Genomic DNA, 144,179 nt, shown 5'->3' on the forward strand with positions numbered 1-144,179 from the left:
GGACCAACTGCATTAGGAATTAACAGTGGCAATTTAATTCCAGTGATGCTTTACCTCTTCTTCTGCATTTCGTCTGTTTCTTCAAGTTGTGCCCCTGCTATAAGTGACTGATAATCACTAATTCTAAACTTGTTTAAAGAGTATAAAAGGGGCTGGGTGCAGTGGCTCATGCCTGTAATCCCAGCACTTTGGGAGGCTGAGGTGGGTGGGTCGAGACCAGCCTAACCAACATAGTGAAACCCCATCTCTTCTAAAAATACAAAATTAGCCTGGTGAGGTGGCGCATGCCTGTAATTCCAGCTACTTGGGAGGCTGAGGCAGGAGAATTGCCTGAACCCGGGAGGCAGAGGTTGCAGCACTGGAGATCGCGCCATTGCACTCCAGCCTGGGCAACAAGAGTAAAACTCCATTTCAAAAAAATAAAAAAAGTATAAAAGGGTACATGTCACCTAAAATCTCAATAGAATTATATTTGTCACCACATAATTTTGTAAGACTTTCAAAATATTTCCTGAATTGTTACCAGATGATTGAAAAGTCCAGACAACTGGCTGGCTCATCTTTTGACTGACTGACTTACCTTTACAAGTGTTTTGAGGGGACCTTGCAATTGTAAAGTGATGAGTTTGTGGGTCAATTAATTAATTCATTTAACATGTTTATTGAGTATCTATTCTGTCATGCTCTGTTCTAGCTGTTGGGAATAGAGCAGTGTATAATACGGAAACCTGCCCTCATTTAGGGGAGACAGATAAAGAGAAAACAAAGGAAAGAAAATAACTGTTGATTTGAGCATGAGAAGTACTGTAGAGAAAAATCAGGGAAGGGGACGTAGGCTGCTTGTTTGGGAAAGCAAGTAGGAAAAACATTTCAGTTTTAAATATTGTTGTATGGAAAGGCATTGCTGAGAAAATGACATTAGAGCTGTCAACCTAAATAACGGAGAGAGGCTCTCTAAGAGAAAACGGTATTTATTTGGGAATAGAGCATTGCAATGGGAATATAACTGCCATGGTAAACTATGTGTGCATTCAGGAGATAAAGGCAGCACGGGTTTTTTAAAGGAAAAGTGAGGCGGGTTACATAATTTTTTTGTTTGTTTGTTTTTTGAGACAGAGTCGCACTCTTTTGCCCAGGCTGGAGTGCAATGGCCCAGTCTATAAAGTAGTTATAACTACCTTATATCCTTTTAGAAATGGGGAGTGATGGATGAATACAAACACAATTTAAAAGAAACTGCAGTGTACTTAGTAGCTTGGAACTGGGAAGAAAGTAGCCTTGGCTTTGGAAAAAGCCACCCTCCAGCTTGACCTTGCAAGATGAGGATTCCCATTTCTTCACTCTCCCTTCCGCAGCCTTTCTCCTCTTGCTTGTATTCAGGGTTCCCTCTGGAGCTGGGGGAGGAGGAAAGAAGCAGGATTCTCTGAATCCTCAGCCCTGACTACTGCAGCCCATGTGGCCACATAGCATGGTGGTTAGGAGCACGGACTGAAATCAGACAAACAGTTCATACCCTGACCACCATCCATCTGGGGTCTGAGTTCTCAGCTCCATCTGTAAAATGAAGATAAAAAATAATAGCTACCTATTAACAAGGAGGATGATTAAGTAGGATAATGTTCACAGATAAAATGCATAGCACAGAGCTGATACATATAGACACTATGAATATCTTGGCTGATATTGTTATTTTTATTATTTGACATTCTTTAATTTAAAAAGACACACTGGACTTGATTAAGATCTGGCTCTTCATTGTCTCCAGTCAAATGTCCTGTGGGGACTCTCTGTGGTACTGACCCTTCACATCTTGGTTGGATAAGGCTTACTGCAAATAAAACAAAACCAGTATAAATAGTGAATAAATCCAACAACCACAGCCAGCTTTCCACTTCCCAAAAACCTCAGTAATGCTAAGGATGGGGCCACACAGAGATGCAAGAAAGAGAGGACAGTGAGGAGGGAGATGCATCAGGAACTACCTGTACTTTGTAAGCTCATCCCCCTCCTCCCAATACCTTTGAGCACTTCTTCAGGTTCTGTTAGTAGAAAATGATGTAGCTAAAGAGGATTGAAAAGTCCAATTAAATATATTTTACTTAATTGTGTTAGAATAAAAGAAAGGTTTTTTCAAATAGCCCACATGTTTGATAATTTTTTTTCACCATATAAACAGGTTGAACCACTGAACTTTGTGCAGAGAGAGGGTACAGTGGAGGGAGTGTACGGCGGCAGACTCCCAGGTGCAGGCTGTGTAAACTTTGGTGAAGTCTGAAGCTTCCACATTTGTAAAATGGGGAGAACATTTTCCTCACAAGGCTGTTGAGAGGATTGAGGCACGTGGTTTGTGGGAAGGGTCCTAGCCAGAATAGGTTTTTAATGATGTTAGTGTGATTTTTTTGAAGCCTTTTCTTCAATTTTTTCACTTTTTTTGTCACATCATTGGAACTGCTTAATTATTCAGGATTTTTATATTGAGTTTATGGATTATGGAAGCCCTTTGTTAATAGGTTTATCTCCTGATGACTTTTAAAACTGCAGTATAACTGCATATCAGCATGTCAATTATGAGAAACAGCAAACAATTCAACATCAATCCTGCTGAATGCCTTGGTAAAATGGTTTTTATAAAAAGGAGTTTGAAAGTATAGTTAAAATAAAACTTCATGTTTTTAATGTTTATTTGACCTATGGACATAGTTTGCAAGTTGATAGTTTTTCTCATTTTTAAACTTATTTTTTTCTGATTATGCACTTATCACAAAAATGTGAAGATCAGAATAAAATCACCCATAATCTTATTGCCCAAAAATAACCACTCGTAAGTTAATTTTTTCCCTTTGATATGCATAGCACTTTATGTGACTTTTTCCATTTAAAAGTATATTGTAAGTATTTTCCCAAATTACTAACATTTAAATTGCTTTCATAATGGATGTACTGTGATCTACATAATTATTTTCCTAATTTAGACAATAAGGTTTGCCTAAGCTTCTTCACAAGAAATGCTTTTGAATGTGAGCTTTTGTCTGCATTTCTAATTAATACCTGAGCATGAATTCCTAGGAGTAAAATTATTGGGACAATCTTATTTATTTATTGTGGTGTAACAAACCACCTTAAAACTTAGTGACTGAAAACAACAGTAATAATTTATTTGTTCACAATTTTGCCATTTGGGAAGGGCTCATTGGGGACAATTTGTCTCTGTTCCACATAATGTTAACTGAGGTGACTTCACTGGGGCTGGAGACCCACTTCCAAGATAGCTCACTGATATAGCTGACAAACTGATGCTGGTTGGTGGCTGGAGGCATCGAGTGCCGTCCAGATGGGCTTCTCTACTGGGTTCCAGGAGGGAGGAAGTGGAAGCTGTTAGTTCTCTTAAAGGCTAGGCACAGAACTGGCAGAGTGCCTTCCACCATGCTCCATTGCTCAAAGTAGTCACAGGCCAAATTCCAGAGTGTGGTTAAAATAGGCCACACCTCTTTCCAGGGGATGGGTCAAAGAATCTGTGGCCATAATGAATTTACCACAAAGAGCATATTGTTGAAGGGTCTTTATGCATATTAGCAAATCACTTTCCAGAAAGGTTGTCTATCATTACACTCACCTACATTAAATATTAAAAATTTTAAAAATCTCTACTTATTCAATAGGTGAAATGTGGGATCTCACTGTTTTACTTTGAACTTACGTAGTGCACTTACACAGACTTGATAAAAATTTATATTTCTTCCTTTTCATAAGAAAGAAATATAAATTTCATTTTTGGAGCCAATTGGTTGAAGTGTTAAACAATCTTATAGAATTACAGGAGTTGTTTATATGTATTATTGACATTAAGAATGTGTCACAGTTGTTGTAAGTATTCCTTTCAGTTTTCTTAATTAAAAATAAAATCCTTTTCCTCTTAATTGAGAAAAAAATAGACGAAACAATTTCCTATTAAATTCACATGATCTTATGAGTCTGGCTGCCATGCATTGATCTCAAAACAATGATATATGTTTTACATTTTAATAGAATCTTTTGAGTCAATTTCAGTTTTACTCATCTAACATGTCACCAGAAACCCAGAAATTAGTATGATTTATTAATTATCTTTATTTTGGAGGGACTGAACCCAAAAAGTTTGGATAAGTTTATCAGAATAAAAATGCAGGAACAAAACTGTCATCATCCCTTAATTTGCTCTTTGTACCTTAGCTGGTGGGAAAGCCTCTAAACCTCCCTGAGCCTCACATTTGTAAACTGTAAAGTAGGGTAATAGCAGGGACACTGTGAGGCTTAGAGAAGATATTTATGAGGGGCCTAGCATGTAATGGTATGTAGTGGGCACCATCATTACTCACCTAACTTCTCCGTTGTGAACCTAGGAAATGCCTTATTTCCAGAATATCAGAGTAAGTTCTACAGATGGCTTTCCAGGTGGGGATTTGGGTTGTGTGAGTGCTGTTATCCAGCCCACCTCAGTTGGTGTCCATTACTCGGTGGTAGTCGGCACCACATGGTGTGTTGCACAGGGATGCAAACTCGATGCCTTGTCCTAATGGCACATCACTAATGTCAGGCCACAGCTGGAGCAATTGTCTCTGGGATTGTCTGATACACTCCTTGAGAATGACTCTCGAGGAGCTTCTTGGAAGAATTTGATGTCCAATCTTAATATTCTGAGAGTTCCACGCTAGTATTGTGACTAATTATACCTTATACCACTTGCATGCCACTTGATAGTTTTCACAGGACTTTATGTGTTTTTGTCTTCTTTGATCTTCACAGCCATCATGGGAGGCCAGCCATTCAGATATTATTTCCCTGTTTTACCCATGAGCAAGTCAAGGCTTGAATGGGTTATGACTTGCCTAAAGTTACAAAGTGAGGAAGTGCCAGGCCCAACACCAGACGGCTCCCACAGGCCCCATCCAGAGCGTTTCTATTTGATTGTATGCTGCCTAACTCCCCACCAAGGACATAGTAACAGATGGCCCTGAAATGAGGAGGTCTACAAGATGGATTGTTTTTCTCTTTTGCATTAAAATGGGTTTGCAGAGTGTAGTAGTCAGTGTGGATTCTGGAGTCATCTGGAGTCATTGTCTGCATTTGGTTGCTGGCTCCGTCACTTAGCTCTGTACCCTTTCTTGCAAAAGGAACTCAGATAAAACAGATGTAACTTTCTGAAGTTTTAAGACAAGAAAGTTCAATTTCTATGTTTATTCAAAAGAAACTTAACCTCTCTCTGCCTCAGATTCTCCATCTGTAAAATGAGAATAACACTGGTAGCTAACTCATGGGACAGTTGGGGGATTATGTTAGAACATCTATGCAAAGCAAAAGCACAAGGCCCAGCACCAAAGTAAACACGAACTAAAGCCTCAGTTCTTTCTTGGTATGATCTGTGAAACCTTCAAAATGTCTGTGCTACTGGCTTTTCACTGTGCTTTGTATTTCAGGCACTGGCTTCAGGAAGGCTCTGTTGTAAGAGAACCGTCCTCCATGAGACGAGAACTGTCCTTTCCATGGAAGAGGCAGTCATTGACAAGTGTCCTCCAACACATTTTCCCAGTTTATCATGCTGGCACTGAAGGAACACTCAGGTAAGTATTAATTGCCTTGAGATTAAAAAAAGAATTCAGCCATTAACCACTCTTAACATTTTGTTGTATTCACTGCCCATTTTATATAACCATTTAAAATTGGAATCATATTATATAAAGATTTTTTGTCATTTGTTTTCTTTACTTCGTGTTTATATAATCTTTACATCTTCTTACTAATTAAAAAAACTTGCTTTCACAGTCGCATTGGATTCCATATGTGGAGTTACTATTATTTATTACCGATTTGGTATATGGGACAGTTAGTTTTATTTTCCTGTTATAAGTAATGCTATAGTAAACATCCTTCTACACACATCTTTGAGATGTTCTCTCTTTATATCCTTAGAATAAATTTCTAGAAGTGGCATAACTAATTCAAAGAGTATATGCAGTTTGAGAAATATTGCTGAACTGCCTCTTAGAAAGTTTTAATTATTTACTACTCCCACCAACAGTATATGTGAGTATCAGAGATCAATTCATTCCAGCCCTTCCACATTCTCTCATAACCAACTGTTCTTCCCACCCTTCATTCTAAATATAGTCCTCTATGAAGCCTCTACTTTAGATCAGCCCTTGGTTCCAGCTACATTGTTTCATTTAGTGTCTCCTAAACATCCTCTGTGGGCACCCTCTCTAGGCCTTTGCCTTTTTTTTTTTTTTTTTTTCTGGAAATGTCTTCTTCATCTTACCTCTGCATCATAGATCCTTAATTCAAGTCCTAATTCATACGTAAACTTTCCTGATTGTCTGATTTAGTAAATTACCTCATCCCTGAAATCTCTCAACCCTACATTGTACTCTATCTTCATCAGTCATTTGACACTCATCACATGCTGCCTTATCTGTGAATTAGCTTTGTATGCATTCCTGTATTGGTTTCTGAAGGACTTGTATAGTACAGAATTACACTTAAAAATTCTTTGTATTGGCCGGGTGCGGTGGCTCACACCTGTAATCCTGGCACTTTGGGAGGCCACCTGAGGTCAGGAGTTTGAGACCAGCCTGACCAACATGGAGAAACCCCATCTCTACTAAAAATACAAAATTAACTAGGTATGGTGGTACATGTCTGTAATCCCAGCTATTCAGGAGGCAGAGGCAGGAGAATCGCTTGAACCCGGTTGGTGGAGGTTGCGGTGAGCCGAGATCACGCCATTGCACTCCAGCCTGGGCAACAAGAGGGAAACTCCGTCTCAAAAAATAAAAAAATCCCTTGTATTGTTACTGAAATGTCAGGGGTTTGTTCTAGGTCCTGTTGCTCACTGCACAGAAAGCCAGTCACTGAGACGATGAGTATTGCCAGGGAAGAAGCCTTAATCAGGTGCTGCAGCTGAGGTGATGGGAGATCAATCTCAAATCCATCTCCTTGACCAACTAAAATCAAGAGTCTATATAGCATGGAAGAAATGTAACTACATGCAAGAAAACATGAACTCAGGAGGCATAAAGAAGAGGAGTTGGTCAAGAGGCAGCAGGTGATCAGTTAGGCTATCATTATGAGTGAAGGGACTGGCTTCTCATTGTTTGGCTGTGTTGATCTGGTAAGTGTCAGTTCCTTGATATCATCTGGGAGGCCTTATGGTTGGTTTCTTGTGAAAGGAACTCAGATAAGACAAATGTAACTTTCTGAAGTTTTAAGACGAGAGTCAATTTTTATGTTTATTCAAAAGAAACCATAAACATCAGTTCTGTGGGGACAATTGGGCCAGTTTCAATATCACTCATAACATACATAAACATGGCTTTGTGTATAAATACACTGTAATATATATGCATGTATAATGTGTATAATAGAACTCCAATGAGGGATAATAATGAAAACTTAAATTGCCTTTTTGTTAACTGCCCTACCAGATCAGACCCTTTCCATTGTTGCAGTCATCAACAAAAAACAGGTATCCTTGTTAGACCTGTCCCAGACATCTAGGAGGCTTAGATACTCAGTCTTCTTGAACTGAAACCTCCAATGTATTATGCTTATCTAAATAAAAAATGATAGGGACTCTTTTTCACATAGCACTTAGGGAACAGCTGGATTCAATTTTAAATCATAAAATTGTAATAAGATTAATCTGGTCAATATCTAGAATCAGGAATCAAAGCCAATTTGACAAAGGACGTGTGTACACAAACAATGAAACTAATTATCAATCTTAAAAAATATTTAACCTGAAAGATGTAGGAAATCTTAATACTGTTAGTGACCGAAAATGATAGCTCTTTCAAGAAATGCTGAGACTGGGCCAGGTGTGGTAGCTCACGTCTGTAATCCCAGTACTTTGGGAGGCCTAGGAGAGTGAATAACCTGAGGTCAGGAGTTCAACACTAGTCTGGCCAACATGGTGAAACCCTGTCTCTACTAAAAATACAAAAAATTAGCTGGTGGCATGTGCCAGTAATCCCAGCTACTTGGGAGGCTGAGGCAAGAGAATTGCTTGTACACGGGCGGCAGAGGTTGTAGTGAACCGAGATCACGCCGTTGCACTCCAGCCTGGGCAACAAGAGTGAAACTCTGTCTCAAAAAAAAAGGAGATGCTGAGATTGAACAAATGTTCAAGAAGTCACATTATATAAATAAGTAGGTACATAATGCAAACATACAACAAGAAGCTAAAAATTCTATAATTCCATTAATTCTACATTGCATTTAGAGATAACAATTGCTCTTCATCATTGGTTTTAAATGATCTAGTTAATACTACTGTCAATCTTAGAAGACAAGGCATATGAAAAGGTAGTTATGTGACATTTACAATCTTACAGTTTATAGAGCACAGTTTATAGAGTACATCATCCCACGGGAGTATCATGACCATGCTTTCAGCTAGGCATTAATTGTACAAATAAATAATTGGAAATTCAAGGTGGTTAAAAACTTGGCTAAAGCCATACAACCAATAAGTGGGGTCCCCAAGTCTTGCACTGGGTTTGTTTGGTTCTCAGTGTAGCGTGCACCCCACTGTAACCTGTGCTTCTACTGCATATTAAGAGCAAGTTTCAGGTTCAGAAGCTTTGCCCTGCATCAGGGTCTTTACAGTGGTAGTTCTCTCTGCCCGGACTGTTCAGCATGCAGATGTATACATACTTGTCTCACTCCCTTACGTCCTTAGTTCTCTGCTCAAATGTTGCTTTATTTGTGAGTTCTTTCTTAACTAGTTACAATACTAATAATCCCCATCTCTCCACACATACCTAAGAATTTCTTCACTTTTTTTCTTGCTTTATTTTTTCTCAAAGCACCTATCACCATATGACATATTATATATTTACTTGCTAACAATAGCATGTGAGATCCATAAGGACAGGACTTTTTATTCTGTGCCCTACTGTATCTCAGCCCTAGAGCAGTGTGGGCACCTAGCAGGCATTCAGTAAATATCTGTAGGAAATAAACAAGTTAAAAATAAATCCATGTACTTTCAAGTTTGAATTTGTAGCAGAACATTGGTATTGGTATTGTAGTTAGTCAGGTGTGAATTCACAAATAAAGCAGCAATTGAGCAGGGAGCTAAGGAAGTTGAGGAAGTGAGACAAGACGTAGATGTCTGCATGATGAACAGTCCAGGCAGAGAGAACTGGAAGTGTAGAGATGCTGAGCCGGGATGAGGCTTCTAGGGCAGTATAGTCTGAAATGCCTGATTTCTAGCTCTGAGTTCTTCATCCATCCATTTATTCATTCACCATGCTTTGCTTTTCTTCATACCCCTTATCACCACCCAAAACTTGATTATATGTGTGTGTGTATATATATATATATATATAAAATGTATTTATATATCATATATATATGTATTCTTATTTGTCTTTCTCCTTACTTCATTCTAATATAAGCTCCAAGAGGGCAGGGGCTTTGCCTTATAAAATGCCACATCTTCACATTGAGAACAGTGGCATAAAATGGGAGTCCAATAAATATCTGTTATTAAATAAATAATTAATATATTAATTTAAAAACATTTGTTGAGCACCTACTATATGCCTGGCATAAGCTTTGTCTTTAGTCTCACGAGAGAGGAAAACAAGTCAACAGAAAATTGCAGCACAGGTGATAGCTGCCATGGAAGGGGGAACACCTCTATAGGGACTCCTAACCCAGCTGTGAAGGGTCAGGAGAACTTTAAAGGCAGGATTATCCTGAGCTAAGCTTGAAGAATGACAGCACTTGCAAAGGGGCCGGGCCAAGCAAGGACAGGCAAAGTCCTAGAAGTGGAAACATTTTGATATGGTGGCAGGCTGGGACTCAGGGTTGGAGGAGAAGTGTCCAGAGGAAGCCGGAAAGCCAAGGGGTTCAGATGACATGCAGGCCCATGGGACTTTATTCTGAGCTCAATGGAGAAATCTAAGCAGGGATTTGACATGAGCAGATTTTCTTTATTATCCCACTGTTAGCATTTGAAAGGAAGGACAAGGCAGCAAAAATCAATCTTCATATCAGATCCACAAAGTCAGTAAATTGTAGGTTTGACACAACAAATAAGCTCTTCAGTTGGTTAGGCACAGGCATGAGATGGGACTGTACTTCCCAATTAACCTTTAGCCTGGCTGGCGAAGAAACCCACTCCTAGGCCCAGCCTTCCATAAATGGAGACTGAAATGCCCTATGATCAGGTGGAGACAGCCTAACTGCTGTAGAAGCTCTTGATGACAGTTTGTGGGTGTCTTTGAAATGCTTGACAGAAACTTTCTCTCTAATGTAAAAAATGAAGTGAAGCTGTGAAATTGAAATATCTTGAAAAGCTAGTAATTCATACTCTAGATAATTCTAGAGTAATAGAAAGATAAAACTCCTTTCTTTACTTAAATTATGCATAGGATTTAAAATAATACATGCAAATATTACATTTAATACTTAGAAGATTTTTTTTTTTTTTTCCTTGAGAGCCCTCCGTTGCCAGGCTGTGGTGCAGTAGCACAGTCTCGGCTCACTGCTACCTCCGCCTCCTAGGTTCACGCCATTCTCCTGTCTCAGCCTCCAGAGTAGCTGGGACTACAGACGCCCGCCACCATGGCCAGCTAATGTTTGTATTTTTTGTAGACAAGGGGTTTCACCATGTTGGCTAGGATGATCTCCATCTCTTGATTTCGTGATCTGCCCACCTTGGCCTCCCAAAGTGCTGGGACTGCAGGCGTGAGCCACTGCACCTGGCCAGAAGATTTTTTTAAGAAATAAGGTGGGTAAGCAGAAAATGAAAGTGGTAATATAAATTGACTTTCACCAAATGTCTAGTTTCTTGAGACCTTATGCCAACATGTGTCAGCAAAGTCGACCTCTACTTGAGTATAATAGAGAGGGATATTAGGGGGCCTGTGAATGTGTGTTAGAGCAGGGAGATATGTGCCTATGGGGGAAAACTCCAGCACAGTGAGAGAAAAGGCCTGGTGAAGAGTAGGTATACATTTATTCAGCTCACCTGTGGTTGGATGTTGGCCCTATGTGTGAAAAGTACAGTGTTAACTACATACCTACCAAGATAAAGGGTGTGTAGTTGAATGGTTGCATATATTTGTACATTAAACTATTTTTTTTACATTCAACTATTTTTTTTGATTGAGTGCAACTCACATAACATAAAATTAACTATTTTAAAGTGAATAATTCAGTGGCATTTAGAGCATTCACAATGTTGTAAAACTGCCATCTCTATTTCCAAATACTTTTATTGCCCCAAAGGAAATCCTGTATCTGTTAAGCAGTTGCTCCCTATTCCTCCTTCTTACCTGGCCCTGGTAATCATCAATCATCATTCTATCTTTATGAATTTACCTACTCTGGATATTGGTTTGCCTCTGTGTCTCCACCCAAATATCACCTTGAATTGTAATAATCCCCACATGTCAAGGGCAGGGCCTGGTGGAGGTAATTGAATCATGGGGCAGTTTCCCCCATGATGTTCTTGTGGTAGTGAGTGAATTCTCACAAGATCTGATGGCTTTATAAGGGGCTTCCCCCTTCAATTGGCACTCATTTTTCTCTCCTGCTGCCCTGTGAAGAGGTGCCTTCTGCTGTGATTGTAAGTTTCCTGCGGCCTCTCCAGCCTTGCAGAACTGTGAGTCAGTTAAACCCCCTTTCTTTATTCCACTGAATGGAATAATTCAGTGGCATTTAGTACATTCACAATGTTGTACAACTGCCATCTCTATTTCCAAACACATTTACTGCCCCAAAGGAAATCCTATATTTGTTAAGCAGTTGCTCCCTATTCCTTCTTCTCTCCCAGCCCTGATAACCACCAATCATCATTCCGTCTCTATGAATTTACCTATTCTGGATATTTCAGACAAATAGAATTACATAATATGTCGCCTTTTGTGTCTGGCTTCTTTCTCTTAACATAATGATTTTCAGGTTCATTTACCTTGTAGCATGTATTAGTACTTCATTCCTTTTTAAGGTTGAAAATATTGCATTGTATGTGTATACCACAATTTGTTTTTGCATTCACCTGTTGATGGGCATACATGCTGTTTCTACTTTTTGGGTATTGTGAATGGTGCTGCTATGAACATATGTGTACATGCATTTGAGTACCTGTTTTCAATTCTTGCCAGTATCTACTGCCTAACTGATTTTTTTTGACAAAGAAGTGAAGCAATGGAGAAAGTGTAGTCTTTTCAACTAATGGTGCTAGAGCAATTGGGCATCTATAGGCAAAAAAATAAACCATGACCTAACCATGATACCTCATATTAATATTAGTCCAAAATGGATCATGAATTTAAACATAAAATGTAAAACTATACAAACTCCTAAAAGAAAACATAGGGAAAAATCTTCTAGACCTAGGGCTAGGTGAACAGTTCTTAGATATGACACTAAATAGACCATCCATAAAAGGCAAAGTTAGTAAATGGGTCTGTAAAAAATTTAAAATGTTTGTGCAGCAAAATAATCTGTTAAGAGTAAGAAAAGACAAGTTACATAGAAAACATTTACAAACCACAAATTTGACAAATTTATATATCTGTATGTATCTATATCTAGACCGTACAAAGAACTTTCAAACTCAACAGGGAAAAACCAAACAGTCCAATTGGAAAATGCACAAAAGACTAGAACAGCTACTTCACCCAAGAAGAGATATAGATGATAAATAAGCTCATAAAAAGATGTTCAACATTACTAGCTGTTAGGAGAAGGCAAATTAAAACCACAAGAAGATATCACTACTCATCTGTCAGATGAGGCAAAATAGCGATCCTACCAAATGCTGGAGAGAATGCAGAGAAGCTAGGTTTCTCATACATTGTTAAGAATGTCTAATGGCACAGCCACTGTGGAAAGATATTTGGCAGTTTCTTGAAAATCAAAACATGTACTTACCATAATGACCCAGCAATTGCACTCTTGAGCATTTATCCCAGAAAGATGAAAACTTAGGTTCACAGAAACATCTGTAAACAAAAGTTTCTAGCAGCTGTGCAATAGTCCCAAACTGGAAACAGCCAAACTCTAGTACATCTATACAGTAGAATATTACTCAGCAATAAAAAGAAATGAACTGTTGATACATGCAACAATCTTGATGAATCTCAAGGGCATTATGCTGAGTGAAAAAAGCCAATTGCAAAAGGTTACTTACATACTGTATAATTCCATTTCTATAACATTTTCAAAATGACAAAACTACAGTGACAGGCATGGGGAGTGGGTGTGAAGATAAAGTGAGAATATGGGGGGTTTCTTTGTGGTGATGGAACAGTTCTGAGTCCTGATTGTGGTGACCACATAAATATATACATGGGATAAAATTTCACAGAAATAAACACACACACACACACACACACACACAAGTAAGTGAGCACAGTAAAAACTGGTGAAATTAAACAGGGTCTATGGTCTAGTTAACAGAATTATACCAAAGTCAGTTTCATGTTTTGATATTGTATATCGGCTGTCACCACTAGGGAGATGCTGGGGAAAGAGTGCAATGACTATTTTGCAATTTCCTGAGAATCTATAATTATTTCAAAATAAAGAGTTAAAAAGAAACTAAGTGGGCCGGGCGCGGTGGCTCACGCTTGTAATCCCAGCACTTTGGGAGGCCGAGGCGGGCGGATCACGAGGTTAGGAGATAGAGACCACGGTGAAACCCCGTCTCTATTAAAAATACAAAAAAAAAAAAAAAAAAAAATTAGCCAGGCGTGGTGGTGGGCGCCTGTAGTCCCAGCTACTCGGAAAGGATGAGGCAGGAGAATGGCGTGAACCCGGGAGGTGGAGCTTGCAGTGAGCCAAGATTGCGCCACTGCACTCCAGCCTGGGTGACAGAGCAAGACTCCGTCTCAAAAAAAAAAAAAAACCAACAAAAAAACTAAGTGGTGCTTGGGGATGATGACTCACACTTGTAATCCCAGCATTTGAGGAGGCTGAGGTAGGAGCATTGCTTGAGGCCATGAGTTCGAAACTAGCCTGGGCAATATAGTGAGGCCCGTCTTTACAAAAACAAACAAACAAAAAACCAAAACAAACCAACAAACAAAATAACAAAGCCAGGTGTGATGGGGGCACACCTGTAGTCCTAGCTGCTTGAGAGAATGAGGCAGTAGGATTACTTGAGCCTAGGGTTTTTTTTTTCTTTTCTTTTTTTTTTTTGAGATAGAGTCTTGCTCTGTTGCCCAGGCTAGAGTGCAGTGGTGGGATCTTGGCTCACTGCAACCTCCGCCTCCTGGGTTCAAATGAATCTCGTGCCTCAGCCTCCTGAGTAGCTGGGATTACAGGTGCATGCCACCACACCTGGCTAATTTTTTTTTTTTTTTTGTAGAGATGGGGTTTCATCATATTGGCCAGGCTGGTCTCGAACTCCTCATCTCAAGTTATTCACCCGCCTTCACCTCCCAAAGTGTTGGGATTACAGGCGTGAGCCATCGCACCCAGCTGAGCCCAGGGGTTTGAACCTGCAGTGAGCCATGATTGCACCATTGAACTCCAGCCTGAGCAACAGAATGAGTTCCCGTCTCAAAACAAAACAAACTAGAAATTAAGTGGCGAGTTAAAAATGCTCATGAGGCTGGGCGTGGTGACTCACATCTGTAATCCCAGCACTTTGGGAGGCCGAGGCGGGCAGGTCATTTGAGGTCAGGAGTTGGAGACCAGCCTGACCAACATAGTGAAACGCTGTCTCTACTAAAAATACAAAAAAAAAAAAAAAAAAAATTAACCGGGCATGGTAGCAGATGCCTGTAGTTCCAGCTACTTGGGAGGCTGAGGCTGAGGCAGAAGAATCGCTTGAACCTGAAGGCCGAGGTTGTAGTGAGCTGAGATTGCAGCACTGCACTCCAGCCTAGGCAACAGCAAGACTCCATCTCAACAGCAACAACAACAACAACAAATGCTCATGAAAGTACTAGGACATATCTGTATTTTATTAATACTTTGAATAAAGGCAACAATGATTTTGAACATAAAAACAGAAGTGTGATATTAGGTTTTGCTGAGCTTTCTCGGTAAGAGGAAGTCCTTGTCTTTTGAGTGCCTGGTGGAGTAGGGAAGATAGTTTGGTAAATGGCACATTGTCTACTGGGAGGTAAGCAAATATAAGCAACCACTTACAATCCCTGAATCAAATGAATTGAGTAATTCCAAGCAAAGTGTGGCAGGAATTTAGAGGAAGGAGATTTTATAGTGGCCTGAATGGCCGGAAAAATATTTCCTGGATGAGGTGACTTTTAAAGTGACCCTTGAAAAATGGATTTGATTTAGAAGATGAGAAAGAGAACAGGGAAAGCTTCCGTGGATGTCTTAGATTTTTTTTTGGTTACTATTTTCTTAATCAAACTTCTACTTTATCTCAAAGCTTATTCTTTTATGCCTTTAGCCTCTGAAGCCAGATGTGTCTAGGCATCCAGCTTCAGAGGAGGTGTGCAGGCACACCTTGTTTTATTGCACTTCACGGACATTGTGTTTTTTACAAATTGAAGTTTTATGGCAAACCTCCATTGAGCAAGTCTATTGGTGCCATTTTCCCAACAGTATGTGCTCACTTTGTGTCTCTGTGTCAAATTTTGGCAATTCTCTACATATTTCAAACTTTAAAATTATTATTGTATCTGTTATGCTAATCTGTGATCAGTGATCTTAGATGTTCCTATTGTAACGATTTGGGGCACCATGAACTATGACCATATAAGACAGTGAACATAATTGATAAATATTATGTGTGCTCTGACTGCTCCATTGACTGGCCCTTCTCCTATCTCTCTTCCTTTCCTCAGGCTTCCCTATTTTCTGAGACAAAACAATAATGAAATTACGGCTGTTAGTAGCCTTACAATGGCTGCTAAGTGTTCAAGTAAAAGGAGAGTCCCATCTCTCACTTTAAATCAAAAGCTAGAAATGATTACACTTAGTGAGAAAGGCAGGTTGAAAGCCAAGACAGGCCAAAAGCTAAGCCTCTTGAGCCAAACAGTTAGCTGACTTGTAAATGCAAAGGAAAAGTTCTTGGGAATCAGAAGTGCCACTCCAATGAACACAAACGATAAGAAAATATAATGCCTGATTGTTGATATGGAGAAAGTTTTGGTTGTTTGGATAGAAGATCAAACTGGCCACATTTCCTTAAGCCAAAACCTAATTCAGAGCAAGGCTCAAACTCTCTTCAATTCTATGAAGGCTGAGAGAGGTGAGGAAGCTGCAGAAGGAAGGTTTGAAGCTAACAGAGGTTTGTTCAGGAGGTTTAAGGAAAGATGCCATCTACAAGGTGAAGTAGCAAGTGCTGATGTAGAAGCTGCAGCAAATTACCCAGAAGATCTAGCTAAGATCACTGACGAAGATGGTTGCACTGAACAACAGATTTTCAATGTAGACAAAATAGCCTTCCATTGGAAAAAGATGCTATCTGGGACTTTTACAACTAGACAAGAGAAGTCAATGACTGGCTTCAAAGCTTCAAAAGACAGGCTGACCCTTGTTAGGGGCTAATGCAGCTGGTGACTTTTTTTTTTTTTTAATTATACTTCAGGTTTTAGGGTACATGTGCACAATGTGCAGGTTTGTTACATATGTATCCATGTGCCATGTTGATTTCCTGCACCCATTAACTCGTCATTTAGCATTAGGTGTATCTCCTAATGCTGTCCCTCCCCCCTCCCCCCACCCCACAACAGTGCCCGGAGTGTGATGTTCCCCTTCCTGTGTCCATGAGTTCTCATTGTTCAATTCCCACCTATGAGTGAGAACATGCGGTGTTTGGTTTTTTGTCCTTGCGATAGTTTACTGAGAATGATGTTTTCCAGTTTCATCCATGTCCCTACAAAGGACACGAACTCATCATTTTTTATGGCTGCATAGTATTCCATGGTGTATATGTGCCACATTTTCTTAATCCAGTCTATTGTTGTTGGACATTTGGGTTGGTTCCAACTCTTTGCTATTGTGAATAGTGCCGCAATAAACATACGTGTGCATGTGTCTTTATAGCAGCATGATTTGTAGTCCTTTGGGTATATACCCAGTAATGCGATGGCTGGGTCAAAGGTGACTTTAAGTTGAAGCCAATGCTCATTTACCATCTGAAAAACCTAGACCATTAAGAATTATGCTAAGCCTACTCTGCCTGTGCTCTGTAAATAGAACAACAAAGCCTGGATGAGAGCACATCTGTTTACAGTGTGATTTACTACATATTTTAAGTCCATTGTTGAGACCTACTGCTCAGAAAAGAAGATTCCTTTCAGTATACCTGGTCATCTAAGATCTCTGATTAAGATACACAAGGAGATGAATGTTGTTTTCATGCCTGCTAATATATTTATTCTTCAGTCCATGGATCAAGGACTAATTCAACTTTTAAGTCTTATTATTTAAGAAATACGTTTTGTAAGACTATAGCTGCCATAGATAATGATTCATCTGGTGGATCTGGGCAAAATACACTGAAAAGCTTCTGGAAAGGATTCACCATTCTAGATGCCATTAACAACATTTGTGATTCATGGGAGGAAGTGAAAACATCATTAACAGGAGTGTGAAAGGCATACATTCCAACCCTCATAGATGACTTTGCAGAGTTCAAGATTTCAGTGAAGGAAGTAACTGCTGATATGGTGGAACTAGCAAAAGAACCAGAATTAGAAGTGTAGCCTGAAGGTGTGACTGAATGGCTATAATCTCATGATCAAATTTTAGCGGATGAAAAGTTGCCTCCTACAGATGGGCAAAAAAAGTGTTTTTTTGAGATGAACTCTACTACTGGTGAAGATGCTGTGAGCATTGTTGAAATAACAACAAAGAATTTAGAATATTACATAAATTTGGTTGATAAAGCAGTGGAGGGGCTTGAGAGGATTGACTCCAATTTTGAAAGGAGCTCTATGTGAGCAAAATGCTATAAACGGCATCACATGTTACAGCGAAATCTTTCATGAAAGGAAGAATCAATCGAAGTGGCAAGCTTCGTTGTTGTCTTATTTTATGAAATTTCCAAAGCCACACCAACCTTTAGAAACCATCACCCGGATTGGTCAGCAGTCATCAACATTGAGGCAAGACCCTTCCCCAGCAAAAAGATTGCTACTCAATGGAGGCTCAGATGATCATTAACTTGTTTTTAGCAATAAAGTATCTTTTAATAAAGTATGTACATTGTTATTTTAGACATGGTACTATTGCACATTTAGTAGACTATAATATAATGTAAACATAGCTTTTATGTGCTCTGGAAAACACAAAATTTATGTGGCTAATTTTATGACAATATTCACCTTATTGCTGTGGTCCGGAACCAGACTTGCAATATCTTTGGGGTATGCCTGTATGATAAAAATTGACCATGGGGACTGGCACAAAATGTGCTTGCTTTGAAGCTTAAAGAGAGTTTAGACTTAGTTTGTAGTTCTTCCAAGGGAACTTTTCTTTGGAATGGGAAAGTATGACTTTTAAGTTTTGAGTCCTACTGCCATTTCCTGGGAGGCAGTAAGCTGAAGTCATACAGCTGGAAACTCTGCCGAAATAAGATTATTTCTTCCACTATAGTGTTTTGTCAGGAAGAACTTGAAAAATGAATTGAAACTGAAAATCAAGTACAACTGACAATAAAGAATATTGCCCCATTAGGAACACAACAAACCATTTGCAGTTAATAGAGTCTTGATTCTGTATTTTCTTGTGTTTAATTATTGGGCTCTAGCCCAGAGAAGCCAAATTCAAAAAAAGCTAAGTGCCAGATATGAATAGCCCCTTGATCACAAGCAATTTATTTCAACATTTGTTGTAATGATGGACTTACATTTTACTTGGTCCTCTTTACTTAATTGGCAATTATTAACTCTCACATATTATTAATTAATAAAGTTATACGATCTTTGCAGTAACTAATTCATACTTTAGAAGAAGACTGAAATAGCCATTTAAACTGTCTGTGAAGAAAAGATGGCCTCACTGAACCAACTACTTGAGTACCGTTTCAATTACAGCAAGAATCCCAGCCATTTAGGCTAAAAAGAGCTCTGGAGATTCCCTTATTCAATAGCCTCATTTCACAGGTGAGGAAAACAAGACCAGAAGAAGATGCTTCTCTTTCAGGGAATAAGTGGTTTTCAAGCTGTTCATTCATTCAATTGTTTGTTACTTGTTCAATCTGAGCACCTATGAGCCAGATATGTATTGTTCTGAGTGCTGGGGATATTGGGACCTGCTCCTAGGGGGCTTACATAGTGTGTATGTGGAAGAGGAATTAGAAAAGACTACACTTTTGGATTAACTAGCAATTTCATCACAGTGATAAGTGCACTAAAGAAAAGAAGAACAAAGAAGAGAATTCTGATTGGGAGGAAGGGGGTGTTCAGGGAGAACTTTTTCAAGGAGATGACATTTAGGCTGAGGCCTGAATGATGAAAAGTCCTCATCATCTTTGTTATGATAATGGAGGAGGTTCTCACAGGTCGAGGAAGAGCCAAGCCCTGAGGTAGGAGGATGACTAGTCAGTTCAGAGTAGAACACAGCTCAGTGTAAGGTGAGGGCTTGGCATGGCAGAGCCTGCAGGCCTTGTGGGCTGAGTGAAGACCCTCAGTCTATGAAAGGTCTACAGAGGAGCTGAGGGATACAATTTATATTTTTAAAATGTTTTGTTGAATGTGATGTGGAATGGTGTGGAAAAGGTGGCTAGTTATGGGGCCACCACAGCCAGCCCATATGAGAAGGATATGGTCTAGAGTAGGGTTTGTGGCAGGGCTGAGCAAGAGGAGTGAATGTGTTTAGGACATATTTTAAAGACAGAACTGGCAGGACTGTGGTTGGATTGGATGTGGGGGTGAGGGTAAATGAGAGAGTGATTAGAAGGACTGAAGCTTTTGGTTTAAGCACATAGGTAGGGCCATTTCCTGAAATGGGAAAGTCTTGAGAGGCACAGGTTGGAGAGGGTACAGTGAAGAATCAAGGGTAATGAAGAAATAAATTGGTACTGTACAGAGACTGGAAAAAAGAAGAGTAGGCTTATTTTGATAGGGCAGTCGATGAAGGCCTCACTCAGGAGTTGACATTTAAGTTGAGAACTGAAAGGTGTGAAAAGCCAGAGAAGAACATTTCAGATAGAGGGAACTGCAGGTGCAGAGGCTCAGGGGAGGAAGTGGCTTCACAACTCAGAGGGAACCCAAGGGAGAGAGGTAATCAAAGGAGTGGTTTCCGTGTTTCATATTATAGCTTAGATGTGATGGAAGAAATGTGCCTTTTTTCTCTTTTTAGCTGACCTGATTTTTCTCATAGGAGTTGAGATTGAAAGAAGGTACCAGGGCTTTAAACCTGCCAATGAATCCACCTCTTTCAGGTGACTCTATCACCTTTACACCCATGGCTTCCTTTATCTGGAATATTTGGATGAATTGAAAGTCTGTCTCTTAGATGTATTCAATCTAAGAGTTTGTCCCTGGATATTTGTACTAAAATATACTAAAACCAAAAGTCAAAACATCATATTAGTTAATAGAAAATTGTTCTGATATGTGAAGTAAAAGGGAATTGAAAGCATTTTCAGATTGACTGTGGCACATACATTTGGCCAAACATGAGTCCAGCATATCTCAACCAACTCCAGTCATTGTCTTGCAATTTGCTTTACATTTGTTCCAATAGGATTAGATGCTTTGGGTGTGGATGCCAAGAAGTGACAAAAAATGGAAGTTGTGATCATTATGGTTAACCCAAGCATGTTGGAAACCAGAGAGAGGCTAAATGCGCTCATACACACACCCATGAATCAGAGTAAGTTTGAAGCATTGACAATAATGGGTTGCAGTGTATTTTGAAATAAATTTCTATCCATTGGGAGAGGTGAAATGAAATAAAAAATTTATCAAAAATAAAACTACTAAAAAGATTCAATTTGAATTTGACCTACAGGGATTGATCATAATTGAGGAATTTGACCCGTAGGGATAAATTGTTCAATTGAAGAAAGAATTAAAGAATTTGATTGACATGAACATATTGGTCAATTAATCTGAATGTTCTTTCCTGGCTCTTCACACATTTTAGATTTCACCCTAAATATCAACTCCTGAGTGAGGACTTCATTTAGCGCTGTATCAAAATGTCTTTGGTTTTTTTTTTTTTTTTTTAGACAAGGTCTCACTCTGTCACCCAGGCTGAGAGTGCAGTGGTGCAATCACGACTGACTGTAACCTGCACCTCCTAGGCTCAAGTGATCCTCCTTCCTCAGTTTCCCAAGTAGCTGGGACTACAGGCACATGCTGCCATGCCCGGCTAATTAAATTTTCTTTCTTTTTTTTTTTTTTTGGTAGAGATGATGTCTTCCTGTGTTGCCCAGGCTGGTTTCAAACTCCTGGGCTCAAGTGTTCCTCATGCCTTGGCCTCCCAAAGTGCTGGGATTACAGATGTGAACCACCACATCTGGCAGGATTTTTTTTCCTGATCTCCATATCTATTTATTTTTTCTTTCCGTTTTGAGACATGGTCTCACTCTGTTGTTGCCCAGGCTGGAATGCAGTGGAGCTATCATGGCTCACTGCAGCCTCGACCTCCTGGGCCCAGGCGATCCTCCTACCTCACTCTGTAATGTAGCTGGGACCAAAGGCATGTGCCACCACATCCGGCTAAGTTTTTAAATTTTTTGCAGCGATAGGGTCTCACTTTATTGCTCAGACTGGTCTTGAACTCCTGGCCTCAAGCATTCCTCCTGCCTCAGCCTCCCAAAGTGCTGAGATTATAGGTGTGTACCACCATGCCAGGCCTATTTTGTCTAATAAATAAATCTCACCCCACCTGTACTCTCCCCAACCTGTTCCTCTCCAGACTTCCCATCCTAGGAAATGGTCCTACCTAGTTGCTCAATTTCCCTCCTTGGTTGTCTCTTCCTTAGAGAACTTTCAGATTTTTATCTCTTCACCTGCTTCTCTCCTAGATGGATTGGGAGGCTCATGTGACCTCAAGGTGGCAGAGAAGAGAGGCCAAGTTTTTCTATTGCACTCCAGCCCCACCTGTCTCCATGGCGATGCTGTTTGTCTATCTAGTCAGGTGGTGGAGTTTGGGGGTGCTTTGCTGCCCTGCCTTTGGAGAACTTAGTCTGTTCTCTGGGCTCAGTCGGCCTGGACTTCCTTTCTGTAGACTCACTCTCTCTTCAGTTTTCTTGGTGCTGCTGTTCTTTCTTTCTAAGGTCTGAGGGGCCCTGGGACCCCCAGCTTAAGATTCTTCAGGGTCACCTCACTAATGATGTGTGGCATCTTTACCAACAGAAATATCAGCTTCTTTTCACCACCTTCATGAGGCAGGCAGGAACCTCTAGGTCTCTTCCATGACACCCAAGAGCCAAAGAAAACTCTGGGTAAGCAAGCCCTCTTACTATCTACCCATACTGTGTTGCCTATTTTTTACTTTGCTGTGGCCATTCGTTGTTGTCCCTCTATGTGATGACATTTTTCCAAAGTGAATCTGAAAGTGGCAACAGCACCTTTACTCTTGGCTTTCCTCTTGGCCCTTGTCCCACTTGATACTTCTTTGATCTTATGAGCTAGGGAGGTTTGGTAGTGATCCATAATACATACACATCTGACAGTTTGCTTTCCCTAAATCTCCTTTCTCTCTTTCTAGCAAACTCCCTGAGCTGGAAGGGGTAGATTCTCCTCTTTCTCTTTATGGTGGTTTTAAAACAAGTCTGAAAATTTTTTGAAACTAAAAAAGGTGCAGTCCATGTCACTTCCCTTGATCCTGGGTGGGCCTTTGTGACTTTCTTGATGAAAGGAATATGGCAGAAGTGATGCTGCATGCTATGCTTTGAGTTTGTCCCCACCGAAACTTATGTTGAAATTTGGTCCACAAAGGCCAGGTGTGGTGGCTCATGCCTGTAATCCCAGCACTTTGGGAGGCTGAGGCGGGCGGATCATGAGGTCAGGAGATAGAGACCATCCTGGCTAACACGGTGAAACCCCGTCTCTACTAAAAATACAAAAAAGTAGCCGGGCATGGTGGCGGGTGCCTGTAGTCCCAGCTACTCAGGAGGCTGAGGCAGGAGAATGGCGTGAACCCGGGAGGTGGAGCTTGCAGTGAGCCGAGATCATGCCACTGCACTCCAGCCTGGGCGACAGAGCAAGACTCCATCTCAAAAAAAAAAAAAAAAAAAAAAAAAGTAAAAAGAAGTTTGGTCCCCGATATGGTGGTACTGGGAAGTAGGGCCTAGTGGGAGGTGTTTGGGTCATGGGGGAAGATCCCTTATGAATGTCTTGGTGCTACCTCAATGTGGTGAGTTCTTGCTGTGGTGATATTAGATTAGTTGCTGTAAGAGTGGGTTGTTATACAGCCAGGATATTTCTTAGATTGTGCCTTTTCACTCATACCCACTTCCCCTTTGACCTTCCATCATGTTTTGACCTAGCTCAAAAGTCCTCACCAGAAACTGAACAGATGCTGGGACCATAATTCTTGAACTTCCCAGCCTACAGAACAATGAGCTAAATAAACCCTTTTTCTTTATAAATTATCTAGCTTCTGATATTTTGTCACAGCAACACAAAACAGACTAAGATACTGTGTGATGTCAGGTTGAACTAGGAAAGGCCCTGCCGTTTCCACCAGTTTCTCTTAGGACTTGCTCTCAGAGCTTTCTGATCCCATGTAAGGAGTCCAGCTATCCTGAGACCTCCATTTGGGGAGACCATGTGGAGAAAGAATGAGACCTGAGGAGTGTGTGCTATCAGCTGTTCAGTTGCATCCAGCTCAGGAGCTGATGTGAGCTAAGAATCCTTAAAGAAGATGCCAGCTCAGCCACTGTCTGATGGCAACCACAAGAGATACTCTGAGTGAGAACCACCTGGCTAAGCCATTCAATGCCCAGATTCATGAGCAAAATAAATGCTTGCCCTTGTTTTAAGTCATTCATTTGGGATAGTTTGCCAATAGGTGACTGAAGCATCCACTCTCCCTACAGCTCACATTCTTACCATCCTGCTTCCTTTCTTAAGTTGTCACTATGCTATGACTCATCATTAAACCTCCAAGTAGGGTGACCAGTCACCTGATTTGCATGGGACTGAGGGAGTTCTCAAAATTTGAGACTTTCGTTGATAAAACTGAGAAAGTCCTGGGCAAATCAAGATGAGGTGGCCACTCCAACTCCAAGATTTGCTTTTTTAAAAAATAAAAAGGTAGCTGAAAAAAATTAGAGATTTCAGAATTATTACTTCACTATAAATTTTTAAAAGAGGTAGTGTTGGGCATAGAGGCTGACCCTTTTTTCTAAGTGGTATCTGCCCTCCTAAAGGAATAGATGCTATGTCAATGTGTGGATTAGCAGAGTCAAAGAAAATTATAGGATGTGAAAATATACTTGAAAGTATTTCAAAAATATATCATAACATAGAGATAGGGAAATGATCCAGAGAGGGTCACTGACTTGCCAAGGACAAACAGTGACAAGGTCATGATTTGGAATGCAGATATTGGAACTTCAGTCTGGGGTACTTACCTCCAAATTATATCAGTTCTCAGTCTTACCAATATTCACCATGTAAGTAAGGTGTAATATTCAACCCTAGAGAATATTTAGACTGAGGGAGAGATGTCTTTGCTGTAAGATAGTTCACCATCTTCCTATCTAGGTAGCACAGGTTAGACTGAAATCCAATCTCAAACAAGACTGAGTAAACTAAGAACAAGAAAATACATCTTACTTAAAAACCCAAACCAACTTCAGGTCTATTTTTGAAATGGACGGTTTGATAATTTCATTATAAATGTTGGTGCAAAATTGTAGGCTCTGGTACTGCTGTCTCAGAAGAAGCCCAGTTAACTGTGGGTTAACTTAGGGCTCTTCAAGGAAGTGAAGGATAGGGAGGCTTCCAACAAGCAGCAGGGCTGGTATAACTGGATACAGGCAAAGGAGCCTTCCTGGGTGTGGTTTTTTGGCAAAGAAACCCAGACTGCCTTGGCAAATGAATAGGAGGCTGGAAATTAGTTGGGGGAGTGGGAGGAGATGGGTGGAAAGGAGGGTGGGGAAGGAGAACATTACCTTGAGGTCTGATGTGGCAGGAAAGTCTTCTACTACCTGCTTGCCCCACCTCTGTTCAGAAAATGTGTGTGGTGTGTTTGCGTGTGGGTTCTGGGTGTACCTAACAAATAGAGTAGAACTTTTTTCAAAGAAGGCAAATTGCTTACTACTATAACTCCAGTGCCATGGCTACCCAATCACCAAGCCCATCTTTTCCAAGAAGGCCAGGAGGAAACTGTCTGACCAGCACAGCTAATATGATGGTGAGGCCATGAGTCAGATACTGATTAGATTCAGCTGATATGTGAACAGCTGTGAGTTGCATTTCATATTATGACTAAAGAAAAATTTCTATAATTTTACACAACCTTAGGACTCATTCACGCAAAGCTGAAAGTTAAAAAAAACAATGAATGAAAACTCTTGGGGTGGGATAACATTTCAAAGTTTTAAACATTTACTTTTATTCTGTATTTCCTCCTTTCCTTTCCTTCCACTCAAATAGGCAGTTAAGTCTGTTCTTTGCTTCCATGGAGGAATATAGTTGGGGCAAAAATGTGAAATAGTCTACATGTTTTCCTGGCATTGGAAGAATAGGTGAGGCCAACATATTGGCCAGGAACCCACAAGGGAAAAGACTCCTCTGAGACCAGGGCTGGAAGATTTCCCGGGGCTGGAAGGAGGAAACATAGAAGAACAGACAGCTCTGAAGTTCTGGAGCAGAGAAGAAACAAGCCCTTGTGAAAGTCGTCAGACTCAAAATGGAGTCACTAATGTTAAAACAGCAATAGCAACAATAACAACCCTGACAAACAGAGGTGGGCAAGGCTGTGAGGAGAAGGTATTCGATCTTGTATGCCTGATAACAAAAGTATCACAAAAGAGTGCAAAAACCTCACACAAAGGTCATTGCAACCTTACACACACAAAAATATTTTTGCAAGGACATCTGCCCAGCAACTGCCTGTTTAACCTTGGGTTGGTATCACCTTTTTGCTTGTTTGTTTGTGTTTTAGAGATAGGGTCTCACTATGTTGCTCAGGCTGGTCTCGAAATCCTGGGCTTAAGCTACTCTCCTGCCTCAGCCTCCTGAGTAGCTGGGACTACAGGTGTGCACTACTGAGCCCAACTAATCCTTTGTGATTGATCTTTGTAGACAAGGATAATTTTTTTTCAAAACAATTATGTAATCCTCCTAATTTTTTCCTTTAAAAATCTTTGTCTTCCTTTACCTCCCTGAATATACACGTAGTTTACTATGGCAGACGTATTCCCATTGCAATTCTCTATTCTCAAATAAACATCATTTTTTCTTTTATTTTTTTAATTTTTTTAATTTTTTTTATTTTTATTATTATACTTTAGGTTTTAGGGTACATGTGCACAGTGTGCAGGTTTGTTACATATGTATCCATGTGCCATGTTGATTTCCTGCACCCATTAACTCGTCATTTAGCATTAGGTATATCTCCTAATGCTATCCCTCCCCCCTCCCCCAACCCCACAACAGTCCCCGGAGTGTGATGTTCCCCTTCCTGTGTCCATGAGTTCTCGTTGTTCAATTCCCACCTATGAGTGAGAACATGCGGTGTTTGGTTTTTTGTCCTTGCGATAGTTTACTGAGAATGATGTTTTCCAGTTTCATCCATGTCCCTACAAAGGACATGAACTCATCATTTTTTATGGCTGCATAGTATTCCATGGTGTATATGTGCCACATTTTCTTAATCCAGTCTTTCGTTGTTGGACATTTGGGTTGGTTCCAAGTCTTTGCTATTGTGAATAGTGCAGCAATAAACATACGTGTGCATGTGTCTTTATAGCAGCATGATTTATAGTCCTTTGGGTATATACCCAGTAATGGGATGGCTGGGTCAAATGGTATTTCTAGTTCTAGATCCCTGAGGAATCGCCACACTGACTTCCACAATGGGTGAACTAGTTTACAGTCCCACCAACAGTGTAAAAGTGTTCCTATTTCTCCACATCCTCTCCAGCACCTGTTGTTTCCTGCTTTTTTAATGATGGCCATTCTAACTGGTGTGAGATGGTATCTCACTGTGGTTTTGATTTGCATTTCTCTGATGGCCAGTGATGATGAGCATTTTTGCATGTGTTTTTTGGTTGCATAAATGTCTTCTTTTGAGAAGTGTCTGTTCATGTCCTTTGCCCACTTTTTGATGGGGTTGTTTGTTTTTTTCTTGTAAATTTGTTTGAGTTCATTGTAGATTCTGGATATTAGCCCTTTGTCAGATGAGTAGGTTGCAAAAATTTTCTCCCATTCTGTAGGTTACCTGTTCACTCTGATGGTAGTTTCTTTTGCTGTGCAGAAGCTTTTTAGTTTAATTAGATCCTATTTGTCAATTTTGGCTTTTGTTGCCATTGCTTTCGGTGTTTTAGACATGAAGTCCTTCCCCACGCCTATGTCCTGAATGGTATTGCTTAGGCTTTCTTGTAGGATTTTAATGGTTTTAGGTCTAACATTTAAGTCTTTAATCCATCCTGAATTAATTTTTGTATAAGGTGTAAGGAAGGGATCCAGTTTCATGAAGCCAGCATCGTCCTGATACCAAAGCCTGGCAGAGACATAACCAAAAAAGAGAATTTCAGACCAATATCCTTGATGAACATTGATGCAAAAATCCTCAATAAAATACTGGCAAACCGAATCCAGCAGCACATCAAAAAGCTTATCCACCATAATCAAGTGGGCTTCATCCCTGGGATGCAAGGCTGGTTCAACATACGCAAATCAATAAATGTAATCCAGCATATAAACAGAACCAAAGACAAAAACCACATGATTATCTCAATAGATGCAGAAAAGGCCTGTGACAAAATTCAACAACGCTTCATGCTAAAAACTCTCAATAAATTAGGTATTGATGGGATGTATCTCAAAATAATAAGAGCTATCTACGACAAACCCACAGCCAATATCATACTGAATGGGCAAAAACTGGAAGCATTCCCTCTGAAAACTGGCACAAGACAGGGATGCCCTCTCTCACCGCTCCTATTCAACATAGTGCTGGAAGTTCTGGCCAGAGCAATCAGGCAGGAGAAGGAAATAAAGGGTATTCAATTAAGAAAAGAGGAAGTCAAATTGTCCCTGTTTGCAGATGACATGATTGTATATCTAGAAAACCCCATTGTCTCAGCCCAAAATCTCCTTAAGCTGATTAGCAACTTCAGCAAAGTCTCAGGATACAAAATCAATGTACAAAAATCACAAGCATTCTTGTACACCAATCACAGACAAACAGAGAGCCAAATCATGAGTGAACTCCCATTCACAATTGCTTCAAAGAGAATCAAATACCTAGGAATCCAACTTACAAGGGATGTGAAGGACCTCTTCAAGGAGAACTACAAACCACTGCTCAATGAAATAAAAGAGGATACAAACAAATGGAAGAACATTCCATGCTCATGGGTTGGAAGAATCAATATCGTGAAAATGGCCATACTGCCCAAGGCAATTTATAGATTCAATGCCATCCCCATCAAGCTACCAATGACTTTCTTCACAGAATTGGAAAAAACTACTTAAAAGTTCATACGGAACCAAAAAAGAGCCCACATCGCCAAGTCAATCCTAAGCCAAAAGAACAAAGCTGGAGGCATCACGCTACCTGACTTCAAACTATACTACAAGGCTACAGTAACCAAAACAGCATGGTACTGGTACCACAACAGAGACAAGGATAGATCAATGGAACAGAACAGAGCCCTCAGAAATGATGCCGCATATCTACAACTATCTGATCTTTGACAAATCTGACAAAAACAAGAAATGGGGAAAGGATTCCCTATTTAATAAATGGTGCTGGGAAAACTGGCTAGCCATATGTAGAAAACATCGTTTTTTCTAATAGAGCCTCTCTTAATTTGTTATTTAGGTTGACATTCTGAATCTTTCAACATTCATTCATTCAACTTTTTTTACACCAGGCACTGTTTCGAGAGCAGTGAACAAATAGATAAAATTAGAACAAATGCCTTCATGAAGCTTACATTTTAATGAATATCAAAACGTATGAGATTCTCATGTCAGACATTATTCTAAATGCTTGGTATGTTTTCTTCTCACAACAAACCCTTGAGTTAGATGCTATATTCCCAGCTTACAAATGAAGAAAGTGAGACAGAGAAGGAAGATATAATGTGCTGATCTCACATCTAGTAAGTAGCAGGGCTGGAATTAGAACCCGGATAAACCGGCTTCATTTCTTTTAACTGCTATGGTACTCTTGCTAAACTTTTAGGCAGGGTTTTGGGAGGGTGGCAAGACACTAGAGTTGTGAAGGCTGCTTGGGGCATTTTTACAGAGACTTTCATGCCCCAGATAGGTCAGGTTAGGAGTGGAAAGACCCTGAAATTCCAGGGTCCTCCACTGTGGATGATAAATGTCTCAGAGGCAGTCTATCCCTGAATGTCTTCCACTGCCTGAGTCTGAGACAGCAGCTTGACCAGAGGGGAAGAGCCCTGAGGTCTGGGGTTGTGTTTCCTCCCTGCTTGGCAGGATGTACACTCAAAATAGAAATTAGACTTTGTTAAAATAATAGAGATAATAAAATAGAAATAATTATTAAAATAAGATGAAATTGCGGGGCACAGTGACACATACCTGTAGTTCCAGCTACTCAGGAGGCAGAGGCAGGAGGAACACTTGAGCCCGGAAGTTCGAGTCCAGCCAGGGCAACATAGTGTGAGACCCCACGTCTCTTAACAAAAAAAAGAAAAAAAAAAGATAAAACAGAATAATTTCTTTTTTCAACTCTGAGTTTGCTGACTAAGATCCTCCGGGAAGCATGGGATTAGAGAGCTATGTGTGGATGGTCCCAATCTCAATCTCACATTTCTCCCTCCAGTATTAGGGTATTGTTAAAGGAGGATCTAGGATTTCAATGTTGCTAAAGATGACAGCTTAATCAAATAAGACTATTAACTCCTTTTTACAGAGAAATTAGTTTGAATTTACAGGACTGTGGCAGACTATGTAACTATGAACATTTTGCTAAAAAATAAATGTACACTAAATGGATGTGGACCAAGATGGTGGACTAGAAAGCTCCACTAATCGCTTCCCCTGCAAGGATACCTAATTAACAACTATCTGCATGAAAAAATCACTTTAATTAGAACCAAAAATTAGATGAGCACTCGCAGTACCTAGTTTTAACTTCATGTCTCTGAAAAAGGCACTGAAGAGGTAGAAAAAACAGCCTTGAATTGCCAACACCAGGCCTGCCCCATCCCCTAGCAGTGGCAGCATGGTACTGAGAGCCTTTCTGTGAGCTAGGGAAGGGAGAACACAGAAATTGTGAGGCACTAAACTCAGTCTCACCCTGTTATAGCAGAAAGAAAAACTGTACCAAACTCATTTGATGCCTGCCCATGAAGGAAGCATTTGAATCTGCCATAGCCAGAGGGGAATCACTGATTCCAGTGGCTAGAACTTGAGTTCCACAAGCCTAACCACTGTGGGCTAAAGTGTTCCATGGCTCTACATAAGCTTGAAAGCCAGTCTAGGACACAAGGACTGCAACACCTAGGGAAGTCCTAGGACTGAACTGAGCCCAGGTCAGTGGACTGGATGGGGGAAGTAGGCTGGGGGTGGGGGGGGCATGTGACATACTGAGATACCAGCTGGAACAGCCAAAGGAGTGCTGGCATCACCCTTCCCATAAAGCCACGCTGCACAACTTGCAGCTCCAAAATAAACACCTTTCTTCCACTTGAGGAGAGGAGTGGGAAGAGTGAGGAAGACTTTGTCTTGCGTCTTGGATACCAGCTCAGCCACAGCAGGATAGGGCACCGGTTAGAGGTGTGAGGTCCCTTTTCCAGGCCCTACCTGCCTGATGACATTTCTAGACACACCCTGGGCCAGAAGGGAATCCCCTGCCTTGAAGGGAAGGACTCAGCCATGGCAGGATTCACCACCTGCTAACTGAAGAGCCTATGGGCCCTGAATAACCATCAGCAATACACAGGTAATATTAGTACATCCAGGGCCTTGAGTGAGCCTCCGAGACTTGCTGGCTTCAGGTAATACTCAGCACATTTCCAACTGTGGTGCCTGTTGGGTGAGACTCCTTCTGCTTGAGAAAATAGAAGGAAATGTAAAGGGGACTTTGCCTTGCACTTTAAATACCAGTTTGGCCACAGCAGGGTAGAGTACCCAGAGGGGTCTTGAGGTCCCTGATTCTGGGATTTGCCTATTGGATGGCATTTCTGGACCTGCCCTGGGCAGAGGGGAGCCCACTACCCTGAAAGGTGAGTCTGATGCCAGGCAGCATTCACCACAGGCTGACTGAAGAGCCCTTGGGCCTTAAGGAAACATCAGTGGTAATCTGGCTGTACTCTCTGTGGGCCTGTGGTGGTAGTAGCTATGAGGTAAGGCTCCTCTGCCTTTGCAAAGGTGAAGGAAAAGTGGGAAAAACTGTGTCTTGTGGTTTGAGTGCCAGCTTAGCTGCAGTACAATAGAACACCAGTTATATTTCTAAGATTTTTGACTGTGGTCCCTGGCTCCTGAATGGCACATCTGGACCTTCCCAGGGACTAGGGGAACTTGCTGCCCTGAAGGGAAGGATACAGGCTTGGCAGGCTTTGCCATTATGGATTGTAGAGCCCAAGGGCCTTGAGTGAATGTAGACAGTAACCAGGGAGTGGCTAGAGTAGGCCTTGAGTGAAACCCAATGCTTAAAATCTGACGAGGCACAGTTTTAGTGGTGGTGGCCACAAGGGTGCCTGTGTCACTTCACCTCCAGTTCCAAGTGGATCAGAACAGAGAGAGAGACCCAGTGTCTTTGGGAGAAAGTAAGAGAAAAGAGCAAGAGTCTCTGCCTGATGATCCAGAAAATTATTCTGGATCTTTTCCAAGACCAGCAAGTTGGTACCTCGAAAAATCTGCAAGAATCACAGCATTACTGGGCTTGGGGTGCCCCCTAAAACAGATACAGCTTAGTTCACAACACCCAAGTCCTTTCAAATATCTGGAAAGCCTTCCCAAGAAGGGTGGGTACAAACAAGCCCAGGCTGTGAAGACTACAGTAAACACCTAACTCTTCAATACCCAGCCACAGATGGACATCTACAAGTATCAAAACCATCCAGGAAAACATGACCTCACCAAATGAACTAAGTAAAGCACCAGGGAATCAGTCCTGGAGAAAAAGATATATGACCCTTCAGATAGAGAATTCAAAATAGCTGCGTTGAGAAAACTCAAAGAAATTCAAGATAACATAGAGAAGGAATTTAGAATTTTATTAGATAAATTTAACAAAAATATTGAAATAATTAAAAAGAATCAGGCAGAAATTCTGGAGTTGAAAAATGCATTGGGCATACTGAAGAATGCATTAGAATTCTTTAATAACATAATTTGTCAAGCAGAAGGAAGAATTTGTGAGCTTGAAGACATGCTAAATAAAAATACACAGACTGAGGAGGCAAAAGAAAAAATATTAACAAACAATAAAGCACCCCTACAAGATCTAGAAAATGGCCTTAAAACAAAATCTAAGAGTTATCTCCTTAAAGAGGAGGTAGAGAAAGAGATAAGGGTAGCAAGTTTCTTCAAAGGGATAATAACAGATAACTTCCCAAACCTAGATAAAGATGTCAATATCCAAGTACAAGAAGGTTATAGAACACCAAGTAGATTTAACCCAGAGAAGACTACCTCAAGGCTTTTAATAATCAAACTCCCAAAAGGTCAAGGATAAAGAAAGGATCCTAAAAGCAGCAAGAGAAAAGAAACAAATAACATACAAGGAGCTCCAATACATCTGGCAACAGACTTTTTAGTGGAAACCTTAAAGAATAGGAGAGAGTGATATGACATATTTAAAGTGCTGAAGGTATAAAAATTTTTATGTAGAATAGTATATCCAGTAAAAATATCCTTCAAACATGAAGAAATACAGACTTTCCCAGACAAACAAAAGCTGTGGGATTTCATCAACACCAAATCTGTCCTACAAGAAATGCTAAAGGGAGCACTCCAATCAAAGAAAGGATGTTAATGAGCAATAAGAAATCACCGGAAGGTACAAAACTCACTGATAATAGTAAGTACAAAGAAAAACACAGAATGTTATAACACTGTAACAGTGGTGTAAACTACCCTCATCTTAAGTAGAAAGGCTAAACAGTGAATCGATCAAAAATAATAACTAAAATAACTTTTCAAGATATAGATAGTACAATAAGATACAAATAGAAACAACAAAAAGTTAAAAAGTGGGGGAATAAAGTTATAGCATATAGCTTTTATTAGCTTTCTTTTTGCTTGCTTGTTTATGCAACCAGTGTTGTTATCAGGTTAAAATAATGGGTTATAAGACAGTATTTGCCAGCCTCATGATAAACTCAAGCCAGAAAACACACAAGGAATACACAAAAAAATAAAAAAGCAAGAGAAACTAAATTATGTAGCCAGAGAAAATCACCTTCGCTAAAAGGAAAACAGAAAGAAAAAGAAAGAAGGAAGAGAAGATCACAAAACAATGAGAATACAAACAACAGAATGGCAGGAGTAAGTCCTTACTTATCAGTAACAACATTGAATGCAAATGGACTAAACTCTCCAATCAAAAGACATGGAGTGGCCGAATGGATAAAAAAACAACAGCAACAACAACAACAAACAACCACCACCAAAAAATAAGACCCAATTACCTGTTGCCTTCAAGAAATACACATCACCTATAAAGACACACAGACTGCAAATAAAGGGATGGAAAGAGCTATTCCATGCCAGTGGAAACCCAAAAAACAGCAGAAGTAGCTATACTTGTATCAGACAAAATAGAATGAAAGAGAAAAACTATAAGAGGCAAAGAAGGTTACTATATTATGATAAAGGGGTTAATTCAGCAAGAAGATATAACAATTATAAATATATATGCACCCAACACTGGAGCACCCAGGTATATAAAGCAAATTTTATTAGAGCTAAAGACAGAGATAGACCCTAATACAATAATAACTTGAGACTTCAATACCCCACTTTCAGTACTGGACTGATCTGCATACAGAAAATCAACAAAGAAACATTGGACTTACTCTGTACTATAGACATAATTGATATTTATAGGACATTTTATCCAGTGGCTACAGAATACACATTCTTTTCCTCAGCACGTGGCACATGCTTCTCCTCAGGAGAGGTAACTACTTCTGACTCCAAGTAAGTGTTTCAATAACACCCTGTGCAGATTTCAAGCACTAAATTTAATTCATGTTATTGTCATTATCTATATGTCTGTTTACCAAACTGGATGTTGGGCTTTTCATGTCATTTTAGTATCTTCTGTCTTTGTATCCACACAGTAAGTGTAGTGTCTGAGGCGTTGTGAGTCCTTCACAAATATTTGTTACAGACATTCATTTATTGAGGAAAGAACTCATGTGGTTTATTTGATCACATAATGAGAGCTTTGTACTACTTTATGTTTTCCCTGGCTTGCCAAAAAAGTTCAAGCCAAATTTTATGCACTGTGACAATAGCTATCTTATCCTAACTCTAAAAGATATTTTTAACTTTTGTTTTTATTTTAATTAAGCTAACTACATATTTTCGTCTAAATGATCTTAAATGCATTTTGGAACTATAAGGAATATAAATTATAAATAAATACACTTAGCAAATTTTGGCTCATCTCTATGTTGAAGGAAGATCCAATCAATGCCTCTCACCATGATAAAACATTAAGAAACATCAAGCAGTAATAACTGTTAGATAAACAGGCAAAGGTATTATGTATTATGCTTATGAATAGAAAAGGCAAATAGAGATTACTCAAAGAGTAGACTGGAGATTTATAAACTATAAACAGATACATTTACATGGCTAGAGTTGCTGAGATGATATTATGCAGTGAGGAGAATTATGTATTGAAAAAATTCGTTTTACTTTTCGTTATGTATTGGTTGTTTTGCTACTTAGGAGAAAGACAAAAGGATCCTCAGAGGAGAAGGATATTATAAACCTGGTGAGACAGCTGTGTAGTGGCCCAGTTACGAGAAAGGCAGAGGTCAGATGCAGATACCAAGGTCAGGCAACAGATTCCAAAAGGTACACTTCTATCACTATGAGAAAAAAAGAGTATTAGATTTGAGATTGGAGAATCTCAGTGATCCAAGGAAATTATCAGTTGCCTTGGATAGTTACAGTGACATAAATCCATAGGAATATTATTTTGTGAAGTAAGGAGCATATTCGTTGTTAAATTACTCTTGGTTTTGCTACAGGCTTACCAAAAGGCTGAAGGTTAGAGTGAAATGGGAAGACAGAAAACAACAGGAGGAAAAAGGAAAATCAAAATGCATGATGACAAGGCAGAGCTTTATCTATTAAAGTTATACTTTGGAAAATTTGAGAAAGTAAAGGAGTTGATCATTTTCCTGAACTGTAAACAGACCATTGGTATTTCTTGTAAAGTAAATAGCACTTTCTAGATGAAAACAAACTACTGAAAGAATGAACAAAGAAGCAGTCATTTCACCATCAAGTGAGTCAATATTTGCTTTTTATGGTAACCAGAAATAGCTGGGTTTGTTTTTTAATCTTAATGGTATAAATTTTAATGACAAAGATTATTTAGCCTTTAGTAAAAAATTGGAAATTCCTACAGTGAAGTTTGCTCTTAGAAATGGACTCCAGTTTTAGAATGAAAAGTGCCCTAACTTAACACTTATTTGTTTGTCAAGGTGGATGAGACTATCTAGACATTGTGAAGTGGAAAAGGAATATGCCCACAGAGAAGGCTGGCATCTGCACTGGGAAAGGAAACTTAGAGGCAGTTGCTGGGCTTGGCCTGTGGTAATTGTTCTTTCTTGTCTTTGACACCTGCTTTCAGAGGTCAAAAAACTTTTAACCTTCCTGAGGCCATTTGGTGAGTCTGAAACTTCCAAATTCATTATTAATATTGAATTGTGAGATTTCATATAAAAATCCACATTTCTGATTTCTTTTAAAAAATCAGATAACATTTCAGCATAGCAACTATCAATAGGAACTGAATAGAAGCTGCTCATTTGGGACACAGCCAGGTCATAATTGTCCCTTCCCTAACCCCACTATTTTTGCCAGACATGGAGGCTGAGTTGCCATTTATCAAAATGATTGCACAGCTGTTTGCTTTATTATAGAATTAATAAAATATTGAAGCATTTCTTTTTTCTCAATGTTCGGTTTTCTTTAATGACCCTCATCTCCCTGAAGCGCAGGTTCAGGTAACTGGGTGATAGCAAGAGATGTTCACTTGGAAGATTTTGCCCTGATAGAATGCTTTGCCCACAGGCTGGAAGGCTCTATCGCAGGAAAAGTACTCTTGAACCTGCATCTGGGTCTCATTACTGCCAGGATCCAGTTTCTGCTATGTGTATGACTCGTAGTCCACCTGCCAATCTGGACTCAGGGGAAAGGCAAGCTCCTGGCCTCTGAAGACCCAGATTCCAGACATGGAGCTACTATTGTTGGTTCCAAAGAGGAAGACACTGGCAAAGGAGTTCTTCCTCAGCTTGTCTAGTCACTGGAACATTTCAGTGATGAGGCTGCAACTCATGAAGGTCTGGGTGAGCTCTTCAGGGAAGTGATAATCAGAGTACCATAGGTACCAGCCATTCTTAACAGAGTGCTTCCAAAAATATGGCAGTGACACAGTGTGTCCTCACTGGAGCATTTGGGTGTAAATTCACCCAACACAAAGGTATCTTTGGGCAGCTGAGCAAAGAGGTCCTTGGCTTTGGGCTCAGCAGCCGGTGCCTGCTCACATTCATCCATCTCCTCCTCAGAAGCAGGGGAAGCCACATTTTTTCCTCTCTCTGCTCAGCCCGAGGCGTCTGCTTCTCTTTTAATGAACCTTTCCCATTCCATGGGTGTCATTTTTAGTCGGGCTCTCTGCAGAATTTTTAGCATCAAACTGGGCCGTCTTCTCACACAGTTTCACTTATTCCAAGACAGCCCGCAACTGGGTCTGGTTAATGCAGGTTAGGAGCCAAGGGTTGATACTGAGAAAGGCTTGGTGGAAAGAAGGCTCCAGCACCTGCTTATAGAGCCACAACAAGGTGCAGAGAACTGTGATGTCAGCCAGTTACTCATTCACCCACCAGAAAAGTCCTTATCTTCAAGTGAGCATCCAGCAGCTCCAGAATTCACATCACGTCCTCTTTTGCATTCTTAGTGGCCTACTGGTTGTGGTGCATGATGCCCAAGGTAGGGAACAACCAAGTACTGGCTAAGGGCACTATGTTGCTATCAGCAAAGTCCACCCACTGCACTACCTGGGCTTCTGCTTCTGGAGTACTTTCCTGCAGCTCCTCGTTGCTCACACAGTAGGTAATGACATTACTCTTAAACACACAGACTCCACTGTCACTGTCAAATGCTGGAATCTTGCCAGCAGGAAATTTGCAAAGAAATTTAGGGGTGTGGTTGGTTTGGCCAAAGTGGAAGTGGGGATGGTGCAGAGAGCCTGCAGACCCGAGCCCTGCTGTACTGAGCAGTGATGAGAGCTTTGAAGGCCCTCCAGTTTTCAGGATATGTGTACAGGATCTAAGCCATCATGGTGATTCTTCAGAGAAAGAGAAGGGAAGAAAAACAAATCAAGAATGCATTTGGCTGCAAGTAACAGAAAAGCTGACCAACATGACTTAAACATGAAGGGTTTATTTTTCTCATATTACCAAACCTATGCAATTACTGTCATTTGGTTTAGCTACACAACTGGACCCAAGGGTCCAGACTCTTGCTTTACTTTCTGCTAAGCATCCTTCACAAGCTGGCTTTTGTCTTTGTGGCTATCCGCTCACAAGTACAAAATGGCATTTGCATCTCCAGATAATTTGTCCACTTCAAAGCAGGAAGAAAGGGGAAAGATCAAGGGCCAAACCAATTGTATGTCCCTTCTACAGAGAAATTTAAAATTCCTCAAGTCAGCAGCATGTTCTGCCTACATCTTGTTGGTCAGAACTGGGTTACATGGCTAGAAACAAAGGAAACTGAGAAATAAGAAAACGTGAGTAAAAATTTTGGCATAGACCTGGTTCTAGGCACATTTCCACCATAAAAAGCTCAGTTTCACTGAAAAAAAAATAGAAAGAAAATAAGACTGTCTCTTGAGGTGGGAACTATTTTATTTAAGCCTCAGTGATCTGTACCCAAGGATGAAACTATAGATATAAAAACTAAGCCAGGAATCTTAAACCCAGAGTCCACAAGGGGATAAATGACTAAAATAGGCAAGTGACTTGTGTACATCTATATCTTCTATGCATAATTATTTCTAAGATATTCTTCACAAGAAATATGACTTTTCCAATTGTTCTGGAATCATGTGGCATCTTGGTCAATTTTTTTCACACTTGTATATTTTGCATATCAGTCTCCTGTCAGATGATGGTTTGCAAATATTTTCTCCCATTCTATAGGTTGTCACTCCATTTACTGTTTCCTTTGCTATGCAGGAGCTTTCTAATTTAATATAGTCCAGTTTGTTTATTTTTGTTTTCATTGTCTGTGCTTTTGGAGTCTTAGCTGTCAAGTTTTTGCCTAGGCCAGTGTCCTGAACAGTTTCCCTTTGTTTTCTTGTAGTAAGTTTATAGTTTGGGGTCTTATATTTAAGTGTTTAATCCATTTTTTTGTACATGGTGAGAGATAGGGGTCCAGTTTCATTCTTCTTCATATGGTTGTCTAGTTTTCCTAGCACTATTTATTGAAGAGATTGTACTTTCCCCAGTGTATGTTGTTAATGGCTTTGTCAAAGATCAGTTGGCTGTGAATATGTAGATTTATTTCTGGGTTGTCTATTCTGTTCCATTGGTCTATGTGCCTATTTTTATTTATTTTTTTTATTTTTTATTTTATTATACTTTAGGTTTTAGGGTACATGTGCACAATGTGCAGGTTTGTTACATATGTATCCATGTGCCATGTTGATTTCCTGCACCCATTAACTCGTCATTTAGCATTAGGTATATCTCCTAATGCTGTCCCTCCCCCCTCCCCCCACCCCACAACAGTCCCCAGAGTGTGATGTTCCCCTTCCTGTGTCCATGAGTTCTCATTGTTCAATTCCCACCTATGAGTGAGAACATGCGGTGTTTGGTTTTTTGTCCTTGCAATAGTTTACTGAGAATGATGTTTTCCAGTTTCATCCATGTCCCTACAAAGGACATGAACTCATCACTTTTTATGGCTGCATAGTATTCCATGGTGTATATGTGCCATATTTTCTTAATCCAGTCTATCGTTGTTGGACATTTGGGTTGGTTCCAAGTCTTTGCTATTGTGAATAGTGCAGCAATAAACATACGTGTGCATGTGTCTTTATAGCAGCATGATTTATAGTCCTTTGGGTATATACCCAGTAATGGGATGGCTGGGTCAAATGGTATTTCTAGTTCTAGATCCCTGAGGAATCGCCACACTGACTTCCACAATGGTAGAACTAGTTTACAGTCCCACCAACAGTGTAAAAGTGTTCCTATTTCTCCACATCCTCTCCAGCACCTGTTGTTTCCTGACTTTTTAATGATGGCCATTCTAACTGGTGTGAGATGGTATCTCACTGTGGTTTTGATTTGCATTTCTCTGATGGCCAGTGATGATGAGCATTTCTTCATATGTTTTTTGGTTGCATAAATGTCTTCTTTTGAGAAGTGTCTGTTCATGTCCTTCACCCACTTTTTGATGGGGTTGTTTGTTTTTTTCTTGTAAATTTGTTTGAGTTCATTGTAGATTCTGGATATTAGCCCTTTGTCAGATGAGTAGGTTGCAAAAATTTTCTCCCATTCTGTAGGTTGCCTGTTCACTCTGATGGTAGTTTCTTTTGCTGTGCAGAAGCTCTTTAGTTTAATTAGATCCCATTTGTCAATTTTGGCTTTTGTTGCCATTGCTTTTGGTGTTTTAGACATGAAGTCCTTGCCCACGTCTATGTCCTGAATGGTATTGCCTAGGTTTTCTTGTAGGATTTTAATGGTTTTAGGTCTAACATCTTGAATTAATTTTTGTATAAGGTGTAAGGAAGGGATCCAGTTTCAGCTTTCTACCTATGGCTAGCCAGTTTTCCCAGCACCATTTATTAAATAGGGAATCCTTTCCCCATTTCTTGTTTTTGTCAGATTTGTCAAAGATCAGATAGTTGTAGATATGCGGCATCATTTCTGAGGGCTCTGTTCTGTTCCATTGATCTATGTCTCTATTGTGGTACCAGTACCATGCTGTTTTGGTTACTGTAGCCTTGTAGTATAGTTTGAAGTCAGGTAGCGTGATGCCTCCAGCTTTGTTCTTTTGGCTTAGGATTGACTTGGCAATGTGGGCTCTTTTTTGGTTCCATATGAACTTTTAAGTAGTTTTTTCCAATTCTGTGAAGAAAGTCATTGGTAGCTTGATGGGGATGGCATTGAATCTATAAATTACCTTGGGCATTATGCCCATTTTCACGATATTGATTCTTCCAACCCATGAGCATGGAATGTTCTTCCATTTGTTTGTATCCTCTTTTATTTCATTGAGCAGTGGTTTGTAGTTCTCCTTGAAGAGGTCCTTCACATCCCTTGTAAGTTGGATTCCTAGGTATTTGATTCTCTTTGAAGCAATTGTGAATGGGAGTTCACTCATGATTTGGCTCTCTGTTTGTCTGTGATTGGTGTACAAGAATGCTTCTGATTTTTGTGCATTGATTTTGTATCCTGAGACTTTGCTGAAGTTGCTAATCAGCTTAAGGAGATTTTGGGCTGAGACAATGGGGTTTTCTAGATATACAATCATGTCATCTGCAAACAGGGACAGTTTGACTTCCTCTTTTCCTAATTGAATACCCTTTATTTCCTTCTCCTGCCTGATTGCTCTGGCCAGAACTTCCAGCACTATGTTGAATAGGAGCAGTGAGAGAGGGCATCCCTGTCTTGTGCCAGTTTTCAGAGGGAATGCTTCCAGTTTTTGCCCATTCAGTATGATATTGGCTGTGGGTTTGTCGTAGATAGCTCTTATTATTTTGAGATACGTCCCATCAATACCTAATTTATTGAGAGTTTTTAGCATGAAGCGTTGTTGAATTTTGTCACAGGCCTTTTCTGCATCTATTGAGATAATCATGTGGTTTTTGTCTTTGGTTCTGTTTATATGCTGGATTACATTTATTGATTTGCATATGTTGAACCAGCCTTGCATCCCAGGGATGAAGCCCACTTGATTATGGTGGATAAGCTTTTTGATGTGCTGCTGGATTTGGTTTGCCAGTATTTTATTGAGGATTTTTGCATCAATGTTCATCAAGGATATTGGTCTGAAATTCTCTTTTTTGGTTATGTCCCTGCCAGGCTTTGGTATCAGGATGATACTGGGTTCATAAAATGTGTTAGGGAGGATTCCCTCTTTTTCTATCGATTGGAATAGTTTCAGAAGGAATGGTACCAGTTCCTCCTTGTACCTCTGGTAGAAGTCAGCTGTGAATCCATCAGGTCCTGGACTGTTTTTGGTTGGTAAGCTATTGATTACTGCCACAATTTCAGAACCTGTTATTGGTCTATTCGGAGATTCAACTTCTTCCTGATTTAGTCTTGGGAGGGTGTATTTATCGAGGAATTTATCCATTTCTTCTAGATTTTCTAGTTTATTTGCATAGTGGTGTTTGTAGTATTCTCTGATGGTAGATTGTATTTCTGTGGGATCGGTGGTGATATCCCCTTTTGCATTTTTTATTGCATCTATTTGATTCTTCTCTTTTCTCCTTTATTAGTCTTGCTAGCCGTCTATCAATTTTGTTGATCTTCTCAAAAAACCAGCTCCTGGATTCATTAATTTTTTGAAGAGTTTTTTGTGTCTCTATTTCCTTCAGTTCTGCTCTGATTTTAGTTATTTCTAGCCTTCTGCTAGCTTTTGAATGTGTTTGCTCTTGCTTTTCTAGTTCTTTTAATTGTGATGTTAGGGTGTCAATTTTGGATCTTTCCTGCTTTCTCTTGTGGGCATTTAGTGCTATAAATTTCTCTCTACACACTGCTTTGAACGTGTCCCAGAGATTCTGGTATGTTGTGTCTTTGTTCTCGTTGGTTTCAAAGAACATCTTTATTTCTGCCTTCATTTCCTTATGTACCCAATAGTCATTCAGGAGCAGGTTGTTCAGTTTCCATGTAGTTGAGCAGTTTTGAGTGAGTTTCTTAATCCTGAGTTCTAGTTTGATTGCACTGTGGTCTGAGAGACAGTTTGTTATAATTTCTGTTCCTATGTGCCTATTTTTATACCAATACTAAGCTATTTGGGTTACTCTACCCTTGTAATATATTTTGAAGTCCGATAATGTGGTGCCTTTAGCTTCGTTCTTTTTGCTCAGGGTTGCTTTGACTATTCAGGCTCTTTAGTTGTTCCACAAGAATTTTAGGACTGCTTTTCCTATTTCTGAGAAAAATGGCATGGGTATTTTGATAGGGTTGTATGGAATCTGCAGATTGCTTTGGTTAGTAGAAAAAAATTTTAATGTGTAGATTTTATTGAAAATATTTATATTCAAAAATAGTTTGGATTCTAAACACTTAGATTTTACCTGATTAAAATCAGAAGTGTTGATTTTATTGTTAGAAGAAGCTTTGGTTATCTTATCTTAACAGACAATTTCTACATAAACAACTATTTGATTATATAAAATATCAAATGTAAATAGAAATAGACCAAGAAGCAATAGACATAAATAATTATTTAACCAGTAGCAATCATTTGGATCACCTTTTAAAGGAATTTTTGGATACATGAAAAATGGAAAGATACTGTAATAAGATAATGCAGCACACAAAGGCATTTGATCCTAACTCATCACTGTTACTACACTTCTATTTTTCAGTATTGGTGAACCCCTATTATTGCCCATCAATCATTCGGTTTATTATATAAACCATAATGCAGGACCATGTGTTCTGCAGGCAGGACAGGTCTTAGAATGCCAACATCTGTCATGGGCTGTAAGACACAAGACTTAAATGTTTATTTCGTTCACTACTTTAGACTTTTCTCTTTTTTTAAGTTCTAAGATGGACCAAGTTATCCTGTTGTTTTTTGTCTTCAGGAGGAATAGACAAGCATTTAAGGCAGCAAGTACTGCAACTGGCTGCTTGGAAAGGCAACAACCAAGGAAGGGCAACAAGGAAAGCCATAGTGACATTGTGCCCCAGAGGCTGAAAGTGCTTAGGATCACCAGGGCAGCACCTTCCCTTTGCAGGCCATGTTCTCTAGCGTGTTACCTCAGTGCCCTTGCTAATAGCAGACATTGCTGCTCCAAGCCCAGCATTTGCAGCCTCAGTCTTAGCTGGCTTGGCCATGCTGTTGCCTGTGGTTGTGGTTTGTTAATTTTCAGTGCTGTATGTTGTTCCATTATGCAAACCTGCCACAATTCATCCATATTACTGTTAATGGATTTTTCTTTTTTCTTTCTTTATTTTTTTTTTTTGGTGAAAGAGCATGCTTTATTGGAAAGCAGAGTTCTGCACAGTGACCAAGAGATGAAGGACGCCCAGTGAGCATTTACACATTTTACTCCAAAAGACACACAGAACATCTTACCAACAAAAATAAACTGGAACAGGGTTTCCTCTGGGTAACTCCCCAGCCTCATCCCTTTCAGGGATTGGAAAATCTCCCAACCATTTTCCTGTTGGCAGCTGTGGTTCACTAGAGATAGAGCCCCTTGGGAGTGCCTTCCTGTTTTTTGCAAAGAACATTTTCTTTATATTTTTTGAAGTCTTCATTTGTTACCATCATTCTGTGGCTCACTTAAGGCCATCAGGCAAGCTTCTGTGCAGATTGCCTTGACGTCAGTATCAAAGAGGTCATCTTTAGTCATTATCAAGTCGTCCAGGGTTACATCATCAGCCAGAGTCATCATGCTTGTATGAATCTGAAAGATGCTCTTCTTAGTATTTTCATTAGGGAGGGGAATCCTGATCTTCCTGTCAGTGCGGCCTGGTCTGCTAAGTGCTGGATCCAAATTTGTGTTTGGTTTGTGGCCATGATAACTTTCACATCTCCCCTAGAATCAAATCCATCCAACTGGTTCCACAGTTCCAACGTTGTTCACTGAATTGCTCTCTCACCACCAGAATTTGAGTCATATCTTTTTGTCCCAGTGGTATTAGTATCATCAATAAACACAGTGGATGGTGCGTGTTCTTCTGCAACTTGAAACGATTCCAGTATGAGTTTGAGCCCATCACCCAGGTACTTCTGAATATCAAGTTCAGAGCCAATCACTCTCAAGAAAGTGGCTGAGGTTTGGTTTGCTACCGCTTTGGCTACAAGGTTCTACCTGTGCCAGGTGGACCATAGAGAATGACTCCCCCACCCCGTAGGAAGCTTTATAACCATCTCTTCATAATATTCAGGTTGGGTGAGAGGAGGCTCCACAGATTCCTTAATTTCCTGAATTTGGTTGTCCAACTTTTCCCCCAGTATCAGCATAGGTCTCCTGGGGAGTCTTTTCCACCTTCATCACTGTGACTAGGGGATCCGTGTCATCCATCAGCACCCCTATCACTGCATGCACCTTGTGGCTGAGCAGAACCGAGCAGCCAGGTTCCAGTAGATCCTTGTCTACAAATGAAAGAATGCTGATATAGTGTTCTGAGCCCACAGATGTAGAATGATGGCATGATTGTGATCTCTTCCAAGGTTCCTACTGCTATTGCGGTCCCCCTTCAGATCATCCACTTTTAATCTTTTCTGTTGCTTTTCTTCTAATGGTTTCATTTATTTCTGATTTCTAATGAATTCTTCCTCCATGAGAAGACAGTCTTCAATTCTCTCTGACTTCAGTAATTTTCATCAGCACTGAGTGTGAGATGTCACCAGTGGCAGTTTGCTGGCAGCATCTGGGCCTTTTGTTTTCTTCTTCTCCACTCTAGTTGGTACAGGAGGTTCCTATTTATTTTTCTTGTCCTGTCCTCCTTCTTGCAAACTCCAGGACCATAACCCCCACTCTGATTTTCACCCATCTTGCCTTGGCCACTTTAGCTGCCAATTCTTTCTTAATGTCTGTCTTTTCATTAGGCTGTGGCTTCACAAGGTGTTCGTTAGGTGTTTTTTTTGGATGAATGGATACTGAGTAGGTGGTGTAATGTCATGGTGATGTGAGATAATCCTGGAAAAGGTTAGTTGGGGCCATACTGTGGAGAAATGCAAAGTCTGGTGAGAAGTTTGCACTAATTTGTTAGACAATGAAGCTTCAGAGTGGAATGATCGAAAGCACAGACTAGGAGCCAGACTATCTATGTGGGTTCCACCACCAGTCCTACCACTTACTAGCTGTGTAACCTTGGGGTTACTTACCTATCTGTGTCTCAGTTTCCTTACCTGAAAAAAAATGGATTTCATAGGAGGATTGTGAAGATTAAATGAATTCATGTTTATAAATTGCTTAGACCAGTACCCAGCACAAGGTAAGTTCTACAACAGTGATTATTACATAAAATGCGTATCCGTCACAGGTTTTTGAACAGGGAAGTGGCATTTTTGGAGCAGAGTGAGAGGCTGTAATAAAGGCAGGGGCAGTGGTCGAGGCTACAGCTACTGTTATGGTCATAAGTCTGATTCTCACTGACCCCTGTTGCCTGTGTAAGACATACTTACGAGCAACTCACAAGCAGAAAATAACTTGACAATAGGGATTGAGAAAATTACATTTTCAAAAATTTTATCCTTTACCTTTGCAGACAAATTCTGAGTAGGCAGTTTGGAATTGCAACCTGTAATTAGAAAACTTTCATCTTTTATATCTACCAGTGAATGAACTGTAGTTACCACAGTGGTGGAATTTCAGACCAGCAGGAGAGGGATTTTTTCCATCCCACTGAAATGGCACAACATAAGTTTCTCCCTATGTTGCCTAAGCACGACGTTGATTTGTTGAAATTTGCAGAAATTTCCACTGGAAGTTTCCTGCAGTGAAGTTGTCTCTGTAGAGCTGGGTCATCTCACTGAAGCCACACTATGGAACAGTGAATATGTGGGAGTCTAGGAAGAAACAGATGCTACACTCCAACTGGGTACTTTGAAACATTTAAGAAAAGCATCACTTGCTGACTAGGGAAAACAACAAGGAATGATGCAGAACCCTGAAGCTAGCAACCCTGGGGAAGCCTGATCATCTTAGGTCTGAATTGCATGCTTAATCTTATTTAATCCTCACAGTATCTCCATAGCTATTATTACTAATACTTCTCAGATAAGGAAAATTGAGGCTTAAAGAAGTTAAGTGAGTTGCCCAAGGTCTCACAGCTTGTAAGAATCACCTGAATCAATTTTAGTGCTAGGTTTTCTGAAGCTAAAGTCCATGCTCTTTTCACCACTTCAGTAATCTACTGACCTTTTATTTATGCAATAACTTTATGTTTTACTCTATTAGATGAGTATACTTGTATAAAATTCAAGCATTACAGAAATTATGGAGTAAAAATTATAGAGTAAAAAGTTCAATTCAGTTCTTCTGACCTATGTCCCTCAAACCACTTTTTTTCTCAGAAGTTATCATTATTGACAGTGGGATGTGATTTCTTCCAGATACTTTTTCCCCTGTGTGTTTACAAACTTAGCACATATATGACGATTCTTATAGAAAAGGTAAACTGAAGCTTAGAGAAGTTAAAGTGACTCACCCGTGGTCTGTTCCTGCTGGATATCCACTGTAAATAGGATCATTTTGTTAATGATTTCCTTTAACTTCTTATTACTTTGTGCTTTTTTTCCTTTCACTTTGGACCCTTCCCTCCCAGAGTGATTTGAATTATTTCATTATACTGTGGCTTAAATTATAGAGATATATATATACATATCTATAGATATATATCTAAATATATATTTAGGTATGAAACTTCCTTGTGTCCTTATAATTATACATAACTATAAAACCTGAATAAATTAAGAAACAATATAATTTAAAAATGAAAGTTAAATCATCAATGTTAAGGCAATGCATTTTAATGTAATTGAAATAAAATTGCCAATGTTTGGGTTAATTATAGGAAGACATTTTATTTCACTTGTTGATTTTTGATTTTGAGCATGATAGTGCATTTTTTTTTTTTTGCTTTTAAACAATAAATATATACTCTCATTTTATCCTATGGCCAGTCAAAAGGCAATAAAGCAATGTAATAGTGCATGCCCAAACAATACGGAAACATTTTTAAAGGACAATTTACCAAAAATATTTTTCATGTATTTCTACAACTGTAAGTTCTAGTAATGAACTTTTGCAATCTGATTAGTACAGAGGTAGATACACACAAAGAATCCACATTTCCCAAATGGTACTAACTACCATACCACTGTATCGAATTACTGTGTATAAGATGACTCAGTTCTCTCACAAATTGTTCATTGTTTGAACTATTGGTAAACTTTTGTTTGCATAGTATAAAATGAGGCATTCTGGACTGCAGTGGACGTTGGTGCCTTGTTTCCTTTCTGAGTCCACCTCAATTTCTTCCTTATTAGCTGCCCCAGTTGGTATATATTACTGCCCCCTGTCATTTTCATGACACCATATGTAAACCTCAGTTTATTCAGTAACTTAAAAAACTAAAGTTTCAGTCCATGAAAATGTCTTGTAATTCTATCCCTAGGAAAAAAAAATTTTCCTTCTGAAAAATCACAAAAGGAAGAATGTATACTATTATGGAACTTGTGATCATTCACAGAGGGTTGTGCTCAAGTTCACCTTTGTCTTGTAAAAAAGAAAGGTTTGCGAAACAATTAATAGAGGAAAGATTGTAACATCTTTATGCAAAATGTTCCAATTTACAGAGAAGTGTGTAAATGGGAAAATCTCAAGATTTGTCATATAATTGGTTAAAATAAATTACAAGTACAATAGCAGATACAGAGTGTTGTCATTTAGATACTAGGATGTGCAGGCTCAAATACATTCAGTTATGCATGTTAATACATAGAAATGAAATACTATTCCTTTATAGGATCATTTGGTTATAACCTGATTAAAAATAGCAGTACAAAATGCAGGGATTGCATTTTGTGGGTATTAGTGGTCATTTAGACTGATGCAGAATATGCCTATCTTTTTAAAAAAGTATCAATCATATGAGAATAAAAAATTAAAATAATCTCAAGGTATTTGTTATATGGTCACCCACCCTGACCCCAACCACAGCTCTGGATAAGTGAGAAGTTCCCAGTTTGAGAATTGCTGTGCACTGTGTTCTACTTCCCTGCATGGGGCACAGAGGCCGTAGGCTTGGGGGTGGGGGGAGAACGCCTCTGAAGGGAGTGAACACAGACTTACCTTCAAACTCTTACAGGGTTCTGTCTGCTGCTGGCAAGGAAGTTGGCCGAGTTAAGAATGGGATGCTGTGGTCTGTGTGGTTTTATATCTCTCCAGTGCCCAGGCCAGGGAGATATTTCTCCATTTTGCAGACAGACTTAGATTAAATTCTTTCTGTGGGTGTCCAGATTCTGCCGGATTGATGTCAGCCTTCCATGTTACCCATCTCCTAGTTTGTACTATGGCTTGAAGCCCCTCTTTCCTATCCTAAGATATACTTACTCTCTATAAAAAAGAAGAGAAAAAGCCATAATAGAGGTTCTATGGCATGTAATGTCCTCATGAATCTATTACCCTGGTGCATAATACATTTATTATTCTAATTGGCATAAGTACCAGAAGCGTGTTTCTGGATCTTTCCTTGGGATTCAACATGGGTATCCACTCAAAGGAAAGTGTTCCATTAAAATACTTCGTTTCCAAAGTAACTGATAGTTAAGACAAAGACAGAGTTCGTTTTTTCTTCTTTTTCCCTCCTTCCTTCCCTTCTTTAGTTCCTCTTCTTCCTCTCTTTCCTTTTTTTCTGTCAGGTATCCTTTAAGCAGAGCTGTGACTGGACAGGGATCCCCGGACCCCCAGGACTGTACTCCCCACACTAGACACCTGCTGAGAAACATAAATCAACAATATATTGAGAGTAGAATGATAGTTATCAGAGGCTGGGAAGGGTAGTGGGGCAGGGGTAGGGGGTGGGAGCTGGAGAGAAGTGGGGACGGTTAATGGGTACAAAAATATAGTCAGATAGAATGAATAAAATATAGTATTCCATAGCACAACAGGGTGACAAAAGTCAACAATAATTTATTGTAGATTTTAAAATAACTATAAGAGTATAATTGGAATGTTTATAACACAAAGAAATAATAAATGCTTGAGGTGATAGATACCCCATTTGCCCTGATGTGATTGTTATGCATTGTATGCCTGTATCAAAATACCTCATGTACCCCATAAATATTTACACTTACTATGTACCCATAAAAATAAAAAAAAACCAATATATTAAGAAACACAGACTTACAGAAGAATTCCAATTAATAAATGTAAAATAAAAGAGGGGGAATAAAAAGCCATCATTGGGGAAATAGCACAGTAATAACTATTGCAGACAAGATCCAGTGACAGATAAAATTAGTGGGCAAAAGTTTGAGGAGAAATAGGATATCAGCATAGTCTCAAAATATCTCTCCCAAAGCACTTATTCCTTATAAAGGGAAGAATAATACATTTGCAATGGAGAAACCCAACAACACTACAGTAACCAAGTGGCCAAAGTTAATGTCACTGCTATTGAGACATATCAACATTACATACCTGGTGATAGTGTGCACTGGGAAAGACACGGTATCATTTTTGCCATAATCTTTCCAAAAAGGCATAAAGCCTCTATTTAATCGTGAGAAAACATTAGATAAACCCAAATAGAGGGCCAGTCTACAAAATACCTGATGAGCCCTCATTAAAAGTGTCAAGGTCACAAAAGACAAGGAAAGACTGAGAACTGTCACAGATTGGAGCAGACGAGCAGGCCAAGGAGACAATCAAATGCGATGTGGGATCCTGAATTGATTCTTGAATAGAAAAAGGACATTCAGGGAAAAACGGAAGAAATTCAAATAAGAGCTGTAGTTCAGTCAATGGTGTTGTAACAATATTAATTTCCTGGTTTTGATAATATACTATGGTTATACAACATGTTATTAAAAATATTAGAAGAAGCTGGGTGAAAGGTATATGGAAAGTCTCTCTCTTTTTTTTTTTTTTTTTTTTTACAATTTTTTGGCAAATCTAAAGTTATTTCAAAATAAAAATGTAAATAAATAAAAGAAACACTTAGGACTAGAATGGTCATAATAAGTTTCCTGTGTAAGAAATTATTTGATCTCAGCCTTGAATTGTGGGCAGAATCCCATAGGTGGAATTCTAGATAGGGAAGCTCCCAGATAGGGAAAGAACAAATCACCATTTGATTGATCAATGGCAAGAACACCGTGGGCCATGGATATTGATGTGAGATTGGATTTGTAGTGGGAAGAGGGAAAACTGGATTATGAGGATTCCTGAAAAACAGGTCAAGACTATTAGACTGCAAGCATGCAGCAGATAAGAGAGAGTCTTTATATGTCTGAGAATGGGAAGGCTGTTGCGATCATCCAGATGGGACTGGAGGCCTTGCTAAGTTTGTGTGTTGACAGTGAGGATGGAGAATGGATATGACATCAAATATTATAGGAAATGTTCAAGATTTGATGAATATAAAGTAAATGAAGAAGAGTCAAAGAGGACTTGATTTTAAGCTCAGACAGGTGGATGGTGGTATCATTGACAGTGAGAAATTTGGGAGGCAAGAAAATGTGGGGTGGGGGGAAAGGATATAATATTGGTGTGAAGTTTGAGATATTGCAAGAGATTCAAATGAAAATGTTTTAGTAATAGTTCTAAGGAAATTTCTTTCTTTATTTGTTTAGCAGACATTTATTCCCTACTTTGTGCTAGGACTTGTGCTAGGTGCTGGAGATACAAAATCCCATGATGTGGCTCCTACCCTAAATGAGCCGGGGAGGAGACAGACACTGTATGGAGGGTTGCATACAGGCTGGGATTACAGGGAGTATGAAAAGCTTTAAGAATTTTCCCAGTGTTGGGAATATGGGACTATGGGTCAGGCAAATACAGAAGATATGAAAACTTAGGAGTCATTAGCCAAAAATGGTAGTGGGAGCCTTGTACGGCTAAGTTAAAATTTAATAGAAGAAAAAAGGCAAAACTTCAAGAGGTAGTCCTGCTGAGACTCATCCTGAGAGTAGGAGAAAGTCAAAAGTCACTCGCAGAAAGGAAGAAAGTGTGGGAAAAGTTGCAACAGAATCTGTAGTCATGGACCACAGACACAGAAGAGAGTTTCAAGGAAGTGGGAGTTTGCCAGTTGTTTGGATTTTGAGGGGATCAGTTCAGTGGATTGGAAAGGTCAAGAATTGTAGAGAAACTAGAGAGGAAATGAAAGCATGGAGTACTCGTTTGAAAAGTATAGTAATGAAAGAAAGCCAAGAAGTAGGAAGGTGCCTGGAGGGGGCACCAAGAGTGTGTGAAGTAGAATCTTCTCCACTCATTCACTCAGTTCAACAAATACTGATTTCAGTTGCCAGGCACTGTGATGGGTATTTCATGTATATTTCTCAGTTAGCCCTCACAACTTTTTGAGTGGGTATTATCTCTTCAGCAAACATTTTTTTGGGGAGTCTACTTGGTACCAGAGAGTGTTCCAGTTGATGAGGACACAATAGTGGACAAAAATAGGCAATCCCTGACCTCTTGTCACTATTGACATTAAGCAAATTATGTCACTCATCATGAAAAATTGCAAAAGGAAGAAAATATACTATTATGGAACTTGTGATCATTCATAGAGGGTTGTGCTCAAGTTCACCTTTGTCCTGCAAAAAAGAAAGTTTTGCTAAACAAATTAATAGAGGAAAGGTCATAACATCTTTATGCAAAAAACATTCCCATTTACAGAGAAGTGTGTAAATGGGAACTCTGGGTTTGCTATAACTCTTAGGGCCATTCTAATTGTGGGCACTGACTTTAGGTGACTTCAGATAGAAACTTGTTCTGCTATTCTCTTGAGTCTTTCAACTCACAAATGAACCTTTTCAAAGTCCAGAATGGTTCCAGGAGTGTGCTCTGAAAGTGGTGGAGCTGGTATTTAGCATTGAACCTGGGAAACTGGGTTAGATTGTCCAAATGCCTCCTCCACCCTAAACCCCAAAAGCAGGCAAGAATTTGGAATCTGCAGATTCTCCTTATCTGGGGTGGAAACCAAGGAGTTTCCAGGCAACATTCTCAATGCAGCCTTTGGAGTTTCTCACTTGGTCTTGAGACCCTATTTCTGTTCTCTGAAGCTCCTGATCATTTTCCTTTTTGCCCAGGCCCTGATCTCTGTTTCTAACTTCGTCTGATAAATTGAAATAATCTCTGATCTGTTTCTTTTTTCTAAGTTGGTTTCTTGGAAGGGTAAGGCTTTCATAATTCTGATAAGTTTTATCACTTTTTTCCCTGCCCCTCATTTGGGAGGCAGGTAACTTCAAATTTCCAGTCTATGTGATTGTCTTTAGAGCAGAATAATTTTTGAACTTGGTTTGAGCATCTTATTCAGGAATTAATTAACTCAGTCATTCTGGTGCACCTTTGCAGAAATGAGAAGCAGTCATGTCCTCCCTGACATTTGTTTTCTGAGCTTCTCAGTGTTTTCAGGTCTTATAGGTAAATGTGTCTTACAAGGCTAGTACCTTTGCGTGACTATAATATAAAGTCACCATAATGGTTAACTTAAATAATTATTCATCATTACAACAAATGTGAAAAATGTAAAATTAAATAAAAGGCAAGATTATAAAAAATACTAGTCCAATATGGTCCCTTTTTATTCTGTCTGGTCACTGTGCTTTCCTGTTGGTCTAACCACCCCTAAACTAGGTCACAGAGTGTGTAACTAGAGCCAGTTTTAATTTGTCTGGACTCACCAAGATGTGGCATCTATTTCTTCACACCCTCATGAAGTTAGTGGATCATTACCTTTGATTTATTGGAAAGTCCGAAGCTCTCGACTGTGAGAAGGAACTATTTCTCTTACTCTTTTGCCCTGAATTATTTTCTCCTTCCCTAATCAAGAATTTTATTAAATTTTTCTTTACTTTTTAAACTACCCAATAACATCACCTAGAAGTGATATATTAAGACTTTCATATGAAAAGCAAGTTAGTCTAATTATAATAGCACTGAACTGTATTCTTATATATAATGTGAGGTTTTCTTTGAGTTTTGGGGAGGGATGCTTAACTGTTTACTGAAAGATATATTTAGAGGTACAAGTAATATAACCAATTGGCAAGGGAGAATGTTTATATTAGAGAATAAACTGATTTTAATTGCTAATTTTAATGTGGCTAATTGCTGTTCATCCTCTAAGGATGTAACTCAGGCATCGCTTCATGTAGGAAGACTTCTCTGAATTTCCTCATCCCCACCCAAAAGCACTAGGTAGGCAAACCAGGATCTATGGTCATCCTATGTAATGTTCTGTCTAAATCACAAAGTGCTTACCACATTGATTGATGTCCTATAATCACACAGAATCAGTGAATGATAGAATGCAGAAAAAAAGTGTGGTATAGTGATAGTTTATGTGGACGTGTAGAAGATGCCATTTTGTCCAATGGTTAAACACTTCACCTCTGCAGCCTCAGTTCAAATCTCAGCTCCCTTACTCACTGTGTAACCTTGAGCAAGTCACTTAAACAATCTGTGCCTCAGCTTCCCCATCTGTAGAATGATGATAATGATATCTACTTAACAGGATTGTTGTGAGAGTTAATGAATTACATATGCAAAATGATTAGAAGAGCACCTGATGCATAGTATACGTGCCATGTAAATATTAGCTATTTATTGTTATGGCATGTAGTTGGCCTAATAGAAGAGGTAGAATTTGAACTGAAGTTGAAGAATAAGTGTATCTGAGTATATAGAGACAAGCTGCCAGTATGTGTGTACACATTTCTATGTGGCTGTAAAGATTAGCAGTCACAGTGTTGTAAGTAGGTGTTTTCATTTTATGTCTATAGGTTTCCAGCCACTACACTGGGTTAGGAAAGTAATTATATGGTTTTTGACCCAGTAGAACTTAAAGTCCACTTCCTTTCTACTGATCTCATGATAGACACTGATATATTCATAATGGCATTCTTTCCAATGAGCAGGTATAGCTTCAAAGTTCTTCACAACATGACCTTCTAGGGTGGCCCTGCCAGTGATCACGAGAACCAATAAGAGAAAAACATACATGTTATTCCCAGAGGAGTCATTCTTTTCACAGCAGAGAAACTGGATCCCAGAGAAGTGAAGTCACTTGTCCAAGGCCACACACAGGCAGCCAGAGCACGAAGAACTTGGGTCACTCTACCCTCTGAGGGGTGATTATCTTTCCATCATCCCTATCACTTGTTTATCTCAGTTTCTAACTAAAATTTTCTGCCACAAATATTTGCAAACTATTCATCTGACAAAAGTCTAATATGTAAAATCTCTAAGGAACTTAAACAACTCAACAAGAAAAAAACAACCCCATTAACAAGTGGGCAAATTACATGAACAGACATTTCTCAAAAGAAGACCTACAAGTGACCAATAAAAATGTGAAAAAATACTCCTCATCACTAATCATAAGAGAAACGCAGATTAAAACCACAATGAGATACCATCTCACACCAATTGGAATGGCTATTATTAAAAAATCAAAAAATGACAGATGTTGGTCAGAATAAGGAGAAAATAGAATGTTTACACATTGTTGGTGGGAATGTAAATTAATTCAGCCTCTGTGGAATACAGATTGGAGTATTCTCAAAGACCTGAAAACAGAACTGCCATTTGATCCAGCAATCCCATTACTGGGTATGTACCCAAAGGAAAATGAATCATTCTACCAAAAAGACACATGCACTCATGTATTTATTGCAGCACCATTCACAATTGAAAAGTTATAGAATCAACCTAGATACCCATCAATGGTGGACTGGATAAAGATGTGGTACCTATGCACCAAGGAAAACTAGGAAGCCATAAAAAGTAATGAAATTATGTCCCTTGCAGTAACATGAATGCAGCTGGAGGCCATTATCCTAAATGAATTAATGCAGGAACAGAAAATCAAATACTACATGTTCTCACTTATCTGTGGGAGCTAAACAAGGGGTATACAGAGACATAAAGAGAGAAAAAATAGACACAGGAGACTTCAAAAGAAGGAAAGGAGGGAGGGGGCCAAGAGTTGTAAAACTACCTTTTGGGTACTACGTTCACTGTTTGGGTGATGGGTTCAATACAAGCACAAAAAGCACATTATGCAATATATTCATTATATCTGCATGTCCGTGTAACCAACCTGCATATGTACCCCCTAAATCTTAAACAAACAAACAAACAGCAACAAAAAAAACCCACACTGGTGCTGGAGCCAGGTCTGGGTCCAAAAAAGTTTGTTAAAAAAAAAAGTTCTGCCACCAATTATATTGGTACAGGCTTAGATGATGGACGCATATACACGTATACGTAAATATATATATGTGTATGTATATATGTATGTATATATTAAATTATATATGTGTGTATAGATATATCACATTAAATACGTATAACTGCAAGTAACCAAAAACAAAAGGAAGCAAGGTACACTCATTGATCCATGAGGTGCCCTATTGTGATATTATTGTGAAATGCATAAAGCTTTGCATGCTCTGCAGTAGTGCTGATGGTACTATCTATCTGGCTTAACCAAATATTGTGACACGATCTTGTTCTCAGGTTGCAAATGAAAGCGCTCCACCAAGCTCATCAGCAGCAGCCTGAATGTCCTTTAGAGCTTCATGCCTGTAAGTATAATTTGTGATATTTTACTGCTCTTAAATGATGCATGATGAAATGATTGAAGACATCATTATGTGGAACAAAATGCAGTTGGGAGTGTGAAGCTAACTATTAAGCACTTGAAACTTCTATGGGAATGTTAAGTACTTTCACCGAAAAACAGTAAGGAAGTGCTGTTTGTTATGATCAAGACTGTATCTAGAGAAACAGTAGTTCCTTAATCATGTTATAGACATGTTCAGCAAGCCTGGCAAGTGGGAGGGAGTAAGAGGAGTATCCAGCTTGATGCTGGATTTTAGTGATTTAATCAGCATTCACTAAAAGCCCGTTAAAGTGGTTCTTAATCTTGGCCAAATATTAGAATTATCTGGGGAGTTTTTAAAACTACTATTTGGGCACTCCCTTCTGGGGGTTTCAATTTAGTTTCTCTGGTCAGGGCCAGGCATTGGTAGTTTTTAAAACTCCCAGACGATTCTAATGTACAGCCAGAGCTGAGAACCAATGGTCTAGTACTTGAGGAGAAAACAGTTGCAGATCTTTACAGATGCATCAATGAATTTTTTAAAAAATGTCCTCCCTTTTTAAAAAATGCTCACATGGGGATTGTTGTGAGAATACATATAGGAGCAGGAGAGAAGGAATAATGGGTAAGAGAATACAAGAGAAGGACAAACGTCTCTCAAAACCTTCACCAGATGTTTAAAAACTCACCTTAGGTGAGTGACTTCATAAAAATGCTAGTGACAAATCATGTCTGGAATATGACTCAATGTCTCTACTCTGGAGTTGTAAAAGGGCTTAATTTGTTCATCAATCCATTCGTTTAGTGAGCTTTTATGAGAATACGTGGTGCAAAAAACCATGTGCTGTGTTCTTTGAGCTCTTCAGAAGGAACACCTGCATAATTCTGAGGCAACCAACACCTGAAAGGTACAGAATATGCACATGTGGGTGGTGGACTTCTCTTTTTTCCCTCTTTGGAGCCAAGTACTTTCTCTGGCTCAGGTAAATATAACTCAGGACTGGGAGGAAGGTATTGCATTTGTATGGTAAGGTGCGAGAGATAAGCAGGGTTTCAGGGGGTTACATTTTGACAGTGTAAGGGCCAAGGGAAAATGTCCATTTTGCCCTCTGAAGGTTCACTGAAAAATCAGCTGACAAAAGGCAGATTAATAAGAGAAATGGCTTACAAATTTATTAATGTGCATGGAGAAGAATCATAGAATGATTACCCCAACACCCCAATGGGGGTACAGTTGCTTATATGCCATCTTGAGGTTACAGAAAGAATGGATCATGGCCCAAAACAAGTTATGGTGGTAAATCGTGCCTCTGTCCCATCCACTCTTACACCACAGCCAGTGCCATCATCTTACAGTATAAATGACATCACATTCCTTCCACATCACCCCCCTGCTCAGAGTCCCTCAATTAGAGATGTTTGAATCTTGCTCTATTGCAGCTGGAAGAACTATGTTCCCTTTGCCCCAAGGGCTTCATCATCCCCAACCACCTGTCACTGTCTCTCTAGCACACTAGTGTTTTTTTTTAAACTTTATCACAATTCATAAATATTTTGCTTGCTTGTATTTTTTTTGTTGTTGTTATCTTGCCTACCAGATAGTATCATTAATAAATCCAGAGATGCTTCTGCTTCTGTCTCATTCATTTTCATTTTCTAGTACCAAGCCCAAAGACTAGCACATGGTAGGCTTTTATTCCCTATGTTTTTTAAAAAAAATTTCAAACGTAATGTTAATAGAATTTTACAGTTAATGCCTGTATACCTAGCATCTAGTTTCTATTGTTATACTTTGTTAATCACATATTTTTTCATTTTTCCATCCTTCTATCTATCCATCAATACATGGTTGACTTTTGATAAATTTATTGAATGAATGAATGAGTGTTACTCTTTTGGTTCATTGTCAGGAGCTGCCCACCTTTTGGTTGGCCCAATACAGACACTGAGCTTCTTTGTTTTTGTGTGGTCACAGGGTAGAAGGAGCTATATAATGTCCTCTTGGGTGGGAATTTGCTAAGCCCTGTATCAGGGGATTCAGAAATAAGGACAAATCTGTCTTCTAGGATCACCCCAGTAAGAGGATCTAAATATATTTGTGATGGAAGAAGAAAAAAATAGAAAATGTGGATGAGTGTTTTTTTTTCCACAAACAACTTAATAAAGATTGGTTAGTCCTATCTTGATATTTAAACTGCCTGATATCTTGACATTTTGTGTTTTTTGCTGCACAAGCAGATAAAAGTAATTGTTGATTTGGCCAATACCAGGGAAAGAACATTTTACAATTTCTCATTCAGTGAGTGACAAATGCAAGCTCACCAGAACCGTGGAACCTTTGGCCTTTCTTGTTTTTAAAGTTCTGTACACATCATTGAAATATCCAAGTAATGGAAGCAAAGGAAAAACACATGAAAAGTGTTTCTAATCTAGGCAAACTGGGGTCAAGGTAAAGAATGTCTCTGCCATGTCTAGAAAATAAACTTAGCAGGCAGGGAAAGTAATGCTTACTCTTCTTTCCCACTACTTGTTGATAGGTTTTTTTTTTTTTTCCCCAAACTATTTTTGATTATGTTTTTTGGACCCTGTATTTATTATTTTGACTGTTCAGAAGAAACATCTTCGAAGTGACATCCTGGGGTGGTGCTTTGCAATAATCTTTTATTAAGCTTTGCTGTGTCTATTCATGGTTATTTTAACTCTCTTATTTTTAGATGGAGGATTTTTTGAGAAGGTCAATGCAGTATCTTTGTGACTGAATTCCAAGAGTACTTAGCAGGGGTCCATGTATATAAGGGTGTTGAATCATTACCAACTGGGAATGCATCCAAGTTCATGCTTAACTGAGAATTCTCTTTAAATATTTAGAAGTGAAAGCAGTCTTTCAAAATAGTCATGTGGGCCTTGGAAGCATAGAAATGGGTGAACACAGCATCCTAGGTACAGCAGCAAAGGTGACAGCTGGGACCTCAGCTTATCATTCCTCCAACCTTGGCTGTCTCCTAATGCTCTTCCTTTTATTTGATGGAGTTCTACTTTCAAACGTTGGTGACACTCATCCCATCAACTTTCATCTGTTCATTTTGTCCTCCCCTGGGCTTTTGTGTGCAAAATATTTGCAGGGCCCGATGTGGTCCCGACCTGGATTTGCATCCTTGCTATGCTACTAGTAGCTACTAGTAGCTAATCGATCTTGAACAAGAAATGTAACCTTTTCAAGTTCCAGGCTCTTTACCTGTAAGTAAGAGACCTTTGTACCTACTCCAACTTGGAAAATATGTCCAGCAGGGAGAAGTCCCTTGATAAATGTTAGGTTTTTGTTACCATTTTAAGACCAGTTACCACACTGGATAAGTAAAAAATGATAGGCTGGGGAGAAATATGCAATGTAACATCTAGATATTTAGAGCAATATGAATAAAAAGTAAATCTGGAAGTAGATATTTACTTACAAAATTAATTTTATTTTGCAAAACTCAACAAATACATGTTCAGATCTGGTTTCTCTTCAAAACATGTGCTTGTTTTTTTTAACAAACGTGCAAGTTAATTTGGCATGCCAAACATCTTTCTCTGTAGCTCGCCTTGGAAAAATTTTTATCATAACACAAACCAGGGTGCAAATATTGTTCAAACCTATTTACATTTTTACCCTCTAGAATTACATACATTAATATTTATTGGGAGGAAAGCAAAACTGCAAAACGTAGTCTTTGGCATTCACATTTGCTTCAGCAGTATAATTAAAACCTTATATTTGTTTTAAAGATAAACAGTTTGAAGGAAATTTAATAAATCTTGTTTTGGCTCTGCAAAGGAGCCACTATATCAAAGCACTTAACTGGAGCTGTTGAGTTCCTGCTGGTAGAATATTACTTCCAGCCTATTTATTAGCTTTTCTTCCTGTGGCCCAATACATGCTTTTTTCCCTCTACACTGAATGAAAGTATAAAAAGAAAACCATTTCTTTTCTCTTTTTCCCCCAGCATCATGCAAGGCAAGGCAACACCACAAATCACAATATCTGAATTTACTTTGATTATACTTTAGTTTCTTACACTTAAAATTATTTTGTATTATAATACTTACTTGGTTATCTAAAATCAACATTGTTGATTTTAAACGGTTATAAAGCCAGATTTTAAGAAGCATTTAAAACAATTCATGAACTATGTATGAAAGGAAATAATTGCCTCCAGCTTATTCTTTTGCATTTGAAGTAAAAGAATTTCCAGTATCATCAGTTTACTAGAAAATAAGACTTAGGGAGTCCATATAATTTATTCACATCTTTTTATACATCGTAAACAAGGATAGGATACTTCTGACAGTAGCCTATAAAGATTTTTTAAAATTTATCCTTCAGTATAGAATAAGTGTTAAGGGAGCACTTTAAGCGTGATTCTGGTAGGTCTGTTAGGAGCCTATTTTCCAGAAAAATTTTGTAGGAAATTGTTCTGATTTTAAATAAACTAAATTCATAGATTTGTGTTGAGAGAATATGATTTGTGAGGTAAAGTCACTGTATTACCTACGGTCTGATGCACAATGTAGCATGTGCGAAAGAAACTAAAAAGACATCTATTTCAAACTCCAGGCAGAAAGGCAGAATATAAGAGTGCATAGAGAAGAGAGTGCTTTTCAGGTCAGATAGTGAAGGAAGACACAATAGTTACCTAAATCAATAAGTTGTAAGCAACATATAAATATGCAATGTCATTTCACTGAATGTGAACAAGATCAATTAGAAATTGTACTGTGATATCCACATATTTTTGAGAAAAATTCCCAAGCCAGGCGAATGTGGATTGGAATAAAGACATAGGCAGTGTATACCACCATAGCAATAATGGTTAGTAAGATGGTGTTAAACATAGATCGCTCCCAGGGCTCTAAAACAGCACAGCAGCTAATGATTTGGTATTGATAGTACAGCCAGGAGAAATATTCCTTCACACGCCTCAAATCCATGGTTGGCTCCTTCAAGCTGCAGTAAGTTTGTCCTGTTAAAGAATGTAACAGATTAGAGGATAAGGAACCAAACATAGAATCTCTTTAAAATTTCATGATCTCAGCATGTTAAAATCTTTCAAAGATTTGTTAAAAATCATTGAATATATTATTAATATATGAATATTCTGTAAAATAATACATACTATATTAACTATAAAAATTAATAATATTGTCACCACTGCTAATAATTACTACTAAAATTGGCAGCAATAATACTATTAGTAACAGTAACGCCTATCTAAACATGACAATTGTTAGAAATAACTTTAGTGATAATGGTACCTAAAAATTGAGGTTAGCCTCATTTTCCTGAGCTATGTATACAAAGAGAAATAAAAGTGAACCTAAGCACAACTCTGAGGAAGAGACTTTTGAGATAAGGTCCAAGGCATCATTATGAGTCAAATGGATAGAATAGACAGTGAAGTGGGGAGAACAGCCAAGACAGAGGGAACAATATGTGCAAAGGTTGGAGGTGGGAAGAAGTAGGTTGGTTTCGAGGGGCCATGGAGGGAGAAGGGAGCAGGGAGTGTGATGACACTGAAGAGGTGGGAATGGCCAGAGTGAGGCCAGGAACTATAGGGCCTAGTTGGATAGGTTAACTGTTCTATCTTCAGCCTCTGAGTTAGGGCAATGCTGTGGTGGGTTTGAGAGGAGGAGGCTTTAAGTTCATGTGGTAATGCTGCATTCTGGAGTCAAGTTGAAATGACTTTGGAGCCCAATTATTTCAGAAAATCTGTACCTCTACTCTTCCCTTGGGCATTACTGTTTCAGAATCAACAGTGTACTGAGAACCTGTTTAAAATATTCTTAAATACTCTTCATTTTTACAAATGAGATAATATTGCTTATTTAGAAATATTATTAACTTTTCTGTATATGTTGTGGCTATTTATTTATTTATTTATTTTTGAGAGAGTCTCGCTCTGCCACTTAGGCTGGAATATAGTGGCACAATCTTCGCTCACTACAACTTACACCTCCCAGGTTCAAGAGATTCTCCTGCCTCAGTCTCCTGAGTAGTTGGGATTACAGGCATGCATACTATGCCCGGCTAATTTTTTTTTTTTGTATTTTTAGTAGAGATGGGGTTTCACCATGTCGGCCAGGCTGGTCTCGAACTCCTGACTTCAGGTGATCTGCCCACCTCGGCCTCTCAAAGTGCTGAGATTATAGGCATAAGCCGCCGCACCCAGCCTTGTTGTGGCTTTTAGAAATGCACTAATTGTCAGGCTCGGTGGCTCACGCCTGTAATCCCAAAACTTTGGGAGGCCAAGACAGGCGGATCACCTGGGGTCTGGAGTTTGAGACCTGCCTGGCCAACATGGTGAAACCCTGTCTGTACTAAAAATACAAAAAATTGGCTGGGCATGGCGGTGGGCACCTGTAATCCCAGCTGCTGGGGAGGCTGAGGCAGGAGAATCACTTGAACCTGGGAGACCTGGGAGGCAGAGGGTGCAGTGAGTCGAGATCTTACCATTGCACTCCAGCCTGGGCAACGAGCACTCCAGCCTGGGCAAAAATTCTGTCTCAAAAAACAAACAAACTGCACTAATTCATGAGTAATGTGGTTAGGAGAATTCATTCATTCATTGAATGAATACATTTTGAGTACTATGTGGCTCCTTCTGAATATTAATGGCTTCGGAAAGACTTTATTCTCAAAGGCATTACAGGCAGGAGATGCTCTTCCAGGAAGCAGCAAACTGGACCACGTAACAAACGTGCCATGATCAAGGGCCCAGGAATGAGCACTAAGTAGGAGGAAAGGACATGGAAAAATGCTAAGGCATGGTGGGGCAGGAAAATAGTCTCCGGTACTAGAGAGGCTGAGGCCAGGGGGAAGGATCCCTTTGGCCTAGGACTTCAAGTCCAGCCTGAGCAACATAGTGAGATCCTGGCAAAAACAAAACAAAACACTCTAAATTAAAAAAAATACATTGATTAACTTCCTGGCTATTGCTTTCTCTATTAAAATTAGAATTCCTTGCTTGGGCAGCCCTAGCAGACACCTTAATGATGGCCTTGAGAAAGACCCTGAGCCAGAGGCACCCAGCTAATCTGTATCCAGATTCCTGAGCCATAGAAACTTCAAGATAATTAATGTCTATTGTTTTAAACTGCTAAAAGCCAAACAATCAATCATTGAATAAAAGAAACAGCAGATAAAAAGCACACGAACATGTATAGAACCAACAGTGGATACATGGTAAGATCTTGATCACAAATACCCCAAATCTGCAATGACTTTAAATCTGGCTGTTTTAAATATACTTCTGCACTGCTAACCATTTAAGCAGTTAAGATTTAAAAAAAAATTTTTTTTGCCAGTTACCACAATCTCAGCCCTCTAAGTAGCCAGAACTGACATGTGAAAAGTGTCTCTTGAAAACACTGATTGTCTCTTTTTCTCTGATTCATTTTCCCCTTATTGATGATAAGCAATTTTAAAGACAGTTTGTGTGTCATTTCTTATCATGAGAAGGTGAGAAGAGGGAGAGTTGGTTATTATTGGTGAACCATCTGCTACAATCTATTGTTAGAATGCACACTATTTTTAGGTTCTAGATTTGCTTAGGTAATATATTTCTACCTTCTGTGAGTCAACTTTCTTATCTCCTGTGGGACTATATACAAAATTAAAAGGAAAAAACCACTTTAGACAATTTGATGAGTAATGTGGTTAGAAGAATTCATTCATTCATTGAATGAATACATTTTGAGTACTACTATGTGGCTCCTTCTGAATATTAATGGCTTCAGAAAGACTTTATTCTCAAAGGCATTACAGGCAGGAGACGCTCTTCCAGGAAGCAGCAAACTGGACCATGTAACAAATATGCAGTGATCGAGGGCCCAGGAATGAGCACTAAGTGGGAGGAAAGGACATGGAAAAATGCTAAGAAGAAAGCTAGAAAAAGAGGCTGCATTTGAGGAAATAAGATGACAGAAGTATCATGAAATCAATTATCCACTGATAACCTAGAACTAGATGATAGCAAACATTTTAAAGTCCTAAATTTTCACAATGAAATGTGATATTAATCTATCCACTTCCTTAGAGACCTAGTGCTATATCTCAGCAAAGCTAAACCAATAACTTGAAATGCTTACTTTATTCAGGCACACCATGCATCTCCTGTTTTTTAGTTATGTGCTTTTGAAAAGATGACTTTCGATACATGGAAAAGGAGAGAGTAGTTTATTCTTTTTTAAAAAGAAAAGTTTGCTCTAAACTTGATGACTTTAAAAATGTTCTTAGATCTTTCATGAGATTGTGTATTCAAAGGTGGCACTCCTAAGCAGACTGTGATGTGGCTTCAGGCAGGGGTACAGTGGCCTGGATACAGTTTGACTCTGACATGCTGAGACTGTGATAATACCTGCTGTAGCCTGAATGTTTCCATGTTGGAAGTCCACTAAAAGGTTATTTCATAACTGGGAATGCAGAGTAAATGATTATTTCTTATTTCTGATTACTACTCTTTTATCAATGGGTGATGATTTCCCTCTCATTAGATTTGTGTGCGGTGGAGAAGGAGATGAAGTTACATCTCCTCTCTCAGATTGAGAGGGAGAAGATTTGAGACTTACGGCTCATATTACGCAGGGGCAGGACTTTGTTCTGGCTTGGATGGAGAAGAAAGTGAATAAATGTAACAATTAAAAAAACACATGTGGTAACATGAACACTGCTGTATGAGTCACGGAATGTGAACACAGTTGAGGGGAGCTTGCAAGAAAAGTATTGGCTGGGCTTGCTCAGGGAGCTCTTTGTTGTTGTTTTCTGTTTTGGGGAACAGGACTGGTAGGAAGTTAGGTAACTGCAATGAAAGAGGCGTAGCAGTTGATTTGGTACAGTGGCATTTACCTTGGAAATATCGCAGAAGATGTGATCCGTAGCCCTCCCCCTGCCAAAAAAAAATTACCCCAAGTTATTGGATTTTCTCATTAAGGAATTTCCTATTCTAAAGGTAGCTATTCTCCTGGGGAAAAAAAAAGACTTGTACATTTTGGTTTAAATTTACTTCTAGAACATCAGAATCAGGGACTGAACAGTCAGAATGGCCTAAAGTTGATTTTTGGGTTAACTCCTTCTCAACTCACTTTGGAACTCTACATCAATCACTCAGCTTCATTTTTTTTTGTGCTTCATATTTGGAACCTGAAAATCTGAGAAGTGATAAAAGTGTCCTGCCAGTTGCAGAGAGAGATGCTGTATCTAAAAAGAGACTCTTTCTGTACTCACAGTAGCTTTCTTTGGAAACAGCTTAATATGACTTACTCAAGTACAAGCCCTCCTTTAACTGAGTAATTCATTTGTTTAAAAAATTAGAAATACAGCGATTTCCTTCCAAAGAACACAGTATAGAAAGGGGGATAAAAATGAGTAACTTTACAGTGGAGAAAACTGAAAAGCCCTGCTTCAGCCAGGTGGTCAAGGCCAACATCAATCATTATTAATCATGTTGATAATTGGTCTTCATGATAGGATGTCAAAAAAGACACTTTACCTCTGTGTTCTTCTTCCCAATAACCCATAGCTCCAGCCTAATCATGAGAAAGGTATCAGACAAATTCCAATAGAGGGGCATTCTACAAGATACCCGACCAGTACTCCCCAAAACCCCCAAGGTCATCAAAAACAAGCAAAGTGTGAAAAATTGTTATAGCCAAAGGAGGCTAAAGGAGGCATTATGACTAATTGTAATGTGGTATACCAGATGGAATCCTGGAACAGAAAAGGGACATTAAGTAATAACTAAGGACATATGAGTAAAGTAAGAACTTTAGTTAATAGTAGTATATCAATATTGGTTCATTAATTGTAATGAATATGTTATACTAATGTAAGATTTTAAAGGGGACACTGGATTCAGGGTATATGGGAACTCCCTGTATTGTCTTCTTGATTTTTCTGTAAATCTACAACTGTCCTAAACAATGAAGTCGATCCAAAAGAGAAAAGATTAATTAGGAAAGCCTTCGAAGGTCCAGAGTTATCCCTGTTCTAAACTCCAGTGAACTTTGCTGATGCTTTACTTCCTATCTGGAAAATTTTTCCCAATAACTATGTACATAGATGAGTAATATCCTTGCATAAGAGACTGGCTTTTAAAATTTCTTAAACACAATAAAGAGGAAAAATACCTCTTACATTGTGATCCATGGTGTATACACACACGCGCACACACACACACACAGACACACAGAGTCATATAACTGAAACGAACATCTCTCAAAAGAATACTTTGCAGAGCATGCTGATATTTTTAATTCTATTCTGTTCCATTATATTTATTCTTATCTATTCTAGTTAATTCTACCTTATTTTGTTACTCTCTTCTTTCATTAAAAACATCATGATTGTTATTTACTACATTGATTTCTTAACCTACTAATTGCACCCTGCAGTTGGAAAAATCCTACTTTAAGGCTTAAGTGTTAGCTTCTCTAAGATGTCTCTGTACTGTCCAATATGGCAGCCACTAGTCACACATGACAATTTAAATGTCTAGTATTTAATAGCTGCATGTGGCTAGTGGTTACCATATTGGAGAGAAAAGATATAGAGTATTTTCAACATTGCAGAATATTTTGTTGGATAGTGCTGTGGACTCTCCATCTGTTGCTTGCACTAATGAAATAGCCTACCTACTTGTCTCTTTTTTACCTTACAGTCTTCTAAACTGCTGCTAGAATTAACTGTCCAAACTTAACACATTCGTTTCTCTTCTTGAAAGCCTTCACTGGCTCTCCATTTCCTATGAAATAAAACCTTTGTTTAAGGCCGTTCACAGTCTCATTTCTTCACCTCTCCAGTTAAATCTCTCAACTCTCCTGCTAAATGCCATTCATTCTAAAGCTTCTATGTTTTCATTCATGCTCTTTTCTTTTCTTGAAATTTTCTTGTGCCCCTTCTCTGCCAGATAAACTCCTATTTTAAGCTATTGCTTAAAGAAGCTATTTTAAGGCATATCTTCTATATCCTTTCTTCTGTGAAACATTCTCAGAAGACCCCTCCCCTGCAAAGGAAAATATTATTACTTTTATGTGTTACCATTGTAGCAACATTTTTAGTTATGCACAGTCTTTTTCCTCACAAGACTATGAGGGCTTTGGGTACTGAGAATGTACAGCATTCATCTTTTTATCCCCAGTGTCTGGTTGGTGAGCTGGCCTGTTGGCTGACTGACTGATACAGTTGTAAGGTGGTTGAGGGCAGGAAGCACACTGGAACTTACGTAATATTTCCACAGCACAATGTGGGGATCATAAAAGGTGCTTCTGAATTCTTATTGTCTGCTTTCAGGCAATGAGTTTTAGACAGATTGTTTTGTGAAAATTCAGTACAATCTGTTTTTTTGAAGCATGGAAGGGAGCTGGTGCTAAATTTTTAAAAATATATATAACAAATGCTTTTTTACTTTCTCATAATGTTAAAAGTTCATGGACTCTGCAGGGGAATAAGAAAGACTTATGAATTAGTTTCAAATCCTATTAAAATAGCTCTTAGAAGTGCTTACTCTAGGTGAGTAATAATTTAAGATTGGTAGGTAGAAAAGTGGTTCTAATGGGAAAAATTCCAGGATGGGAACACCTGGACACTTGAAGACTTGAATTCTATTGCAGCTCTTTTCCTCTCTTTCTATTTATTTATTTTATTTGTGTCTTTGGTAAATTCCAAAATCTTCTTGTGTCACAGTTTCTCCATGTGTAAAACTAAGATAATTGATAATTGTCTCTAAGCCTGCTTGAGTGATGTAGTAAGGAGAGTTGGAATGGGTTTTAGCTCTTGGTAGACGTAATAGTAATATTCACAGCAACTGTAATGTCTTGTCATTACTTGTGGATTGGTAAAACTTTAAGCCACTTGCAAGATTTCACTAAATTACAGACTCGAAGAGTCTTTGTGGAATATAACAGTTACTTCAACAATGGAGTGATTTGTATATTTGATGGGAAAAAAACTACCCCTTATTTATGTTTGCTAATTGAATCATCTAGTACCTTAAAATAAATAAATAAATACACACGTGTTTCTAGTCATGATTGCTACATGGCTTCACTACTTGAAAGGTATTGGAACCACTAAACAAATGGCAAAATGTTTCTTGGGCAGGGCCACCACATACTATTGTGTGGGCTGTGCACTGCACAACCAATGTGATGGTTCTTGTCTCGGGGGCCTAATCACAAGCTGCATCTTCATGTGAGCACAATTAGATTCACAGAGATACAAAGACATGCAATTTCTTATTGTATCAGAGACATGAATGTGGTTTAAGTTTATCTGATTAATGGGGCAAAACCTCATATCGCTTCTGTGTAAGAATTAGACATAACCACAGTTTATTGGGTGCTCAGTTTCCGGATATCTTGCTCTACATTCTCTGTGGGTGACCCCAATGTTTTCTGTGCCCTACAGAAAATTTCATCCTTGTTTAAACTTTTGGAGGAGAATTTCCTTTTCATCTTAGAATACTCCCCAGCCTTCCTTTGGCAACCAATTCCTCATGTTGACAGCAGAGTGAATACCAGAAGTCAGACTAGAGGTGAGGATTTGGAGTCCAGGTTTTTAGAGGAAGCTGAAAAAAACAAAAGTTTATGATGAATCAAAGCTAGGGAAGAAAATCGAACAACCATAGGGCAATTAAGAAACTTTCTCTACACATTCATTAGTTGGATAATTTTATAGACCCTCTAGAGAGTAAGAAACAAACAATTGCAAGTCAAAGCACATTATTGCTTTAGGCAGCAAAGTTATTCTAATTAAATTTTATAATCTTATACTTGGAAGTTTACTGAAATGATATACTAGAAGGAAAAAGTCTCACTAACAGTTTAGTCAAGTTGTTGTTGATGCAGTGTTTTGTGTTATATACAATAACAGAATGTTTTGTGGCTACCCGAACTCACCTTATTTTATTTATGCATTTTTTTATTGAGACAAGGTCTCACTCTGTCACTTAGGCTGGAGTGCAGTGGCATGATCACAGTCATTGCAACATTGAAGTCCAGGGCTCAAGATATCCTCCTGCCTCAGCCTCCCAAGTAGCTGGGACTATTGGCACATGCCACCATGCCTGGCTAATTTTTAAAAAACAGTTTTGTAGAGGCCAGGTTGTACTTTGTTGCCCAAGCTGGTCTCAGACTCTTGGCTTCAAGTGATCCTTCCACCTTGGCCTCCCATACTGTTGGGATTACAGGCCTGAGCCACCACACCTGGCCTGAACCAATTTTATAGCCTTCCATTTGTATTAACACTAACAGAAGCAAAACAATTAAAAAAACATGTATTTCTAGTCCAACTATCAATTGGAGTCATTGTACAACATGGCATGTGTTGAGTAACTGCAATTTCCAGGCAGTCCTTTTTTTTGGTCATCTTCTGATAGAATACAGAGGAATTTATGAATGAAAAACTTCTGGCTGGGAAAGAAAATTTGGAATTTGACTTTAACAAAAATTCTCATGATAATATAGAAAATACTAAATTCAGATTAGATTAATCTCAATATTGTGTGGCTATCAAAAAGAAGAAACATATTTAGAAAATAAAAAGAGTGCCACATACATTGATGCTGAGTAGATATTAGGAGTAGGAAGGGAAATTTGTAACAAGGGAATGGTCTATCTTTTCTTGCTCCTGGTGTCCTTTCACTTTCTAACATAGAAACAGGGTAAGTATCCCTGTTTATTTCTGGCAATACTGGAAGGGAGAGTAGGGCTTCTAGGTCAAGTTTAGCTACAATGTCCTTTCTTAGGATGAGCTTCTTTATAACTACTTTATTTAAAAAAGAAAAGAAACTTTGTTGTTATATAAAGAAGGAAAAGGGAAAATATATAGCTTCTGAGTGGCCTTTTCCTTTTGAATATACTGTTGCCAAGGGCTGCCAGGTTGTTTTTAGAAGCAAAAATCGAACAAATTGAAACATTAACAATGGCATTAAAGCCACTAAAAGTTGTTTTCTAAGTCATTAAAGGTGTATCCACATTCATAGAAGCATTATTCACAATAGTCAAAAGGTGGAAGCAATCCAAATGTCCATGGACAAATGGATGGAAAAATAAGATGTGGTGTATACATACAATGGAATATTATTCAGCTTTAGAACAGAAGGAAATTCTGGCACATGCTAGAACATGGATGAGCCTTTGTTGTTGAAGTGAAATAAGCCAGTCACAAAAACTGTATGATTTCACTTACGTGAGGTATCTAGAGTAGACAAACCCTAGAAACAGAAAAATGATGGTTATCAGGGGCTGGGGAGATGCGGAAATACAGAGTTGTTGTTTAACGGGTATAGAGTTTCAGTTTGCAAGATGAGAAAGTTCTAGAGATTGGTTGAAGAACAATGTAAATATACTTAACACCACTTAACTGTACTCTTAAAAATAGCTAAGATGTTAAATTATATGTGTAGTTTACCACAATTAAACATTTTAAGAAATCAATGAATAACCCTAAAAATTATGAAAGACTGAAATTTTAAAATAAACTTTAAAACAGTCTGAACAATATTTTTAAAAAGTTATTAAAAGTCAATAAGAGTCTCAAGTTGGAATGGGGAATTACTAGTCTAGCAAAATCACATCGATGTACCATACAAAACTGAGTAAACAAATAACCCCAAAGGTCTTCAAATAATAATTGTGAGGTCCCAATTGGGGTTCCCTTCTTGGTTGTCAAAATAGAAGGGGAAAACTCGGAAGAGCCAAACCCCCAAGAACCTTCCTGAGATGAGAGCTGACATATTTAGGTTTGCTCTTGGCATCAGTGAAATTCTAATAGCTTAATCTTCTACAGTACTTGTGGGAATTGTGAATTCTGTGATATGCTTCACTGCCTTAGGAAAGACTTGCTTGATGTTTTTTTTCTAAGGCCTTTGTTTTTCTTAAGAGCTAGAAGCCTGACCATGAAAAGTTAAGCCTTTTTCTCTTCCCTACCTATTGTTATTACATTTTATGAATCTTCAGCAACTGAAGACCTTTATCCAGTGAATAATTTGAGGGTGAAAATGGTGAGTTACTGCAATATTGATCTGTCAGGAGTACGTTGTTCTCAGAGTTCTTCCAAAGCAAATCTGGTTGTATAAGGAGCTGGTCAGCCAAGACCTTTCCAATAGTGTTTTCTAATACTAATTGTCTGTTTCCTTTTCACTTTTTGGGGTAACATTGAATAGATATGTTTATACAACTTTTTTAAAAAAACATATTTGTCTGTCTCTCCCACTTCTGCTTATTCTTTATTTCTTATTACATTGTCTGAAAGCTGTGGTGATGAGGTCAGTGTTTTTCTTATTTTGGTGACTGACAACATTGAACTTTCATAGATGTGATTTTGTGACAGTAGTAATCTAGCCTGCTGCCCTTTCATTGCCCTCAGTTGACCTGCTTCTGTATCTCAGTTATTAGCGCTTTTACAGAAAAGAGTGGAGGCTGGGTGTGGTAATCCCCGCATTTTGAGGGGCTGAGGTGGGAGGATCGCTTGAGCCCAGGATGTTAAGCCTGCACTGAGCTGTGGTCATGCCACTGCACTTCAGCCTGGGCAAGAGAGTAAGACTTTGTCTCAAAAAGAAAAAAAAGAAAAATAAAAAAGGAAAAGAAAAGAGTGGAGAACTAGGTGGATCAGGCCATAGAGACAGGCATAGCATTGATAAGGTGCTCTCTTTGCCAACCCCTGAATCAAGGGACATTTCCCTGCTTGGTTGGTTATACTGCTGTATTCCAGGTCAGATGGTTTCAGAGGCAGAGGGGAGGTGAGAAGGGAGAGTAGGAGTTTATAGTCAAATTCATGAGTATTCAGTCAAAACATGTTGCTTTAGGCACATAAATTACTTAGATTTTATAATCTTATACTTAGAAGTGAATTACTGCAATGATATACTAAAAGAAAAAACTCTCATTGACAATTTAGCCTAGTGGATTTCTGATTCTCCTGAGAACAGTGTGGATATATTACTGTTGGCTTCATCCTCCTTCACCTGCTCCCAGCCATACGGCTACCTACATGCTTCCAGTGCAAAGCAGAGGAGTGGTGAGATAAAACAATTTACTCCCTCTGAATAAAGCTGGCTTGTTGTCGGGACGAATGCCAGAGGGAATCTTCCAAAACATAAAAATACTTATATTGGGATATTGTAGTAAGTCGGATATTAGCCACCCAAACTCTATGTCCATGTCTTGGAAGCAGTGAATATGACCCTTTTGGAAGAAGAGTCTTTGTAGTTAATTAAGTTAAGGATCTTGAAAAAAAAGCATCCTGTATTACCCAGATTAGCCTTAAATCTAAGGACAACTGTTTTTAAAAGAGAGACACAGAGAAGGCCCTGTGAAGACAAAGGCAAGATCAGTTAGGCAGCCACAACCCAAAAAAAATGCCTGAAGCCACCAGAGCTGGAAGAGGTGAGGAAGAATTCTCCCTAGAGCCCTTGGAGGAAGTACAGCACTGCCAACACTTTGATTGCAGACTTCTAGCCTTTGGGAGTATCAGAGAACAAACTTCTGTTGTTTTAAGCTGCTAAATCTGTGGTGATTTGTTACAAGAGCCCTACGAAGCAAATACAGATATCTTCCTTAGAAATGGTTGAATCTTATAATGTGATCTCTTTGCAAGGAACAGAAACTTTTTTTTTTTTTTTGGAGATAGAGTTTTCCTATGTTGTCCAGGCTGGTCTGGAACTCCTGGAGTCAAGTGATCCTGCTCACTTCAGCTTCCCAAGTAGGTGGGAATATAGGCGTGCACCACTGCGCCCTGCAGAAACAGCAGTTTTCAGTACCAGTGTGGAAGGCAATGGCTAGATGCCTAACTTAAATTATCCCTGTTTTAAAGATGAGGAAACTGAGGCTCAATGTGTCATGAGGGCCACGTGGGGAGCTGGGTGAGAATCCTGCTGACAGGTGGTATGGTGAAGTGGTTACAAGCTTGGGCTCTGGTCCTGTCTGGGTTTGAATCCCAGCTCTGTTCTTACTAATTTTGTGACCCTGGCCAAGTTACTCAATCACTCTGACCCTCAGTTTCTCCAACTGGAGAATAGGAATAAGATAACTTCATTCACACAGATGCTGGGATGATTAAAAAGTATAAAATATTTAGAATAACACATAGGAAGAGCTAAGTGAATGTTAGCTATTATGATTACTACCACACTATGCTAATATGCTATTGCTAGATTATGACTACCAGGCAAAGAATGAAAGAGAATGGGATCATTTTTAAGGCAGGGCATGTGACTTTTATTGGTTACTAAATTCAAAACCAGTTTTAGAGAGGTTATTCTTCAGACTGGTTTTTAAATTTTGGTGTGGCTGTCATAAAGGAGACAAACAGGCTTCAGCAACCTCAATGGCACCTGTTCTTTGCTGAATACCTTACAGTGTTCTACAAATGCCAGGCGTCCTACAAGTATTTTTGAATTAGTAAAATCAAGACTCATTATCAATAATGTTAAGGTAATATTGAGGTTTCAAAAATATTTTGAAATGAAGAAACTATTATCAACCATTTCAGAGTTACAAATCTCCTAAAATACTGTAGCAAAAGGGGAAGGATTAGGAAACAATCATTCATAAGATAAATCTATTTCTTTTTATCCACATCCCCTACCCTTGGCTGATAGGTCACTTTTAGTATAGGTCACTCACTATAGATTGAATAAAAGTGGGCAGGCAGCTAGTAGTATCTAGGTGTTTTTTTTGTAATTCTATTTCCTTTTCTTTCTTTATTAAAAATAAAAGAACCAGAAAAAAATTAATGTTCTATTATAAACGTTAGGCATCTTCATTTTAATTGTTAATATTTTTGGAAAGTAATGTTTTCATTTTACCATATTTTTCTCTTAGTTTGTCTGATCTGGTTAATTAAAGCTTATTAAAACATATATTCCTCTCTTGTACCAAAGGTCTTCAAGGATAAGATGCTGCTCCATTTAAATAAAAGATGAAGGATGTTGAAACACAAGCAGCCTTTAATCAGTAGACCCATAAATAAGACAGTAGCTGGTGCTATGCAATTCTAACACTGGCACTTGTGCTGGGCTTGGCCTCTTCTAGGCTAGGAGTTCTTAACTTGGAGGTCAAGGACTTGGGGGGAGGGTCCTATGGACCCCTTGCAATGTATGCAGATTTTGCATAAACATTTTTCTGCACACGTTTCAAAGGAGCTTGGAATATCCGTAAGTTGAGACCTCCAAATTACTAGAGCTAATTGCCCCATTTTATTCTTTTGTATCATCTCAAATGCCAATATAATATCTAGTGTATAATAAATGTTTGCTGGCTGCTTAGGAGAGAACTGGATGTGTTAGTGATGCCATCTCACAGTGAAAAGGGGCAGATTTCTCAAAGCAAGCCTCCATGATATAATCAGAATTTACTTGCCTAAGAAAGTCCAGGTCTGGGTCTTCAGCCTTGCTCCTTCACGAAATGATCCTGTGTGGGTTACTTCTCCTCTCTGGGTTGTTATTTCCTCATCTGCAAAATAAAGATTTGAATTAAATAAACCAAAAGATGTCTTCAAATTTTAAAACCATTCTGTCCCATGTAAATGGTCATTAAACAATCTAGATGGATAATCTCTCACGAAAGTCTAGAATGTGTTATAAACACAAGGCACAACAAGCCAGCCTTATTTGAAAAATTATTTTTAGAAAAGGTCACAGTTTGAAGACATGCCATTGGCTAGTGATTCCCCAATCAGGACTATAAAGTGCCACAAGTACCAGGGTTGAGGGGAGGAGGCCCAAGGAGGGACAAAGGGAGAAGCTAAGAACACCCCACCTCACTTCTTTTGGAGCAGACTGCTTTTGATCTGCTCTCTAATTCAGTTTTTGGGTGAGATTTTGTTTGTAGAAAATATTTTTTGACTTTAATTATTAGTTTCTCTTAATATCCATGGGGGGCACAGGGAAGAGATTAGATTAGTCACTATCTATAAAAAATTTGTCTTTAAAATCACATTGGATATAGACAGAAGCACTAAGGCTTATATCTTACTGTGTCATTTATTTGATGTGTCACATCAGGCATGTCATACAGTCTTTCTCAGTCTTTTTCCTCATATGTAGAACAGTGCTATTATCTTATGCATATATTAGGTGTGAGAATTAAATGAGAAAATATCTGTGAAAATGTCTTGGAATTTGTGAAGCATCATAAAGATGGTTAGTGTGTCTTCAGTAGTTAGCCCCAGATTTTTGCACTTTGCCCTGACCATTTGTAGCTTTTTTGTCCATATGAATTAAGTTAAGGAAAGTACGTATGATCAAATTTCCAGATGATCCCACGTTATGGGGTAGAGGGATAAGAGACTTAGCAGATTGCAGATTCTGAGGGTAAAATGGGGAAATAAAAAGGTCCTGTTCTTCCATACAAAAAGACAATTGGTAAAGATAAGATTGGAGAAAATTAGCTTATAAGGAGTTCAGGTAAAAATACTAAGGATTTTTTTATTGGCTTCAAGTTCATTTTAAACCAATAGTTTTGTGATATGACTGCCAAGTAAATACATAAGCGGTCCAATATTCTTACATATCTATAGAAATATGGTGTCACAGATGAGAAAAAGGGGATATGGCGTCTGGCTTCGATTAGCATTCTTCCTCTAGCTGTTAAAATGGTCACTCCAGCTAGCTAAGCATATCCACAGAAAGCTAGATGGAGAAGTCCTGGAAGGTTTCCTCTGGGAAATGCTGAGAGAAGATTTAGGGGGAGGAATGTGTCACGGAGGTCTTAAAAGATCTAAAAGGTATTAAAGGGTGTTACAGGCTGACGTAGAGGAGAAGATTTGGAACTGTTGTATTGTTTTCAGAGGTGAATCTTAGGAAAAACTTTAAACAATCAGAGCTGTCTAAAGGGAAATGGGTTATGTGGTGAGGTAGTGAGAGCTCCATTAGGAAAATTGTCCAAGCAGAGGCTAGACAACACCTTCTAAGGGTTGCTATGCGTCAGGAGGCAGGTTTTAAGAAGATATTACTAAAATCTCACCGAATCTAAGATAGTATTTCTACAGTAGAATTAAATATTCCACTAGAGAATTATTTACTTTGTTAAAATGTTTTTGTCATATTTTAAAAAAGTGTGGAGTTTGAAATTGGCAAACTGGAGTTTGCTATTGCATGGTATTTGGATATTGTTTAACCTCTTTGAACATTAGTTATGTCATCAGTAACATGGTGATTATCAATTATTTCTGCATTATTGTGGAGATTAAACAATACAACATTGGTGAAAGATCCTTAGTGATGACTGGTCTTAGTAAGGGCTCAAAGATAGTAACTTTTGTCACAATTATTATTTGTTCCTTCTATTTTCTACATGCATTTTATTTCCTCTTATCTCACAGATTCCTTTCAGATGATTCTACTGAATCCTTCAGGGACATATGATATAAGTGGGTGAAATGATAACTCCCATGAGTCTGGTAGAAAGAATTCACCCTGAAGGAAGTTAGCAGATCAGAGAGGTACTGTTTTGTATTTGCATTGATGCTTGTTTCCTCCTAAATAGAGGTAACTTGTGGAACAGCTTTTCTTTGTTGTTGTTCTAAATTATAACCTGATTTTCCTGCCCATCAAAACCAGAACTAGGCCAGCCTGATTGATTTATTTTTTCTCTGTTCAAAGTTTTAGGCAATAAAACAACCTACTAAAATTTTAAGGCCCAAGCTCTCCATCGCAGAGTAGACATGACATCTGCAGCCTCTAGGCGTAAGAAGGGTTAGTAACTGAACTATTGGGCTCAGTTATGTATGTTTCTATGCCTAATTTTTCTATCAATAAAGTTAACCTAAATCAATTTTACTTAAAATTGCTCTTCAATGGGTGAATTAATAAAGGAGAAGAAGTTTACTATTCTTAGAAAAAGATCAAACACATGAGATCCTGTTCTCTCAAGCATACTGCCAAATATTAAGTAAGAATCTTCCACTTCAAATGCATTGAACTAAGGGACAAATGTACTGTGACTCCACCTCCCCATAACAGACCTTTGGTAAAGAGTTCACATCAAATTTTTTAAGTTGTTAACTTTGTTTCTTAACTACTTTTTGCTTTTCCTTCTAAAAATCAAATTTGTACTCCACGGCATTAACTATTTTAGACTCTTTCCCCACCAAATGTGAGAATCAATTTTTTTGATTCTATAAACAAGAAACAAATTAGAATTTATAGCTAATCAAAACTGATAACTGTGAGAGTGGGAATGATCAAGGTACAGCTTGTTATTGCTTAAACAGTTACCTTGTTTATGATGACAAATAATTAGATTAAAAAGCTGCATGAGCAGACTGTGAAATAACTTATTTAAAGGATTGTTAGAGGAACTGGGGCTGTTTAACAGATATTATTCATAAAGCCCATGAAAATTGAGTAAGCACTTTCTACAGTATCTAATTTAGTGAGTAGTAGTGACATTATGTTTGATTACAAATGTAGAGTTTAGACAACACTTATAAGAAGTTGTTGAATTTTTCTGTTGCAGCTTTATACAATATGATAGTAATAATAATACGTACAAATGTATGCTTCTTTGTATTATTTACAAATATATATATTTATATCCACTAATATGTATGTATATCGTTTGTAAATTTAAAAGTAACCAAATTAATTTATTTTATCCTTTCAAAATAAGGTGTCAATTATGTTCTTAAGAGTTTACAATTGCTAAATACTAGATCAGAAAGTTATTTATTTATTTCTAAATTTCATTTCCATTATGTTGGTTCCATTATGTTTAGCTTAAAAGATTTTAGAGAAGACCAAATGTAAACTTTTTAGGAAAAACATTTCTTTATTTCAACTCTTAACCTCACTAGAGAGATTAGGTTCTATGTTATGTGACAAATAATGCTTCTCCATCAATAGTATAATACATTTAAAAAATGCCTCTAGAAATAGTACAGTTAATCAGATTTTCTTGACTATTTGAGTGACAAATACTGACTTTTGTATATTAAATTCAATATTAGTGAAGGTAGATCAGATAAAGATAGTAGCTAAGTCAGAAGACTTTGTTGACAACTTTAAGAGAAACATCGTTGCTATGCTAATAGACTTTGGTTTTTAATCACAAAGAATAAGTTCTTTGTTTATTAATAGTTTTAACTACTGTTAAAACCATACCTGCTCTTATAGAAATAAAGTATCCCCTGAAATATCACAATAAAAATTATAAAATATTATGAAAAATATAGACACCCATAATTTTACCATTTTTAAAAAACTTTGTATATTGTTAACACTTTGGATTTTTTTTCTATGCATGTTTTACTTTCACACTTGGTTGTAATCAAAGTATGTATTTAATTCTGTATTCTGATTTTTTCAATTAATTTTGCTCAAAGGGATTTTGAAACATCTTTACACAGTTTTCTAATCATCTTTCTAATTATTGCATTAGGCTAAATTTCAAGGTACCTCAAGATTTATTCCATTCGTGCCACAAACATTTATTGGTCACTACTATAAGCTTGGCATTGTTTTAGGCACTTTACAAAAACTTCTACCCCTGTGCATTCTATGGGAAGATGATACAGGATGTATAGATGGTACATGAAAAAAACCCATAAAATTTCTAATTCAGCGCTATTACTATCCTAGTGTTAAATATTTCAGTTTTTCATTAAGTTGCTGATTATCAGCCAAGGCAGTACAAAATATGTATATATGTTTGTGTAGATCCTATGGCAGGTTTAAATCTATTAAACTTAAACTACTTTTTTTAAAAAATTTCTCTATCTAGATATACAGCAGTCATAGCCTAGTAATAATGCCAGAAAAATTTTGAGACCAAAGGAAAGTTCTGCCTGGATAGTTGATCAGGACAGCTTCTATTTTCAGTGGGCCTGGGCATGTGTGCCAGGCATCACATGCTTTCCTTCATGTGTGATGACCCCCAATTCAGAGATCCCACAGTCATCTAAGGTCCCTATCTGAGTAACTAAAACAAAAATGTTTTTGAGTGAGATTTAAAATTTCCTATGAGGATCCCTTTGGTAGGGGAAGAGCCCAAGCATATTCTCTCAGAAAGAAGTAGAAGAAAGCAGCAAAGTTACTGGGTTTCCATATGTTGGACACAGGTTAGCTTTTCATCTCATTTAGTTGGTAATAGATAACTCTATATGAGGATGCACTATGCTAATTTTGATTAAAGGTCACACACAGAAAAAAGCATTAGATTTTCAAAAGAAACAGATAATACAACACCCTTAGGTTTAGATAAGACTAAACTTCAAATAAGATACATCCGTATGTATATATATAGATTTTTAAATTTTTTTTGCTTTGTTTTCCTACTTCTTCATCAGTGAACATTCATTGGTGCTTATTTCTATGAATAAGTACAATTAGAATGTTCCAGAACATAAACATGAACTGATATTTTGGCTATATATAGGGAATGTAAGTGTGGTATTATTGCCCCAGAAAAGTTGCTTTGGACATGACATCTTGAGCTTTTTTCCTTCTGTTTTTTTTGAATCATTTTAACTTTCTTGTTCAATAGGCTACTTACATTTATTTCCAAATTCTTTTTTTAGTATTTTTATAGACATTGAACTCAAAGTGATAACTTTAGCTTGGAATTACTAATTGACAACCTTTGATCTTATAATGGAGCTGAAAGAGCAGGGATGCAATACTTAAATAGCAAATTGTCACCTGGAAGCTGCTGTTTTATGCTGGTAATAGTAGTAGATATTTATTGAGCAACTTATGTTTCAGAAGTTTGATAAGCACTTATATGAATTACTTTATGCAGCTCACTTAACAACAATATAAGAGATGCACTACTTCTACACCTGTTTTACCAGTGAGGAAATTGGGGCACTGGGAAATTTTAAAACTGGCCCAAAGTCTCATGGTGAATGCAGAGCACACACTCTTAACCACTCTCTCAGGCTGCCTCTCTGTATAAGGAGTTGTGATCATAACCTGGCAAATCATTTATCCATCCTTCCAGCCAGCCAGCCACTCAGTCAAGTATTTAGCAAGGTTGTAGCAGGGATATAAACTGTCAATAAGATAGACATGGTCACTGTCCTCAGGCTGCTTTCTAGAGAAGAGGAGGAACAATTAAGCAAGCATCCACACACAGTGTGGTTTATGCTATGATAGGGAAGTGTAAGGTACTCAGGGGCATAGAAGAAGACTCTAATCCAGTCTGGAGGAGGTGTCAGGTCAGCAAATCAGAAAGTTGTTGTCCTTATTCCTGTGTTCTCAGACATTTTGTTGCAAAAGGCATGTAACATATCCTCAGAAGGAAAGGTCTTTGAAATAAGGTCCTCTTCAGTCTTGGTACCTGAGTGCCTGCCACATAGTAGCTGCTCAATCAAAATTTGTTGAATGAATGAATGAGAATTCTAATGCTCCATAATAACTCCATTGTGACAGGGGGTCTTTTAATTTATTTCTAATTTTATCTTTATTCTGAATATTCTTAAACACTTTTCCTCTAAGCCTGAAATAAATGTATCCTTTTGACTTACAAATGCAAGTCTCTGCTCCCTTTTAAGCCATTACTAAAAGCTCTAGTCCAAGAAAGCTGCTGCACCCATTATATTTCACTAGAAAGAGACCTCCTCAGGTCTCCTTTAAACCAAGTGCCCTGAGTAGGAATTCTGGGACAATCTGGTAAAGTGGATACTGGTTGCTTTTTCCCTCTTTTTTTCAGTTGGTCTGTGGGATTTGATGCTCTGCTCACTTTCCATAGTTCTGAAAGACTTGTTCTCCCTTTACCTGGGCATGATGGCCTGGAAATTTCTCTTACCTTACTTCTCCCCAACACTTTCACTCTTCAAACGGTATTAACTTTGGAGAACTAGTTCTTAATTATTTACCACACAATTCCCTGGAAGACTACAACTCAAAGTGATAACTTTAGCTTGGAATTACTAATTGACAACCTTTGATCTTATAATGGAGCTGAAAGAGCAGGGATGCAATACTTAAATAGCAAACTATCACCTGGAAGCTGCCGTTTTATGCTGGTAATAGTAGTAGATATTTATTGAGCAACTTATGTTTCAGAAGTTTGATAAGCACTTTATATGAATTACTTTATGCAACTCACTTAACAACAATGTAAGAGAGGCCAAAAGTAAACTGAAAGCCCAGGCTAATGATTTCTCTGAGCAAGAATTTTTGTTATTATAATGCAGTGATTTATATAGGTTGTAATTCATGAGAGCAGGTGTTGGGTTATGTCTTCCTTATGCTTACTTAAATGACTTTGTGCTAATATACTATTTTTTTCTGATGAAACAATAGCAAATATAGGCAGCAAAATAACGTTCGTGGTTGAAGCTAATGGCAAGGGTAAACCAAAGCTTCCCAGGGAAAGAGAGAAATTAACTGGGAGCTGGTAATCCTTTTGGTGAGTTACAGTGGCCAGGTTTGTATGTGATTTTACATTTTTCTAATTGCATGATCTTAATTGCTAGTCTGATCTCACTATTTAAAATTGTACCTCGTTCTTTTCTCTGTTTTATGTTTCTTCAGAGCCCTTATCTTCATTATGTAATTTATTTATTATTATTAATGTCTGACATCTTGGGAATTTTTGTCTATTTTGTTTATTACTTTTCCAGGGCCTAGAAGTGACCTGGTACAGGGTATGTGTGCAATAATTCATTTATCTTTTTTTATCTGTTGAATAAATGAATCATTAATCCTGATGAAAGCAATATTTTAAAAGTAACTATAATCAAGTTTTTTCCTACATGTATTGATTTTATAAACAAATGGCTGGGCCAGGTGCAGTGGCTCACGCCTATAATCCCAGCACTTTAGGAGGCCAAGGTGGGTGGATTACCTGATGTCAGGAGTTCAAGACCAGCCTGGCCAACATAGTGAAATCCCATCTCTACTAAAATACAAAAAAATTTAGCCGGGCGTGGTGGCAGACGCCTGTAATCCCAGCTGCTGGGGAGGCTGAGGCAGGACAATCACTTGAACCTGGGAGGCGGAGGTCACAGTGAGCTGAGATCACGCCATTGCAGTCCAGCCTGGGCAAAAAGAGTGAAACTCTGTCTCAAAATAAATAAATCAATAAAAATAAAATAAATTGCTGGACATTAAAAATAATTTTATATAAAACTTGTAATTAGAGAAAATATTACAGTGGACTTCTACAAAACCTTTGATGGTCAAAACCCACACAAATCAGCATGATATGCTCCTCAAAAACATATACATGAAAGAATAAGCCTGTGCTGGTGAGAATGGAAAATCCTGAGGTTTCCTGAAGGCAGTAGACTTGAATCCCTAAGGCTAAGGGTATGGTTTGTTTCAGTGAACTCATAACTGTCTGGCAGCAAGGCTGAGGCTGCTTGCCACCCCCATGACACTCTAAGGCTCACTAGTTTTATATTTCCATTTCTGGACAAAGCATTATCATTTGATTTCATGGTTCTTAGTACAGGATCAGGCAGCTTGTGGGAACTCAAAACATAAAAGATGAATAGAGGAACATATTAATTATTTGGGAGTGTCTCCTGCATTTGAGGTTGTCATAATCACAGCAGATGCTTTCTGACAATGACATGTTAGTATGCTGTGAAGACTTCAGTGGCTGCTCCAGCTTTTCCTCTTCCCAAGACTTTCTGGCTTTTAGGGCCAGTCTAGTGTAGGCAAAACTGGGTTAATCTGAGTAGAAGGCAAGTACACTTTTGGCTGAGATCCAGGTACCTTCCTCTCTCACCCAGTGTGGGCCTGAACAAACTCAACTGCTGGCCTGAATCACTGATAAAGGACTAGACATATCTAGAAGTAGGAGGAACAAGTGGCCTCACAGGTCCTGGATTAATACAACGAGTTGATGAGTCCAAAAAGATATAGCATTGCAAGCGAATTCTTTGTAGGACTATACTAATGACATCTGACTTAATTCTAAGTGGAGAAAAGTTTGGGCAGGCATGTAAACATATGTGAATCACATAGCTGTGTGACACCTGTGAAATTCTTAAATATTTCATATATTTTAATGTGGTCATTGGGGAAAAGCCTCACATAAACTATTGGTCAAATGGCACATGTGGATTCAGCAACTCTAAGTTTTTAAATCCATTTGTTCTTTTAATACTCTGGAAAATTTTTTAAAACCAGCTTTATTGAGATAAAACCCACCATACAATTTACCTACTTAAAGTACACAATTCAGTGGTTTTTAGTATATTTACAGTATTGCAGCCATCATGACAGTCAATTTTAGACCATTTGCATCACCCCAAGAAGACACCCTGTACCCTTTAGTCACTCCCATTTTCTCCCTAATCTTACCTTCTACTCCAGCCTCAGGAAACAACTAATCTACTTTCTCTATAGATTTGCCTATTGTGGATATGTTATGTAAATAAATCATATAATATGTGTTCTTCTTTCACTTAACATAATCTCTTCAATGTTCATCCATGTTGTAGTATATATCAGCCACACGATTTTCACTGCTGAATAATATTTTATCATTTCATTCCATACTACATTTCATTTATCCATTCATCATTCAATAAACAACTTGGGTTGTTTCAATCAGCTTCTTTGGGTGTTATGAGTAATGCCACTATGAACATTTGTGTACAGTTCTTGAATGGACATAAGTTTTCAATTCTCTTGAATGTATGCCTAGGAGTGGAATTGCTTGATTATGTGGTAACTCTATTTTCAACTTTTTGAGGAACTATCAAACTCTCTTCCATAGCGATTGCACCATTTTACATCCCCACTAGCAATACCAGCAATATATGACAGTTCAATTTTCTCTACATCTTCTCTAACACTTGCTATTATCTCTTTCTTTCTTTCTTTCTTCCTTCTTTCTCTCTCTCTCTCTTTCTTTCTTTCCTTTTTTTTTTTTTTGTGATAGCCATTCCTGTTGGTGTGAAGTGGGATTGTATTGTGATTTTGATTTGATTTTCATTTCCCCAACCACTAATGGCTAGTAAACACCTTCTCATGTGTAAATTGGCTGTTTCTACCTGCTCTTTGGAGAAATGTCTATTCAAATTTTTTGTTCATTTTTAAATGGGTTGTGTTTTTGTTGTTGAGTTCTTCATTTTCTGCCTTAAAAGTGGAGGATGGTTGGAGGAAGAGAGGCTCAGACCTCTCAGTTGCTCTCATCTAGAATAGAGCTCTGAAACACAAAGCTGAGGATGATGAGTAATGCTGGTGGCCTGCTTCTCTCAGGGTATACTGTAGACGAGGATCTAGGTTGAGAGGGGGCCCTGTGTTACTGGCTGCACCCATCCATAGTGGAACATCATCACACTCAACTGGAGAGGGTGGGGAAATATATTGTAGTTCAAGCGTCACAATTGTTTGCAGTTCTTACTGAAATATAAGAGATTGTCTTGAATAAATATTTTCTTCATGCTGTATGTCCTAAGGACAATTTCCAGGAACTTTAAATGGTTATTTATCTATAATTTTCACCAGTTATTGTTGTTTTTAGAGAGTGGATTTGAAAAGCTCTTCACATCACCATTCTGGAAGTGAGTCCCATTTGGATCATTTTTTATAAATATTTTGTTTCTTTTATACTTGGTGGTAAAATACTGGTAAAACTCTTTATAATTAGCATAGTAGAGATAGAATTGTTATACAATTATAAAAGACAGTTTTTATAAAAGTATTTGCAAATTTACAGTGAATTAAGAAAACCAATGAGAGTTGAGGACTGGTTGACTTTCAACTTCAAATCGACTTTCAACTTCAAATCTAGTCGAATTCTAGAATGACCATGCTTTGTTTTGACAAATAATTTTTAATTTATTGTCATTAAATAGTTGTAAATAAATATCTGGATAATGAGAGTGACAGTGCATTTCATACTACAGCTTGTTGGTTTTGGTCTAGTTATCTATGTACAAAGCCATCACAGCCATTGAAAAAGTCACTGAAATGACCTGTTTTAAACAGCATAGGAATAATTCAGATGTGGAAATCAAGTTATTAAAAATTCAACACTTTTATGTATACATTTTAGAATTTCACTAGCAGAAATGACCATGTCTTTCTTAATTTTTATCTAATTCAAAATAAGTACTGCACCACAAAGTCTTTTTGAAAAACAACTTTCCCAACTCCCCTGATGCAGTTATTTGGACTTTGGGGCTAGTTCTTACATTTAACAATTCTTCAAACTCCTTATCTGATTATGGACTGGGCTCATATGTGAATTGCCAACCAGTTGAATGTCACTTTAGTTGAAACAAATCTGGAGTCCAACTCATATTTAAAATGCATCTCTAAACATTTCCTCACCTTCTCCATCCCCACGGCAAAGTTAACTATTTAGCTAATTTTAGCTGGCTGTCTTTTGGTGAAGAAGTTTGGTTACTTATAAAGGATCACTTAAGTATCTTTGAGAAAATACATACTGCTTAATACTTACAAGAGAATGTTACGATGTATTCCTTGGAAATTCTTCGCTTTTTGGCAGGTGACTTGTGTGTACTATTGCCTAAAGTACAGTAGTTTAAGTAGCATATGGGCAGACAGGGATTGTATAAGAGCACGGAACTAGGTAAATATGAATATTTAAGAAGGAAACCAAGCACATCCCAATGATATTTTCCTGAGTCGTTAATGGACTACACAAAGGTAAATAGTGAAAATAGCAAAGTAATTTTCTCTTCTTTTAGCTTGGAAAGTTTCTGTGTTAAAGTTTGGCTTCTATTGAGTGAAACATCTTAGTTTCCCACATAGTGAAAGGTAAATGGAAAAATCCATCAATTCTGAAAATTGTAATGCAGTTAAATAATAAACTGATAAATTGCATTAAAGCTCAATATTAATTTTTTCCTCCTATAGAGACAGGAATTCTATCCTACTAAAGCTACTTAACAGTTCAAGTAGGTATTTTGGAAGATGCTTACCTCCCAGTTGGGTGTATCTCCCTGCGGCTTAGGTGAGCGCCGAGTCTTTGGCTCCTCCCCAGCTGCTGCGAGCTTCCCACTGCGCCGGGCGCCTGGGAGCCTCCCGGAGTTAGGTGTTCGGCCCCGCCCTCAGGATTATGGCTAAAACTCAAATTCTACCCGGCTAATTCCGGTGATTAATTATTGACAAAAGGAAAACACTCCTACGCAAACTTGTGTCCAACCGCACTGCTCCCAGCGACTCCTTCCAGAAGAGAATGCCTGCTGCAACACTCCCCTCCCCCCCTTGCTCTATGGTCCCAACTTCTCATACGCTGCCACTCTCAGTCCTGGGCGATCAGACTGGTCCTCGGAGGAATGCAGCTCAACGACTTCTACATTTTAAAATTTGGTTTTCTGCAGCTCGTTCTCACTTCTCCAGGGACCAGCCTCTCGAGAGGGGGCGCTTTCCCGGTGCAGGGGAAGCCGGGGCTCCGAGAGCAACAGAGGCGGCTGAGGCGTCGCTGTCACCTCCGGCTGCTGCAGTAAAACCCCGAGCCGAGGCGGGGACGGGGAGGAGGGGATAGGGAGGCGCCCTCCCCCGCGCTGGGGCTGGGATCCCCGACACTACTGAAGGGGCACGTCCTTTGGCGATGGTAGAGGGGCGGGCCGATAAACAGGAGGTGAGAAGGTGGGAGCTCTGGGGCTTTAGCCTAAGCTGCGTTAAAGCGCTCAGGCAAAGCCCGCGCCCAGCATCCATCGGGCTGCAGACTTTGGCAAGGGGGCGAAGAAGCCCGGGTGTAAGCACAGCAGGACTGCGTCTGAAACTCGGCATCCGGCTGCTAAGTGAGCTCAGGGCTCGGGCTGGGGCAGCGGGCGGCCAAGCAAGCATCCCACCCCATTTGTTTGTCAAAAACCGAAGAAAGCAAAGCCTTTTAGCACTGGCAGCTAATTTTGGTGCCTCTGAACGTGTGAAACGCCCCACTCGCATCCTGCCACCTTGCCCGCGGTAGCTGGGAGGTTAATCGTTAAAAAGGTGGACTCCCCCAGGGAAAGAGATGAAAGGATCGTGTCCGGAGAACTTGTGTGTGCCCACTCACAAGTGCAGAGAATTAATCTCGGCCCGGACTGCGGCAGGAGGGCAAACTGGGGAAAGAGGGCTGGGAGGCGGCCCGGTGGTGCAGAGAAGCGCGGCGCCTGCTCCCGCGGCTCCCGGGGCTGGCGTGCCCTGCGCTTACGCTCCGCGTTCGAATATCTTCCCCGGAGGGCTCGGGACCAGCGCGAGCACCTTCCCTGGAAGCTCACATCCGTCACCCAGCGATCTCCTCTCCATCGAGAGCAGGGCTTGCTGAGAGTGGCAGAGGACCTTGAAGGCTCCCCGCTCTGTATCTCCGTGGCCGAGACCCTTTCTGCTCGAGGCCCAGGGGAGTCCGGGAGCGAAAGCCTCTTTTGACGAATGAGCATTTGGGCAGTATCTGCCCATCAGCCCCCACTGCCGAAGGAGGAGACACTGCACATGCTCGGCCAGGGCTGATTGTGCTAAAGCGCGAATTTTAGCTGCTGGCAGGTCTCTGCTCATCCTCACAAGGCGCTTTCAGCGGGTTCCACACTGCCAGGGCTACGAAGAGGGAGGCTCACGTTATTGGGCGATGGTGTCTCCATGCAGGAGGGAGGATGTCCCCAGAGGAAGCTAAAGGTAGATGGGGGCAGGGAAGGGAACCAATAGAAACAGAGCACCTGCTTAGAGCCCGTGTTAGCCATTTTACGTAGTTATCATTTCCTTCTGCTCCCGTGTCTAAATAGCAGCAACCACTGCTAGTGTTATTTATTTCTTTATCACTTTATGTTGGTCACATTCCTTATCTTTTGGCTTCTCCCGACACACCTTGCAATGTTGGCAGGGTAGATACGACCACTCAGGGCATGTAGATCAGGAAATAGAAACCCTAAGAAACGACTTGGCCGGGGATACCAAGCCCATTTGTGGTGAGGCCAATTCTATTTACACTGGTAAATCTTATTTTTCATTATCTATTTTCCCCCACTTGCTTGTGACACTCCACCCTCCATACTGTGATTGCACATTTGTGGAAATATAGAAATAGACCTTCTTGGCAAAGGTTTGTGAAATGGATATGAGACCTTGCAAGTACTCCAACTGGAGGTTGGGGGAAACTGGCACAGCTGGCAGATGTATTCAGACCATAAAAAATAATCTTAAATGACATACATGTATTATAACCACACACGGGAACATCTTTATGAATATCTTAGCAGCTCCAAATGGAGAATACATATTCCATGTTTTCCAAACAACTATAGAACATTCTCGAAACTTAACTAGATCACAAACTATAGGTCAACACTTTTATTTTTATTTTTATATTGGAGACAGGGTCTCACTCTGTCACTCAGGTTGGAGTGCAGAGGCACAGTCACAGCTCACTGCAGTCTCAGCCTCCTGGGCTCAAGTGATCCTCCTGCCTCAGCCTCCTGTGTAGGTGAGACTACAGGCACGTGCCACCACACCCAGCTATTTTTTAAATTCCTTAGAGACGGGGTCTCATTTTGATGCCCAGGCTTAGGTCAACAGATTTTAAAAGGCAGAAGTCATACAGACCACATCATCCATCAAAATACAATAAGGATAAAATTAACAACATTTATCCTGATTGATATACTATCGGGAATTTAAAGATGCTTTGAATCTGTATTAGAAAGCACAAATGGGAAAATTACAAACTCTTTAGGAACAGAAGAAAAACAAAAACCCTACATAACAAAATTGAGAGAATACAGAAAAGCCAAACAATCTATGCAATTATACACTGTGTCTTTATTGCAAAACAATGTACAAAGAGACTTAGAAAAAAATTGTGAAAGAATTATGTTAACTAATAAAGATAACAGCAGAAAATAATAAAGTAGAAAAGTAAAAAAGCAAAAACAAAAATGAAAAAGGAGACTTGATCAAGAAAAGAAAAAAAATTTATTCTCTGGAAAGGTCAAGAAATAAATCTAGAAAAGATCAAGAAGCAGAGAAGATACAGATAACATTAGGAAAGAAAGATGGCATACAACCACAGATGAGGAAGAGATTAAAAAATTTAAAAAGCACTTCAATTGATATTTTTTTGCCCATGAGATGGAATCTTCTTTTGTTCTGATTACTGGAACTTGTGAGATAATAATTAGTTAGCACTACAGCTTATGCAGAGGTGAATGAAATTTGAAGAACCAGGCAGCATTGTTAAGAATGTAATAGTGTAAGAACATAAAGTAATAATTGTATCAACTGAACATTTTTAACCAGGCCTTTAATCATCAGTATCATAAAGTTTCTATCACATAACTAAAAAACACACTGCTGGAGTAGAAAGCTCTCAAAAGTAATCATCACTAGTGTGTATTCCCTTAGGTAACCTGAGATGTTTGGAGACAGATATTATTGGGAGGGGAATGGGTCCACTTTGTAAAACTGTGCTTAGGTTTTTTTGGGATGTCTCTGGAGTCTACAATATCAGGAAGAAGAAAGGAGTTGATGGGAGAATCCACTTAAAATGACCCATAGTCAGCTACCCAATCTTGTATGCATTTGCGGAGAGTGATCTTACTTTCAGCAGATTAAAATTCAAGGATAAAATGTGAGTTTTCTAAAGCTTCCAAACCTGACCATGGTGAAAAGAATATGGACTTTGAAGAAAAACAGCTCTGGATTCAAGTCCTAGCTCCTACTAATCAGTTCTGTAGTCTGAGGCAATTAGCTAGTATCTGTATACTTGGTTTTCCCAATTATCAGGTAGGAGTAATATTGATTTTATAGGGTTCTTTTGAAAATTAAATGAAATGGCATTTACAAAGTACTCATCATACGGTTCCTGCTGAACCCCGAACCCCATTCTGCCTTTCCTAAATGCCATCCTTTAGTAACTTCTCTTCCGGCTATTCACATTCCTTCCATTTTGTCACTGGGATGCTATCCTTCTTCCCTTCCTTTCAGTGAACCATGCGCCTGCTCCATGACTTACCAGCAATCAGAGAAATCCAAGTATCATTACTGAGTACCCTTGGGATGCTTTGGAAAGATCCTCTTAAATCTAAAAATAACTTAGCCCCTTTTTTACAAGGTGTAAATGGCAAAAATGAGGCCTGCTTCTTCTTTCTTTCCTTCCTTCCTGCCTACTCCCCCTTTTATTTTTACTTACCACATTGTTTTGAGTTCCTATGAAACTATTCATGAGTGACATTCCCCAACTCACTGATTCCTGTTTAACAAGTATGCATACAATTAGACTGAAGTCTTTCGCTGGGGAAAGACCCTAACCTTGAAACACTTGTAAAATTTAATGTTAGAATAAAGACCATATTATTAATGATCAGTAATGAGAGTCAGTAGTTTATTCTAAAAATTGGAAAAACAGCATTCCATTAAGGGACTTAATGTCGATGTCCCCATTAATCACTAACAAAAATAAGAGATTTATCAGAATAGGAACAAGTTTTGCCCTTAAAAAGCCTGTCCCCATCTACCACTAGAGAGCTGAGGAGTAGCAATAAAACCAGTTTAACAAAAGATTTTCTGCATCATTTATTCTAAAGCAGTATTTTAAAAACATTATTTCTATATTACATTATTATTACATACAACATCCATTTTGGTGTAGCTATATCTATTTGGGCAAGACAAAGAAGACAATGGGAAGTCAACAGAGTTAAGAGAAAAAAGTGAGGCTCCACTTAATCGTATTAGGTAATATCCCGGCTTAGCAACTTTTATCCTCTTTTATTGATCTCATTTTCAGAGGGAAAAAAGAAATAAAATGAGTAATCCATGAGGATATTTGAAAGTATAAACAGAAATTTGAGGCAAATTTTATTTACTTTTTTTTGGTTTGCTTTCATAAGGTGCAGATTAACCCCTGCTTATTTCTTTTAAACCTTGTTATATTAACACTATTTATTTATTTTTTTGCCCTAAAGATACTACTACTCCCCCAGAGTAGAACTCTTCATAACATTCAGTAGAATTTGAAGGGTATTTGAGGGAATTATCATATGTTAATGGAGTTTCCATGTTCTAACAGCAAGTAGCTATGATCCTCTGGTATACTAGCTAACTTCTTAACCATTTTTAAATGTCCAGTGCAGTGGAATTAAATACATTCATAACATTCTGCAAACATTACCATCACCTCTCTCAATAATTCTTTTCATCTTATAAAACTGAAATTCTGTACCCATTAAACAACAACTCCCCATTCTTCCCTCCATGCAGCCCCTGGCAACCACCTATTCTACTTTCTATCTCTACGATTTTAACTATTCTGTTTCATGTAAGTGTAATCATACAGTAATTGTGTGGCTGGGTATTTCACTAGAAAACTGTTCTCAAAGTTTATCCATGTTGTACCACTGGGGTCCCCAACCCCTGGCCCTGGACCAGTACCTATCTGTGGCCTGTTAGGAACTGGGCTGCACAGCAGGAGGTGAATGGTGGGCGAGCATTATTACTGGAGTTCTGCCTCCCATCAGATCACCAGCAGCATTCGATTATCATCAGAGTGCCAACCCTATTGTGAACTGTGCATGTGAGGGATCTAGAATGCATACTCCTTATGAAACTTTAATGCCTGATGGTCCGAGGTAGAACAGTTTCATCCTGAAACCATTCCTCCCCTCCCCACCTCCCCATCTGTGGAAACATTGTCTTCCATGAAACAGGTTCCTTGTGCCAAAAAGGTTAGGGACCATTGTTACAGCCTATGTCAGAATTTCCTTCCTTTTTAAGGCGATATTCCATTATATGTATACGACATTTGCTTGTCCATTCATCTATTGCTGGGCATTATGTTGCACTCTTATGCTCAGTGATGCATCAGTAAATGAATTGGTTGCCTGAAGTTAGAGGTTGTTCCAGGTACCTACATAACTGGACCATATCATGGTTAAACCTAAGATCTTGAATAAATTACTGGAATACATTTATCAATAAAGGAACCAATTTCACTTTCCTTCTGGCTGGTATAAGGAAAGCCCCATTAATAATCTTATAGTTATTCTTTTTTTTTCCCTCAGAATAAGTGGACAATTGTTTCTCTGTAAAATGGAAAATACTTTTCCCTTCACTGCTATATTGTTACAAAGATGCATGTGATATCCCCCATTACTATCAATTCTTTTGCTTTAGTTTTCCTGTACCAAAATAGAATTTTATTTTCTTCATTAATTAGTCCTTTAGATTAAAGGAAACAAAACAGGCAGAGTGCAGTGGCTCACTCCTGTAATCCCAGCATTTTGGGAGGCCGAGGTGGGAGGATCACCTGAGGTTGGGAATTCAAGACCAGCCTGACCAACACGGAGAAATCTTGTCTCTACTAAAAATACAAAATTAGCCGGGTGTGGTGGTGCATGCCTGTAATCCCAGCTACTTAGAAGGCTGAGGCAGAAGAATTGCTTGAACCTGGGAGACAGAGGTTGTGGTGAGCTGAGATGGTGCCATTGCACTCCAGGCAGGGCAACAAGAGTGAAACTCTGTCTCACACACACACACAAAAATAGGAAAGTGGTAGTGGCTTGAGTGTTTGAACTCTGTCAGGCTCAAAAGAAGATGAATAATAATGATATAGATAATAATAATGATGATAATGACTATCAGTTATTAAACTACTATCACAAAATGTTCAAAAATAATCTTACAGCAAGTTTGGAGGGTAGGAGCTTTGTATCTCATTTTGTAGACCAAGAATCAGAGAGGTTGGAACTCTTCAGAAGTGACACAACTTTACAAGTTGGATACCAAAGCCTTTTTTTTGTCGTTGTTTTTGTTGTTTTTTTTCTACCCTTTACTCTGTTAGCTCACTTTAAATTATTTCTCCATGACTGCTCATATATCACTTCTCCTGATATTTTTCTCAGAGAAGATGGTTGTGCTGTGCTAGTTAAAAGAATAGATGTTGGAGCCAGACCTACCAGATTTAAATCCTTGCTTTATCACTTAACTGTATGAATGAGGGCAACTTACTTAAACTCTCCTCACCCTCAATTTCCTTATCTGCCATGAAGGATAAAAATAGTATTGAATTATTTTAGTTAATATACCTAAGCCATTTAGAAGAGCAGCTGGCATTGAGTAAATGCCTTGTAAGTATTCACTGCTATTGTTTTGAGAGTTTGAGATAATAACACAGGTAAAGCAGTTAGGGCAGAATCTGGCCCCTAGAAAATGCTTAATGCATCTATTACTTTTTTATTTTTTATTTTTTTATTTTTTTATTTTTATTTTTTATTTTTTATTATACTGTAGGTTTTAGGGTACATGTGCACAATGTGCAGGTTTGTTACATATGTATCCATGTGCCATGTTATTTTGCTGCACCCATTAACTCGTCATTTAGCATTAGGTATATCTCCTAATGCTGTCCCTCCCCCCTCCCCCCACCCCACAACAGTCCCCGGAGTGTGATGTTCCCCTTCCTGTGTCCATGAGTTCTCATTGTTCAATTCCCACCTATGAGTGAGAACATGTGGTGTTTGGCTTTTTGCCCTTGCAATAGTTTACTGAGAATGATGTTTTCCAGTTTCATCCATGTCCCTACAAAGGACATGAACTCATCATTTTTTATGGCTGCATAGTATTCCATGGTGTATATGTGCCACATTTTCTTAATCCAGTCTATCGTTGTTGGACATTTGGGTTGGTTCCAAGTCTTTGCTATTGTGAATAGTGCCACAATAAACATACGTGTGCATGTGTCTTTATAGCAGCATGATTTATAGTCCTTTGGGTATATACCCAGTAATGGGATGGCTGGGTCAAATGGTATTTCTAGTTCTAGATCCCTGAGGAATCGCCACACTGACTTCCACAATGGTAGAACTAGTTTACAGTCCCACCAACAGTGTAAAAGTGTTCCTATTTCTCCACATCCTCTCCAGCATGTTGTTTCCTGATTTTTTAATGATGGCCATTCTAACTGGTGTGAGATGGTATCTCACTGTGGTTTTGATTTGCATTTCTCTGATGGCCAGTGATGATGAGCATTTTTTCATGTGTTTTTTGGCTGCATAAATGTCTTCTTTTGAGAAGTGTCTGTTCATGTCCTTCGCCCACTTTTTGATGGGGTTGTTTGTTTTTTTCTTGTAAATTTGTTTGAGTTCATTGCAGATTCTGGATATTAGCCCTTTGTCAGATGAGTAGGTTGCAAAAATTTTCTCCCATTCTGTAGGTTGCCTGTTCACTCTGATGGTAGTTTCTTTTGCTGTGCAGAAGCTCTTTAGTTTAATTAGATCCCATTTGTCAATTTTGGCTTTTGTTGCCATTGCTTTTGGTGTTTTAGACATGAAGTCCTTGCCCACGCCTATGTCCTGAATGGTATTGCCTAGGTTTTCTTGTAGGATTTTAATGGTTTTAGGTCTAACATTTAAATCTTTAATCCATCTTGAATTAGTTTTTGTATAAGGTGTAAGGAAGGGATCCAGTTTCAGCTTTCTACATATGGCTAGCCAGTTTTCCCAGCACCATTTATTAAATAGGGAATCCTTTCCCCATTTCTTGTTTTTGTCAGGTTTGTCAAAGATCAGATAGTTGTAGATATGTGACATTGTTTCTGAGGGCTCTGTTCTGTTCCATTGATCTATGTCTCTGTTGTGGTACCAGTACCATGCTGTTTTGGTTACTGTAGCCTTGTAGTATAGTTTGAAGTCAGGTAGCGTGATGCCTCCAGCTTTGTTCTTTTGGCTTAGGATTGACTTGGCAATGTGGGCTCTTTTTTGGTTCCATATGAACTTTAAAGTAGTTTTTTCCAATTCTGTGAGGAAAGTCATTGGTAGCTTGATGGAGATGGCATTGAATCTATAAATTACCCTGGGCAGTATGGCCATTTTCACGATATTGATTCTTCCAACCCATGAACATGGAATGTTCTTCCATTTGTTTGTATCCTCTTTTATTTCTTTGAGCAGTGGTTTGTAGTTCTCCTTGAAGAGGTCCTTCACATCCCTTGTAAGTTGGATTCCTAGGTATTTGATTCTCTTTGAAGCAGTTGTGAATGGGAGTTCACTCATGATTTGGCTCTCTGTCTGTGATTGGTGTACCATCTATTACTTTTAAATATGTTTTATTTATATAATAATAGTTTTAAAGTAGTTTTTCAGGAATACAATCAGCATCTTCTTCCTTCCCTCTCCCCTTCCCTCTGTCACTCCCTTTCTCCCCTTCTCTCTCCCTTTTGTCTTTCCTACCTCCCCTTTTGTGACAAGTGGCTATGACTTAATGGTGTGTGTGTGTATTTTTGAGACAGAGCAAGACTCTGTCTCCCAGGCTGGAGTCAGTGGCACAGTCTCGGCTCACTGCAACCTCTGTCTCCTGGGTTCAAGTGATTCTCATGCCTCAGCCTCCCAAGTAGCTGGGATTACAGGATTGCACCATCACACGCACCTAATTTTTGTACTTTTAGTAGAGACAGGGTTTCATCATGTTGGCCAGGCTTGTCTCAAACTCCTGACCTCACCTGATCCACCTGCCTTGTCTCCCAAAGTACTGGGATTACAGGCATAAGCCACTTGGCCCAGGCTGCAATTGCGTTTTCTGTGAGCTATTTTTCAGTGAAGTCCATTTATTTACCCTAATGTTGCAGACCAACAGAAAATACATTTACTTCAACATCACATATTCAGAGGCAGAACACTGCATTTCCCCCACCTCGTTAAAAGATTTTACTAAAACAGTGGTTGATAAAAAAGAATCTTAAGGTTTTGAAAGTAGAGATTAGTTTAAAAGGAAAAAAATCTCAATTTATGAGAGAGAGATTAATGATAATGACAGAACTCTCTATATTTGAACTACAGATTGAGTTGAAAGTGGCCGCAATTTTGATGATCCAACCATTTCACTTTGCATTTTGACATGTGACCGTGTCTCTGCCCAGAACAGACTTACTTTGCCTGTCCTTGCTGAGAGATTTATTGCTTCATTGAAGGCTTTTGATTTAGCAACCATCTTCCCTAACTAGTTTTCTTATCTTGGATCACTTGGAGTAAGACTCTTCAGCTATGATGAATAGCTATGTAATGAGATGGAGAAGAAGCCGCCCAATCATTTTATATTTCCACCGGGTGAGTTGTCACTCACCTCCAGCAAAACATCTTTCTCTCTTATGTATTATGAACATTCATAGCAACTCTAGCATAGACATCTTGCTGTGGAGAATTTGGCATTCGTTGTGAAGGTATTATTTTAATTCCTGTCAAATTAAACTTTCAGGTCAGTGTTGCTATTAGGGATGAAAAGAGCAAATCCACAGTGAAAGTAAGAAGTAAGAAAATAAGGCAACAAGACAATTCAGATGTCAAGATTAAACAACTGGAAAAGAAACCCATAGAAAAAGAGTGGTAACTGGAAGTAAAACCATGGTCTTTCATGGATAGTTCTGTCCCAGTCTTCATCTCATCTAGTGATCTGTACTTTAAATTTATTTGATGACTTGGTGGGAGGATTCGGGGAGGTTAGAGAAGCATCTCACAAGCCATATAATAATAACCTAAGAAGTTTTTCCCAGTTGGACTAGACTTTTAAAAACCAGACAGCTCACAACATGCCATCATCTGTGTAAATTAAAATAGAATCTCACCACAACTAGCAACTCAAAATTTATATTAATTGTCAGCTTTTTTATTTTGTAAATAGTTGTCATACTCTTCTACCAGGTGTTTTAAAAACAGCATTACTGAGGCATAATTCACATACCATAGAATTCACTTATTCTTAAGGTACAGCTCAGTGGTTTTAAGTACAGTCACAGAGTTGTGCAACCATCATCACTATCTAAGTCTACAACATTTTCATGACCTGAAAAAGAAGCCCCGTACTTGTTAGCAGTCACTTCTCATTCTTCCATCCCCACTGCCAATCCTAGACAGCCATTAATCTACTTGCTGTCTCTATATATTTGTCTATTCTGGACATATTATATAAATGGAATCATACAATATGTCACCTTTTGTGACTGTTTTATTTTACTTAGCATAATATTTTCTGCTCACTGTTGAGGAGGGCACCCGGCACATAGTGGGTGCTCAAAAAATATTTACAGAATGAAGAATAAGAAATGGAAAAGTTTCTACCTTCATGCTTGGAGTTGGGAGGTGAGTGGATCCATTCCCTACTCTGGTCATTCATGTTGTAACATGTATTAGTACTTCATTCCTTTTTATTTGCTGAATCGTATTCTATTGTGTGGCTGTCCTACATTTTGTTTATCCATTTCATCAGTTGATAGACATTTGGGTTGTTTTCCCTTTGGGGTGATTATGAGTAATGTGGCTAAGAACATTTAGTGTGGACATATGTTTTCATTTCTCTTAGGTATATGAGATATGATAGTGGAATGGCCGGGTCATATGATAACTCTGTGTTTAACTTTGAGGTACTGCCAAGTTATTTTTCAAGGTGGTTGCACCATTTTACATTCCTACCCATAATGTATGAGGTTCCAACTTCTTCACTTCCTGACCAATGCTTGTTATTGTTTGTGATTTTAGCCATTCTGATGGGTGTGAAGTGGTATCTCATTGTGGTTTTCATTTATGCTTTTCTAATTAATAATTATATTTAGCATCTTTCCATGTGTTTATAGGTCATTTGTACATCTTTGGAGAAATGTCTATTCAAATTATTTACCCATTTTTAAATTGGGATATTTGTCTTTTTATGTACGGTTGTAAGAGTTTTTAAAATATATTCTGGGTACAAGTCCCTTGTCAGATACATGATTTGCAAAGAGTTTCTCCCATCTTGTGGTCTGTCTTTTCACTTTCTTGATGGTGTCCTTTGAAACACACAAGTTGTTAATTTTGGTGAAGTCTAACTTATCTCTTTTTTCCTTTGGTCTCTTATGAATTTGGTGTTTATGTAAGACAGTATTACCTAACCCCAAATTATAGAGATTTTCCTCTAGTTTCCTTCTAGGAATTTTAGAGTTTTAGCTCTTACATTTAGATGTGTGATCCATTTTCAGTTGTCTTGTGCATGGTGTCAGGTAGGTATCCAAATTCATTCTTTTTCATGTGGATATCAAATTGTTCCAACACTGTTGAAAACAGTGTTCTTTCTCCATTGAATTGTCTTAGTACCCTTACCAAAATCAATTGACCATAAATGTAGGGAATTATTTCTGGGTACTCAATTCTATTCCATTGATCTATCTATCTAGTCTTATTCCAGTACCACACTGTTTTGATTACTACAGCTTTATTCTAATAAGTTTTGAAATTTGGAAGTGTTGACCCTCCATTTTGTTCTTCTTTTTAAATCTTGTTTTGGCTATTATTTATTTTTTGCATTTTCTTATAAATTTTAGGATCATCTTGTCAATTTCTGTGAAAAAGGTAGCAGGAATTTTGATAGGTATTACTATGCTGTAATACAGATTTAATTTATAGATTAATTTGAGGATTATGCCACCTTAACAATATTAGGTGTTCTGATCCATGAACATGGGAGGGCTTTCCATTTACTTAGATCTTCTTTATTATCTTTTTCAATAGTATTTTGTAGTTTTCAGTGTACAAGTCTTGCATTTCTTTTGTTAAAAGTTTTTTAAAACCCCAAATGTAAATGAAGCTTAGTGATGTCCAGGAACGACGTCTTGGTCAACTCTGCATCCCTCCTACCAAGCTTAGTGTTCAAATCAGAGCACAATTCAACATTTCCCCCAGTGATGCATTAATTCTAAAAGCCTTTAAGTCAAGAAAGACATGAGAAAGATAAAGGGAAAAAAGGGGGTTGGAACTAAGTGATTTTTATTGGATCATATAAAAATGTATATTGTCATATCATCCACCTTTTTTAGGGCTAAAAATGGCTTTCAGTTAGGAAATGTACTTTTTTTCTTGAACTTCTCAATTAGCTAAGTGTTTGAAAAGGAGACTTAAGAATTATATCCATGCCACATATCAATGGCATTGACATGAATATACCAGAATCTTGACTTACTGAAAGTTAAGGTCAGACTACCAAAGATGAAGCTAAAGATGTAGCAAATTTTCTAAACTCCCTTTTCCACTTGTGCTTCAAAGGTAGGGATCTCTTTAATGAGTTAACACTTCCTAGGATGTGGTCTGTGCTTCAGGATTTAGATTGAGCATCCAATTAAACATCTGGCAGGGTGCATAATGGAGAAACTCCTGAGAGGATGAAACTGGTGTTAAATTACCATGATTGAAAGGAGTGCAGGGTATGGGTAACTAGCATTTACTGAGAACACTTATAAACCAGAAAGGCACTGTCAAAGTGAGGCAACCAAATGGACCAAGAGGAGGCTGCTCTACTGGCTAGATGTTACTGATTATGCAACTCTCATTCACAGGGGGAAATGAGGCCTGTTGAGAATTTCTTGATGATGAAAACAGGAGGTACAAGAAGAGAGATGCTTATTATCAAGGGTTTCAGACATTGTGCCTACAGGAGCTGCTATGGTTGACTGAAACCTTCTAGATCTGAACTCGGCAAATGATGATGGCTGCCTGGACTCAAGACCCATAAAATTTTCAATTATAAATGGTTAAAAAAGAAATAACTGAATACTCCTAGAAGCGTTCCTAGAGGGAGCCAGGTTAAAACCTGTGGGAAATATATGTAGAGGGGCAGAGGACTTCTAAAATGGGAGTGAAACAAAAGCTCTTTCAGATGAGGTGTGAGTTGAACTAATGTTAACTACATATTTATTATCCTATCAGGTGTCTGAGAGTCAAACCAATGACTTCATCATTAAGTGATGAAGGCCTTAAAATAAACTCTTGGCATATGTGGATGTAACATTTGTGGTTCCACTATATTTAAAGCATTCTAGAGGTCCATTAAATTTGTAATTTTGCTGAGACACAAGCTTGAATTATAAATTTGATGTGAGAATGAGTAAGTTGATTGGTTAGGAAGTCACCTAGCTAGTGAGTAAGAAGTAATCTGAAACTAATTTTTCTTTTGTTTTGAATTTGCCAGCACCTCTAGTAAAAATTAGCTAGGAGGTAACATGAATATTTACAATAAAATAGTTTAATTGCTTGAGCTTTACTTCACCTTATCCCTGTCTCCTGTTAACATTGATAATTCAGTTTATTTGGAGGAAATAGAGTGATTTCACATGTCATTTTTAAAAGTTTCTGAGAGGTGGAAGATAGCAGAAAGCAAGGCTTTTGTCATGAAGCTGCATTTCCATAGTAAGTATCCAAATTTAATTCAGAAGAAAATTAGATAAAAATTGGAAGGGTTTAATTTTTTAATCTTAGATTCAAGTAGGCACATAGCTTCTTGAAAGGAATTAGATCACTGTTGTTGTTAAGAAAATTGAGATGCAATTTTGAAGAATAAGTTACGTAGGCATTTTCCTCAAACCATTAGCAAATAATATCTGATCAATTCCAAGGTATGGCTTTTAATTTTCAAGGTGAAAGCTATTTTTCTGCAGTGGCTGTTTGGATGCAACACAATTTAGTGGAGGGCATGCTGCGAAGTATCTTCGAGAGGTCTTTGTAGGCTGTAAGAATGACAACATGAATTTAAGTCCTTCTGAGGACTAAGACTAAAGTTTCAAGAGAACACAGCCAGAGTGGTTCTTATGGGATTTAGCAATAAAGGACTTAATTTTGAGAATCAATTAACAAAATTGTGAATTTGGAACCATAGCAGGATCTGATAGTGACCCTGAAGCTGGAAGGAACCTTGGAGCACAGCTTCTGTTCTTTGATGGTTAGAAGCAGGGAAAGTAGTTTCAGTCAGCAGTACATCAACATTTAAGTCTTTTCTTTTGAGGCATTTGGCTGTCTTTCAGTTTAGAAGCTGCAGAGACAAGCAGATACATCCTTTCCTTCTCCCCCATCAGCCCCTATTCCCCACAGGCATTTTAAAAAATGAATTCTCATTTTACTTATTTATTTATTTTAATTTCCTTTTTTTTTTTAGATTCAGGGGGTACATGTTCAGATTTGCTACAAGGGTATATTGTGTGGTGTTCAGATTTGGGCTTCTACTGGGTATCATGTTCACCCACATAGTGAACATGGTACCCAATATGCAGTTTGTCAGCCCTTGTCACCCTTCCTCTCTCCTTTTGGAGTCTCCGGTGTCTGTTGTTCCCATCTTTATGTCCACGTGAACCCAAGATTTAGCTCCCACTTATAAATGAGAACATGTGATACTTGGTTTTCTGTTTCCCCACAGGCATTTGAGGGATGAACAAACGAAGAAATGTTAAGCCCTCCTGATTTTGAAATCAATAATAACAACAGAAGGTGCAATTAACAGATAGATCAATAGCCGAAACAAAATCAGCACTCAGGATGAAATTTCTGTTTACCTTCGAAAAATGTTCTATATTAAGACAATTTTTTTAATTTAAAAATGCTTTTTCTTCCTTACGTTTTTGTTCTTTATGCTGAAACAATATATTAGCCTGAGGAAAGAGTCATGTTACAGCTCAATGGTAGTATATTTTATTTGCACCAAATTTTCTAGAGATTTTTCTTTTATAGTGTCTTTTTTAAATTCAGTGATTGGCTTCACAAGTGGCCATGCATTCCTGGATACAATCTTCTTGCAGTGTGTGCTCCTTCTACAGGTCTGTGAAAAGCATGCTTTTCATGAATCTATCTTACTGTGATCTTTCAGGAAGGCCTACGGAAAGATTTACTGGACATAGCAGATTTCAAGAGAATTTTATTTATTATAACATTTGGAAGTTTTAAGTCAGACTGAAGCATATACAAAAGCTGAGGAATTCTTGAGAGAGAACTATTAAATTTTCTAATCAAGAACTATATAAAAGTGAGGACTTGAATTCTTCATTATGGTCACTAGGAGGGAGAAGGAGGAAGGAAAAGGAAGGAGAAAGAAGAACATGGGACATCAAAAGAGCAGAAGAGATGAAAACAGATCTTTCTCCTTCAGAATAAAAAGAGGAATAAGAAGTTGCTTAGTGAGGGAGAGAGACAGGCTAGAGAATAAGAGATGAGAGTGAGTATTTAGTGGCACATGAGCTCATGTGCTACTCTGCGTTTCAATCATTCTGGTAAACATTACACTCTCATTTGAGCCCTCTTTGTGCTTTGGGGGAGGGTTTAGACTTCCTGACCTTCTGCAGAGAGTGGCATGACCATCCTTACCCCCCTGTAACCTACTAAAAAGTCACTTGCAGTCCTTTTGATTGGCTTTTGTCCATGAAGAAATACTCAATGTCTTTTGAAATGTCACTCTTCAGTTATATCAGACAGTATTCCTGACTAGATGCGGAAATACCCTTCCCACTCCTATCTACTAATGTCAATGTTTATTTTCTCCAATTTTAGTCATTTAACACATGTATGAAGGCTTGTGTTAGGTGTTAGAGATTTACTCTTAACTTTATAGCTGTTATATTATTTAATTTAAATTTAATACACAAATTACCAGGTTGGCTTACTCTTGATTTCAATAGATATCTAGATATCTAGATTACCTGGATATAGCGCCTCTTAAATGTGATGAATAAGATTGATGCTTGCAAAGGAGCCTTTTCAATTGCCTTGCGCATAACCGGTGCTCAGTGGTTATTAGTTTTCTTCTTTAACAGTGAAGTTGATAATGAAAGATTTTAAGTAGTAAAATTACAATCCAAGATTAAATGAGTTAGCTGAAGTTCCAATTTGCTTTCTGAGTAAATTTCATGTTTGTATTTAGAGAGAGCTTTGTTAGGGTTCAACTAAAAGTAAAAATTCAAAGAATTTCACAACACCAATAATTAATGTATCATATTTGCATCTATGGCTTAACATACTTTTAGTTTCTCCTGCTATTTTTTTTTTTTTTTTTTTTTTTTTTTTTTTTTTTTTTTTTTTTGAGACGGAGTCTCGCTCTCTCACCCAGGCTGGAGTGCAGTGGCGCGATCTCGGCTCACTGCAAGCTCCGCCTCCCGGGTTCGCGCCATTCTCCTGCCTCAGCCTCTCCGAGTAGCTGGGACTACAGGCGCCTGCCACCACGCCCGGCTAATTTTTTGTATTTTTAGTAGAGACGAGGTTTCACCGTGGTCTCGATCTCCTGACCTCGTGATCCACCCGCCTCAGCCTCCCAAAGTGTTGGGATTACAAGCGTGAGCCACCGCGCCCGGCCTCTCCTGCTATTATGAAGTGTTCCCTTGGTATCACTGTCAACTATTTTAGGTACAACACACAATTGCTTATGATCTGAAGCCAAAACTTGCGTCTTTGCAGCCTCATGGGATGCTCAGCAATAGAAAATATTATTTACAGTAATTCTGAAAAGTTACAAAAATGGTATTATAGCTACAAATTGAGTCTCACTCATTGACTAATTTATCCAGGTGCATTTATTGAGCACTTATGTCCAGCTGTGCTTGCTATGGCATACAGTGTTGGCAAACACAGGCTGACTTCCTCCCTTCACGGAGCTTTTATTTTTGTGGTGGTAAATTAATTAGTTGAGCAGTCTTGGCTCCCTTCATGAGATCCCTTCATTTTAAAGGGCTCATTTGAAACAATGGTCATGTCACATGAGGAATAGGCCAGGGAGCCAGGTAATGTTACTCTGACAGAGAGAAGTCTTGAAAGTTTGTCTTCATCTCTATCTGGAAGGTTGCCATATTTACATCTCCAAAGAATTTTGTAGGAAAGATTCTTGCAAAATATGCTGACAGGAAGTTACTCCAAGAGGTTTTAAAGGACTCTTTCATATCAAGGAGTTGGTAACAAACCAAGGGAGGAAAAAATCTTTCTTAAAACAACCTCAGAAAAACAGAAACCCCCTAAAAAATGCTGCCTGCCTTGGTAACTGCAGTGAACTCTAATGAGCAGGCAGGCATGGGTTATGTCTACCACACTATTGACCCTTGTTCATCCTTTATCATTTTGTGCAAAGAATGCCTGGAGACTAATGGAAAAACATTATGGAGCTTTTATTGATCTTTGCTTCTGACTGTGAACTGTAGCTAGAGACTTGTTAAGCTAAATGAAGTCAACGGAGACCCAGGCTGTCAACATTTGTGCAGAACCTGCACATTAGCTTCTGGGTCTGCAGGGGTTTTCTTCTGATGAGGCATAAACATTGTACATGTATAGTTTTGAATTGGCCTTTCTGGTAGTTATATGGAAAGAGTCTGCCTTTAACATTTTTGTACTTGTAGCACTTTTGTTGTTTTTTATTTCAAAAGTAAACATGTTTAGAACGTATTATTAAAAAGTGTGCACACGTGTGTGTGTGTGTGTGTGTTTACTTAACATTTGGCAGCATTTCTTCATCGTCAGTGAATGAAATGGTAATTTCCTGTTTTGTTAAGTGCGCAGTGTTAATTTCACTTCAGTGTCCCTTGTGATTGGAGATATTTAAGCAGAGGCTTGGTAAGGATTAATATTATGGAGTTAGTGGGCTCAAGGCTAGCAGCACTAAGCTCACCTGGGAACCTGATGGAACTCTTCCTGTTCCAGGTGGTTCTGATGCATGCTGAAGTTTAAGACCCCTGTGATAGAAAGATGAGCCTAAAATCAGTAATTCTCTAGGAGGTAAGAAGAGGATGTGGAGTTTCAGCAACACCTGGGATTTTTCTTTTCCCAAACTCACGGTCTCTTTCCTCCATTCTGCTCCTCCTTCTACTCCCATTATTGCACAGTAGCCATTACTCTGGGACTCTGAAATAGTCTTTGGGGGTGTTGGGGTACACCGCTGGACTAGACGAATGACATTTTAGAGATGATCCATCATCATGGAATTATGTCCTGACCTTGTGACTTTTTTAGGATACTTGTTAATAAAAATTTCTACATTTTGCTTGTCTTTACATCTACTCTAGGTATACTGGCGATCCCTTATGAGTCAGAAGTAAGAAAAGTGCATTCTTTTACAATCTAGGAATAGCCTCTGGTTGCAGGCCTTTCCTAGGAAATTTGAAAATGTTTTCACTCTTATATGAAATAAAATTTTAGTTTTATTGCATAATGCTTTGCAATTTGGGTTTATCTGAAGTAAGCCACCCATCCACTGGCACTGAGAAAACACAGTGGAAAGGTTGTCATGGTCACACGTCTTGAATCCAGGTTCCCTGGGCACAGATCTTGGCTCTGCTGAGCTACATGCATGATCTTGGGAAACTTCCTTTACATCTCTTGGTCAGTTTCTTCATTTGTAAAATCAGGCTAGTGATAATGAGTACTTCTTAACTGTTTTAAGCATGTAGTGAGTTATTGCATGTTAAGTGTCTGACTCTTGATCAGGACTCAATAAATGTTAGATATTACTATGAGTGACTGTTGTGTAATGAGATAAAATTACCTACAACTGTGAAGATAACTAATTAAAACAATAATCAAGACTGGAAAACATATATTTATTGTGTACTATATAAAAACATCTGTCAGGATAGAATAAAGCTATGAAGACAGACAGATACAGGTTTGAAAATTTGATATGTGTCATACGGCAGGTAACTTAGCTGTTCCTGAGTCTTGGTTTTCTTATCTTTGAAATGGAGATAATGCTGCATTGCAGGGCTGTTGTGAGCAGAAACAAGAACATTTGGAAGAGGCTGGTATACTCAATACAAATGGCTATTATACTTTTTGTTTCAACTTGCTTTTCTTGAACTAAATTTTAAATAGCAACTTCTCTTTTTTATGGAAATCTAGGGAGTCTGATTTAGAGGAAGTGAGTATATGCTGTAGAATGGCCCATATGCCACTTTGCTATTAGAATATGAGTCATTATTTCTAAACTTAGTATTGCTTTATTTGTATGTTCCTTGCTTTTCTCAGAATCCCGAAGTCTGATCTAACCATAAACTTTGGATCATAAAAGAAAGCAACTTCAATTAAGTGCATTTTTTGAGTCACTGCAAGTCACTCATATAAGGTTGTCTGACCAAGCAGTGATGTAAAAAGGACCAGTAGTATTTCGGTGAGCAACTCTGGCGTTTAATGTTTGTACAGAGCTCTTCTACTTACGAAAGTTTTAAATTTGTATTATCTTTTTTATTGAGGTACAATTTACATATGGTGAAATGTGAAGATCTAAATTGTGCATTCCCTCAGTCCTGACAGATGCATACATTTCTATTAACATATAGAATATTTCTATCACTCCAGAAAGTGTCCTCATGTCCCTTCTCAGTCAATTCTTTCTCTGCTCCCATGCAACAACTATTCTGATTACTATTACTTTTGGTTAGCTTTTCTTGCTATAGAACTTCACGTAAATGAAATCTCGCAGCCTTTTGTCTGTACTTTTTTCCTTATCATAATGCTTTTGAGATTCGGCTGTATTGTTGTATATATCAGTAATTTGTTTATTGTTGTTGGTGACTAATATTCCATTGTATGGATATACCACAGTTTGTTTATCCATTTTCCTATTGAGAAAATCTGGAACATTTCTATTACTTCTTTTGATCATTATTGTAATGTTGTTGGATGGTCAGAAGATTCTACTATCTCATTCTCTAGATTAGGAAGCTGGCACGCAGAGAATTGAGACAACTCAAGGTCCCACTGCTGGTAAATGAGTAACTTGAGAGGAGAACCTGGTTTTCTGGTTCCAGATCCTCTGCTTCCTTTGCTTCCCATTTTCTGAGTCTAGGTTGCTTTGGGCCTTGATCAGGAGTTCTGCCCTGTCTGACACCGGGATTTGATATGACTTGTGTTATCTTTGATGGAGAAAGACCTAGAATATCAAAACTTAGGAATGTAGCCCTAATCTGGCTAACCCTTGCCTAAGCCTTAGTTTCTCATATGGAGTGATTGGACTTCTGAGGCTAGCTCAAAAGTTGAACAAGCAGAGGGTCTGGATGACCTTGGGTTAGGTTATAGAATGTCTGAAAATATTCTACAAGAGACGCTTTGTCTTTCACAGTGGCAAAGGGGAAAGGATGGACATGGAATAAGATAAGCCTTTCTTAAATCCCAGCTCTACTACCCATTAGTTGTGTGAGGTTGGGTAACTTAACTTCTCTGAGTCTGTTTCTCCATCTGTACAAGAGGTAGTATAATGCTTCCCTCTCAAGTCTTGGCAAGGAAGTTCCTGACACAACCTGTCCTTTCTGTGCTCAATCAAGGTTGGACTTAAGGGAGCATTACAATATGATGTTGATCTTGCTGTGGGATTTTCATTGTATGGAAAAACTAATTCTTCACTTTATCTCTGAAGACAATTCATTATTTATAGAACATGAATATAAACAGAAAAGTTTGTCAGTAAAGTCCTCATAAAAATAAAGCAAGGGAGAGGCAAAGAGGAATGTGTTTACTTTAAGACAGCTGGAAAAATGAACATAGGTAAATAGGTCCTTTGAAGATACTCTCTTCCTTCTCAGGAAAAAGGCAAACATATTTAGAAGGTTACTCCTTGTTCAGGATACTGATCAGGCTGCATGGTTAAATAAGGTCTGTAGGAGAACCAAAAGGAAAAAGGATCTTAAAAGGAAACCCATTCCTGCGCTGTTATGGATTTAATTATGTCTCTGGGTCACAGTTTCTCCATCTGTAACCCCTAAATAGCACTTTTTGTCACGTATCTCAGGACTTTATGTGAAATTTGATGTGTTCAGTTTTCTCATAATTTATATACTTGCAAAAATTTTGCTTAAGAAGAATAACGTTTATGTGTATTTTATGTAATTTGAAGCAAAGTATGCTGTCCAAGAAAACCTTATAGTTTATGAGAAGATTGATATGTGAATGACTTAACAGCAAAATACATTAAATGCTTGTCGTAACAACAATTGGCAGGAGTCTTAGAAGAACCTAGAGTTGGATGATCAGCTTGGTTCATAAAAACTTCTAAAGGAAATTTCAAAGACTAATGACTTCACTGAGCTTTTTCAACCAATATTGAAAAACTCTGGTATAAAATGATTCAAGGAGTATTTGCTGCACTGCAAAACAGCTTTGCTTCATATCATTTGCTTTTAATGTTTCCCAAGAAAAGGACATACTTGCAAATACTTAATGGTTGCCCTTAGAGAGAAAAAACAATTCCAATAGTCAGGACATCAGAGTGGTTGAAAAGTATTCATGCAGGAAACTTAATGATGTACTTTATTTATGCATTTTCATAATTGGCATTGAAACCCCGCTACTTTGCTGGCTCAGCTTTTTAATGTATCAGATCGTTCACTTGTAGGAGGAAAGAAGAATGAATGTGCCTCTGAATGTGGGGTGCTCTCTTTTAATTAAGAAACTTGAGAGGGAAGAGATGACAATAGGCAAAGATGAAACAAGTTAAAAGGATCAGGCAGAAGATAGAGAAAACTGCATCTCATGCAGGTGACATTTATGTCGCAATTGCTTAGTTTGGACTTTTTGTCAGAGAACATATTTTTTTCAGAATTTATTTTATGTATCACTCATACATATTGCATAAATTCCATATTTATTTTTACTGTAGGTCTGTCTCCCCTTCCAGGCATAAAAAAGGACACTTTTAATTTCAGGTGACAATGGAGCATACAATTTTCACTACTTGCTTAAAAGTTAACATTTATTGAGTGTTTTTTATGTGCCAGGTACTGGTATCATCTATATATATAAAATTTTATGTCTCATAGCAACCATATGAGGAAAGTATGATTATTATTTTTATTGTCCCTGTGTTACAGATGAGGAAACTGAAGGCAAGAAGTTGCCAAGTTTAGACAATTGGTAAGTAACAGATGTCAAAGCTATGGCTTTATACTATATTGAGCTTCTTGATGGTGGAGGTTCCATCTCATACTTTTTTGATACTCAGCTCAGTGTCTGTAATAGAATGTTTGTTGGAGAATAATCTACAGAATCTAAACATTTTTAAGGGACTTTTGCAAAACAGCTAGTATCCTTAGATCCTTTTTCCCCCATGTACATAATCAAGAGCTGGAGATTACTAAAGAAAAATTTGGACTTCCTTTTTGGACATGTTAACTTTGACACTCAAATGTAGATGTTGGTTCAATAATTATATTTATGAGGCCAGAGCTCAGGAGATAAATCAGAGCTGGAGAAATAAATATGGTTGTCATCAGTGAATAGCAGCATTTAAAATCATGAGTGAGATGAGCACTGTGATGGGGTGGAGTGTGAGTGTGAGTGGGGAAGCTGGAAATGTGAAGAGGGCTAAAGACTTAGCCCTGGGCTGCTATCATTAGCAACTGAGCATAGAAGGAAAAAAGTGAGTTGGAAATGGAAAACTGGGAGTGAAAAGTCATAGGTGCTAAGATAAAAAGGTGATTTGGGCAGATGAGTGTGGGCAGCTGAGTCAAAATGGTGTGAGAGGTCAGGTTAGATGAGGACAAAGCACTGACTGCTGGGTTTAGTGTGGCCAAGGAGATTGGTAAGAGTTGATTCATGGGTATGATGGGGATGAGAGAGGAGCAGAGTGGGTTGGAAAGAGAATGGAAGCTGAAGATTAGTCAATTCCTTAGAATTTTGCTGTAAAGAGGAGATGAAGGAAGCTGAATGGGGTCACAGGATCAAGGGAGAGTTGTCTTCTTGAAAAATAGATGACAGTAAGGCGTATTTTATGCTCAAGGGAATAATCTGGTAGTGCAGAAGAAACTGAAGATGTAGGAAAGAGAGGGGAGAATTGCTAGAATGTTGTCCTTTAGGAGGCAAAGAGGGGAGGAGAGCAGGACTTCAGTGCCAGGGGAGAGGGTCCACTGGAGAAAGGACACTTCTTCCATTGGTCGAGGAGAGAAGGCAAGATAGGTGGTGCTGATGAGAAATATTCCTCCCTTACATTCATATTACTAAACTTGCAAGAGCTGATGGATTTTGCATATGCCAGCTGATACACGTTTCTTCCTATGAATAAATACATTATGTACAGAGAAAATATTCACTCTGAAAGTGCGTGCAAGAATTAGGTAAAATTTAATAGTCAAAGGCAATTTTATGATCAAACCAACATTTAGGGTTGAACTTTAACTGCTTGCTACTTCTATGGCTGTTACCTGAGGTTAAAGGAAGAAATTTGCCATAAAAATTAATGTAACAAAATCTTTAATAAAATGGTAAAATGTGAAAAATTTTAAATCAGGAATTATGTCTGTTTTTGCTCAAAGAAATTAAATCTTTACAGATACTATAGAAATAATGGTGGCTATAACCAATTGTAACTTCTGTGAACTGAGAACCGTATCATGTTCCCAGTACTTTTCAAATATTTGTGCTGATCTTCACAGCAAAACGAACAGAGTAGTTTTATTACAGTTTGACAAATGAGAAAACTGGCAGTGAGGTTCTACAAGGTTTAATGATTTGCTCAAAGTCACCCAGCTGGTAAGGTGATGTTTAAATTAAAGCTCATTCTGGATTCAGAATTGCTTTTCCTAATGCACTATCTTGATATATAAATGTTGTGATGTAAATAAAGTCCCTATTTAATGTGTGAAAAACTTTTGGTTCAAAAAAACAAACTTACTCAAATATCTATAGAATTGCATTTATTTGCACAAACTACTCATTTTTTCCTCTAGTATAGTGTATATATTCAGCTAGAAGGAAAGAAGGAATGAAGGAGAGAAGAGGGAAGGAGAAGAGGGAGGCTAAGATATCGTCATTTGTCTGATTTATAAGGTTAGCAAAGTCAGTGACTACTGGTATGTCTTTTCACCCTATCACATATGCAAAGGGCTACCATGTATTTTCTATTTTGAATCTGACTTGATTTTTAAGCTATTTTTATCACTGTGGTTTCACAACATTTGTGGGATCTTTATATTTTAAAAATGTGGTTAAAACATGCATGTTCCCTGTGTTCTGTCAACTACTGAGCTGAATATTTACTGAGCCTGTTTCTGCTTCTCTGCCTCAGGACCTGTGTATTAGTCCATTCTCATGCTGCTATAAAGAACTGCCTGATATTGGGTAATTTATAAAGAAAGGAGGTTTAATTGACTCACAGTTCCACATGGCTGTGGAGGCCTCAGGAAACTTGCAATCGTGGTGGAAGAGGAAGCAAACCTGTCCTTCTTCACCTGGCAGCAGGACAGAGATGTGCAGAACGAAGCAGGTAAAGCCCCTTACAAAACCATCAGATCTTGTGCCACCTCACTCACTACCATGAGAACAGCGTGGAGAAACCAGCCCCGTGATCTAATCACCTCCCACAAGGTCCCTCCCCCAACACGTGGGGATTACAATTTGTATTATAATTCAGGATGAGATTTTGAGTGGGGACACAGCCTAAGCATATCAGCCTGAATGCTTCCCACCCCACCACCTTGGTTATAAAAGGCCTACCTCCTCAGTTGGTCATTGGCAGCTGTGGGCTCAGTCACATTTCACAACAGAAGCCTCCTGTCTGGGGTCCCTCTTCCACAGCTTTTTCCTACTGGATGTCCACCATGTTTCCTGGCTGCTTAGGACTCACTGACCTTCCTGGCTACGTTTGGAGACTTTCTAGTTTATGGGTCCTACATTTGCAAGACAGAATTCAGAAAACTTTCTTCAGCTTTCTTTACAGCTATTCACTCTCTTTCATGACAGCTGGATCAGAAGTGGGCAAATGGTGGAGGGTAGATCCACGAGGAGTTCACTTTACTAGCAAGAGTGGTGACTGAGACTGCCTGTTCTTAGGGGTGGCAGGGATTGCAAAGTTAGGCTCCTGGCACAGAAGTGGCTTTGATGGTGTGGTGGTGGCAGTGGGGGCAATTTCCTTATCAGGCCAGTTCTGTGGCATAGTTTTGAGTGTTTTTCCTAGAAGTTTAGTCTTGAACCTGCTTCTCCCACCCTTCTAATGATTTTGTGGGTGATCTAATGTCCTTCTGAAAAACTGTTGTTTCCAAAGAAGATCATCACCAGACGTACCCCTTCAATCTTTCTTCTACAATGAAGCCCGAACAACCTCTTAGGAACACAAGTCTGCCCCTGTGCCACTTAACAACCACAATTTATTCTCTTTCCATTGTTCTCAGAATACCTCATTTTATAGAACTGAGCGTTCTGTCTTTTGAAAGGCACATCTTATTTTGTGAACTACCAGGAAAGAAAATGCTGCTATGTCACATCTTTGATTGTAGCAGGTATCCTGGTTTCAGAGCTGTTGAAATGAGGTGGGGTGGGCTGTGTCTTAGAAGTGAGGAAATGTGGTAACATCTCACATCTTTGATGTGGCCTTCTAAAGCTGGGAATTGATGTGAGCAGCTCCTCCCTCTCCGCTTGTGCCCCTTTACTCTTTGCCCTCTCACTAACTCTCACGAGGGTCTTTTCTCCCTCCCTGGAAAGGTTATGCTTTCTTATCTGTGCTCTCTGTTTCCCTTGCCCACTTCTTAACATAATTACTATTCCTTTCTGATGCCTTAGCTTAAATGTCATTTCCTCAGAGAAGTCCTCCCTGAACCCTCGCATTCTTCCTTCCTCTAATATTAGCACAGTACTTAGCCTTTGTTCAGCATTTACTATCTGCTGGGCTCAGTGCTAAGCATGTTACATATATTGCCTCATTTAATCCTCACTACAAACTTGCGAAATAGATGCTATTTTTTTGGTCAGTTTTCCGAAGAGAAAACTGAAGCTTAGAACGGTGCAGTAACCTGCCCAACGTTTCACAACCAGAAAACAAGGAGCAGAAGCCAGGATTCACATCCAGGCCTGGCTCATCATGCTGCTGGGCTGCCTCTCTACTCACAGGTGATCAGCAGGTCTGTTATGTAATCTCAGACTGTACAGTTGAAATTATTTAAGTATTTGTATAAAATAATTATCTAGTAAGGATGCCAAATTCCATGAAGACAGTGATAGTAGATCTTGACCACTCTGGCACATATTAAGTGTCCAGCTAATCTTTATTTTTAAAATTTTAATTGTGGAAATTTAAAAATGCATGTAAAACTAAAAATAATAGTATCACAAGTCCTCATATCTCTTGTTCCAGCTGCATCAAAAATCAATTCCTGGCCAATCTTGTTTCATCTGTGTCCCCACTTCCTCTCCCTTGCTACTAGATTTTTTTTGAAGCAAATCCCAGAGATCATATCATGTCATCCATTAGTATTTCTAAACAGTAAAAATTATATTTAGGGATACAACTTTAATACCATTACCACATGTTTAAAAATTAACAATAATTCCTTAGTCAGTATTCAATTCATCCCAAATATTTCATGAATAATTTTTACAATCAGCTCACTCCAATCCAAGCAAAGGCTGCACAGTGTAGCAGGTTGAATTGTTCCTGAAATCTCTCTTATAGTTTCTACAGCCTCATTTTCCCACCATCTTGCAATTCATTTGTTATTTGTCCTGTAGACTTTTCATTTTCTGGATTTTGCTGATTACGTCACGGTGCTTTTGGTTTAACATGTTTCTTTGACATGGTGTTTCTTGGAAATTGTTGATGCTTGATCAGATTCAGCAGTATGAAGGGATCTAGAACCAGAAATACCATTTGACCCAGCCATCCCATTACTGGGTATGTACCCAAAGGATTATAAATCATGCTGCTATAAAGACACATGCACACATGTTTATTGCGGCACTATTCACAATAGCAAAGACTTGGAACCAACCCAAATGTCCAACAATGATAGACTGGATTAAGAAAATGTGGCACATATACACCATGGAATACTATGCAGTGATAAAAAATGACGAGTTCATGTCCTTTGTAGGGACATGGATGAAACTGGAAACCATCATTCTCAGCAAACTATCGCAAGGACAAAAAACCAAACACCGCATGTTCTCACTCATAGGTGGGAATTGAACAATGAGAACTCATGGACACAGGAAGGGGAACATCACACTCCGGGGACTGTTGTGGGGTTGGGGGAGGGGGGAGGGACAGCATTAGGAGATATACCTAATGCTAAATGACCAGTTAATGGGTGCAGCACACCAATATGGCACATGTATACATATGTAGCAAACCTGCACATTGTGCACATGTACCCTAAAACTTAAAGTATAATAATAATAAAATAAAATAAAAAAAGAAAGCAGGGCCATATGCCATACACCTCAGTATTTTAAAGTTATAAAGCTCTGTCCAGACAGATGACCATTCCCACCCCCAGTTTTTCTCCTGGAGCTGAAAGAGTCATGTGCTCCTGGGGAAGAATTAATGCCCCAGTTGTCACCATGATCTGCAGTGGCACAACAGAGTGAAGTCAGGGACTAATTTCTGACCAAACAGACTTTAAACCAACAAAGATCAAAAAAGACAAAGGCATTACATAATGGTAAAGGGATCAATTCAACAAGAAGAGCTAACTATCCTAAACATATATGCACTCAATACAGGAGAACCCAGATTCAAAAAACAAGTTCCTAGAGGCCTACAAAGAGACTTAGAGTCCCACACAATAATAGTGGGGGACTTTAACATCCCACTCTCAATATTAGACAGATCACTGAAACAGAAAATTAACAAGGATATTCAGGATTTAAACTCAGCTCTGGATCAAGTGGACCTCATAGATATATACAGAACTCTCCACCCCAAAACAACAGAATGTAAATTCTTCTCAGTGCCACATGGCACTTAACTCTAAAATCGATCACACAACTGGAAGTAAAACACTCCTCAGCAAATGCAAAAGGACTGAAATCGTAACTAACAGTCCTTCAGACCACAGCACAATCAAATTAGAACTCAAGATTAAGAAACTCACTCAAAAGCACACAACTACAAGAGAATTGAACAACTTGCTCCTGAATGACTCCTTGGGCAAATAATGAAATTAGGGGAGAAATCAAAGAGTTATTTGAAACCAATGAAAACAAAGAGACAACATACCAGAATCTCTGGGATGCAGCTAAAGCAGTGTTAAGAGAGAAATTTATAGCCCAATGCCCTCATCAAAAAGCTAGAGAGATCTCAAATCAACACCCTAACATCACAACTAAAAGAACTGGAGAGCCAAGAGCAAACAAACCCCAAAGCTAGCAGAAGACAAGAAATAACCAAGATCGGAGTGGAACCGAAGGAGATAGAAACACAAAAACCCTTCAAAAAAATAAACAAATCCAGGAGCTGGTTTTTTGAAAAAATTAATTAAATAGACCACTAGCTAGAATAATAAAGAAGAAAAGAGAGAATAATCAAATAGACACAATACAAAATGATAAATGGGGTATCACCACTGAACCCACAGAAATACAAACAACCATCAGAGAATACTATAAACACCTCTGTGCACATAAACTAGAAAATCTAGAAGAAACTGATAAATTCCTGGACACATAGACACTGCTAAGACTGAACCAGGAGAAAATGAATCCCTGCATAGACCAATAACAAGTTTTGAAATTGAGGCAGTAATAAATAGCAAAGCAACCAAAAAAAGCTCAGGACCAGGTGGATTTACTGCTGAAATCTACCAGAGATACAAAGAGGAGCTGGTATCATTTTTTTCTGAAACGATTCCAAACAACTGAAAAGGAGGGACTTCTCCCTAACTCATTTTATGAGGCCAGCATCATCCTGATACCATAACCTGAGAGAGATACAACAAAAAGAGAAAACTGTAGGCCAATATCCCTGATGAACATTGATGCAAAAATCCTCTATAAAATACTGGCAAACTGAATCCAGTAGCACATCAAAAAACTCATCCACCATGATCAAGTCAAGTTCATCCCTTTCATGTAAGGCTGGTTCAACATATGCAAATCAATAAACATAATTCGTCACATAAACAGACCTAAAGACAAAAACCACATGATCACCTCAATAGATACAGAAAAGACCTTTGGTAAAATTCAACATCCTTTCATGTTAAAAAGTCTCAATAAGCTAGGTATTGATGGACATACCCCAAAATAGTAAGAGCCATTTATGACAGACCCAGAGCCAATATCATACCAAATGGGCAAAAGGTGGAAACATTCCCCTTGAAAACCGGCACAAGACAAAGATACCCTCTCTTACCACTCCTATTCAACGTAGTATTGAAGTTCTGGCCAGAGCAATCAGGTAAGAAAAAGAAATAAAGGATATTCAAATAGGAAGACAGGAAGTCAAACTGTCTCTGCAGATGATATAATCCTATGTCTAGAAAACCCCATCGTCTCAGCCCCAAAGCTTCTTAAGCTGATAAGAAACTTCAGCAAAGTCTCAGGATACAAAATCAATGTGAAAAAATCACAAGCATTTCTATACATCAACAATAGACAAGCAGAGAGCCAAATCATGAATGAACTCCCATTTACAATTACTACAAAGAGAGTAAAATATCTAAGAATACAGCTAACAATGGAAGTGAAGGACCTCTTCAAGGAGAACCATGAAGTACTGCTCAAGGAAATCAGAGAGGACACAAACAAATTGCATGGGAAGAATCAATATCGTGAAAATGGCCATACTGCCCAAAGTAATTTATAGATTCAATGCTGTTACCATTAAACTACCACTGACATTCTTCGCAGAATTAGAAAAACTACTTTAAAATTCATATGGAACCTAAAAAGAGCCCATATAGCCAAGACAATCCTAAGCAAAAAGAACAAAGCTGGAGGCATCATGCTACCTGACTTCAAACTATATTACAAGGCTACAGTAACAAAAACAGCATGGTACTGGTACCAAAACAGACACATAGACCACTGGAACAGAACAGAGATCTCAGAAATAAGTCCACACACCTACAACCATCTGACCTTTGAGAAACCTGGCAAAAACAAGCAATGGGGAAAGGATTCCCTATTTAATAAATGATGCTGGGAAAACTGGCTAGCCATATGCAGAAAATTGAAACTGGACCCCTTCCTTATGCCTTATACAAAAATTAACTCAAGATGGATTAAAGACTTAAACCCCAAATTATAAAAACTCTAGAAGGAAATCTAGGCAATACCATTCAGGACATAGGCACAGGAAAAGATTTAATGACAAAAATGTCAAAAGCAATTGCAACAAAAGCAAAAATTGACAAATGGGATTTAATTAGACTGAAGAGCTTCTGCACAGCAAAAGAAACTATCATCAGAATGAACAGACAACCTAGAGAATGGGAGAAAATTTTTGCAATCTATCCATCTGACAAAGGTGTAATGTCCAGAATCTACAAGGAACTTAAACAAATTTATGAGAAAAAAACAAACAATCCCATTAAAAAGTGGGCAAAGGACACGAACAGACAGTTCTCAAAAGAAGGCATTTATGTGACCAACAAACATATGAAGAAAAGCTCAACATTACTGGTCATTGCAGAAATGCAAATTAAAATCACAATGGGATACCATCTCATACAAGTTAGAAAGATGATTATTAAAAGTCAAGAAACAACAGATGCTGGTGAGGCTGTGGAGAAAAAGGAACACTTTTACACTGTTGGTGGGAATGTAAATTAGTTCAACTGTTGTGGAAGACAGTGTGGCAATTCCTCAAAGACCTAGAACCAGAGATACCATTTGACCCAGCAATCTTATTACTGGGTATATACCCAAAGGAATATAAATCATTCTTTATAAGGATATATGCACACATATGTTCATTGCAGCACTATTCACAATAGCAAAGGCATGGAATCAACCTAAACGCCCATCAATGACAGACTGCATAAAGAAAATGTGGTACAAATACACCATGGAATACTACACAGCCATAAAAAGGAATGAGATCATGTTCTTTGCAGCACATGGATGGAGCTGGAAGCCTTTATCCTCAGCAAACTAATGCAGGAACAGAAAACCAAACATTGCATGTTCTCACTTATAAGTGAGGCTTCAAAATTTAAAGGAGGTGTCAAAATGGAGGGTAGAAAAAGGGTAAGATATGTTAACAATATTTAGTATGATTTATGGGTGTGTTTAAAAATTCCCCATTATAGTAACTAATTAGATATCTTGGATATAAGAATTCTTGGCTTCTCTTGATTTATCAAATTAATTCTTCAAATTCACTAGGATCTCAGTTTCTTTACCAGAAAAGGAAGAAACTAAAGTATAAAACTTTCATTCATATTCCAAGATCTTTGAAGAGTAATAAAGTTATTCTCTTCGAGTATTACTTTCAGGGTCATCACGACCTCCTTGGGAGAAGACTTCATGTGGATGTTGTAAGTTTTAATTATCATCAGTTTCTATGTTAAATATCTTGAAAAGTCTTTAGATCTGGAAAGACTTTCTTCATTCAAGTTTAAATAAGTTGATTTCCAAATTTGAAATTTGAGAAGTTGGATTGAGAATGGGAAAAGTAGAAGCTCATGGTATAATGATAAGAAAATATCAACAGTACTTGAAAAATGTCTTGCCTTCTCCCTGTGGGTCATTGTAAACCATTTTTAAGTCTTTATCCAAAAAAAGAATGTTCAACAACATGATAAGCTCTCAGGAAGACTGTGAAAACGCCAAAGCTAAATCTCTAGATTAAAGTAAAATGACTACTGATTTGAATAATGTTATGTTTACTCTGTTGAATCTATCATCTTTGTTCTTCAAAAGTTGTATAGTTTGAGCCAGATTTTCTCATTTCAGTTTAAAAGATCCAAGCCATTCTTATGTCTAGATTTATCTATGGTTACTATGGAGATGGCTCACTTTGTGTGAGGATTTACGTTGTCATCCCAAAAGGGCAAATAATTTGGGCTATTGAGTGCTTTAAAGACCTTGCGAGGTGTGGGGGGCATTGAGGAAAGACCAAAAGTTGCTGACATTTTAGTTGAGACTCAGTGATTCATGGATAGTGGGTCAGGGAGTGGGGATCAGTTATGTTCTGCATATGATGGTGCCCATCTTGACAATTGTGTAACCTTGTACACACCAGTGTTAGCTACTATACAGCCGTTCTATTCATGTCTGTTTCTTTGATTTCAGAGAGCCATTGAGTTTATAACTTGTGGCCAGTAGGCTTAGAATTATAAAACACATTATCAGTCCACTGAAAGTAAATTAGGGAAAATGAAAAGGAATTTAAAAAATGTATTAATGCCCAGAAAATCTGAGTTTTGGATCTCATTGAGTGGTCCTGGACTGTTCTTTTCACCCTAAGGCATATGAGGCATTAGACTGGGCTGGATGAACCATCAGGGTTCCCTCTGGAGTACATCCAAGAGTTTGTATGTTTACCTTCTCCCTTCTCCCCAAGTCCCTTTCATAGGCTCCCAAACACCCCAGAACTAAATTTGTTTTTATTCCCCTATTTAAAATGAAAAATTAGTGCAAAATTTACATTCTACTGCATAATATATTGGTATGTTTTGATATAAACTATTTCAAATGAATAAATTACCTTAAAGTTTCCAGTAAAATAGATGCACCTGAATAACATGTAACCTGTTACCTGTGGCTCTGAGTACGTGCAACATATTGCCTTATATGCCTAGTGGTGCACAAAATTCCATCTGAGGAACAGCTGAAAATTATACTTTAGCAGAGCTGTGAAAGACCATTGCCTCCGGTCCTCTGTGATATCTGAAATTCCACCATTTGAAATGATGTTCTTTAATCTCTGTGTTCTCCTTGACAATGAAGCTAGAAAAGGCAGCATAATAAATTATTCATGCCTTAGCAGTGGCTAGTGATAGCTCAAAGACAGCATACATTTATAATAATGATAGCTGTTGGTGTGGTTTTAATGTTTTTCCCTCTAAAACTCATGTTGAAATTTAATCTCCAATTTGGCAGTATTGAGAGGTGGGGCCTTTAAGAGGTGATTGGGCCATAAGGGCTCTTGATTAATTCACTCATGGATTAATGGGTTAATGGATTAATGACTTAATGGGCTATCATGGGAATGACATTGGGAAGCTTTATAAGAAGAGGAAGAGAGACCTGAGCTAGCACACTCAGCCCCCTTACATGTGAAGCTCTGCACTGCCTCAGGACTCTGCAGAGAATCCCCATCAGCAAGAAGGCCCTCACCAGATGTTGCCCCTCAACGTTGCACTTCCAGCCTCCATCACTGTAAGTAGTAAGTTCCTTTTCCTTATAAAGTACCCAGTTTCAGGTATTTTGTTATAAGCAACAGAAAATGGACCAAGAAAGTTGCTTAATAGTTGGTTATAGGGAAAATCATAAATGAAAATTGAGTCATAGTTGTATATTTTAGAGATAAGGAAACTAAAATAATTACCTGTAAGTCATAGAACAAGTTGGTGAACTCTTAGAGGATCTGGAGATCATCTAATTATTTCTGACTTCCTAATGCCTATCATATTGGAAATACTAAATGCTTGTTTAATGAACTCAGGAAAGTAGAATTCACATCTTAGGCCACTGTTGTTTCTGTTTGAGGGAACTAGATGTCCTCAGTTCCTTTGAAGCAGATTTACATTAAATCGAAGAGAATTTCTGTTCATAGTACCACTGCTGAACCTGGAACCAGGGTTTGAAGTCTCACCTTTACTGCATTTATCCATTCTGTGCCCTGTTCCTGTGGCTTTTTCTGTTGTGAGGTCTTTCATATTTCTGATTTTTTTTCTGCTTCTCTGGCTCAGGCCCTGGTGGTTTCCTTTCTGGAGAAGTATACTAGCCTTCCAGCTGTTAAATAAAATTTATGGAGGTAATTGTTTTGGACTGAGCTTCTGCACTTGGCCTCAGCAGACCAGACCAAATCAAAAGGGGGTCACCCATGCTAAATGCCATGTAATGAAACTTGGAAATAGGTCAGTTTTCTGAAAAGCAGGAGATTCAGCAACAACCAGTGTAAAGGGGCTTAGTTAACCTGAGCCAGCATGACAGAGAAATCATGCTTTAACCCTATATGGAAAGTAACTTTGTTTATTATTATTATTATTATTATAAGTTTCAGGGTACATGTGCACAATGTGCAGGTTTGTTACATATGTATCCATGTGCCATGTTGGTGTGCTGCACCCATTAACTCGTCATTTAGCATTAAGTATATTTCCTAATGCTCTCCCTCCCCCCTCCCCCCACCCCACAACAGTCCCCGGAGTGTGATGTTCCCCTTCCTATGTCCATGTGTTCTCATTGTTCAATTCCCACCTATGAGTGAGAATATGCGGTGTTTGGTTTTTTGTCCTTGCGATAGTTTACTGAGAATGATGTTTTCCAGTTTCATCCATGTCCCTACAAAGGACATGAACTCATCATTTTTTAGGCTGCATAGTATTCCATGGTGTATATGTGCCACATTTTCTTAATCCAGTCTATCATTGTTGGACATTTGGGTTGGTTCCAAGTCTTTGCTATTGTGGATAGTGCCGCAATAAACATACGTGTGCATGTGTCTTTATAGCAGCATGATTTATAGTCCTTTGGGTATATACCCAGTAATGAGATGGCTGGGTCAAATGATATTTCTAGTTCTAGATCCCTGAGGAATCGCCACACTGACTTCCACAATGGTTGAACTAGTTTACAGTCCCACCAACATTGTAAAAGTGTTCCTATTTCTCCACATCCTCTCCAGCACCTGTTGTTTCCTGATTTTTTAATGATCGCCATTCTAACTGGTGTGAGATGGTATCTCATTGTGGTTTTGATTTGCATTTCTCTGATGGCCAGTGATGATGAGCATTTTTTCAGGTGTTTTTTTGGCTGCATAAATGTCTTCTGTTGAGAAGTGTCTGTTCATGTCCTTTGCCCACTTTTTGATGAGGTTGTTTGTTTTTTTCTTGTAAATTTGTTTGAGTTCACTGTAGATTCAATAGATGCAGAAAAGGCCTTTGCTAAAAACTCTCAATAAATTAGGTATTGATGGGACGTATCTCAAAATAATAAGAGCTATCTATGACAAACCCACAGCCAGTATCGTACTGAATGGGCAAAAACTGGAAGCATTCCCATTGAAAACTGGCACAAGACAGGGATGCCCTCTCTCACCACTCCTATTCAACATAGTGTTGGAAGTTCTGGCCAGGGCAATCAGACAGGAGAAGGAAATAAAGGGTATTCAATTAGGAAAAGAGGAAGTCAAATTGTCCCTGTTTGCAGATGACATGATAGCATATCTAGAAAACCCCATTGCCTCAGCCCAAAATCTCCTTAAGCTGATAAGCAACTTCAGCAAAGTCTCAGGATACAAAATCAATGTACAAAAATCACAAGCATTCTTGTACACCAATCACAGACAAACAGAGAGCCAAATCATGAGTGAACTCCCATTCACAATTGCTTCAAAGAGAATAAAATACCTAGGAATCCAACTTACAAGGGACATGAAGGACCTCTTCAAGGAGAACTACAAACCACTGCTCAATGAAATAAAAGAACGAATGGAAGAACATTCCATGCTCATGGGTTGGAAGAATTAATATCGTGAAAATGGCCATACTGCCCAAGGTAATTTATAGCTCCAATGCCATCCCCATCAAGCTACCAATGACTTTCTTCACAGAATTGGAAAAAACTACTTTGAAGTTCATATGGAACCAAAAAAGAGCCCACATCAGCAAGTCAATCCTAAGCCAAAAGAACAAAGCTGGAGGCATCATGCTACCTGACTTCAAACTATACTACAAGGCTACAGTAACCAAAACAGCATGGTACTGGTACCAAAACAGAGACATAGATCAATGGAACAGAACAGAGCCCTCAGAAATAATGCTGCATATCTACAACTATCTGATCTTTGACAAACCTGCCAAAAACAAGCAATGGGAAATGGATTCCCTATTTTATAAATGGTGCTGGGAAAACTGGCTAGCCATATGTAGAAAGCCGAAACTGGATCCCTTTCTTAAACCTTATACAAAAATTAATTCAAGATGGATTAAAGACTTACATGTTAGACCTAAAACCATAAAAGCCCTAGAAGAAAACCTAGGCAATACCATTCAGGACATAGGCATGGGCAAGGACTTCATGTCTAAAACACCAAAAGCAATGGCAACAGAAGCCAAAATTGACAAATGGGATCTAATTAAACTAAAGAGCTTCCGCACAGGAAAAGAAACTACCATCAGAGTGAACAGGCAACCTACAAAATGGGAGAAAATTTTTGCAACCTACTCATCTGACAAAGGACTAATATCCGGAAAGTAACTTTGAAAAGACCAATCCTCTTCTTGTTCCTTGTTTCTGCCTTTTCTTCAGGTTTTTCTGTCTATAAAACCGATGCCTTCTGCTCAGCCCATTACAGCACCTTTCTGTTTTGTAAATGGGATGCTGCCCAATTCATGAATTGCTAATAAAGGCCAATTAGATCTTTAAACTCAATGTGTTTAAATTTTGTTCTTTGACACAGCTGATCTTTCTGTTTTCAAATATTTTCCCCTCCAAATATTCTGGCAGGTTGTCTATAGGACAGTATTACTAATTTACTCATCAATTGTGCTATCCTTGCACAAAAGCCTTTATCAACCATCTGTGACCCATGAAATCCAGTTAAACTTTCCCCCTTGGCATTGAAAACCTTGTACTCAGCTGACCTACATTTCTGGGCTTATCTACATAGCCACTGACATAAAACCTACATACTTGACAATCTAGTTGTTTTACATTTCCTCATGCCTGAGGAAACGTTATGAGAAAATTTGTTAAATTATGAAATTACCTTTGCCATTTGATAGTAATCAGCTCAAGGATAGAGGATGTATCTTGTACATCCTTGAATTTATTGTCCAACACAGCAAATACCCCTGTGGAGATGCCCACTAGAGATGGCAATTTTAGCTCTTCCATGAAATCCTGTGGCAAGAGGGAGGCAGCATGCAGGGCTTAGATGTAGAAGTCTGTCCCTGATGGCATGGGACAAAGAGACGTGAAAGAATGAGCAAGGGATTAAAAGTGATAGGCAAAATTGAGAGAACTTGTGCTGAAGACACATTTGATCTGTTTAAACTTCCTGGGAGGATCAGATCACTGTGAGCTATCCTGATGTTTGCTGGGTTGGGGAAACAGCAGGCTTGCAGGCTGACATGTGACTGGAAAGAAACGTTGATCACGGTTCAAACTGATGTCAAGGAGAGGGCTTAGGTGGGTGGAATCTAGTGAAAACCAGCACACGGGTCACTAGGTTGAGAGCGGGGAGGCATGAACCAAGCTGATAACCAGCTTTCCTGGGATGGGAACAAGGGTGCTGCTATAATCTGAATGTTCCCTCCAAATTCATGAGTTTAAAGTTAATTATCATTGTGGTTGGGTTAGAGGTGGGGCCTTTTGTCATGAAGTCATGAAGTTTCCATCCCACAATGGATTAGGGAAATAAGAGCTGGAGGAAACTAGCTTGGGCCCCTTTTTTTCTTCTGCTCTTCTGCCATGTGAGGACATAGGATTCATCTTCTTTTTTGTCCTTCCATCTTTCCTAACATGTTGCGGACATCTAGACAGTGCCATCTATGAGGAACAGGCCCTCACTTGAAACTGAACCTACCAGCACCTTGAGCTTGGGCTTTCCAGCCTTCAGACTGTGAGACAATAAATTTTTATTCTTTAGAAATTATCCAGGTTCAGGTATTTTTTTAACAGCAGCACAAATGGACTACGAGGGATGCCTAACAAAGGGCAAGGATAGCCTTGGCAGGAGGGATTGCATGAGATTAAGGCCTCATCTTCATGCAAAATTTCATTATGCATTAAATTAATATTTCCCAGTGTCTGAGGAATTTTGGCCATTGTTTTCACGTGTGTGTTTGGCTGGAGCCTAACAAAAGAAGGCTGAGGTTGATGCCACCACTTCCTCACTTCCTGTAGCCACACCAAAGTGCCTTGTGAGAGGGGCTGTTAACTCCAGAGCCAGAACCTGGGTCTAGAAAAGCTCTGATTTCAAACCTGCTGTTGATTCTGCCCCAAATAGCATAAATTTTTATCATAATCTATGTCTTTATTTTTGCTGCCTAAAACACAGCCCTTTTCTATCACTTAACCATCATTGTCATGGAATATTCTTTAAATACAAATAGAACCTTTGCTTCCTAAGAGCTTTCTTTTGCACTTTGCCAGAGTTCACTTTTGCACTTTTTGATTTCTGAATGAAATCAAAAGTGAAACTTTGTGGAGGAGTGTGGGATCCAGAAGCATAAGAACTCTCTTGTTCCCAGCTATGGGGTTCTCCGCACAATAGTAAGAACCCTTAAAATTATAATAATTCAAATTTCTCTTGAAAAATTTTCATTTACAGTGGAATAAATGTCAGGAGATGTTAAGTATTTGCTACTTAGAATAGACTCTTTCCCAGCTCCAAAAATTCTTTTCAAAGCAAATATGTACATTTGATACCTGCAAGTTTTGAATGTGCAAATATTGACTCAGCAGATGGATGAACCAAGTTTAACATACTGTTTTTTTTTTTTTTCTCAAGGGTTGGGACTGTTATGACTCTGACTAAGGGTTACTTACATATTTTTTCCTACCCTTACTGATAACTGATGAATTTTTAGAATGGAATGGTTTCTCACCCTTTTCTCTAGAATGTATAACACCTGTGTAAAATGCTAAAGAGATTTTTTTTTAAATCATTCTTATGGTTTAGGCTAAATCCCTGTTTTTGCCCCTATAGTTTCTCTAGTGACCCTTGCTGATGACTTATATCAAGTTGCTAGGGGATTTGCTAGGAATCTCCAAGTTGTTTGATTCATTTGATTTTCAGTATTTTTTATTTTGAGACTGGTTAAAAAAAAACTACCTTCATAGAGGGCAAAGAACCTTGAATGATGGAATTTCAAAATGCTTTCAGAATTAGTTCTGAAGATAAACAAGTGAGGAGAAAATGTACATAGAATTCTAAATTCTAAAACAGTTTTATACAAGTATACTTGCATAAAATCATAAACTGAAGGCAATATAAGAAGCTAGTTGTTCTAGAATATGATGTACAAAGCAAGGGACTCATGGTTGAATCATTTGCATCAACAGGTGTTGTCAAGAGGTGCTACGATTTAACAGCACCTAAAGCTTCTACCTTTGAAGTGAAGAGCAGGCACATTATTAAGTAACTTAACATGGCACAACATGATTTTCATAAAAACTAATAAAATCATCTTGGAAAAGTTAACTGCATCATGAGGCAAGTTTTAGGTACATAATTTTATTTTATTTTATTTTTTTTTTTGAGACGGAGTCTTGCTCTGTCGCTCAGGCTGGAGTGCAGTGGCGCAATCTCAGCTCACTGCAAGCTCCGCCTTCCGGTTCACGCCATTCTCCTGCCTCAGCCTCCCGAGTAGCTGGGACTACAAGCGCCCGCCACCACGCCCGGCTAATTTTTTTGTATTTTTTTTTAGAAGAGACGGGGTTTCACCGTGGTCTCGATCTCCTGACCCTGTGATCCGCCCGCCTCGGCCTCCCAAAGTGCTGGGATTACAAGCGTGAGCCACCGCGCCCGGCCTATAATTTTAATCTATAATGTATCTATGGTTATTGGCACTAGGTATGTATACAGGCTATCAGTTTCTGGAGACCCGCAGGAAAATCCAACACTGAAAGAGCTGGCCCACCCAGGCCCCACTGGTTTTGAGCAATGTTTCAAAACATCCTGCATTCCAACATGTGGTCCCTAATCCCTGCTGGGAGAAGCTGCAGTTGAGTAAGGGTTTTACCTGAGACTTTGATTTTCTTGTACATATGGGTCTTAGGGACTCAAGCTGCAGGCTGTTGGTTACCTCCTGCTTTATGCTTCTAAGCATATGTTGTCTTCAGGATCTGGATCCAAACAGGTAACCCAACAATCTATTTGAATTAATTGTATGTTTAATCAAATCTTAAAATCTTACATGTGCAGACCAGGCACGGTGGCTTATGCCTGTAATCCCAGCACTTTGGGAGGCCGAAGTGGGTGGATCATTGGAGGTCAGGAGTTCGAGAACAGCCTGGCCAACATGGTGAAACCAAGTCTCTACAAAAAATATAAAAATTAGCCGGGCATGGGTGGTGTGCACCTGTAATCCCAGCTACTTGGGGGGCTGAGGTGGGAGGATCGCTTGAGCCTGGGAAGTAGCGGTTGTAGTGAGCTGGGATCTTGCCACTGCACTCCAGCCTGGGCAACAGACTGAGACCCTGTCTCAAAAAAAAAAAAAAAAAAAAAAAAAAATCTTACATCTGCAGACATAGCATTACACTGGGAATTAGCACCTTCCCTCTGTGGTCAGTGGTGCAGGTGGGATTAATGCTGTTTTACAGATGTGAGTGGGGTTAGTGTCATTTTACAAATGTGAACATGGAGACCCAAAGAGGCCAAAAGATTTGCCCAAGGTCAAATTTCAGTTATTACACTTCTCGATTATTTTGCTATTTAGCTATGATTGTCATGAAAAGGTTTCACAGAGCTTGAAATTCCGGGCAGTATTCTTAAAGTCAATTCCTGGAATATTATTTTTGGAGTGAACAACTCGATCTCTGGAAAATTTGGAGGTTAAAGAGAGGAACTACAGATTTTTGAAGGGATGTCTTGCTTATGTAACGGCCCCACGTTGCCCCCTTATGGAACTTTCGATATTTGCAAAATTCTTTGCTGAATTAGTCTTTCACTGAAGTGTGACTTATTTGTCACACAGGATTTACCGCATGAGCCTTTTGTCACAACAGGATTTACAGCATCAGCCTTTCTCAGGATAACATGTTACCTTACCATTTTCATATATTAAATCAACTGTTACTGAAACTCAGCCAAATTGAAGGAAAATGTGATTATGAGGAAGTCTTCAGAAAACTTTTTTGTACTAATTTCTAACTATACTCACAGCCCCTTTTCCCATACCCTCAGGGCTGACCATTTTGCACATTAAAAAGAAATGTATCTGATGAAATAGGATGGCGTTCTTAATATTTTACTAAAAATTGTGGATCATTTTAAGTTTCATGCTTGTGAGACATTTGGGGATTTGGTTAAGTTTTTCTTGTTCAATGGGTTTGAATTTCACCTCTGCCACTTAGCTACATCACCTCCGGTAGACTCAATTTCTGAGTCTCAGCATATTCCTCTGTAAAATGGGAAGAATGGCGTCATTTGTGAAGCATTTGAAACAATTCCTGGTAGAGTATGCATGCAAAAGTGAAAGCAGTAGTGGCGGTTGTAGCAGTAGTAACCCCTGGATCTTAACTCCTCAATTATCACATGAGGAGATTGTACTAAAGGAGCTCTGAGATCCTCTCAAGTTCTTACATCTCTGATCCTCTGGATGCAAAATAAGCAGAGGAAGAAGGAGGCACCATGAGCAATGTTTCCATCTCTGCCCTCCTGAGAAAGTCTTTACCACCTTTCCACAGCACCTGGGAGGAGCAGGAAGTTACTAATTTGCTGGCAGGGCCTGCTGGTTTCGGCCACAGTTTCTGAGTCTTTTGGGGAGTCAGATGCAATAGGGGATACGTCAGATAGTAGAACCTATCCAGGGATGTGAAAGCATTCTGCCTTTGGGAACCCATCCACCCTGGATGGGGTAACTAATCGGAGAAAGTCTCAACAGAAAAATGGAAGCTGGTGGGGTGCAGTGAAAGTGGATGTAGGGAGGCTGGAAAGTGGGACACGTCAAAGCCTAAGAAATGGACTGGAAGGAGGCACAAAGAAGGGATTGCTGGCAGGGAAATTCCTCCCGTCGTCCCAGGGTCTCAACTTCACACTTGTCCGAGATAAACACCACTGACATTAAAGTGATGAAAACATTTTATTCAGTAACTACTGACAGTCAGGGAAAGAGCTGCGCTCCATTCCAGTTTGGGCAGAGGTGGCGGTGTGTTTTATTTTAATTTTTATTATTCCAATAAGACTTTATTGTTTATGTCTGAAAATTAGCTATAAAAACTTGTAATATACATTGTTTTATCAGTTCTCTCTCTAATTCTAGCTCTATCGAGGTACAATTGGTACACAAAAAAATTGCACCCATTTAATGTATGTATCTTGATGAATCCGGACATATAAATACACCCATGATGTCATCACCACATAAAACACATCCATCACCTCAGAGGGAGAGAGTGGGAGGGAGAGAAAAGTGGGGTTCAAATAAAACATTACCAAGGGTTGGTCAGTGTAAATGTGACTAAGCCAGCTGTGTCTGCTAGCTGGCAATGATGTCCCCAAATTAGGATTCTATCCTGACAGTTAAGAATGGTCTTCAGATCCTTGAGAAAGACAATCCTAAATTGCAGGAGAAATGTACACATCTCAAAGGGACAGAGGAAGGATTCATGATTGTAAGGGCTTTATAGTAAATGCTTTAATAAGAGGAGGCATAGGGGTCAAGGGAAAACTTCTCCTTTGTCCTCTGAAGGTTCACTGAAAGTCAGTTGACAAAAGGCAGATTTAATGAGAGAAATAACATCCATAGACCAGGCATAGTGGTTTACACCTGCAATATCAACACTTTGGGAGGCCGAGGCAGGAGGATTGCTTGAGCCCAGAAGTTCAAGACCAGCCTGGGCAATACAGTGAGATCCCATCTCTACAAAAATTTAAAAATTATCTAGGCTTGGTGGTACATACCTGTAGTCCCAGCTACTTGAGAGGCTGTGGTGGGAGGATCATTTGATCCGGAGAGGTGGAGGCTGCAGTGAGCTTCGATCATAACACTGCACTCCAGTCTGGATGGCAGAGTGAGCCCCTGTCTCAGAAATACTACTACTACTACTAGTACTAGAAATGGTATACAGATTTATTAATGTCCCTGGGGGAGAATCAGAGTGATTACCCCACCACGCAGTGGGGCGAAAATGGTTATATACCCCTTCTTCCTCTACTTAGGGGAAAGGGAGATAGGGAAGTGTGATGATTTTAGGCAGATAGTAAATGATTTTCAGGGGAATTCATTGGGCTTGAAGAACATACAATGGCCTGGAACAAAGTCTGTTGCGCCTGCAGAGCAGACAATGGTTTGTGAGAAAAGTCTGTTCAGGTGTGTTGACATACTTCAGTCTTCTTTCCTGCAATATGAGTTAAGTTAATAAAAACTCAGGGAAAGAACTAGAGGCAAGAGGAAATTGTTTTCTTCTTTGGTGGGTCTGGCATTTAGGCAGACATGGGAACTTCAGAGAGCAACTTCATTCTGTGCTTTGGGAGAGCCAGAGGATTGAGAGACAGTAGTGAGGGGAGGTCAGAGAGACACTGAGGCTGCTTCCTTGGTTCAGCATGTCAAAGCGTCATATTTTGGGGTATTGGTTTTTGAGCCCCAGCGGAAGTCTGGGATGAACAGAAAATTCTCCTGGCAGCTCTAGGCTTTCTCAGGCAGACATGTTAATACAGGGCTGGGGCCATCCTACGGACATCGCCTTCTGCTGCTGGAAGCCAGGCTAGAGTTTGGTGCACTTCTCTTTAGTACAGAGGTTTGGATGGAGTCGTTACATGCTGAAAATTCTGCAGCTCTTATGAGGTCTTCTCTGACCAATCTAACCCCTCACAGGGCCAACTTCCATGTAAAAAGTGAGTAGTTCATTCACTCATTTCACAAACATTAGTTGGGAGTCTTCTATGTGCTGGGCACAGTTTGAGAGTCAGGGAGTCTTAGAATTGTTTGCACTGTTCACTAGTTGTTTTATTTGTATTAGTCTCACCTTAACTAAATAGATCGTTAAATTCCTTGAGGTCAGAGATACTATCTTATTCTTCTGTTTTCCACACTGTATGGAATTTAGCAGAGCCTATTAGTCCTTGAATTTATTAAATATAATTGAGCAATACAACAAATAAAGAAAAACATTTTGAAACAGAAGTTAAGTAACTTGAGAGTTGAGTGGAGAAGAAAAAGAAAATGAAAATCCTGAAGTAATGAAACAGATTATTTAACTGCACCCCCCAACTTTTATATCTTTTTTATGGTCTCCAGAAAATTTGGTTTGAAAAAAATCACTTATTAAAAATAAAAGTCTGAAGACCACTGATGAATTTTATAGGTCCAGAGAGGTGAAATCAAAAGAGCTTCCCCTAGAGCTGATTACACAGTATGATGAAGCCAAAGGGGACATGTTGCTCCAGGGAGAGTCTAATCAGAACACACATATTTCCTATCTTAGACCCCAAATCCTTTGAACTCAGAGAAGCAAATCAAAAGAGGTCTCCAAAACTGTGAGCTTAGAAAAGAGTTACAGTGTAGAAGATGAGGTTTCAAGGAGAAATCATTGAAGGTGATTCAACTCAAACTTCGGAACTGCTCTCTGTCCTTCAGAGACTGGGAATTTGATGCCTAAAGAAGTTGTATCCTCACTGGCCTTTTTGACAGGAAGACGAACCCAAAGTTTACCCTAAAAGTTATGCTAACTTCTGTATTTTTGAACTATTCTGAAAAATATTTGCTATTTGCTTTCTTAAGTGTACAGAAGGAATGAATCTCTGAGCTACATCACGTAGGTGATATTAAAACTACACTTTTTTGTGTGTCTGATTTAACATTGTTAAAAATAGTCAAAATTTCTACTAGTTTAACATGTATCCAAAGGTTAAGAATAGATACAAAGAATTTCATTCTTTCTAGGTGCTAGGAATATTCTCAGATCCTGCCAGCTCTGCAGCAAATGGAGGAGGTGGTTCTTGGATGTCAGACTTTCCCGGAGGGAGGCCAGGCTGCGGTAGCCCAGTTGTAATGCTTTCCTCTGAGGTGTTGGCATCAGGACTCGCTTCCACTGCTGCTCTCCCCACAGTGATTTCCAAAGGAAGGCCAAGGTTGGGTAAGGGTCAGGGCTGGCACAGAACTGATGTCAGAAGCTGTAAGACCTAGGGCTGCTTTTACAAAGATGCGTGCATTTTATCTAACAGCCTTTTCCCCTAAAATATCCACAACATATATTCTATTTCTGTAGTTCTCAGCAGGGTAATTTTTGTCTCCCAGGAGGAATTTAGCAGTATCTGGAGACATTTTTGACTGTCATAATTGGGGGAGGTTTGCTACTGGCATCTAGTGGGTAAGAGACAGATACGCTGCTAAACATGCTACAATGCACAGGGCAGCAGCCACAACAAAGAATAATCCAGTCCAAAATGTCAGTTGTGTCAGGGTTGAGAAACCTCATTATATATTTCAAGACAAGAAAACCAGTTCCTTGCTTAGTGTGCTGGCTAACGCCTTACTGATGCATGTGGTCTCCAGACACCAGCAGCACTTGGGAGTTCCTGAGAAATAACAGACTCTCAGTCCCCACTTGGGATACTGGATCAGAATCTGCATTTTAACAAGATCCCCAGGTGACTTATATGCATCTTTAATATTGAGAAGCACCGATAACCTCCTATGAGAACTACAAGGGCAAGGGAGTGAGACAAATGCTTCAGCATGGCCAAGTCAAGAAGAGACAGTTCTGGCCGTACTTAGGCAGCATCTTTAAATTTAAAAAAACCTCACTTTTTTCTCGGTTTTGTTCTGTGTTTTTAAATTTGCACGGAAATTTCTTCTATTTTTTTTTCTACTTTGTCCTTCTTTCCTTCCTTTTTTTTTCTCCCTTCCTTTCTCTTCTAGTTACTCTGCTTCATCATTTATCTTTATCTCACATGTATGCAGTGCTTTTCTAGGTCCTTAATTTTGAGTTACTTGTGATATCAAAAAAAAAAAGGGCAGACACTTATCTCATTAATTAAAGGAAATTGTCCTAGTGGTAGAATCTGGGCGGACAGTCATACTTTCTGAAACATAAAAACGCAATTAAATTCTACCTTCCCTTCAGTAGTAAGATATTAAAAAGGAAGGCAATAAAGCTCATCCAATACTAATTTGATCAGAAACCTGTGCAATCAGTCTCTTTGATATACCTTTTGTCAAATTCAAAGCTTTAGGTTTTGAATAGGCAATCTAAAACCCTGGAAATCTACCATATTGATTTATCAGCAAAATTTCTGCTGAACCTAGGTATAATAACAGAACTGATTAAAAATAAAATTTTGTCTGTATGCCATGCAATGTACTGTAGCATTTTAGTTTCATGTTTCTCTATGAAAAAGATAAGCTAAAATTTTGAATTATTAAAACAAACTTCTGTTCAACTTGCTAAACATTTACTTAGCACCTATTGTTTACAAAATGCTGGAATAAAAATTGTGGAAGATTAAAAAAGATTAAGATATAATTTTGCCCTGGTTCATAATCTGGGGTTTGTGTGTGTGTGTGTGTGTTTGTGTGTGTGTGTATGGTGGGATGGAAATAATATGCAGGGGTCTATTCATATTAAGTATATTAACACGCATACCAACAAAGAGCTATAGGAGTTTATAGAAAAATATTCATACTTAGTGTTTCTTTGTTATAAAAAAAATAGATTTTGAAGTAAAAAGAAAATGGCTGAAGAGGTTCCAGTTCCTAAAAAGCTGTGGTTTTCTCAGTGACATTTTACAACCTGGTTAACAATTACGTTAAGTTTCAGGGAAATTTAAGTAAGGAGCATAAATAGGCCTGATATTCTCAGTAAATTACCACTGCTATTTATGCCTGTTTTCTCCAGAATTTCTTTGTACTTATATTTTAAAACACATCTTATCACATCCTCATAAATTTTTCTTTTTTCTCATTTAAAACTACAGTGGTACCAAAGCAGGAAGATTTATTCTTTTTGATTGTGGATTAAAGTCATACGTGTAAGACAACAAAAGTGTTATGTAAGTATTGAAGGAACTTGCTGAAAACCATATGTAATGGGTATTTTTATCAATATAACTGAATAAAATTTATCTTGCTTAGAAATAACTTTTAAATATAATGCCTAAAATGTTATTATGCAAATTTATTCACCTGGCATCTATTAGAGACTTTAATAATAACACTCTAAAAATGAACTTCAACTTTTCCCTAGGATCTAATCAGTATGCAAAAGGACATATGCTATCTGGAAATGACAAGTAATGGGAAAGTTAGTCCTTTTGCTCATACCCTGTGACCTTAGAAATGACTGTGCCAAAAATTACATCAGTATTTGGATGAATTCCTAAATAAATTCAAATTAAATTGAGTCATAGTAAAGCTTTATTCAATTAGGCAATAGCATTGAAAGATTCATTTTAAAAAAAGCTAGATAGAACTGGTTTTGTGTGATAAATTTTATAGGGCAGGGCTCACCTTTTGAAATTGGAAGGTGTGTCTTCACTATGTGATACTGAAGATCATTAAGGTAGTTATGAATGTGTGTTCACTGCTGTATAAAACAAGTCTACTTCACTAATAATTCTGACCTCAAATTTTCTAAACATATTTTTATTTTCCCCAAGTTCTGGGAGTAATGTACTCTGGATTCCATCCTGTGCTCACTTCCTCCCTCGTGGCTTTTCTACAGCCTCTGGTCACTTACTACTGGCTTGTTTTTGGCTCCACATCAACGCTTAGAGAAACTAGTTTGCATGGGTTTTTCTTGGTGTGTTTGCTTTTCAAATGAGAGAATGAAAAGACCTGGTTGGAATGCTGAAGCTGTGCTGGCAACTAAGGGAGTAAAAGCTGGTAAAGAAATTCTTGAAAGGAGTTCAAAACTTCTGCTTCTGAGAAAATAACTGTAAGGGAAGTACAATTTAGAAAATACTGAACAGACGCATTTTGTTTTGCTCTAGAATAGTTTTTATTTTTTTCCTCTAGTCTTTCACCTTCAAGCATAAACCATGAAGTCAAAAGCTTCAGGGAAAGGGAAGATGAGTCCCATCAGGGCACAGAGGTCAGTTGTACCCTACCTGACTGAGGATATCACCAATATTTCACCAGGCAAGTCCTGGACAGGAAGGAAGATAAAGAGGAGAGCTGTTCTTGTGGTAGGAAGGAGGTAACAGAGGCAGCAGGAGCAGATGGTAAGAAAGCCTGTCTGCGGGACCCTCTCTGGGCCACAGTGCTGAATGTAGAGTGATTTTAGGCAGGAAAAGGACAGAGGGAAAAGAAGAGTGTTTTTTGCTCTATTTCCTTCTGGAGAAAAGGAAAATCTTACAGAGAGATTCTTCTCATAACCACATGGGCAACTGCAGGGTCAGGCAGGCCTGATTCCCCACAATGCCCCATTTCCAGAAGCTTCCATAATGCTAAAGAGAACTATCTAGATAGCTGATGGTACTGGTGTATGAACTTAATGGGAGGGTTATCGGGGGAACCTGCCCCCGGTTTTAAGTAGGTTCTTTTCTATTTTCCGTAAGTGTCGACAGGTTTGAGAAATAAAAGGACAGAGTACAAAAGAGAGAAATTTTAAAGCTGGGTGTCTGGGGGAGACATCACATGTTGGCAGGTTCTGTGACGCCCCCTAGCTGTAAAACTAGCAAGTTTTTATTAGTGATTTTCTTTTTCTTTTTTTTTTTTTTTGAGACGGAGTCTCGCTCTGTCGCGCAGGCTGGAGTGCAGTGGCGTGATCTCGGCTCACTGCAAGCTCCGCCTCCTGGGTTCACGCCATTCTCCTGCCTCAGCCTCTCCGAGTAGCTGGGACTACAGACGCCCGCCACCGCGCCCGGCTAATTTTTTGTATTTTTTTAGTAGAGACGGGGTTTCACCGTGGTCTCAATCTCCTGACCTCGTGATCCACCTGCTTCGGCCTCCCAAAGTGCTGGGATTACAGGCGTGAGCCACTGTGCCTGGCCTATTAGTGATTTTCAAAAGGTGAGGGAGTGTACGAATAGGGTGTGGGTCACAGACATCACGTGCTTCACAAGGTAATAGAATATCACAAGGCAAATGGAGGCAGGGTGAGATCACAGGACCACAGGACCAGGGCGAAATTAAAATTGCTAATGAAGTTTTGGCATGCATTGTCATTGATAACATCTTATCAGGAGACAGGGTTTGAGAGCAGACAACCAGTCTGACCAAAATTTATTAGGCGGGAATTTCCTCATCCTAATAAGCCTGGGAGTGCTATGGGAGACTGGGGCTTATTTCATCCTTACAGTTTCGACCATAGAAGACAGCCGCACCCAAGGGGGCCATTTTAGAGGCCTATCCTCAGGGACGCATTCTCTTTCTCAGGGATGTTCCTTGCTGAGAAAAAGAATTCAGCGATATTTCTCCCATTCTCTAGAGCTGGAGAAGGCTGTGGGGGCTCCTCCTTATTCTCCCACAGTGGACTGGCTCTGTTCCGCCCGGCTCACTGGTGGTCAGAGTTTAAGGTTATCTGTCTTGTTCCCTGAACATTGCTGTTATCCTGTTCTTTTTTCAAGGTGCCCAGATTTCTTTCATATTGTTCAAACACACATGCTCTGTAAACAATTTGTGCAGTTAATGCAATCATCACAGGGTCCTGAGGCGACATACATCCTCCTCAGCTTACGAAAATGATGGGAATAAAAGATTAAAGTAAAGACAGGCGCAGGAAATCACAAGGGTGTTGATTGGGGAAGTGGTAAGTGTCCATGAAATCTTCACAATTTATGTTCAGAGATTGCAGTAAAGACAGGCGTAAGAAATTATAAAAGTATTAATTTAGGGATCTAATAAATGTCCATGAAATCTTCACAATTTATGTTCTTCCACCATGGCTTCAGCCGGTCCCTCCGTTTGGGGCCCCTGACTTCCCGCAACAAAGGGGTAACGTGGGAGTATGCGTGTTTTGGAGGGAAAGTGACACCCAAAACAAGAGTAGGGTGGTCTGGCTGGCTGGACATTGAATAGAAATGGGAGGTCAGGCACCATTGGGGTTGCCAATCTCCTGATCCAGCTGAGAAAGACCTGAGAGTTCCTCAGGCCCAGGTCTGAACATTAGTTGCCAGCCAGGTTCTCCAGTGATGAGGCAGAAGAGCTGGACAGTGAAGAATGATGTGTGTGTTTGTATCCAGGTCCCAGTGCCATTCACTCAACTGCCATTTTGGAGAGAAGCAGAGGAAATGAGGGAAATTTAACATGCTCAGCTTTCTCAGGAAGCCAGAGTTAACCAAAGATGCTATTTATTTAATGAAGTTTATAGATTGGAATAAATTTGTATTTTTTCCTCTCTTGGTGGGGTAGAGGTCCACAAAGAATATTAAGTGTTATAGAAAATAAATAAGCGAAGGGCTTTCTGTGCATAACAAGTATAGGATGATAAAATTGGCAAGGCTGATCTATAGGTATGGTCCATATACCCTGGGGCCTATGGATGTCATTTACATAACAGTTTTTTCATAGCTTCAAGAATTTCTAAGTTGTAAAACCATACAGTGAATTTAGAATGGTAGACAAGACCACCATCATTTAGCATGGTAGACAAGGCAATATATCGCAATTGTATTATTGCCATGTTAAAAGATTGTTGCAGTAAGAAGCTCTGCTCTGTAATTTTGGGGAGTGTAACTTCCTGTGGGGAGATGTCGGGTGCTGCTGGGGTTTGGAACTCTCTAAATGGAACCTGAGAAGAGCTGGAGAAGGCTGTGGGGGCTCCTCCTTATTCTCCCACAGTGGACTTGCTGTTTGTCTTCCTCTTTCTACCTCCAAGTTGACTCTTCCCATCTTTTCTGTGTTCTGTGGTTCTTTTTTCCTTGTCAGAACTGCTAAGTGGGTAGACTGAGCCTGGGGACCCCAGAACAAGGACCTCTTGAGATCTTCCAAATCATAGATAAACACAGCTGTCACTGAAGAGAGCTCAAAGCCACTTCTTGTGAGAGGAGTACATTTCTTCTATAACACCTGTCCTGAGTCCAAACGAGGATAATCAAAGTCTGAACAAGCAATTTTCATTTGTTCATTTCAGTTTGTTCTTCAATGCTGCATTGCAAAGCAATGCTCTCCATTTTTTTTGGAAACTACCATTTCTTTCTTTTAAGTGATTTTAGTTCCTTAAGGAGCCTTGTTTAGCCCAAGATGGAGTTTTCTCCATCTTTGCCCCCTGCCCATTGGCCTCACTTCCCACAAGAGGGGAGCACTCATCCATTCTCTAGACACGAAAATCCCTTTGAAGTGCTGTTTATGCATCTGTCATTCTCACTGTCAAGTTTGAGAATGCAAGTACAGTATTCATTCTGGCCCTGGTTGGTCGGGTGGGCCAGGGTCTGCAGCATGGAGGGTGCACCTTGATTGGACGCCCTTCCCTGCTGAGTCCCCAGGACCTGTGCCATGGGCTCCCAGGATGTGGTTAGAAGCCAGGGAGGTGGCGGGGGCCTGGGGTGGTGAAGAGCATGGAGTTTCTGTATATTCCCAGCTTGGCCTACTCCAGTTTCCCAGTCTTGAAACGGTGAACATTTGGGTCCAGATCATTCTCTGTGGTGGGGCCTGTTCTGTGCACTGTAGGATGTTGAGCAGCAACCTTGGCTTCCACTCACTTAATGCCAGTAGCACCTCCCTGGTTGTGACAACCACAACTATCTCCAGACATGGCCGAGTGTTGTCGTCACATGAGATATCTGGCCTGAGTGAGCAGCTGCTTACCTTCTTGTGTTGTTTTCAAGTCTGGAGAAAGGAGAATCGACCCCCTTGTGGGGATCAAGGCAGATGGATAAGGAGCAAAGATGGGGAAAACCCATGGGCTAAACAAAGCTTTCTGAGAAACTATTGTTAACTATTTGTAGGTGTCATGGTTATATTTTGAAAGGTCTTGTTGGTTGTGTTTAGTTCCTTCATTGCAATAAATGCACTGTGTCTGTGTAAGACATTTACAACGGGGGCAACTGGGTGTGGGATGTTGAGAACTCTTCTATCTTTACCACATTTCTCTAAAACTAGAATTATTCTAAAATAAAATGTTTATGTATACAGAAAGAAAGTGCTGACCTTCATGGAGGAATTTCAAACAGCATTGAATCATGAGAGATTGTTGATGAATTTATGACACTCAAACTTCACACACTGTCCTTCCACCCCATGAAACACAAAGTGTGGAGTAGCTGTTTATAGAGCCCAAAGTAACCCATTGTTAACTAAGTGCTGAGAAAGACCCAGGCAAGAAAGAAAGGCAGACCTGTTGAAATGCCCCTTTGGAAATTCATGGGAAAAAGAATCACAAATATTTCCCTCTCTACATAGACACTGAGACAGTGGGGATATAGATAGTTTTAATAATAAAATATTTTACTGATAAGGATAGCAAAATACATAGAAAAAATATGAGTTCATGAGCCTGTGATCTTTTTTTTATTTCAATAGTTTTTGGGGAGCAGGTGGTGTTTGGTTACATGGATCGCTTCTTTAGTGGTGATTTCTGAGATTTTGGTGCACCCATCACCCCAGCAGTGTACACTGTACTCAATGTGTAGTCTTTTATCCCTCACCTCCTTCCCACCATTTTCCCGGAGTCCCCAAAGTCCATTGTATCATTCTTATGTCTTTGCATCCCTGTAGATTAGCTCCCACTTATAAGTGAGAACTTATATATAGAGTTGCCAAATGAAATTCAGAATGCCCAGTTAAATTTGAATTTCAGATAAACAACATTTTTTTTTGGTATAAGTATATTCCTAATATTATGCGCTTGGTTCCTGTCAGGTTCAACATTCCTTTCTCCCTCTTCTGTTAGAATCAATTCACATCAGTTCATTTGCTTAACAAATATTTATTGAAAGCTGCTCTGCATGCTGTGTTCAGGGTACTGGGAAGAAGAGTAAACAAAACTAGCAGTTTCCTACCCTCACTGCGGAGGCGAATAAAACAAGCAAACACACACTCCATGGAATTTCAGGAATGGAAAGAGCATCAAAGAAAATCCAAACAAAGGAACGAGAATGACAGGATGGTGGAAACGAAGTGAGGAACGCATAATTCATTTGCGGAGATGTCTGTGAGACGGTGACATTTCAGCAGAAACCAGAACCACGTAAAGTGTAAATCACATGGAGCTCTGGGCAAGTGTGTCCATCTGGTCAGAGGGAATAGCAAGTCCTAAATCTAATAAAATTTGAAATATTTAAAAGACATTGCCAGTTTTTAGAAGTGGTCTCTTTTGGCCCCCACCTGGCAGTCATTTTTTCATTGTCCATTGTCTGCAACAAATCAGCAGGGAACACAAGGGAACTGGGTAGCAGGCCTTTTCTGCTGCAGCAGGAGATATTTGGGGCAAAGCCCTGCTTGTTCTCATGGGAGATTTTTTTGTGAAAGCCCCCACTGGATGATAAGAGCCAATGTTCTCTGAAGCAGGTTTTATCACCCAGTGGGCTCCCCCATGGAAAACTCAGGTCAGGCAGCTGTGGGATGTGCTACCCTTTAAACAATGGAGAGTGTAGCAGTCAGGCTGCTGCACAGTTCAACTCAATTAGTTAGATATGATATTAGCTTTAACATACACAGCTTCTATGAGGCATGTTTCCCCATAAAATACAGAATAAAGAGGCATAGAGTAACAGTGACTTTCTTTTCTTTTTCTTTTTGATGTTCAAAACATTATCCCATTGCCTTGTTAAAAAATAGATATGAATGCAAACAAAAACGAACAATAAATATCATTTTGTATCTGTCAAATGAGCAAAATGTTTTAAAATCTTAATATCTAACACTGGTAAGGATGTGCTGATGCAGGCACTGGTGAGAGTAGAATTCTTTTTTCTTATTTACTCTTTTAAATTGAAAAATAAAAATTGTATAGATTTATGTTGTACAACATGATGTTCTGAAATATGTATACATTGTGGAAATTCTAAATGAAATTAACTAACATATACATTACCTCACATACTTATCATTTATTTGCGGTGAGAACACTTAAAATCTCCTCTGTTAGCAATTTTCAAGTATATAATGCACTGTTATTAACTATAGTAAACAACCTTATTTTCTTAATCAAAAGTGCTCCACATCCCCTGGCTTCTGGGCCTTTGTGGTTGACTGTGTACTAATGGTGGCTCACTCCTAGCTTCTGCACTGGATTTTTTCTTTGCCTATTTCAGGTCAGTGCTTTGGAAAGTGTTGCCTTTCTCCTGCAATCTCCACTTTTCCCTCTCTACTGCTAATAGCATAAAAGCATGCTATCACTTTTCTCATCTTTTGAAAATGCTCCCTTGAGCTCATATCATCCTCCAGCTGTTGCATCATTTCTAGGCTTCCCTTCTGTCAAAATTCCTTGAAAACACTATTATACTTGCTGTGTCCAGTATCACTCTTCATCTCTGTAATCCTGTCTGATTAGGCTTCTGGCCTCTCCCTCCATGAAATTACTCTTTATAAGGTTACCATGAGCTCCATGCTGTTTAGGTCAAGGGTCAGTCCTTGTCCTCAGCTGTTGATGATAGATCACTTTCTGCTCTTCAGAGCAGCTGGCTTCTGGATACTTTATTCCTGGTTCTTCTCCTACCTCACTCAACACTCTTTCTTGGCTTTCATTGCTGGTGTCTCTTTGCCTTGACTTCTAAACATTGAATGTTCCAGGGTTGAGCTCTCATTCCATCTCTACGCTGATTCTGATGTCTTCCAAATTTGGTATTTCCAACCCAGACCTCTTCTCTGAATGCCATCCTCCCATATGCAACTACCTATTCTTTAGCTCATCAGCACCACCCATGTCATCTGCCCCCAAACTCTTTTCTCTGTCATCATCGCCTTGGTCCAAATCACCATAGTTTCTCATCTAGTTAATTTCAGTAGCTTACTAACTGGTCTCTCTGTCTCTACCTTTGTCCCTGTAAAGTCTATTGTGGAAAGAGTAATCAGAATGATTCTTCTTATGCATGCAGATAATGTCCTGCCTATGCTTAAAATGCCAACTTTTCTCCATCTCATTCAGAGTGAAAGTCCAAGCCCGAGGTTGCCAAGGCCTTCTGCCCTCCGGCCTCTTGTTCCTCCCCACTCCCCCACCCCTGGCTGACTTGTCTCAGTCACACTGGTTTCCTTGCTGTTTCTCACCAGTCAGCTCTTGCAGCTGATGTCCCCTCCCTGCTTGGATGTCTTTCTTCAGGTCGACGTGACTCTCGGCTCCCTAAGCTCTCTGCTTAGATGTCACCCGCATGTGAAGCCTCCTTGGCCACTCCACTTAAAATGGTCTCCGCATGTATCCCAGTGTGCTATGTCCCTCTTCTGGGCTTTATTCCCTTCTAACACTCCTGACCCTGCCACACTCCAATGTGTATATAGGATGCGTGGATTTGTCTCTCCTTCATGTCCCAATCCTGTAACCTGTAAACTTCCTGAGGTCAAGGATTTCTGTTTTCTTCACAACAATATCCTTAGCACTCAGAAGGATACCCTGCATATCTTTATTGAATGGGAAGAAGAAATTAGGTTTTATCTTGTTATGTGGTCAGCCAAAGGCGCAAAATAGAGTCAGGAATTAATCTGGTTGCCTTTAAAGAATGGCTTTTCAAGAGTCAATTGCTCTTCCTGTTTATGCTAATGGTTTATGAAGATTCTATTATAAATCATACTGTGAACATCATTCTAGAAATAATGATAATTTAAGTAAATGGATATAATAAAGAATGCTAATAAAGGCATGGTTTTCATTTGAAGTACTGATTATGATTATAATTATTGAAATTCCATTTGTACATTTTCATGTGTTGAAACAAATTAAATAGAAAATTTATAACAATGTAACTTTTATATAATAATGTGTTACATGCATAATGAAGTATTTAACTTTATCATCTTTGCAAGTATTTTTCAGGAAGATTCTTCTAGTGAAAGTAAATTGAAATCTTGAGAGCGGAAGCCAGAGAAATAATAGATGGGCTACTATTGCCCTCTGGTGGAAACATTGAGACATGACAGATTGGATCATTTATTAAAGATTGGATCATTTATTAAAGACTCCATTCCTTTAGCTCAGAGAATGCCCAGGAATTGAATGTTTCCATTTTATTATGTGATCTTACAGTGTTGTGTTAAATTTTTTAATTTAACATTTAAAATCTGAATTATATTAGATAAAAAGGCTTGAATAAGCAGTGTACAAAAAATACATGATCAATCAACTTCTGGAAAAAGTGTTCAAATTTCGTTAGCAATACAAAAATACAAAGTAAGAAAAGACTGATGTACTGTTTCATCTCTCAAATCAGCAGAAAGTTTGAAAACAAAGTGATAGTGTGAGCAAAAGGGCGTTCATATTGTTTGTAGGGACACAAAATGCCACTGTGTTCTCAATCTGGGGTTGTTTTGATTGGAAGGCTCCGAAGATGTATAAAAATTTGAACATATTTGCCCTTTTCTGAGAAGAGATGCAAAATCCATCAGATTCTCAAAGGGATTCATTCTCTCAAATGTTAAGAACAAATGTTTAAATTATTTCGGAGAATAATTTGGCAAAATGTGCAAGAAAGTTATATGTATGTGTATTCCAATATTGTTTTGAATGCTTAATCACTATAAACCACCTAAATATTCAACAGTGGGCCATTTGAAATAAATCACACTCCAGTTCTATGATAGAGTTAATGTAGTTATTAACAATCGTCCTGTAGAATTAATGATGTAGAAATGTTCTTTATACATGATGAGGTAGGAAAAGCAGTTTGCCATTTAGTACGTGTGATATGATCCTGAGTTTATTGAAACGTAAACATATGACGTGCATGAGAAAATGGGAGTATCCATGACAAATGCCAATGCCAGTTTGGGTAACTAAATGCAATGTGCTTATCTTTATTTTTAGATAAATTTACAATGAATGTATTACTTTTGTAATAAAAAGCATGATAAATATAATATAAAAAGGAATGATTAATTTTCTATCGATTAGAAGATTTGACACAGGAGATTGTTAACTTTTAATTAATCAACTGAACTGAATAGGTACAATTTGAAAAAGCATTTTAGAGGACTATAACAATAATTACGTAATACTCCACATTGTTACTCTCTGCAGAAAGACCTTAATATTTAAAAGCAGTTTAAAAAAATCTGTAAAGTTCCAAGCAAATAGAAAAATCTGTGCGATTGAGGACTTTTACAAGACACTAGGGCCTTTGTAAGTCTTTTCTAGAGTAAGACAGAGTGAAATAAAATAGAATAAATTAAAATGAAATAATTTTAAAAATTAGAGCATTAGCAAAGGCAACTAGGCCACTTTAAATATACAAATAAATTCTTACAATTTTTTTTATTATTTTTAGAAAAAAGTTTACACTTCTTTCACCTTTTAGGAGTGAAAGGAGCAAAGGAAGTAAGAAGGGCTTGGGTCGGACGCGGTGGCTCATGCCTGTAATCTCAGCACTTTGGGATGCCGAGATGGGTGGATCACCTGAGGTCAGGAGTTTGAGACCAGCCTGGCCAACATGGTAAAACCCTCGTCACTACTAAAAATACAAAAAATTAGCTGGGCATGGTGGTGGACACCTGTAATCCCAGCTACTCGGGAGGCTGAGGCAGGAGAATTGCTTGAACCCTGGAGGCAGAGGCTGCAGAGAGCCCAGATCATGCCACTGCACTCCAGCCTGGGCAACAACAGGAAAACTCCATCTCAAACAGAAAAAAATAAGGTAAGAGGGGAGGAGAGGGGAGGGGAGGAGAGGGAAGCTTGGTAGAGGAGCAATGATTCCTGAACCGGCTTTTTTTTTTTTCTTTTTAAACTACAGGTGACCAAACAGAACTTCTCCAGTACAAGTCTGTCTGTCGTTCCATTTGATATTGTATTGTAGGCATGAGCCCTGCCTTCCAGTTCCTCGGCAGTGGTGAAGCGGTATGGAGCTGGGGCAGGGAGGTGGCGCATTATAGGACTGTGAGAACACTGCTCCTTTATACATAAAATTCCTACCCAGTGGATCACTTGAGGTCAAGAGTTTGAGACCAGCCTGGCCAACATGGTAAGACCCTGTCTCTACGAAAAATACAAAAATTAGCCCAGCGTGGTGGCAGGTGCCTGTAATCCCATCTACTTGGGAGGCGAGGAATGAGAATTGCTTGAACCCAGGAGGCGGAGTTTGCAGTGAGCCGAGATCATGCTACTGCACTCCAGCCT

At 38.8% G+C, this 144,179-nt stretch overlaps 1 protein-coding gene and 3 pseudogenes across 2 annotated transcripts; all 4 read right to left on the reverse strand.

Moving 5' to 3' along the window:
- Positions 1-36,273: 36,273 nt before the first annotated feature.
- On the reverse strand, positions 36,274-37,610 carry LOC100603594 (annotated as a pseudogene).
- A 6,093-nt stretch (positions 37,611-43,703) lies between these two features.
- On the reverse strand, positions 43,704-45,022 carry LOC100583328 (annotated as a pseudogene).
- Positions 45,023-59,253: 14,231 nt separating this feature from the next.
- SPTSSB (serine palmitoyltransferase small subunit B) lies at positions 59,254-81,655 on the reverse strand. 2 transcript variants are annotated; one of them, XM_030822783.1, is made up of 3 exons: positions 81,638-81,655; positions 74,207-74,299; positions 59,254-60,813 (listed from the first exon to the last, which is right to left on the reverse strand). In XM_030822783.1, exon 3 carries the CDS (start codon positions 60,779-60,781, stop codon positions 60,551-60,553), a length of 231 nt encoding a protein of 76 aa, XP_030678643.1. In that variant the 5' UTR covers positions 60,782-60,813; positions 74,207-74,299; positions 81,638-81,655; the 3' UTR covers positions 59,254-60,550. The 2 variants fall into 2 exon arrangements, with proteins under 2 accessions (XP_030678643.1, XP_030678642.1); XM_030822782.1 differs by lacking the exons at positions 74,207-74,299; positions 81,638-81,655 and adding an exon at positions 64,695-66,043.
- Positions 81,656-81,801: 146 nt separating this feature from the next.
- On the reverse strand, positions 81,802-87,268 carry LOC115837285 (annotated as a pseudogene).
- Between the last annotated feature and the right edge of the window lie 56,911 nt (positions 87,269-144,179).

Source organism: Nomascus leucogenys, chromosome 11 (assembly GCF_006542625.1).
Source record: "Nomascus leucogenys isolate Asia chromosome 11, Asia_NLE_v1, whole genome shotgun sequence".
Classification (NCBI taxonomy): domain Eukaryota; kingdom Metazoa; phylum Chordata; class Mammalia; order Primates; family Hylobatidae; genus Nomascus; species Nomascus leucogenys.

Excerpts from the sequence above, each read along its gene's own strand:
- SPTSSB (XM_030822783.1), bottom strand. The coding sequence starts at position 60,781 with ATGGATTTGAGGCGTGTGAAGGAATATTTCTCCTGGCTGTACTATCAA.